Source organism: Channa argus, chromosome 9, assembly GCF_033026475.1.
Source record: "Channa argus isolate prfri chromosome 9, Channa argus male v1.0, whole genome shotgun sequence".
Lineage (NCBI taxonomy): Eukaryota > Metazoa > Chordata > Actinopteri > Anabantiformes > Channidae > Channa > Channa argus.
Genome location: NC_090205.1, coordinates 3,761,746 through 3,886,402, shown reverse-complemented (window position 1 = coordinate 3,886,402; position 124,657 = coordinate 3,761,746). Strand labels below are relative to the sequence as shown.

The following is a 124,657-nucleotide window of genomic DNA, read 5'->3' as shown; positions in this document are numbered from 1 at the left end:
GCATCAAACAGTAATTAACATTAGTGACTAAGCAAATTACTTTCATATAGATAGAATGTCTAGTGATGATGAATGAAATTAATAAAACCCACATTGTTATTTCAGAAACCACAAACTCCTACTAACTGCTGAACACTGTATTATCATATCAGCCCCACATAGCTGTGGCTACACTTGTTAGCAGAACAGATTAGCAATGGTTTAAGTTTCTTCAGGGGGAATCTCTGATAAATAAAAAAAAAAAAAAAAACCTTTCAGTGTTATCTTTTAAAAGAAATGTAGCTGAATAGGAAATATGCTGCGTGAAGTGAATGAACATCCTGTCCTAGTGATGGTACAGACACACTCTGTCTCTGAGCAAATTAAGCGGCACCTTAGTTCAGTTAAGCATAATAAAGCTCGACTCAGCTCCCAGTCTGCAGGAGATGTCAGGTCCAGCTGTTACCCGTGAAAGAAACGCTGGAAGTAGCCGAACAAAGGAAGGAACACCAACCTCCGAGCAGCTATTGAGAGAATGAACAAACAACCTCCCACCACCAAGTCTTAACTTTGTCTTTTATCAATTCATATTTACTGTGTACATGAGCGTTGAACATGAAGTGCAGATTGGTGTGATGGACGGATGTGGGGACCCAGTCATGCATCCTGTGTCCATGTGAGCGAGCAAGTGTGCAGCTCAAAATCCCAGTGTGCATTGATTAAATGGAGCCCATTGAATAATAATAACAGAATAATCGTTTGAAAAGTTTTTCAACTTCAATGGAATTGTAAAAATGTTTTGAATAAAAATTTGTTTAAATAATAATTATTACATTATTATTACATATCACAATGTCACATCTTTTCCTCATTTTCCCCTCTTGTTTTAATAGTGAAGAGATGTTTTCACTTTCAGACCTGTGGACCTCGTCACGTATTGCAGGTCACTTTCAGGAACCCACATACGGGTTCCTGAAAACCCGTATGTGGGTTTTGTTCACGCCAATGATTGGGGTGAACAAAGTCACACTAGGGACAAAGGAACATTTGTCAGCGTTTTTCAGGCTGTTAGAAATATTAACACGGGAGGGTACAGCTTAGAAGTCAAATTTCCCACGTTTCCATGTGGCAGTGAACACAGCGAGGGTAGTGTACACGGGGTCACATGTTGGCTGATGATTTATACTCAAAACACTATAAAGTTTGGTAACTTTTCTTGGCCGAGCAATTAGACCTCGGTTTTGCCGATCAGCCCGTCGTTAGCGACAAGCTTACATTTCAGCAAGATTCCCACCTGAAGGCATTTTGAAACCTGACATTTCTGCGTGTCAAAGGCATCAAGCTTTCTGATATAGCCTGACATTATTTATTCAAAGATCAAAGTGAATACATTTTAAATGAACAAGACATATGGCCCCAATTTGTCCCCATGTGTGCCAGGCAAGTCAACTGCACTAACCACTCCACCACCGTGCCCAGGTTGCACGCGTTTTTCATATTGTTCAGCCCAACATAGCTCTTCTCTTGTTTGCTGCCAGAAGATCACCATCGTATCTTCTAGTGCGCATATTTAATGTCTCCAACTCAGCAGAAGCCGCTCCAACACAGCTGCTGGGCAGACAGAGTATATGTAAATACTGTGATAAAAATGACAAATTCCTGCATGGAAAAACTTCTGTAATCACCCGCTGTGGTTGGAAGGCAGAGTAAAAGCTTTAATTGCGATGGGAGTCCTCTGAAGAGCTTCTCATCACGAGTGCAGCTGGATGAAAAGAAATCTGCTGGAAAACAACATCAAATATTTAACGAGGAATAATCCCCTCAGCGCTCACTCGCAACGACGTTGGGAACAGGAAGTGTAAACACGTTTTTAAAAATCCTCATCGTTCCCGACACTCAAATCGACTGGCCACACACTTCCACGCAAACTTCAGTTTTAACAGGTATAGTGTCATCAGTGTCATAGCAAGAAAAGCACAGTTCTGCTGCAGGAAATTTCTCTAATCTGTGTTTATCAAAAACTAAAAGGAAAAAAAAATAATTTGACCAGACGACATCAGATGTTTTCTCAATGCAGACATTTTTATCTGTCAAACACAGCTGACACTAGTAACAATACTCAGTTGCACAAGGACCATGTAGATTTCTTTCTTGTAATTATAGCAAAATTACATTTGGTCATCTTTTATCTAAAGCAGCTTTACCAGTAATGCGCGCGCACACACACACACACACACACACACACACACACACACACACACACACACATATACACACAGGAGCAAGACGGCGTTCAGTGTCTTGCCCAAGGACATGTTGAGCTGAGGTGAGTATCAAACCGTTGACTCTGCAGTTAGTGCATTGACCCTCGGGCCTCGTTTGAGATGGTTTTAGAACTCAGGCTCCTGGAGGGTTTTTACGTGATGTCGTTGGATCACATGACAGCTCAATGTCCCGACACGTGAATGCGTTCAGATTGTTGGACAAGACGCCACCTCTCAGCCCTTGATCCAGTCTTTCCTTGTGACCACCGGTCCTGCAACAAATGACCCCCCCCTGTGGCCAATGGGGAACCTCCAACTGCAAATAAGTTGTTTTCCCTCTTTCTATTATGAATTTTTCATTGCAGGGAGGTTTTGAATGTGTCAAACTTTCCCAGAGCCCAGAAAAAGTAATTTTCATCTTGATGGAGGCGTCTCCGAACAACACAAGAGCACAGATGGGGACTGCAGAAACACTAGTGCAGTCAAAATCAGGTTTATCTGTGAGATCACGCTAAGGAGTTTAGATAAACAAACTGTAAGTAACAAATCTTTTTTTATCGTAATCTGTCCATCGTCAAATAAAACAGTCATATGTTTCTCCTCCGATAAAACTGCCCTCCCTCACAATTTAACACGCTGTCATTATTTTGTCTCATTTGCTGTTTCCACCATGTTGGAAGGTCAACACACAGAAGACATCCTCTCTGTCCGGGTTCATCACTCCTGAAGCCTGCAGGCGTAAAATTACAACCTCGCAACATTATAATTAGGATTACACAGTTTCCAAAGGTCTAACCTTGTCACGGACTCAGCGCAGCGTTGTTGTTATGCATGAAGTGAGGTCGGCGTTAACTGAAGCGTCTGTGCCTTCAGAACATCCTCACAGTGCAGCACTGCAACACCTTAGAAATACCAATTATCAAGGCAGCTGCCAAGTGGTTGTGAAATTCAGAGATAAGGGCAAAAGCTTAGTGTTTTAGAAAGACTGATAATGGGCTAAAAGACTTGAAGGCAAATCCGTCTTAACATAAAACTTTAAGGGGACAAAGGCAATTAGAAAATATCAACTTCTGCTCATGATGGGTAAATGCTGCAATAATATCCATTGGAATTTGACAATTTTTGACTTGATATTTCTGTCACTGCTCTTACTGTTACGTTAGGCCTCATGCACAAACCAAGTGGTTTAACCCTTAGACCGCGATCACAACAGCGTGATCGAATTACACGACTGGTACAATGTCGTATTTCTATTTATTTTTTGGCCTTTCGGTTTATCCCGTGAGTTCAGTGTCGCCACAGCGGATCATTGTCCACATGTTGATCTGGCACAGTTTTTACGCCGGATGCTTCCTGACGCAACCATCTCCAATTTCTTCCGGGCTTGGACCAGCACTGCACAGCTGGGGACGGAAATGGGCTGTTAGGGGTTCAAGAGACACGGGGATCGAACGACTGACCCTGTTGTATAATAAAGTAAAAGGAAAAGTCTTCAAAAACAGCTTAATACTTAAATAGATTTTTTTTCTCTTCATTTGCAGGATGAGGGGTCATGATTTACATCATATTTGTGTTGTACTCAAAATGTCCTTTGGTGTATGTCCAACTCCGGTAGCCGTTACAATTGGACCACTATTTGATGCCATGGGAACAGTGGTGTCTGATATTGGCATTACAGCTACACTTTGGTGTCAGTATAGAACGTTCCAGGAGCGTCGCCATTTGACACCACGGGAACAACTTTACATAAAAACAAGAAACTGCATTAGGTTTAGGGAAAAAACCGGGCTAAATAAATTACATAAAAACTCTACGAACAGTGACAATGTCACACAAATCCTTCTTTCTCATAGTAACACTGCACCACACTGTGCTATGATCGCACAACGTCTCGGGAATGAGAACGGGCCTTGTAACATATCACTGTGAAACTTGTGTACTTGCTCATTTCTGACCAACTTTGCATTGTGACATTTGGTAACATTTTTCCGGAATAACACTTTCCCCCAAATGGCCCAGAACAAGATGCCTTTAATGGAAATATTAAGGGTTTCGATTAAGCTAAAAAATTAGATCTCATTAATGCTGCATTAACATGAAGTACATAAACAATTCGCAACAAGTGTGTGTAGTTGGTGACTCCAGCTTGGAAGAAACAATCAAATATATACAATTTACATAAACATAAGGAAATTGTTCTCTATATTTTCAAACCTTGGGGTTAATCACATGATTATTTGGTTCAAAAATAGCCTCGAGAAGATTTACTTTTGTCCCGTACTTCCTCCATCTCTGCAGTCTTACTTTTTTTGGGGGGATCTTCACTTGTTTGCAGCTCATACATACAACATTAACACAACTCTGCTGCCTTTCTCAAACATGCTGCGTCACCTTCTAATCCAATGATTAATATTCTCTCCTCACCATCTGACAGCAGACAGAAAACACCCTCTCCACTTGAAAGATCTGCAAACATTTCTCTTGCTTGACATCCACCTGGAGTCATCATCCTTCAGCAGTGGCAGCACATTAAGAGCTGCTCACAGAAAGCAGGACGAGGCTTTGCTGAGTTGTTTACCGGGAACACAATACCGTCCCCCGTCTTTGCAATTAGCCCTGACTGCAACATCGTCTTCCTCTCTTTGTCTCGTTTTCCATTAAGTAGATTTCATGTGAGGAGAATCAAGTGGTTCCATCAGTTTGATTGTCTGATAAACGAACTCTGTGTTTTTATGTCTGCACTGTTCCATCAACCGGACACAATTGAGAGGCACCTGGATGAAGCCAAAGATCACAGTTAATGTTCATTTTTCTGTCTGTAAGAGTTTTCTTATGGCTGACACTATCCATGCTTGTCTTAAAGTTTATCTTCTTATGAAACTGAAACCAGCCAATATTGACTACTTCCTGTTTAGGCAGTCTGCCATCTATGTCTGCAACGAGGTCCTTTTGCAAAATTGACCTTTTGGTTTTTTTTGTGGAACATATTACTCTCTCCTATTTAAAAGGAAGTTTTGGGCTTGAATATTTATGTATAATTTAATTTGTTTGACTGACCCATCAGCAAGTAGTTGATTGTTGATTTGGCAGTTTTTACAACAAATGCCCTTCCTGACGCAACCCTCTCCAATTTCTACCAGACTGGGGGTGGGAAAAGGGCCAATGGGGGTTCAGTGACTCTTGCCCAGAGACACTTCGACATATAGCTGGCACTGGGGATCGAACCACCAACACTCAGCTGCCTTTACCCGCTGAGTTACAATACAGATAAAAATACAGAGAAAAAGTGTTGCCCTGGGTTTTGTTCAAACTAAAACTATTTCCCTAACCTCCTCCTAAAGCCTGTGTTTTAATTGTTACAAGCCTTAAATAAGGTATGTGGTTAACAAAAGGTGAAGTGAATCAACCTGTCTGTGCTGTTTCTGAAAAAGGTGGCTACAAACAAGCAGAGGTGGTCGAAGTGCATAAAGAAAATACTTAACTTAAGTTTTTGCAATATACACTAGAAGCAGAAGTACATGTGCTAATGCATTATAAAATATCCCAACTTATTAGTTAATTGGATTTTACATTAAGAGTCTCCATCTGTAAAAAGTAAATACATCTGTAAAACAATGTGTAAAAGTACAATATTTTCCTCTGAATTGCAGTGGAGTGAATGTAGCTTAAAATTGAAATACTGCAGTAAATACTGCAGTGCTTCAAAATTGATGTACCACCTCAGGCTTTTGTAAAAAAGGTTAAGTGCGTTGAACCAAAGTATAAATAGGAAGTTTGGTGGTGATGACGTTGAAGTCATGTGACTGGTGTAGTTCTTGATTTGAAAATGCTTCATTAGTGTCTCAGTCTTTGTTTGTTTTGGCTTATCCCGTTAGCTTTGGGGGTCTCCACAGCCAATCGTGTGGTCTGCCCCTTGATTTGGCAAAGAATAATTCCGCTCCAGATGCAACCCTCACCGATTTTTACCAGGCTTGGGACCAGTGCTACGCTGTGCACTGACTTGTGTCGTCCCAACCCTACAGTTGACGGGTGGCTCACAAATAATCAGTGTTATATTTTCTAACATGCTTTTCGCTGATTGATTAAGTGAAATGAATTATGTGGATGTAATATTTAAATGCAGTATAGTGTACTGGGAACAAAGTGCTCACCACAGCATCTGCGAAAAATCCGGTTTCATTCATTGTGTGCAGCCGAGAAAGCAGTGGATTGACAGATTCCATATTTCATGTTAGTATGAAAACAATGCGTCTGTTTGCTGATTTCCTCCTGCACTGTACAAAAGAAACAAACAGATAATTTCTTGGACGGATGATGGGCTACACATTCCGAGGAGCTGATTCCCACTTTACATTTATAGAGTCTAACTCATCAAATCCACCCCAGATAGGAACAAAATTACAAATTCAATCAGCTTTGCTTATGACTCTATTTCTCTCTGCCTCATGTGGGACTTGAGTATGTTGGAGAGAGATAATAAATATTTGATGAAAGACCAGATTAATGGGAAACTCTGCTGTATTCATGGAGGATCTGAGTATAAAACAGATAAGTTAGTAGCCTCGTAATATCGTTTTTTTTTCATGAAGACGTGCTGTCGTCTATACCCTCATCAGAAATGGATTTCAGCAGGGGCCTGCAAGATAAAATCCCACTATGCTTCGGAATGAGGTACTCAAACACATTCTATATCCATCACATACCGATTACAGCCCACCTCTCCCGCAGAAGCACTTCATTCTTTACTCATAAAGCACGGTGAGCGGTGATAGGATGCCGCACATCTGGGAGCTGAGCGCCAGGCTGAGAAACACTGCGACAGAAAGTCTCGTAAGGAAAGTTGAGTTCACGCAAGTAACCAGGTCATAGTCGACTTTCTTGGGAAAGCTCTAGTCATCTCTGACCTACAAAAGGGGACTTTTGTACGCATAACCAGGTTTCTACCACTGCACAGTGGGTAACGAAAGGCTGCAGACAGCAACACACAGCTGAGTGAAAGAATGAATGAAGCAGAGATCGTTAATAGGGTGATGCCGCTGCATTTTTTAAAAGTCTGACAGAAAATGTAAGTAACACAAAGGGCCTCGTACAAGTCTAAATAAGTCACTTTCCCCCACCGATTTTTTTAATTCAGACAGTTGGAGGACAGAATCGCGAGTGCAAAAGCTGATCTGAGACTGACCCCACTGCTCAGGTCTTGAAGTGTATCTAACTTACACACGGTGTGAATTTCTGTTGACGTGCGCAACAAAATGCCCTAATTGGAAACGCGACACTCAAAGTAGCCGCAGTTTGAATTCTGAATTACAAACAAGTGCATCACTCAATTAGGTTTGAAACACAGGGTTAATATCATTAATACCAATTTAGGAGCAAACTAAACAACTAATCAACGCGAATATAGTGAGAACAATGCTTCATTCACATCTGAACAGACAGATAAATCAAGGCCACTGGTCTTTCTCATAAAAGTCTATTCCATAAAATTTTCATCAGTTGGCAGAGATTCAAGCTTCAAAACTGTAATAACCCGAGGTTAAAAACAAAAGGTTTAACAGTAGCTTTATGACTGTGCGAGATCAGATCCTGGACACAATGTTAGTATCAGGTCCAAGGCTCCAGACATCCCACCTCTCCCGGAAGTGATTTCACGTTTTAGCTACATTTCGTTCATTAAATTCGAATAATTCCCAATAATGTTTTTCCCCTGACTTTGAATATCTACGTTAAATTGAAAAGTGGGATGATGCCCTCTGCTGGGAGATCACCGCTGATTTAAGTTGATGTAAGCTAACGAGCTGTGTTAGGCAATTTATCAGACGCAGAATATCTTTATTGCCATTGAACATGTGACATGAACAACACAATTAGGCACCTTTCCAGGGTGAGACAACGGACTCTGACAGGGACTGGATAAAGATGCTAGTAAAGACTCTGCCTAACTTATCTGCATTAGCACAGGAATCTAGCGAGTTGAGGTAGCAGGCAGCAAGCCATTTAAGAAATTGTAACACTGCAGGCTGGAAATGACTACATGTTTAGTTTTAGTAGAAACAAGACATCCCCCTATTTTTTGGATAATCGGGAACATGCTGCATGTTTAAGTCTTACTTTATTTGGTTGGATCCACTAGAGGTCAAACTGAAGTCTTTGCTTGTTTGTTGTAACTTTAGTCGGTAATAATGTTTTATAAAGAGAAAATATCTGTTCCAAATGTTGTACAAATTACATGGGAAGAGAGAAACACGTCAAATGTCTGTCAACAGTCTCCAGCATTATAGCGTTTAACAGCCGCCATTACACAGTAACAACAAGAGGCTCAGTGGGTCAAAGTGTCTCTGGGCAAGACCCTGAACCCCTAACAGCCCGTTCCCCTCCCCAGCTGTGCAGTGCTGGTCCCAAACCCAGTAGAAATTGGAGAGGGTTGTGTCAGGAATTAATGTTTGTCACCCATAGATTTGACTTATTGTTATTACTTGTGGAGACGTCCCTATGTGACTTATTATTAATGTACATGGAATGTGCAGAAAGTTGTTTTTACATGATGGTACATCAAGTAGTTAATGTGTGGCATTGTGTTGTGCATCAGCTGGAGGAAACCGAGTGGCTTGGAAATGAAGAACTGTGGAATCACAGAGCTCTGCCTGTGCCTGAAAGGTTTGTCTTCATCTACAGTATCAGGCTCCCTGGATTCATTAGAAGCGTGGCGCTGTGAACATGATGCGTCTTCTTGTGTTTGTCCTTGCAGAGGGACAGTAGCTTTAAGCTGTTTTTAACTGCCAACAGTGGTTGAATTTGTTATTTGCATTCACGATTAGCCAGTCTTCAAAGTGAAACTGGTGACATTGCCTCTGCATGAGCTCATATTCAAATTTCCTTGCGTTTTTTCCAAGCTGTGTCCCCTTTTTGCTGCTGCAGTAACTTTTACACTGGGCTCAGTAAAATCCATCAACATATCTAATGCAAGTATGCTAAGACCTACAGTAAATCGAAGGATTTTAAGAGTGATCTGAGGTTCCGTGTTCGATCGGGGCCCCTGACACTCTGAATTGATTAAACTGGCTCCAGCTGCTGACACAGGCCTGTGTTTGCTGGCAAACACCGTCAGTCGGAGTTTTAATTCCAATGAGTTTGGCCGGACTTCACAGGCTGCTGCTGTCAGTCCATAGTTCAACCTCCTGAACTCAGAAAGGGAAACTCACATAGACTGATGAGCCCCAACATTAGCTCTGGTGGTCTTGATAATCTAATGGAGGTCAAGGGTCAGCACAACCCATGCACGGCAAAACGTGATACACTGGGCAGAGTACACAAAGTCAATACTCAAGGAAAAGTGCAAGTATTGGCCTAAAAAAAAAAAGTGCAGTAATTAATAAAAAACGTCACAGGTGGTAAATGAGCTGTGTTTTAACACATAATGATACATCAGCTTTTATTACTTAATAATATTTTATAAAAAAGTATGAAAACCACCAGGCGGCATTAATGATGTGGCTGATCGGGGACATTCTGCTGAATCGGCTGGACATCTGTTACACTAACCGGTCCACGTCCGACCACTAGTGGTGCAAAGACCAAAGGGAAAAGCCAAAATGTCACTGAGGGAAAAAGACGTAGAGAGGAAGAAAGAGCAGAGTTTGAAGAAGGCAACGATCAGCAGATCATAAACTTAAACCAATACAAAATAAAATCTGAAAAATGAACTTGATTTTTTTTTTTATTAGACTGGGATTATAACCAGATTATGTGACATGCAAGTTTTTAACAAATTTAACTCTGCATTTTATCTGGAACTCATAAGGATTTGTATGAACTGGCCTAATGTAAAGGGATCAAATATTCTGTCCCTGTGCTGTCTGTGGGATATTAAAAGGCTTTTCCAGCAGTATAAAGCAAACGTTTTAACGTTTTGTAAATCGTTTTTTCTTTTTTTTTTTTTCACACCACACTGGTCCTTTATTACCTCTCATCGTTAACTAAACTTATGTAAAATAAACTTAAATAAAATGATAAAAAGTAAACTGGATTAATTAAACCACTGATGATGGTGAATATAACATTTGTAAACTTATTTAGACAAAAAAAAACTACTTCACGAGACGAATAGAGTTGTGTGACTGTTTAATACAATAATACAGAAAACAGCTGTACAGTATACTGTGCGCACACACACACACTCACTCAGTCTCACACACACACACACACACACAGAGCCAAAATGCACACGATGACTATTGACTATTGTTTGTTCAGTCAGAAGTAACTAATGTGATTTTACAACAGAGCACAGAAGCAGTCTGACAAATCCTGGCGTTTTCTGATGTCTGCTTCCATCCCAGTGTTCACGCCCACAGTTCCCACACGGATGGCGAGGAGTAAAATGTTACGCTAAACTCTGGGTGTGTGCTAAAAGTACAAGATGATCCACGTTGTAGAAAACATCCTTTAAAGTGTTTACATGTAAACCGTGGCTCTTCTAAAGGCTAAAACTCTCAAATGTGATTTGGCCTCTCGATACGCCCCCTCTGTGACATCACAACAGGTGCAGAACAGGTGGGGAACAGCTGACGTCTCATTTATAACAAACTTAGATACACAGTAGCCCTGCTCTTTTCCATGAAAACAAAAGCCTGGTGTGGTTACGGTCCAGTCAGGAAACAGGAAGCACTGAATTAAATACATCTTATAGCCGCAGTGAGAGTTCGATTATTAAATGCCTTCAGATGCTCTATGATTGAATTTTTGACAGGATTGCAAAGCCCAGTGGAAAATGTCGAAACCCACGTTCTTGCTCAGCTTCTGTCATTCACTGTAATCTCTCTTGCTGCTAACACAAACTGGCTTTGTTGTCGTTATAAAGTGAAACCGTTCTGACTTTAACAAAGTTGAACAACTTTTTGCATCATTGCATCATCGAATCTCTGCTTCCTCCATACTTAGCAAACTCGCCAAGACAAGTTTCTAAATCTGCTTTTTGTAATCGGTGTTCAGCTCCCTCTGCCCTCAACGCATTAAGACCCTCTTGTTCTTTAGTGACTTTCTGGGGCTTATGGGAAATGTTGTTCGTTAAAGGCCAGTAAAAACAACTGTTTACTGGATCATTTCTCCAGACAAACAAAACCAGCCTTATTTTTCCTCATGGAAATGGACACTGGGTCAAACTGTGGCACCAATTTATTTTTTCCAGACTTCCAGCCTTAAAATTTATCCAGATGACTGTAATGCGTTGACATGCCCCAGTTACAGCTTCCAGCTCACCACACATGGAGAAAAAACTGAGTAAAGTACGATAATTCTCGCACTTTCCAAACAATAATGGACCTAATTAACATATTCTGCAAATAAAACCAGTCAACTTGCAGGCGTTGTGACCCTGAGAAAATAGGGCCATTGTGCCTTGTGTGATCAATCCAGAATTAGCCAGCATTCCTTCTCTGCCCGGCTCAGATCCTCGGGCTTGGATCGCTTAATTCTGGAGCAGAATCTGCTTCATCACTAGGATAATTATATCCGGTCTGCGTGTTAGCTAATAACTCGTCAGCCACAGTACGTCACCAGCTATCAATGGAAATATAGCAGTCACCACATCACTGAATGCACAGCATCACAGGTGAACGTGCTGAGCCATTCAATGGCTGCGTTTGGCCCAAACACACACACACACACACACACACAAATGTGGCACATTTTGCTAGCTAGTTACCAGCCACAGCTGGCATTACACACAGGCCATTTGGACACTGGCTACACAAACACTCCAGCAGAGGAATTTATGCAAATTAAAGGTCACTTTTACAAAATGTACACAAACCCTCGGGTGGTTGTACACCTGTTCGTCATGCCTGTATTTTTATTTATTTCTTTTTTGTGGATGAACTAGAGTGAGTGTGGCTCCACAGGAACATGTGTACTTGAGCCTAATGTATTTTTTAATCCGTCTGCTAATTCTTGAAGCATTTCACTCAAAACAACGCGGTGGAACATGAGCAAAGGTGAGAGGCTCACTGAAGTCATTAGGATTCATCCTGTGGGAACCATGAATAGCAGAATAGCAGGTGCAAAATATTGTACCAATCCATTACACATTTAAGATATGTCACTAAATGAGCAAAAGCAAAATCGTGTGCTGAGTTGTAAAATCAAGGGATCAGCAAAGTTATTACGCTCCATCCTCTGAGAACCAGAATGACTTTATAAAATTCATGAACTGTATATTGTTTCAATCGGAGGCAAATTGGACCGACTAACAACGCTTTCTAAAGCTAAACACCTCTTTTATTCTATTGTTCGGCAGGGGGGACAGCACGTATTGGGATGTGGCCGGAAGCACAGCACGCTTGATTATCTGAACTCAGGACAAGAGCAGGGCTGAAATCGCTTTGTATATATAGCAACGCACCCGTTCAGAAAAACCCTCCTCGTCTGCTTCTTAACACCTTCATGTCTCATTCACATTGTGCCCGCTTCAGTCATCAATGGACGTTTTTTTTTTAGCCATTGTGCACTCTCTGGTTCTCCCCTGTTGGTCGTAGCTTTTATTTAAAATGTGATATTTCCACTTACTTCACAGACAACAATCCTCTGAGTCTAATAAAAAAATTCACGAAACACTTTCACCAGTGTGACTGGACCATGAAGCTGCTAAGAAGCTGTAATCTGATGAATGTTGTGACTTTGTGGTGTTTTCATGATGAGCTGTAAACATAAGGTCTGGTGGCCCTTTGAGGGCCACTGAGGGGCCTTTGAGTCAGCTGCTGAGAGAGCCTGAGCTCTCGCCGTCACTGCACCGTGCCGCCTGTTGCCATGGTGATCTGCCACAGTCAGATACAGTGGTGAGTTCGCCCCCAGAGCGTCATCAGGCGTTTTCAGGCACTTCATCATCCTCCTGCTCCTCGCCTGAACCGGCCCCTGCAAACATAACAATGGCTGTTTAACCGTTCAACACTGCAACTAAATGTTTTTCGCATGAAGAAACACGATTCCCCTCGTGTTCCTCTGCTCTTCCAGCTATGGTTTGTGATCAGAAAACCTCGTGTGGTAAAAGAATGCGGGTTGGACCGCGTACATACGAGCCGTTTGTGCTCAGTATTGTTGGTACCCTTTCGCAAATACAGAACCCTTAATTTCCCCACAAACAACATGAAACTGGCACAAGTGATAGAAGAAAAAAACCATCACCACACAACAGAGTGAAGACTTTTCTCCATTTAAGATGCTAATTACAGGAAATTTGTAATCAATTCTAGCAAATCGTTTATTTTAAAACGGATGTGACAATGTGGGACACAACGGTGCTTAAGAGGTTAGCGCTGCCGCCTCACATCTAGAAGGTCCCCGGTTTGAATGCCCAGCTGGCTGTGGCCTTTCTGTATGGAGTTTGCATGTTCTACCTGTGCTTTCGTGGGTTTTCTCCGGTTTCCTGCCACAGTCTAAAAACATGCATGTTATGTCAATTGGTGTCTCTAAATTAACTCAGGATAATCAGGATAAGTGATTAAGTGATCAGCAAACCTACACACGTACTGAAGAATCTGAATGATTATGGAAAGCACTTGTTATTATAACTGTATAACAAGGTTTGGGACACTTCCAAAGATGTGGAAAAACTCACAAAGTAATAATTTCCATCAGGAAACGTGGGAAAGAATAAAAATTGCCAGCTACAATCTAATAGACAAAAAGGAGTGGAAAGGTTTAGTGTGTGGTCAAAGAACAAAGACTCTGAGGAAAGTAGACCAACAATTAAAGCTGAATGAGAGAGAATGTGGGACATTTTAGGGTTTTGTGTTCATGCTTTGATAAGAGACTGTGCACATACACGAACAACTGTGGGTTCACCAAGCTAATGCATCACTGCAGCTGCCAAGTGTCTGTGTGTACAATCGTGTTTGTACCGTTCCAGGTCAGGTGGTCTGCAGGCATGTGGTCAGCGTGGGCCTCATCAGGCGGGGAGTCGTCTGAGTTCTGTGGTTGGTCAGACGCGTGTCCATCGGGGACACTGTGGCGTGGTGAAGCGTGCGAGTGGATGTCTGACTTGACGTTGGACTCGCCTCCCTCTCGTTCCTCTTGTTCCTTATTAGCCAGCTCTGTGCACGGTAGACACAGGAAAGTGTCGCCATGATTGTTGAAGAATGGCATTTCTTCCTTATCTCGAAGAACATGTGATGTACATGTAAAAGTTAGAATTTACCCCTGTGTGTGTGTGTGTGTGTGTCGGTGTGTGTGTGTGTACCGTGCACAGACAGCTCTTTCCATCGGTCTTTGTTGCTGGTTATGACGCTGGATAGGTGGAGCTTCAGAGCCGGCAGATCGATGGCCGTCAGAGAAAAGTCCATCTGTCCATCGTCACTGCTACCAAGACGACCGCTACTGTGTCTCTGGACCGACTCCACGGTAACGGAGCCACTTCCTGTCAAACTGAATCAGCGCAGGGTTATGGACCAGGGTTCTGACCCACATGGTCAGAACAAATAGTTCTACACTCACATTTGATCCATGTTTGAGTTGTAATACTTAGATTTTAGATTCACTAATATTCTACACTGCACGTTTTTATTTTAGGAAAACTATGTTTATGAAGCTAAAATAGCACGTTTTCAGTTAAACTAGTGAAAATAAATTCAGTTATATGGTCATTTTCGAAGTCTAGGGAGGCTCTTGTACTTTTGGACCAACGACTTAATGTATTTGCAACAATACTATGATCCTATGAGCTCTGATCTCATTTAGGGAACAAAGCTCAACAAATGGTTAGAGGCTCCCATCTCTTGCTAACCTTACAAGTGAACATCATGCGTCCCTACATATGATTTGAGCTCTGGTGGCAGTAGCGGTAATAGTACCTGGATCTTCTGTTTCCAGTCTCTTTAGCCTTCCTGTCCTCTTCAATCAGAGGACCAATCACTTTCTCGGTGGTGTCGATCAGTACGCTAAAGGTCGGCTCCACAATGAAGTCTATGAAACCTGACGGACAAAAACCAGAAAATATGAACACATGAGAGACGAAATGTAAAAGCATAAGGGCCCTGCCATAAGTAATAATGATAAGTTCCTCTTTGGAAAATGTGGGCAGAGAATACGTTCAGTCTTTCAAATTCCCAGCAGGTGTCACTGTTGAAGCAAAGTTAATCAGCAGTTAATTTCACAGCTTCAGTTTGTAGAGCATTAGAAGCTTTGCAGTTTTTCTTATTTCTCATACATTTTCACATTTTGACAGTTTGTCGAATAAATCTAATCAAGACTTTGATATTTTTGTTGTGAACTGCATTTCATCTTTATAGTCTTGACTTTATTCGGTGCCTTGAGATGACTTTGTTGTGAATTGGTGATAACTAAATAAAGACGAATTGAATTGAATTGAATTGAATCACATTCAATTCCAATATTAATACATTGTTTTCCTAATAGAGTACTTTTGTACTTTCAGTAAATGTGGTGATCTGCAGATTACTACTGTAGAATTACTGAGTGAGGATCAGCCTAAACTGCAGGCGGCAACTGACTCAAGATCAGTAGGTGTGTGTGCTCTGTGTGTTGCAAAGGATTCACCTCCTGTAGATGGACACCACACATTTGAAACGTTTTAGAGACAAACACGTGACTTTGGCTAATTCCATCTGGTAAAAAGTTAGTTCCCAAGTCTTGGGAGAAGGCAGATGCAACGTGTTTGGTTTAGAGAAGGGTTGTGGTCTGGTTTAATTTTTTCAAACCCTACAGGGTTAAGGTAAAGGTTAGATTCAGATTAAGGCAAGAGGAAACACACATCTACAGAAAACTACATTTCATTCCAGCAGAATCTGTTCCCCAGTCTTAGGATCTAACACTAACCAAAGCATCACAAACTGTTTGAAAAAGTCCACACACTAGTGAATGGTGCTCCTCAGTTGCCTGTGGGACTTAATGGCTGTTCTTACCTATCTGGGACTGGGCGATCATCGTGGCTTTGCGGTCGCAGAGAGGAGAAAAAGGAAGGCCGAGCTGCACCTCTTTGTCTCCCTGAAAAAGACACCATCACCAAGGAAACATGAGCTGCCAGGAGAGGAGTTTAAGGTTTGGGCTTAGGCAGTCGGTCTTAACGATAAGAGAAAAGGACTGAGGGCTCCTATCAAGACAAGTGTGTGTGCACCTGTCTGAAGAACTCCTCCATCAGACTGTGAGTCCAGCGGTAGTGCAGTGGCCAGGCCTTAGCTGGATGACTGATGTCTGCAGCGTGAAGCATCAGAGACAAAACTTTCACTTTGTCTATCCTGGAGAGAGAGAGAGAGAGAGAGAGAGAGAGAGAGAGAGAGAGAGAGAGAGAGAGAGCGGGAAACAGTTTGCAATCACTCGGTGCCTTAAACAGCTGAGTGAATCAGGCTTAGTTTAAGTGAGCAGCTGTGTGTTTTCTCTTTTGTATTTTGATCCTAGTGTCCAGTTGTACAGTCCCCAGGACAGCTGCTGCAGCAGCACGAGCAGAACCAGCGTGTGGACAGACTGATGACAGCATCCTTCCCAAAATCTCATCCAAGCGTGAGCTGAGAAGCGTGACAGCTGCCCACACCTCTACTGCACACTCATGCTGGACAGACAGAAGCAAAAAAGGGGAAGCTTGGCTCTCCGGCCAGACTCAGTAGTGTTCCTGTGAAAGCCTCGACAGGGATCCGCAGCCCAATCTGGTTCGGCAGTCTGCGGGACCTTATGTTTATTTCACCAAACTCCCACTGCTGGTCTGGTTGTCAGCCTCGCGCTGTCTGCCAGAATGAATCTAATATTGCAAATGTGAGCGTCCATTGTTCCATTAAATTCAGTTGATTATTTCCAAAACACCTTGTATTCTCCCCCCTTTGCCAAGTATCATCCACACCACCACATATTGGTATGTGCATTGTGCACTAAAGCTTTTTCGCAAAAGGAATGAATCCTTTTATAATATAAACGTTTGGTAATGTAGATTAAAAAAAAAAACACTGACAAAATGTAACCAGCACCTTTATGTCGCTCTAATGTACAGTAGCGTCTAAACAGTGTCGGTGTCAGAGGTCACAGTTGCAGCACTGACCCGTGTGTTTGAGTCAGGGCGTTCCTCATGGTCTTGATCTGCTGGAAGTGACAGGACATGTCTGTGGACATCACCATCTCTATCACCAGGGACCTCAGCTCCCTGCCAATAAACACACACAATGGACATAATTACGGATCGATAACCAGGACGGAGGCCTCAGGCCGTAAAGCATCAGCTAATCAGCGTTCTGTGTGTGGACCTCCAGTCGTCCTTGTTCAAGTTGACCAGGATGTTCATGTCCTCTTCTGCCATCAGTCTGTAGGCGGCGCTGACATGATGGTTCTCCAGCACTGATCTGTCGTTGTACAGAATGGCAACCTCCGACCTGACAGACACATACAAAGAGGAAGTATTGAGAAGTACTGAGAAGAACTGGAGCAGCTGCACAATCGAGCTCCAAAATCTAGCTGCAAGTCGTACTTTGGAGGACACTACTGGTCCTTTCAACAATGTTCACATCTCTTCAGAGGCTCTTAAGCAGCCTGCTAGCTCAATGGGTAGAGCATAGAGGAGTCTGTCCCTGAATGTAAAACTCAGTGCTAGTTCTCCCCAGCGGGTGGGTTAACTGCAGAGATGGAATTTCATAATAACACCTACGTGAGAAATGCATATGTGCTCAATGATGCTTTGTCTCACACACTGTGGATTCCACATGTGCAACAGCATTTCCCCTTCAGGCTCCGACGCTTGCTCTCATTTGACTCATAGTCTTTACTTTGCGATGCAAATCACTTTTCAAGCCTTTGGGAAAACGTTCCAAAAAGAGATGTTTGTAGGTTTGCAGGGTGCTCGTTCAACAGTTTCATGTAAGTAGTAGCTGGATGAATGAATGGAGGATTTGTTTTTGGTTGTAATACCACAAGTAGCCACTGGGGGAACTTGGCAGAAGGAATGGCAGCATCATATCCTACGCTCCTACTGCATTAATGACAGAAACCTCAACAACCGCATGTTTATGTTCTTGTTATTCTGTTATGAGGACACTCACGTGCATATTTTTATTGCGACCGGTTTTTAAAAAGTCAGGTCAGTGCAGGATGTTGCAGCACTGAAGTCGTGTGCAAAGATTTGGGTTGCACGTGAAGGATCTGACCTTCCTGAACAATCAGATGACGTAACCGTCGACATTACCTGGTGTGGATGTGGAAGTTGTTGGTGGTTCCTGTGTGTTCAAAGTCGTGAATCGCTGCAGCAAAAACCATCGCAAGAATCTCCAGCTCGCTGAGCCAGTGCTGCACACGCAAACACACACACACACTGTTCTCTGAATGCATTGATATCAGTCACATTGTAACAGCAGTAGAGTAAACTCATTAGACACAATAAAGGAAACATTTATTTTGAGGATAAAAAACAATTGTCATCATTCAGTTTTAGGGTTAATTGAGTTTAAACTCAGGATAAAGTGTTTAGGTTATGTGTGTGTGTGTGTGTGTGTGTGTCACCATCAGTCCAGTGTGTAGCATCAGGAAGTGTGCAGTCTGTGTGACGTCGGCAGCGTGGATCAGGTTGTGGTAGGGGTTCTTGTGTTTGCTGTATCCATTCTCCAGAGCGTCAACAAACTGCACCAGAGCCTGCACAGGGATCTGTTGATAGAGGTACTATGAGTACTACTGTAAGACTCGGACACCTGCAGTTGTAGCATGACTGTATTCACCCACTTCTAATGCTTTCATGACTTTTGATGGTCATTAACTGTTGGTTTTGGGACCGCGGGTCAGTAGGGCGTCACTCCGCCTCCTTATCTGCTCAGCAGGTCGTGATCGTCGGCTGGACTTGTTATGCAGTCAAACCATAAATCTAACTACTCAGATTCTGAAACTTGGCAGCAGGTACTTCATAATGTTGTTTAGAAGTACTAGTTTTACAGGAGCTGGTGGAGACTTAGTTACCTTCAGACAGAGGCAGGACTAGTATCCTGCCAGTTTCCAGTCTTTGTGCTAAGCTAAGCTAATCTGCTGCTGTGTGTAGCTTCAATCCATTGTTTGTTTTTCAACCGCCAAATCCATCTAATCAACCCTTCTCAAAAAGAGATTTAGCCGCAGCAGCCTCTGAATAACTCTTCACAGATGTGCAACCGATACCCGACCCAGGACCCCTCCCCCCCCTCATGTTACGTACAAATTACACACGGGTATAATTGGGTCTAGTTTACATGAAGAGCTCTACCTCACAGGTGTTAATGATACGAAGTTGTGTGTACCCTGAACCTGGTGATGAGGTCATAGCGGGTCAGGAGGTCATAGACAAGGAACTTGAGGGCATGCTCTCCTGTGCCCTCGTGAAAGGAAAAAACATCAAAAGACCACTGATCCACATCCTGGAAACAAACAAGCAAACAAAAAAAAAAAACAGTGAGACTCATATTATTCACCTAATAACATGTGGTTGAAACAAGGAGACGTCCAGAAAAAGTTCTGTGTGCAAGTGTATCTTTGTTCTGCATGGATTTGGTGTTTTACAGTGGTGGAAAGTAACTGGTAAAATAACTCAGTGATGTAGAGTATGTGTTTATTAATTAGTCATTAAAGCTTTTTGTATGTAAGAAGGAAAAAAATGTCTCCTTTGAAAGCTTAATTGCAGTTTACAGCACAAATGTGACATAAGTTGACAGCACGTATTTTGTCCTATTAAAACTTTACGTTTCTCACCCCCAACATTGGCTTTTCTTGGCTCCTAACTAAAGGATCAGTTAGTCAAGAGAAGACTTAAAAATTGATTTATCACAGTAAATTGTCAGACATCAGGTTTTTGAAGTGGCTCTGTCCTCGAATCTGTACCTGAATTAGACGTAAGAGAATTTTACATTTCTGCAGAAACCTTATTCACGGGGCACATGTGGAACAAATCTGGACTAGATTTGCACATTTATGTAATCAAAAGCATCAAGTAATTAGGTTTGTAGTTCTGCTTCGGATCTTCTAGGGGACAGTGCAGTTTATTCTGACGTCTTCATTGAGTCTAATTGACTGTAATGTCGTATTTCAGCCAACAGGGGGCAGTGTGATAATAATAATGTTTGCTCAGACTGGGAGGAGATGAAATAACAACATAGTCCAACAAGTCCATAACATTAACGACAATAATGATTTGTGACATTTATCATAGGTATCACACAGCTTCAGGAGTTGTTCATGTTATGACTGGAACTGTTTTTTTTCTCGGAACTTGTTTCCATGTGTGTTTCACGTCACGACATGATAAGCTTAATGAGGAACGGCTGCAGAATGATTGTAATTTCATTTCGTTTTGTTTGTACAGGAAACCCTGAAGGTGAAATAATGTCTTTATGCATCATTAAAGCAAGCGTTTATCTAACGTTTCATGCCCCTTTCCTGTCCAGTCTCCCCCTGATCTTATTTAACTGTTCCCACTTCCTCTCTCCTTCAACATCTCCTTAAATCCTTTCTGATTGCACTTTTAATTTTCATCTTTTCCAACTCCGTATTTTCTTTTCTGTGTTCTTTCCTTTTCTAGCTCCTAGTTTTCCGTCCTTATTTTCAGCTCTACCACCTCTTGTTCCTGTGGTTTTCAAACCTTCTATTTTCTTACCTCTTTTTTTCTTTTTCACATCCTTTTTTTTTTCCCTCTGCACCTCATTCCTTTCATTGGGACCTGTTTTTTCCACCTCTTTCTTGGCCATCTATTTTGCTTTGCTTTGTTCCTGACACTTCCCATCTGCTTCCTCATAGTCTTTCCAAACGCTTGCTCTCCTTTGCTGTTCAGAATCTACTTCCTTTCCCCCCCCCCATCCACTCATCTTCTGCATCCTCTCGTCGTCCCTCCTGTCCTGCCAAGTTTCTGGACTAAACAAAACTCCTGGACGGTAAAAATACTTTCATCCTGATTTTAGAAAGTGTTAATTATTGACCAAGCAAAGATTTAGTACAACAATATGTCACTTCCTGCAGGTGGGACTGCAGCAATAAACAGGTGTTTACCTTCAGAGCTGTCAAAGCCGTGGGAGGATAGGTCAGACCGGCCATGTTGGATGTCCTCCTGTACATCCTGATGTCACACACAGATAAAACCATCATGCACAAATCTTACACATAGACTGTATATAAACACTCCTCACACCGACCCCCTGCAGCCGCCCTCCTCCACAGTTTGTGACTTGGATGGATTGTTTGTCACCATGGTAACTGCCTCCCAAACACACACAGACACTGCCTTGGTGCAGCAGCAGCAGATATTTTTTGATTTCATGCGTCATTAAGCTGCAGCAGATGAACTGATAGCGGTCTATCAATGGGAGTCATTTATACTCTAATGATAGTTTCCCCACATGAGCTCCATCTCCAGCTCGCTCGCACGCTAACATTGTTACACTTCATGTTCGACCTCGTAATCGCATCTGCGGTGAAGTGGGCCGGATGTTTTCTGTTTGTTTTGAACGATTGATTTTTTTTCAGACGTCGATGACAAAAATAACCCACTGAACCCTTGACTTTTTTGTCTGAGACTGTCTTACAGCTTAAGTGTAAGTGTATGCGGACACCTGTACACTCACACTCATATGTGATTACGGGCCATTTCATTCCAAAGCCATGTGCATTTATCTGCTGCTCATTCAGTGCTGAACCTGCTGCAGGGGTCAGCTTTCACTCAGTGGCAGCTCTGTGCCAGTGGGGCCTGTTACATCTACTCCAAACTGGAAAAAACATTCTTTTTACACAAAAATGTAGCGTTATGATTTCCCCCCACTGAAAGTAGGACTCTGAACCCAAACACTATAAGACTGCCCCAGATTTGAAAGAAGTACACGGGGTCCATAAACCATTGGCCACAATATTGTTATTAGGACTTTTTATTGCTAAAATTGCTTTGGCAGGAATTTACATGAGCAATGTTTACCTCTCTACGAAGATCCCAGCTTGCACTGCATGAACGATGCTCCTGAATCTCGGCTTTTCCTCGGGGCGTCGCTTGGCCATGCCCATCTTCCTGCTGAAGGTGCACGCCAGCCAGTCGCGCACTTCGCTGGGCACTGACTCCGCCTGCAAGTCGCTGAGCTCGTCATCAGTGTCCAACAGACGCCTGCAGAGCACAAAACATGTCGTCACCATTGTCATTATCAGCCCATAGTTATGGTTTAGGAAGAACTGACCCATACGTACAGTTTACTGTCTCCCTTCACGTTTCAACAATTACACCACAGTCACACAAAACCTGACTTAAACATTTACTGAAACTACACATCTAAGGGCTTTGATAGCGAAACTGTAAACAGCTTTACAGGTGTTACATACTGTGAGTTGAGACTTTTTAAGGTTACGTTTGAAATTAGAAAGTACATTTTTACTTTGTATTTGAATATATTGTATATTGTATGTTGATTTGGGACGTGTTTCTACTCCTGATGCAACCCTCCCATTTGTTTCTGGGCTCGGGACGAGCACCAGGGTCGCCCTTGGTGGATGGGCGGGGCCACACCTGGTGGGGTGGGATTTGAACCCGCTGCCTTCTGCATCCCAACCCAATGCCAGGCCCACTTGTGGGACCAGCTAGAATCCAAAGCTTTGTCCATTAAATAAGACATAAATATACTCCTTCCTTCTATTCTAAGATGTGGAAACTTTCCAAAGATTTGTTCTCTAATCCTCCATGTTTTCTTTCCTTCCATGCATTCTTCCCTCCTTCTTGTCTTACTTTAGTCTGTCCCACCTGGTCTCATCGGTGTAAACAGCGTCCAACATGGCCGCAGCGAGCTCCAGGTTCCTGCGGAGTTCCGCCAGGTCCACGACACCCCGGTCCATCTGCTCCAGGGCCCCCTTCAGCCTGACACACATTAGGAGGACAGAAATGAATCAACACACAAAGCAATGCATTTAAACTCTTTGTGTCCATTTCTTATGCTTGTGACTTATACAGTGACAACCAAACAGAAAATATTAATACTCAGGGGCCCCCTGTTGTCTTTGGTATCATCCATGCCTAAAGATGCTCGTCGTCTCCTCATTACGGGGCTCAGTACTGTTAGTGACGTGAACATTTTCTGTCAAAGTTAGAACTGTTTGGGTTGTGTCATCTCATCTGCATTTCTACTTTCGCTCTTAAGTTCTCTTGTTAGTTGAAAAAAGGGGACATCATTTATTTCCATGCACCAATCACAGTTCAGCAGCATGAAAATCAAAAAGTGATGCCAGTTGTGTGGTTGTTTGCCCATGTTGCCAGGCCATCATCAACTAGATCTGATCCACTCACACCTACACAATCCTGAGGGAATGTTCTGGTTTTAAACTCATCATTAATAATTCATAGGAATGTTTTTCGGTACTTTTCTTTTGCTTGTTCAAACATGGAAAGGACGGCAGTTGTAGAGCATTTTCTAGTGTTTAACAATTTGTGTTTACAGTGCACTGGCCATGGATTATCCCCTGGGCCCCTGGGTGCAGTGAAGTGATTAATAATATCTCTTGTTTGAAAGTTAGAGAGATCAGTGAAAACACACACAAAATGACTAAAAACAGATGAACATTCTTATTAAAATGATGCAGATAGAACAAAAAAGTATTTGAACCACAGGCAAAATTTTATTATTAATGAGACAGAATAGATTTAAAAAAAAAACAAAAAAAAAAACACAAAATAACCAAAATCGTTTGAAAAGGCAAAATGACTTCGCAAGAGAAGAAAATTTAACAAAGTCTTATAATTACAAACAAACTGAACTGAACAACAGGGAAAATGAGCAGTGACAAAACTATATAAAAAGAAAATCTACTTATTCAAAAAGACAAAAGAGAACAAAGAGCAAATACGACAAAAAGAGACAAAAGTAGGTCATAAAATGATAAAAACAAAATAACACGCAAAATTAGCAAAAGCAAAACTAATGCAGAAAAAAACATACATTAAAAAAAAAGTACAAAATGACTAAAAGACATTAATAAAAATGATCAGAAATACACATGCAGTGATTATAAAGGGTAAAAGAAAGAGTAACTAAAACACCAAAATGTGACGTGATCCCTTCATGTTTTGTCCGAGAAAATTTCAACCTGTGGACATTGAGGACCCAGCAATCAAACTACCAACAATCCAACCAGTGGACGAACCGCTCCACGTCCCGCGCCACAGCTGCCCTCATCGGTTTAAGATCCGCGGCAACATGTGTAGTGAGGCAAAGCAAAAGTAACATAAACTGGTACAGCAGTAAATTAAAAGTATACTTGATTCATGTGAGAGTACACTTTCTGAAAAGTACTGAGGTTTGTATTTATGACAGTGACAGTAAAATTCTCTTTTTATGCTTCACTCTTTACAAAAATTCAGAGGAAAATTTTACTTTTTACTCAACTACATTTATTTAAAGGCTTTAGTTACTTGTTACTTTTTGCAGATGCACATTATGGATGAAGCGGTTGTGGTTAGAATCCGCTCCACCTTTCTCTGCTGTTCCTCAACTAGATATACACATCACTCATGTTTAAAGTACATTCATTACTTTGTACGTTGGTTTAGAATAAGAAGTGGAAAATCTCCTGGATTAGTTGTTTTTTTTTCCACCACCTGCTCGTGGGGATCATGTAGCGTCACCTCACCTGTGCCCGCCCGCATCGTCGGCTGATACCTGGGCACCTGCAGCCAATCGTGGTCCAGCAGGCTGCTTGTGAGGACTGAGGAGCTGCAGAACTTAGTACTGTGTTTTGTCAGCAGTTCGATCGGAGACAGCAGCTCACTGCTGTTTTTGTTGGTCTGCAGTTTTAGTTCTGTCGACTGGGAGCCGGGTTCAGGATGGTTCTTTTGTCAGTTAGTCGGGGTTTGTGAGTCGATGTCTATTTTAGGTCCCTTTGACTCGTCGTGTTGGCCAGAACATTCCCTGGAGATTTACTCAAGCCTCTTCATCTGCAAGTAAACACTAACCGCTGAGCAGTGCCTCCCCCTTTGTCCTCTGATCCCAGCTGGGGCTGTAACGAGGTTGGAGACGGCAGCAAAAACTTTCTGTAAAAACAGCAGCCCTGTCTTCCAAAGACATTTTTTACGCTCAACTAAGCCACGAAGCCATGTTTGTTCAGGGCCCAAACTCGGCCAAACCGCTATGTTTGCACAGTTGCAGTTTTCACACTTCAGGATACAAATTAGCACCAAGATATTATTAGGTTTGATCATCTCGGGTGAAGACAAAGTTACTGCACATTATCTGCCACAATCTTTTCTGTCTTTTCCATTTTCCACCACATTTGTGAGTCAGACAAAGCTCAAGCGAAGCCCTGTCTGCAGCCTGCACGCACACCTGCTAACTGATGGGAGGAAGTTCCCATCTCTGTACTTTGCATCCGCACAGCTGCTGTCCCGCTCACACCACACAAGCAGAACATGAAAATCTGTTTCCTCCAGATGGACACATGACACATTCGCCTCCTGTCAATCAGCAGACGCCCACAGTTGGTCAGTAACAGGAGTCTCCTTATGGAAATAAACATGTTTGTCGTGTCAGTTTGAAGCCACATCTGTGATATTAATCTTCTCACCTGAAGCCCCATTCTGACTGGATTAATGTCTCTAAGGAAGGTGGGGGGGGGGTTATAACATTCATGCTGCTCAGGGATTTTAATCTTTTCCAGAGTACAATGCTAATTTCCCCCTTCTGCCCACCTCGGTAATAATTACAGCCGCAGTTACAAATGGATGTTTCTCTGTGCGTCTTAAAGGGCATTTCTGGGGTTTTTGCAGCGTGAAGAGTTGCTGCTCCTTCCAGCTCATTTATTTTTCATTCACTTCAAAAGACATCTAATTTTGTGTAAGAGCTGAGGAAGCTAGACACGGTTTCTCTGAAATGCAGAAACATGCTAATAAAACAACATGTTGGAGGTTTTGAAACGTCTTCTAAAAGCAGTGAGGGAGCTGGACACACATGCTTCAGGTACATTAAATACTGCAGATATCATGTTTGGGGGCCCACGTTTTGGATCTGTCTGTGCTAACAGACATAAAACAACCACAATGGATGCAAGACAATCAAATATAGACTCTGAGACTAAATTATCACCAAAACTAAACAAAATGAGTTGAAAATATTAATACAAAACAACCACAATGAGGTGTGTGTGTGAAGGAGAATGAGAAGCAGCTGTACAAGTGTTTCAGGAACCAATAAGGTAGAAAAGTGTTATGAGTCCAGACTATTTCTCCTCCAAACCTCAAAAAGATTCAAACTAAATTAAACAGTTAAGAGGTAAAACAGAAAATCTCCACATCTGACAGGCTGGAACTGTAAAAGAGCTGGTGTTGTCTTTCTTTCTTTTGTCTTTTTTACAGGGACAATACAACCAAACATTGTTAGAACTAAAGAAGCGATGCTAAGCCGAAGCTAATTACTGCCCCTGTTCCTGGTTTGAACAGAAAACAAACTAAATCTACATCTGTTTAGTTTTTAGATTCAAATGTGATATTGTCCTTGACAGTGTTGCACTGTGCACTTTAATTATTAAAAAAGGGTCTAAACCAAATATATATTTAGTTGATTAATAATTTTTTCCGATTTTGTCTTGATCAAACTGTAATGTGGAAGGATGAAGATAAATCTGCGATTAGATCATATGTTAGATAAACCATGTTGACTCTGATTGAATTTCTGGTTAGTTTATGAGTTATGACGTAAGCTGACTTTGCTTTTCTTGAATCCAGTAACCACTTTTTTCCGTTTGCATTTTTTAGGAATTTTTTCATTGTTTGTCCAGAGCAAATGTGCTTTTCTCCTAATATTTTTATTGGCATTTACAAGCGTGTTCCTCAGAAAGTCACAGCACCACTTAAAGGATTCGTTCGTGATGCATAGGCTGCTCCCACTTTATGTTTTACGACTCCTTTCAAACTGGGCGACTCGTTTGCTCCTGTGGATTCCAGTTTGTTGATTGTTGCCTCTGGCTGTAAAAAAAAAAAGTGCTGTAATGTTTTTTGGGGGGGGAAATTCTATACAATCATATGCGTCTCTCTAAGTCATTTTTCTTAAATACCGCGTGCTTAAACAAATCTGAGACATTTCATTCGCCAGAAGTTGTTTAGGTGTCTCCGAATCCATTTCTCCTAACAGACCAGGCTCCCCGCCTTCCAGCAGCTGTTTCAGCAGCTATTTGCATCCGATTTGCATTTTAAAGAACCTGAAACGGCTGCCGAGATGGAACTTCGTAATTTTGCTCCATCAGCCTAATCCGCCCCAAAGCGCATTTGTCTCATTTGCCACAATACAAACCCTTTAAGCCTTTTTGAGAACAATTCATTTTTTGTCGGCCAACTAGTGGTTCAGCTGTTGAATTTATCACAACATGTTTTATGAGCTCGGCATATGAGATGTACCCAAGATGTACTTCGTTACATTCCACCACCATCAAGACTGCTGCTGGGTGACATTTTGATTCTTCTCGATTCTTGGCAGCCTCTGAAGCTTCGGCTGACAATGACTGGCAGCCCGTCATGCCGTTAGTGTCGGAGTTTCTTCTGTTGTCGGTGCCTACACATTTCTCTTAGAGCTCGGAGAATATTTTGTTCATTTATGCAGGGGGCTGTCAGGGAATTAAGACGCAACTGGGACATGATTGACGGAGACAAATGTGAGAAAGTTTTGATAGACGTTCTTTCAGGAGAAGACGAGCACCCACAACTTGTGTCACGAAGCGACAGCCAAACCACACACGCACACAGTCAGACCAACAGCAAAGCCGGAGAGGACATGGATGGTCTGTGCAAAAATAGAGGCAGACACAGGGAAACACAGGTAGGAAGACAGACAGGCAGGTCCAGGTGTGTGTAGGAGGAGTGAGAGACTCTTCAGGCCTGTGCTTCAGACTGAGAGCTTCCTCTGTGTCTGATTGTGTGCGTGTGTGCGTGTGTGTGTGTGTGTGTGTGTGTGTCTTACCTCTGCGAGGCACTTTTATATTTCTGCCTGTAAACAAAAACAAAAACAGAGTCAGTGAATTGAACCAATCACACGCTGCGTTGAGACAGTCGCTCAATCATGAGCTGATTAAGTCCTGAACTCAGGACCAGATGTGTGTCAAAGCAACGTCGGGACCATTTTGGCACAGAGGCCACATTTGCAGGTCGCACTCCCACACAGAGCTCATCAAGGGTATTGAAGTGCTTCAAACCCCTTTAGCAAACAAGTGCTGCAATTTTCATCAAAATTCATACGTTGCTCTCTGAGTCATAACGCAGCCAACTCTGAAGATACAGACGTATTTTTAGGCTCAGCACAACTTACACTTTCTGATGACATTGTCTCCACTATCCAACAGAAGTTAACGTCCACAAATGTCTTTAAAGAAACGTGATAAAAGACGACTCTCCTGTCTGTCTGACAAACTTCACCGCTTTACATTTTCTTCAGTAGCAAAAAAGAATTCAGTGCCGCATTGAAAACACACGCTGCCAATCATTAATTCAATATCATTTAATAGACCTGAGAGGACAAAACGTAAATAAGTAATGTTGCTACTTTGATTATCTGATACTCACATTGTGGGGTCTGCAGTATAGGGGCCCGAAAGGAACTTTTGAAAATGCTCTTTCCCACATTTAGGACTTTCCACATTTTGATTTTTACATGTATTATGTTTTCCCCCTTGTCCTGCTCCTGTCTCCTGTAACGTGCGCACTACTCCACCCCACGTTCTTTCCTTTAAACACATTGTGCTGTCACGCTGTTTTCCCTTCCCCTCGTTGATTCCTCTGGGCGTTGAGGCTAACGTTGAGCTCTCTAGCTGCAGGATAATTAATCCCGTTTCCCCGACAAAGACCATGGAGACTGAAAGGTTGCATCACTAAAGCCTCCGGGGGGAATCTCAGGGGGCTGACAACCTCTCGTCCTCCCCAGGAAAAGCACAGAAGCCTGAGGAAAGTCCTCCTGTGCCTAATGCCATCTTTATTATGTCACCGTTATTCTGTCAACCGCTTGTTGCTCAGAGCCTTGTTGATTTGTCCCTGTCAGACCAGCCCTGTAGTAACCCCACATTCCCACCCGTCCAGTCCCCTGACCCTTTCCTCCCATCTGCTCACCTGTCCCTCACCTGTTTATATACGTAAACTCCAACCTAATAACCCACAGTCTCGTCCACATTGTCCCGTGGTATCGCCTGTGTTTTCGATTACTTCCCTGGTTTTCTTGGACCTCGTCTCTGGCTGCTTTCGGTGTTTTGCGGACAGTTTTCGACTTTCCTTATTTTGGGGCCTGTGTCTACACCTGTAACCCCGAAGTTACAATAAAAGGTAAAACAGTTTGAATGGAAATTAACTGCATCTCACTGTCCCCAGTCTCTGTTTCCTTTATCTACATCTACATGTCCCTCACTTATTTGCATCTTTATCGCTTCCCACTTGTGATGGCCACAATCTAAGTTTGTCTGGTAATGTTTTCACTTACCTTTTCCCTTAAGTTTGGTTTCTTGTCATTAAGTTTAAGTTGTATTAATTGAATTTCTCTTTTTCTTGAGTTATCATTTTGCTGGTCTGGGGGCGTTGGCCATCCAGATAAAAGATTGGATTGAGGCCTTTGTCAACTTTAAATACTTCCTACTGGACCTGGACTGTACCAAGTACCCTGTTTGACATAGGGAAGGGAAAATATGGGGAATATGTTTCCTTAGATGTTATAGGTTATTAAATTTTGTTTGGTTCATTATTTTGTTATTGCTTTTTTATATTTGAGTAATGGGATGATGTTAGTAAACTGTTTGTCTAGAGTTTGTTTATAATTTGTCCAGTTATAGTTATGTCTACCCCTTGTGTGTCATATTGGTTTGGCCAGCCAGTATATATGTTGCCCCTTGTGTGTCACTCAGGTTTGTTTTGTCTCTGTTTGGATTAGAACTTATGTTTTAATTTCAGTTTGTTAATAAATCGAAATTTCTTTGCATATGTTACATTTTGGTAAATAAAACCCATTTTCCTTTGTGACTTTACTCCTGTGTCCTGTGTCCTACCTGCTCGGTCCCTGACACCACTGAAGACGAGAGAACAAGGAAAAAGCATGAGGAGAAAAGAAATGAACAAATGTGTGGTTTTGTTTTCCGGCAAATTAAAATCTTGTTCCTGTTATTCGTCACATGAACTTTAGTGTGAAACTGCAGCTGGGTCACTAACACTGGGTCGAGTGAGGACTGAGAGGAAAGGGACTGGGGACAGACTCTAGCTGTGCTCTGTGTTTTCCTTCACATGTTCGTTCTTGCTTGTTATTTTATATCCTTCCTATAGAGAAAAGTCTGTTTTTGCACATGATATTGATTCAGTGTGATAAGTGCTGATTTAGCATTTGGCTTTTGTTGATTCACTTGTCAAAGTAACACGTTTACAACGTTTCAATAAAGACAAATATATTTTGCAAGTTCTTACTACTATCACTTTCAGGAGTTTGTTCTCCATGTGTTTGCAACTTGAGCAGACAAGAAACTAAAGTGAAGACTTAGAAACGTTATTTAAAGTTGAGTACATGAAACTTTTTATTCAGCTCTTTTATTATATCAATTTCTTTACCCAATCGTTTCACCTCGATGCTTAATGTTGAATTATCCGTTTTTTTTCTCATTTCATATTTTAGAGTCACATCTTTATGGTGACGTAATGTGCAGCTGCTTTAATCATTTTGTGGCAAACTCACCTGCAGCTGCAGGTCCTATGGTAAAAATTGACTGTGAGTAGGAACTGAATTCAACATCAACCTTTAACACAGTTACCAAAATTTGTATTATTCATTAAATATTATGAAACGGAACAATGTCATAGATATAAAGACATATATAAAGTCTTCATCTTGATTGCTTTTTTCAAATTCTAAAAATAAATAAGAGTCTCTAAACTCTAATACATGCAGTGGAGGAAACTTGTTTAGTTTATTTAAAAGTAAAATCGAATGAACTTTAGCAGTTTATCATTTCAACTTGAAAGAGCTCAAGTCAGAACAACCCCTGTTTATAAGTGGCCCAATGCAAAGATGTTAGGAACAAAAAAAGCAAATGTCGCATGGTGGAGTCCGATTTTTACATTTTTGCGTAAATATCATTAATGTTCTGGCAACTAAAGCTGGAGTTGAGTTTAACCACTTTATGAACCGACAGCTGCTTCATTCAGAATAAAATATTATTTGGTTAAACTGTATTTTGTATGTGAAAATATGTAAGATAAATGTAGTAGAGTAAAAAAAATACTAAATGTCGAATTGTATCATAGAACATTGTATTGACACTGGTGAACATAATGATCCCTTCATTATTATTATTATTTTCATTGTTACTGTTATACAAAGTGTAAAGAAAGCGGAGTGTGTTTGATGTCTGAGTCAATGTCAATGAAACACAGGAGTTAATGGGTCCACGGTCACGGCTCATTGGTCAATCAATTACATGAACTGGGCCGCGGTGAAAAAAAAACCCCTCTGGGATGTAAATATGTGCACCAGATATACGAACATCTGAACGCTCCGTTTGGTCTGAAATTAGCCAGTCACAGCTCTGGGATGTGACCCCGACATCTAATCACAGCTCTGACACGTCTCAGCTTTAAAATCTGACAACAGCAACCTGTTATTTCATGGTCGGCTGGTAATTGTACAGCGGCCTGTGTGGGTGGATCAGCGCGGAATGACAAAGGCTGGGGACGGTGCAGCGGGCGGCAGCAGGGGTTATTTTTCCTGTTTTAGTCAAAAAACAAAAGCCGGCTGCAGCAGCAGCAGCAGCAGCAGCAGCAGCAGCAGCAGCAGTGACAGGTGAGGATGGAGAGAGTTTCTGAAGAATGAGTCACCGCTCTGTCATGACTTCTCCAGGCTGATGCCTTCACTGAGGGAATTTTCTGCCCTCGCACTGATAGCGTCTCTACTTTCACCTCACACATTTTCTTCTGTGCATTATTAATATTTTGCATGGAAACTATATCTTATTCTTAGACGCCTTATTTCTTTGCGTGACTTTGTTGTGATGCTCCACCGCAGGGGGCATTTCGCGCTCTTTTAGTGAACACGCCGCCTACATCAAGCCCGAGAACCCTGAAGGAAAAGCAGAACATCCATTAAAACGAGCCAGGGTGGTAATAAACCAACTGCACAAATATCTCTATGCACTGTATAAATACGTGGAAACAACTTATATTCTGTTGGTTTGGAGACTTTAGCAGGTAAATAATTAGTGCAATTATTTGCACAAGTGTATAATAATGACAATCGTACAGAGCAGAACTAACCTCCTGTGTTTCAGTCAGTACCTGGATGCATTAGACTGTTCTCTGTGTGATCCAGAGCTAAACCCTGGCTTCTATTCTGTGTTTACCGCAGTAATTGAACAGCTTCAACTGATTTCTGTTTTATGCTTCACAAGGCAGGCGGATCTTTGCTCTCGCCAAAGCACATCCATAAAAACCCAGGTTAACTGACAGAAAAATAGAACCGAAAAACTGCGTGGCAACACCAATGAATAAATAAATAAAGAATCGGTCCTATTCTCTTTTCCCTCTTTACTCAGCAGAGAGTTTGCTGCATCAAAATGCTCTGCTGTTACCACGGAAACTCGGGAGGATGACCAACAAAACTGCACACTTATTTGCTTTTCTCCACCAACAACCCAGACCCGCAAATGTGGTGTATCAGGCCGATATGTCTATCCAGTAGATGCACAACATACAAACAATCCTGATAGACACAGGAAGCATGTTAATACCTCGAATAGCTCTACTGAACATTTCGGCGGATTTTGTAGCCACTAACAATCTGAAACGCTGCACCTGCAGCTGCTGGCACACCGTCATTCATATTCATCTGTCTGCTAACCTTTGTGTTCCCCGTGCACACTCCAGTGCCAAGCTCCCACCAGCCTCACATCTAAACAAATCTTTCTTTTAGAGGAAAAGGGGGATGAAAAAGTGGAGTTTGTGGCTTTATCTGGCCCAATGTTGTCACACACCAGTGCGCCAAAGCAGAGGCTTCGTGTCATAAATGTTAAAAATGTTAAAAGAGCTTGGAGCAATGAAAAGGAAGCTGACACCATTTGTTCAAGGTGATTTCAACTCCACCAATTCACCAGGTCAACAAAGACTGTTCTCCTCTATAGGTCATTTGTACCTGCGTTGACGATTTACAGTTGGACGACATCTAGCAGCTACACTCACAAAAAGATTTATACAAACTCTCTGAGTGAGGAGGTTGTGGTTTGTCAGCTCCTGATCAAGCAGAGTTCAAAAAAGATTCTGTTGTAATCACAAATTTAGGGAAGCATTGATTTTTACGCCGAACGTCAACTGTAAACCTCATCAAGTTTACTTTGGGTCTAAACCCAACCAAACCTTGTTTAGGATTAAAATTTGTGGGACGCCAGCCGCCATTTTGGTTCCTTTGGATGAGGCGGTGGGTGCCATTTTGGTGGCTGCAGTTTCGTCTGACAGCTTCTGCCACGTGGGTGCGTGAGAGTGTAGGGACGAGTGAGATGTGGTCGTTCTGTTTGTAGAACGAACATCATAATTCTGATACATTTTCCTTCACATGTTCATTTGCTACTGTGGTCGTGGAAACACTCTGGATGCTCAGTAGCCAGTATCGTTCCCTTGTGGACAGCTTGACTCGTGTGATGGTGAGTTCATTTACCGTGGACGGCAATGTGTCGGTGGCAATCAAACCAATTATTGCTGCTGCCAGCCGTGATATGTTTACATGTGTTGTCCTCGTCCCCAAGCTTGAAAAATCATTGCTGTCAAACATTCACCCATTCAACAACTTCATAATTTCATTCAATGAATTATGTTTCCCACCCGCTTCTCCCCCTCTCAGTCACCTGTTCCCCTGTCGCTCTGCCGTTATCGCCTTCTGTCCTCTCGCTATCCCCCTGAATCAGAGGACTGGATCTGAGAGAGCTGGTTTTGACCGGGAACAGTTCAACTCGGTCCAACTTTCCTCTGAGTTTTTGAGTCCTGCATTTTGATTCCAGGGTTTATCCGAAATGTTTCGCACCATGACGAGTCTACAGAGTTTTCTTTGCCTGTATACAAACCTTATAACTTTGCATACAAGACCAATACGTGTCCTGTGCAACACCTATGAATGTGTTGTCCATCTGTATTCCGTGAGTATTTAAATGCTTCAAGGACAAAGCAATTGCATGAACGAAATACAAAGAACAGGAAGTTTTACTGAGCTGCTTTTGGGAGTAAATGGCTTCAAAATACCAGATTGAATGAATTTGTTGACGCAACCTCGAGATGGAGACTCGATAACGTGGGAACTGGAACACAAACAGTGAGTCGGATGATGCGACTGGTAGGACCAGCTATGACGAGAGAGTTCCCACTACATTCCCTCAGAGCACAGACTTGTTTCAGGTTAGTAGATCCTCTTTCTGTGTCGAAGTCTTCTTTTTTTTATTTTTACACCTTCAGTGTTTCGCTCTCATTGAATCACTGCTGACAGATAACACGCGCACTTGCCAATGTTTATTACAGGATCTGGCAAACTGGTCCTCGACCAATTTTCTGTTACTTTTTTTTTGTTGTGATCTTTTACTCTGCTGCCAACTAGTTACTAAGACAAGATGCTGTATAGCAAGTAGGGTCTGTTAAACAGAATAAGAGTTGCCAAGGGACATAATGTGTGTACTTTATGGAAATTAATGCAACCACTGAAAACATTTTCTACCTCAACAGAGACACGTGAAGATATATTAAAAATTCATGCAGTGATGAAGGAAATACTCTCATCTCTTATTTAAGTAAAAGGATCAATACCACAAGTGTAACAATAAAAACAGTTCTTTATGCAGGAGTTTTCATTCAATTATTAGTTTTAGCTCCTGTCTCACACCAGGTCGACCTCAAAGAACCAGTTCTGACGAAGACCAACTGCTGGGGCCTTTCAGCTTCATCTGGACCAACAAGAGGAAGTGAAAGAACTGGGGCCGCAGATACACGAACTGTCTTTACAGTTTCTAACTGCTTCTAATCGAGGACACGTTTGCTAAAAAGCTAAATAAACACCATAAGCTACTATACCGGCGTTGTTACCACCGTTGCTCTGATTCTAATTCACCACAAGGACTCGGCCAATGCTCACGCTGAGTTCTGTCCTGCAGAAGTCTGCCGTTGGTCCGAGCAGCGGACTGATGTGTAACCTGTGAGGCTCATTTATGGACTAACCATGTTTGGACGTCAGACTGTCAGGAACATACAAGCAGGGTGTTGGAGTGGTTAGTGCTGCTGCCTCACAGCCAGAGAGTCCCTGGTCTGAATCCCCAGCGGGCTGCAGACTTTCCAAGTTGACCCAATGATTGTGTGGGTCTCCTCCAAAAAGTCTAAAGACTTGTTAGGTTAATGGGACTGTGAATGGTTGTCTGTGTTGTGTCTCTCCGCGTTGGCCCTGAGACACACTGAAGACCCAATGGCAGCTGTTCCTACACAACGAATCCGCAGCTGCGAATATGATATGCACTGGATGGATTATGTTTATTGCCAGCACCAAAGTCATGGGAGAATGGTTTTGGGGTGTGTGGTGGGGGTTTATCAGTTCGGTAATTAGTCGGAGCACAGTGTTTTCCCAACCTTAACAAAGTGCCGCTAGAGTCAATACAGAACCAGAAATATGATTAATAAAGCTGCAGTCACAATAACTTTATGTGAGTGACATCTGCGAGTAGTCTCATTAACAACATATCCCCGTTAGGATCCAGGTGCAAAACTTACTTAGGAGACAGTTAACATTTTAATCAGCATGTCAATCAAACGACCCCGGAGACCGAAACTGAACAGGGACAAATGCCAATTGACCACAACGACGTGTAAAGACGCAACTACACAAAGTGTTAAAACGACAATTTGCAGCAGAGCGCGGAACTAAATAAAAACCAGCTCTTCTAGCTGAGGATTTAACAAAATTGAGTCCCGGAAACAAACCTTTCTCTCGAAATGTCTCAATGAATTCCCTGCTTTAATGTAATGATGCTGTTGTTGCACGCGACATTTCTGCGCTCGTGTTTGCATTATAACCGACCTGTGCGTACTCGGTGTGTGATTCATGCTTGTGTTCCCCTCATACGCCGTGTTTTCCTGCCCTGGCTTTATTCTGTCTGTCTCACTGTCTGTCGATCTTTGCAGAGAGTTTGCTGCATCGCAACGCGCTGTCGTTACCATGGAAACTATGGAGAACAAAACGACATGCTTTTTTCCAGTTTTTTTTCTTGTACATCTGCTCAAATTGACAGATGTGATGATTGTGTTCCTGCTGCGACGTTTTATCCACTGAGCGACAATCTGACAGACAGATTCATCAAACACACGCTCTCTCTCTCTCTCTCTCTCTCACTCTGTCTTTCTCTTATGTTCAGTGATGTCGCACGCCCACTGGTTTCCAATCATTTGCTGTCATTTGTCTTCCCTCCATCCTCGCTTCTTGCCAACATCACCACGGCAACTACCACCCTGACGCCGTCCCCGTGGCTCTCAGTCTTGATTCCTGCACTCACACCGGCCGATTGATCCTCACAACACCAACACCGATCAATACTGTTATTACATCATCATCATCATCATCAACAACATTACATCATCACCAGCTGATTGTGTTTACTCACATCCCTCTTAGTCGAATCAGGACTTGGTTGTTGTGGTTCTGCTCCAGAGCGTCTGCAAAGTCCTGTGCCTCCTCAGTCTGCTGCACCTCCTGAAACTGCTGCTCCTGCTCAGTCCACTGCTCTTCAATCCGTGACATCTCCTCAGTCTGCACCTCCTCCCACTGCTGCTCCTCCTCCTCCTCCTCCTCTACAGTCTGCTCCTGTTTAGTCTGTTGCACCTCCTCCTCCCCCTCCTCCTCTTGCTGCAGCACCTCATTTTGTTGCCCCTCCTCCTGCTCCTCTTGCACCTCTTCTTCCTGCTGCACTTCCTCGTGCTCCTTCGGCACTTTTTCCTGGGATTGTTGTTGCTCCTCCTCCCGCTCAACCTGTTGCTCCATCACCTCCTGCCCCTTTTTCTCCATCTGTCCATCCTCCTCTTCCTGCTGCACCACTTCTTGCTGCTCCTCCTGTTGCTGCACCTCTTCCTCCTTCTTTCCCCTATCCTGCACCTCGTTTGACTGTTGAATCTCCTGTTGTTCCACTTCTTCCTCCTCCTGTTGTCCCTCCTGTTGCTGCACCTCCTCCTGCTGCTGCATCTCCTCTTGTTGCACCTCCTCCTCCTCCTGTTGCATGTGCTGTTGCTTCGCTTCTTTCTGCTTTACCTCCTGTTGCTGCACCTCCTCATCCTGTTGTTGCTCCTCCACCTCTGGCACCTCCTCGGGAAACTGCAACACCTCCACCTCCTCGTTCATCTCACCGTGGTGGAGGAGGAGAGGGAGGTGGGTTTTGTTAGGTGTTTGTAGAGTTGTTGTGTTCACAAAGCGGAGTTTGGTCTCTGTGAAGCGTCCGGATGGGTCTTAGACTCACAAAGTCGTGAAAACATAGACGCAGATCGTAGCCGTTAAATGAAACTTCATCCAACTTCCTGTGATATCAACTCACAGATCGGCCAATCCGAAAGGAAGATGTCTGAAGGGAAGCCAAGGGGTTAAAGGTCACAATGTATAGTCTTTGTTTTTAAAAAGTTAAGGAGCAGGGAAAGACTCACAGTGTCCGACAGCAACCCACAAGTAAACAAGGTGATCAGCTTGCTTCAGTTTAGCTCTGCACTCCAGCACTGCGTCGGCAAAATGATCAGCTGAATGTCCCAGAGCATCGCCGTAGCAACGCACGAAGGAAGTCAACCAGCAATAAAGACAGGATAGAGTGAGAGTGAGAGAGAGAGGAGAGCGATGGAGGAGGACAAAGGAGAAGCAGAGAACCTTGCAGAGCGTTTCCGTGGTAACTCAACAACGGTTGCTAAGAGTGATGGAATCCTGCAGCCGACAGAGCTCCCTCCTCCTCCATCTCCTCCTCCTCACCCCTTCCTGGATCCAAACACACATAACTTTATGCTCCGCTCAGATGCAAACAGCAAAAAGGCGTTTTTATAGCCCCCCCCCCCCCCCCCCCCCCCCCCCCCCCCCCCCCCCCCCCTCACTCCACTGCGAGAGCGACATAGGGAGAGAGAGGGATGTGTATAATAAAGAGTGAGTCCCTCAGGGTGTGTGTGTGTGTGTGTGTGTGTGTGAGTGTGCGTTTTAGACAATGATGATGTAATGTTCCTGAAAATGGGAGTCACACAACTGCTCCAGTCAAGTGTCAGAATCAGAGCATCAGAGAAAAGTCCTGCTGATGTCCCCCTAGAGGCTGCAGTGGACATTACAAACAGTCAAGTAATTGTACTAACATGATTTGCTGACATTTGCAGACATGCACAGACATGTCAAAGCCCCTGCCCCCTCCTACATGGGAGCAAGACCCCCAGGTCGAAGACATTTTGCATTTCTTTGGGGTTGAGAGGTGTTGAGGTTGAGAGATATCAAAAGCCCCTTGACTTCAAATCTAACCATTATTGCAGCCATGGACAGATTACGAGAAAATGGGCCCTTGGACACAGAGAGACAAAAGCCACGTCTACCAGACTGGAAGACTCACAAAAAACTGACTACAGATGAGGCTGTTTGTTGTTTTGTGTTGGGTTTGGACTATTTTGTGTCCACCACTGGAAACATTCAAAGTATGACAAAACTCTCCTGGTACCGTGAAGAACTAATGGCGACTGGTTCTTGTAACAAACACTTAACCAAAATGAACAAAACAGACACATTAGACCCAGAATAACTAAAAATAGATACAATATGACCACAAGCACCAAAACCTCCAAAAATAGACACAAGATTCCAATGAACAGAAACAATAAATAAATCAATAAAAATAAATTATTCAATCGCCAAAAACACACAGAAAACAACCAAGATGGTCACAAAATTACCAAATCCCTGGTCCCAAACAACTTTCTTGAAGTTTGGTCCAGACCAGTCTGTCGCACGTGTCATGAACAGACACACTAAATATTTTATTGGCATATTTCAGAACAGCAGCCTCAACATTCCCGAGGTGTCTGGGTTTTAATTGTGTGTCTGCGTCCAGTGTCGCCTCTGACCTCCTCACATTTGACTTAGAAAGATCTACCTTCATGCAGCCTGAACTGGAGGCTGGTGCATGGTGCAACATATTTTCCATTTCAGCCGTTATGCTGCTCTGACACTGAGAGATCTCACCAGTTGTTGTCCTGGAGCTGAAAAATCACTCCAACAGACGCTCGTTCAGATAAAGTGAATGTGGCTGCAGAGGAACTTTATCGGTGTGTTCTGACAGGGCTGGAAAGAGCTGTGGAAATGTCCCGAAAATGGACAGGACGGGCAAAAAGTAACATCCAAAATATGGACAGGAAATGAGCAAAAACAGACCAAACACCTCAACAAATGGAAACAAAATGCTGATAAATTTAAACAAAAGGACTAAAACCACAAAACATACACCAAAAAAAAAAATAGACAGAAAATGCTCAAAAAGAGACAAAATTACAAAAACATAAAACAAAAGTGATTTTTTTTCCCGTAGTTATAATTCTTACCAGGTCTGGAGTTTTTTTACAGAACACTCACTAGTGAGTCCACAGAACCGCCTCCCACTGCTGCACCTGTTCCTGCCCGGAGGTGGCGGCTGATTCACTGCTTTGATTGGCTGCAAGAAGTCACCTGGTGGACGGAGAGGGGAAAAAAAACGTGCTGTTTTAAAAAAGTATTTGCAAACTGACAGTGAAGGTGATTTCTGCAAAATAAAGATTAAAAGAGACATTGAGCCTTTAAATAAATGAAGCTAAATAGACTGAATGGAAACAACAGACTGAGAAAAGACGATGATGATTTCAGTGTTTATTCAGAGTTTAGAAACCATCGCTTCGTGCCGTATTTTATTAAAATTATGAGCTTCTACTTTATCATTAATTATTTGAAATGTTGTTTTTGATCAATTTCACCTTCATCGAAAAAATCAGGAATAAACTTGACACCTAACTCGTCAACAGCAACAAATTAAATACAGTTTGAAATACGTCTTTTACTTTTGCACCCAAAGTAAATAGTGGAGTATTATTTTTGTACTGACTTTGTGTATTTGTACAATAGCACAGGACAGGTGTGTTTGTTCACATTGAATTTGTCTCCATCTGCCGGCCAGTCACCGGTAAACGATTGGCTCATTTTTCCTGGCTTGGCCCAGATTTACACACTTCTGCCTGGTTTTGGAAGCACAGTCCAAAACTTTCAGGGTGATTAATCGAGTACTTGTAGTTACAAGTGAACCAGAACAAGAGGAGGAACGAGTCACAAGTCGCAATGAAAAGACAAAAGATCAACAGGTAAAAACACACCTGTTCACAAGTCATTTAGTTGTAGACAAACTCTCACAGCAACATACAGACCGTCTGATTGGTCAGCAGCTAACTGACCGTTAATTGGTTCTTCACAATTAGCACCAACGCTAAACAGACTATTAAAGATAGCGGTGTGGGCAGCTGGAGGAGTGTGTTTCAGTGATGTATTCAGGTCTTTGTTTGTCAAAAGGCTTTTGAGGCAACAAGTACGACAACACGAACTGAGCTGAGAGACATGTTTATTATCAAACCTCCATCTGACAAAAGCCATAAAACACACTGTTTGAACATTATTATCTTAAAAATCATCCCCAGGGGCATTTGGGGACATATAAAATTGCCTTCGCATTAAATTTACTCCTTATCTTCATTGATAGAATCTGTAGAATATGTTGGTTTTTTTTATTGCATCAGTGATTGTGAAATGGTTTTTTTTTTTAAGTTTCCACGTCGCACTTGAAAAGAAAAGAAAGAAACCTAAAACCTAAACTTTATATATTTTAACTTTACCTAAGCAGGACATCTACTGGAATCTGTCATTTGCATCCTGCTCAAATCTCAGCATAAACTTCACATCATCTGACATTCAATGATCTGATGCCACAAGTCACATGGACAAACGTGGCATTTGGACAGTTCAAGTGGCGTCTTAGCGTTGAGACGTCGATATACGAGAGGACAAAGAGGGGTCTGACCTGTCGCAGCCTGAGCCGGCGACACCGTCACCACTGTCTTCTTCCCGTCCAGACCCGAGCAGAAGGAGCCCATCGTCACAAAAGACCCCGGGAGAAAGAGGATGGAGGGGGGAGACTCAAGACTGACAGCTGAGTCTGTATCTTTTGCGTTTTTTACCTGATGGAGAGACGTCTTCCCTCTGCTTTCGTCCTCATGCTGCTCACTTCAGCTTCCTGTCTCCCTGACAGTGTCGCTCTCTCCCTCTCAGGTTCAGTTGTGTGCAGAGCTCTGTCACCACTGAAGCCAGAAAAGAGTCAGAGTGTGATACATTTTAAAACCGCTGCAGCAGCTGAACGTTTCCGTTAAACTGGACTTGGACTTGTTTCCTGTTCCAACAGATTTTGCTTCGCACTTTATGATAATAAAGGTAATTAAGGAAGGAGTACACGGACGTAGTAAAAGTGCAGGTGCTACCCTTAGTACTCCACTACGAGTACTCCACTACATGTAGAAGTTTGGATTCATTACTCAAGTTGAAGTACTGAGTACCTGCTCTATTCTGGGTATCAATCAACATGAGTTACTCATAAAAAGAAACAGTATTTTAAAGGCTGTTGAACTTGATGCTGTTGATACCATGTGTGGAGGTGATCTTACTCAAGCCAGCCATGAATGAACAAGTCTAATAAAGATTTCTTTCACGTGCGCAACATAAATAAAGTTTATGTTTAATACAGACTCCTTGAAAAAATCATCTCATTTCATCTCTTCACTAATTGACCCTTTAATTAGTAGTAATAAAACCTCAAATGCTGGAGGCTGCTCAGCAGAGAAATGAAACGTTTTTTTTTTTTCTAAAACCTGATCAAACTAGCTTTAGGTGTGTAGACATCAGTTCTGCTGTGGCTGATAAAGGTGGAGTTTATACAAACTGACAGACGGCATCATCTCTAATTACACATATCAGCAAAGAGACTACAGCTGTCAAACAAATAGAGCAGAGTAAACGTACTTTATTTCACTGTAGTAAAGTCAAAAAAGCATATAATGGAATTACTCAACTAATGGACAAGTACTTGAAAAATGTACTTAAGAGCAGTATTTGAGAAAATGTATATAGCTACTTGCCGTTTACAATAACAAAGTTATGATTCATCACCTAGCATTTAGCATGAAACTGCAATAAACACGAATTTGTCTCAAAATGTGACACAATTTAACGTATCATTTGCTGAATTTACTTGTCAGACACAGTAAAAGAAGCGAAGTCCGTTTCTCCTACGACTAATTTGCAGTTGTTTGCAGTGGTGGACTCAAGTTTTTGAGGGTCAGGGGGCAAAGAAATCGAAAAAGGCAGCTGATGTCGGCAGAAAACAACGTTCAGATATAAGGACACCTCCCGTTCGAAAGGCTTCGTCGGTTCCGACCGGCTGAGGCCCGTGAACTCTGTGGAGCCATTACGTTTTTAACCAGTGAAAAGACACAGCACACATTTCTGCTTCTATCTTCAAGAGGTTTTATTCAATTTTTGTGTTTACACATCACATTCTGCAGATTGTGGTGGCCCATCGCTCCCAAACAGAGAGGGAGGCTCAACTGGAGCCAGACATGAAGACATCCAGAGCACGAAGAAGACGACATCAGTAAAAACACACACAGGAAAGTAACATCTTTTGGAGTAAATGATATTGTTTTGTGTCCAAACACAGACAAATGAAACCACATCTGTGTAGGTAAGAACCACTGGAGGAAAACGAGGACAAATGCATTCAAACAGATTTGTCCTGAAAATCTTGTGTCACAACAATTTTCAAAAGTGTGTTTTACATCGACATCACATTTTCGTATGATCTTGTTTGATTATTTAAGATAAACCAGTTTTGTAAAACAGGTCAAACTGTGTAGAAAATGCCAAATATTTGTTTACTCAAGTACTTCATTTCCTGGAGTGACTTCAAGCCAAACCTTCAGTTTTTGTTCCTAAACTGTTAAAACCCGTCATTGGTGTCTGGATCCGTTCACCGCCGGCGTTTTGAAGCTCCTCAGCTGCTCCAGGAAGCCAGGATTGGGGGAGGAGGCGGGCCGGGCTGATTTGACCGACGAGAGGGCATCGTCGAAAGACTGGCCCTCACGCGACATCAGGTAGCCAACGACCACAGCCGGGGCCCGTGACACACCGGCGTTGCAGTGGACCAGGACCACACCTTTCTGAGAGAGAACCACAAAGGATTTTTAGTCACGGGGGGGGGGGGGCGACAATTCTGCAATTACACTCAGGTCCACATGTATTTGGACTGTGGCTGACAAACATTGGTTGGAAATTGTTTGGGATTTTAACACAATGTGCAGTGATGCTGTCTGAACACTAGAGGACGCTACAGACCAACAGAACAGTGGGAGCTCAACACAACAACCTGCTGAAGTTTACACCACAAGCTGGTGTAGGCTGAACCCCACAGCAGGGCCACATTCACTGAAACCAGAACCAGAGTCTGAGCTTTGGTCAAATGTCAAAGTAAAAACTCAGATTTGGAGCTGACACCTGTGCCATGTTTTGTTGGTGTCGTTTGAATGTTTTAATGCAGTCATGACCTTAGTCACATGATGCTGTTGTTGCCATGACAGCATCAATAACTGATCTTCATTAGAAGCCAGATGGCTTACTGGGTAATCTGACCCTGCATTTCAAAGTAAAAGCATCAGTTTGATTATCAGGTCTGGAATTACAACACATACACACACACACACACACACACACACACACACACACAGAAACATGTCATAATGAACACACACACACTTCCTGTAATCGTACACTGCTAATGAGTCTGTGTGTGTGTGTTTGTGTGGTGTCATGTTAAGGTGAGCCTCAGGCTTCGCTGCTAAAAGCCTGTATCACACTGAGACCTGATCTGTGCACCGTTCAATAAAACATGAACAAAACAACACATCTATTATTTAAAACGGAGGGAGAGCAGATGTAGAAATGTGTGTCAGATGTCAACTCTTCCCTCGTTTTACAAATGTTTTGTCTCTTTCTATCCGTAATTTCTTGTTTATGGGATCATTTGTTTCGATTCGAGCCAATCGTTTGGTTTCCCCTGAGCCAGAGCAGCTCTCACCTGTTTGGTTTCCAGCGGCTTGATGCAAAAACACACAAAGTCAGTGAACATCCGCATCCCAGTGTCTCATCAAAACAAAGCAATTAACAAAGCTATCCATGCTGAGACATAATTGCATAAATGCATGTGTGTCAAAAACAAGTGAGCAAACCTGTGGAGGGTGTTTTCGGTTTGTTTTATGACTTTTTGATGTGGTGTATCCTGACAGTATCCTGTGCCCCACGCTTTTGCTGTGACTGGTCCAGCAGCAGCGGCTCTCAGCCTGCTTTTAATGACGTGTCAGATCAGCTCTACTGGGTTGAGGCTGGCCCAGGACTGGTTTAGAGATCGGTTAGCCAGTTTCAGCTGTCACATACAGCATGTGAACTCGTGTTAAAAAGGCTCCTTTGTGGTGTACAGGATGTGTTATTTGCTGATTATATGGCTGTGATACAATGTGACTGAAAAGGAGAAACTATAAACCATAAAAACAGATCTTTCATCCTTCTTGTTGACAGATCTGATAGTGCTCAGGAATCAGTCACCATGAATTTCCTGTCAAATTTAGAATGTGGCTTTTAAGTAAGAGCCAGTCAGATGTTTAGAAAGTCAGTGAGGACATGCTCTTCCAGATCCTGATCCTGTTGCCGTGTTTGAAGATTTAAATAATTAATGAAGCTGCTGCTGTTGCTGTGCCACGCATGTCTAAAATTACCCACAGCCCTTCCCACTTAAATCCGACTTTGTAGATGAAACGCACTTCTGCTGCTGTGTGATGAATCTAAGTGTTCAATCAGCTACGAAGAAAAGATCAAAGTTTAGAACAGTCACAGTTACACTTGGGGATGATGTTGTTGGTAATATTTCAGTCTTAAACTGTACATGGATGCAAATATCAATTTGCAGTAGCAAACGTTTGGCAAAGGTTCTTTAAACAGACTATAGGTCATTGTTAGTTTGTTGTAATAATATCCAGGAAGATAAAGATGGTGATGCACATTGTTGCTTTATCCAATAATTTCACACTAACTCTGTAATGATGCAGGTCACTTTTTTTGTTTGTTTGTGTTTTCTTTTTGTCCTTTAGGTTTATTCTGTGAGTTCAGTGTCGCCACAGCGGATCATTGTCCACATGTTGATTTGGGACAGGTTTTACGCCGGATGCCCTTCCCGACGCAACCCTCCCCAATTTTTACCGGGCTTGGACCGGCACTGCAGTGCCGGGGAGGGGAATGGGCTGTCAGGGGATCAAGCCACTGACCCTGTTGCGCGCGGACGACTGCCTTTACCAACTGAGCTGCAGCCGCCCCTACAGCTGCTGCTCTCATTAGATTAAAACCAGCCTGTAAATTGGTTTAAATCCTATTGATGTAAGAGGGTCAGAACCAGTTTTTTATTCTTTATTAAAAACATTTAGAGGTCGAATTTAGAAGATTTGTATAATGCATACTTTGGTGGTTTGAATGTTTAATAGCCTCAGCGTGTGCAAGCAGGTTGGAACATGTGGAGAAAAGTGTCAGGTGTGTTGTGTGATAAAAGAGTATCAGCGAGAATGAAAGAAAAGATGTTCAAGACGGTGGTGAGACCAGCAATGTTGTTCGGCTTAGAGACAGTGGCACTGAAGAAAAGACAGGAGGCAGAGCTGGAGGTAGCAGAGCTTAAGATGTTGAGGATTCCTTTGGGAGTGACGAGGATGGACAGGATCAGGAATGAGGACATCAGAGGGACAGCTCATGTTAGATGTGTTGGAGATAAAGTCAGAGAGGCCAGATTGAGGTGGTTTGGACATGTTCAGAGGAGAAACTGTGAATATATCGGTAGAAGGATGCTGAGGTTGGAGCTGCCAGGCAGGAGGTCTAGAGGAAGAGCAAAGAGGAGATTTATGGATGTAGTGAGAGAGGACATGAAGTTACAGTGCATCCAGGAAGTATCCCAGCGCTTAATTTTTTCCACATTTTGTTATGTTACAGCCTTATTCCAAAATGGATTAAATTCAGTATTTTCCTCAGAATTCTACAAACAATACCCCATAATGACAACATGAAAGGAGTTTGTTTGAAATCTTTACAAATTTATTAAAAATAAAAAAACACATGTAAATAAGTATTCATGGTCTTTGCCATGACACAGCTCGGATGCATCCTGTTTCCACTGATCATCCTTGAGATGTTTCTACTAAAACTTCCACAAGAACAACCACCTCTGCAGCCCCAATCAGGCCTGTATGGTAGAGTGGCCAGACGGAAACCTCTCCTCAGTAAAAGGCACGTGTCAGCCACCTAAAAAACTCTCAGACCATGAGAAACAAAATTCTCTGGTCTGATGAAACAAAGATTGAACTCTTTTGCCTGAATGCCAAGTGTTATGTCTGGAGGAAACCAGGCACCGCTCACCACCTGGACAATACCATCCCTACAGTGAAGCATGGTGGTGGCAGCAGCATCATGCTGTGGGGATGTTTTTCAGCAGCAGGAACTGGGAGACTAGTCAGGATGGAGGGAAAGATGAATGCAGCAATGTACAGAGACGTCCTTGATGAAAACCTGTTCCAGAGCATCTGGACCTCAGACTGGGGCGACAGTTCATCTTTCAACACGACAAAGACCCTAAGCACACAGCCAAGATAACAAAGGAGGGGCTACAGGACAACTCTGAATGTCCTTGAGTGGCACAGCCTGAACCCAACTGAACATCTCTGGATAGATCTGAAAATGGCTGTGCACCGATGCTCCCCATCCAACCTGATGGAGCTTGAGAGGTGCTGCGAAGAAGAATGAGAGAAACTGCCCAAAAATAGGTGCCAAGCTTTGTAGCTTCATACTCAAAAAGACTTGAGGCTGGAATTGGAGCTAAAGGTGCTTCAACAAAGTATTAAGCAAAGGTGGTGAATACTTACAGTATGTACATGTGATTTATTTGATTTTTATATTAAAACATTTGCAAAGATTTCAAACAAGCCTCTTTCACTTTGTCATTATGGGGTATTTTCTGTAGAACATTGAGGAAAATACTGCGTGCTGTCCTTCCTCCTTAAAAGACAACATTGTGTTTCTGTGGAATTTTCATTTAGAATGATGTATTCTCAGATGAGGATTAACATTTTCCTGGTTTGGACTTGACATTTGTAGACAGGCGAAAAAAAGGCGGTTTGGAGACCAGCGGCCCGGTTGAGGCATCGGGTTGAGGAGATTATCTATTGTTGGTGTTTAAGATTAGAGACAGCCCCCCAGGAGACCCTGGGACAGCTGTATGGAGAACGCTTGTGTTATCTTGAAGTCAGGTAGGCTGAGAGTTGAGGAGATTTCTAAGTGTTGAGGTTAAGGCTAGAAACAGTCCCCAGGAGACCCTGAGACCGCTGTTTGTCGAGGTGGTTAAGGTTGGATTTCCCTGATGGGACTAGGATTTTCTGCAATTTAAGAGTTTGTGTACCTCAGGATCATTGGGTGTTAGACACTAGACACCCTCACCCAAGAAAGGTCCTGCTGGGGCTGACCAAATCCCAGGGTGTCTCATAGCCAATTAGGTAATAGTTTAGATCAAATAGGTTAGGTATTAGTCTGGGATTAGACATTCCACTATCCACTGGACAGGGTTAGATGAAGGCACACGATTCGCTGTGCCGACCCCTGAAAGGGAACAGCCGAAAGTAAAAGATGACTGTTTAATAGCCTCAATTCTTGTAAATAAGTGCTTATTTACATGTTTCTGTAAGTTTACTTGATATTACAGCAAAGTAAAAGACTGACCAACAACAGTGATTGTCTCAACGTTGCCTAAATTATCGAAATATTTCTGTATGTAAAAATTTAGCGCCCCACAGTGCACATTACAGACTCATTGTGGCCCCCTCAGGACCCCCTGGGCCACCCCAGTTAAAATAAACCTAGAACAAGAATTTTCCAAACACAATATTATAATTATTATTATTATTATTATTATTATTATTATTGGACTGACTTTATATTGAGACATTTATGAAACAACAGTAAATGACCACTGTGTTAAATAAATAATACATAAATGAATAAATAATGACCTGATCAATAATCTGTAATGAGAGTGATGTGTTACCTCATTGTGAGCCTGCTGGATGAAGTCACAGCAGTCCTGGATGTGAGGCAGCAGATCGGTGTCAGGATGATCCAGAATACTGACTGTTTTATAGATGAACAGCTCAGGAAATGCATTCTCCACCCCGAAGGCCACATTCAGGATGTGAGACACCTGATGTAGAAGAAGAAGAAGAAGACCATTTTCTCCGTTTCTTTCTTTGGATGTTTTAACCTAAATCAAGGATGGGAGCCGCAGATGCCTTCAGCTGTACGCACCATCCACTGTGCTGTACATTCTGTTGAATTGCTTATTCTTGCTTATTCTCAATGTTTGTTTGCATTGTAAGAAATAAAAGATAGATGATAGATGAAGAAATAAAATCGAATGTGTCTCAGAGGTTTCCATAGGAGGAAGCTAAGTGAGGCGCAGTCCGTCCATAGGTGTGTGCAGTAGGAAAAAACTCACCTTGTGTTTTCTCAGAGTTCCAAAGTCATGTGCTGCATCTTGAGAACCTAAACACACACACACACATACAGTGAATTAGTTAATGACTTAACTGGTAAAGTGTTGGTCTTTGAACTGAATTGGCACGAGACAGGGCGTTGAAACACAAGGCCGAGCTGAGCTGACCCTGCTGTGTGCACATCTACTGCAGGTCAGAGGGTCATTTATGTTCCAGCCGTGAACCACTGAGCCTTGATGGGTCATGTCTCCCACTGTCCTCCCCCACCTCTGGGCTCATGTTACCCTGCCCACTGAGATACTGAGGTGTTATCTGGTGGACTGCAGGTGACCTAAAGGACAGGGCACAGGGAGGAGGTTGACCCAGCCACACTTGGTCTGGCACCTCATGTGTTTTGGACATAGCATTAAAAATTGTGTCTGTTCCACTCTTATCTTTTTGGTGAAGCTTGCTTGATCCTCCCCAGTTTGTAGCAGTGGTAAAGCAAGGATGAACCATTTCTGGATAAAATCTCATCCCAACCATCTGCAGAGTTCTCAACACCACTTTATCCAAAGCTTCCTTTTACATTACTGAGGTGACGTAGTCATCCTCATGTGGCACATTAACTCACCGAGCAGCAGGTAGGGCTTGACGATGCCAACCTGCAGGTCCCAGGAAGTGTCAGGAACATATCCCAACATCTTCTCTGGAGGAGCAGGGTCTTCAACCACTGTGATCGTGGACCCTTTCCAGGTCTCAATGATGCGACGGCCACTCAGCGACGTCACACGTGTGCACTGCTTCCTCAGCCTCGTCCGAGAGAAACTCTGGATCTCCTGAGTCAGGGACTGCATGACCAGACCAGACTGGAATGGACTAGACTGAACTGGACTGGGCCTGCATAAGAAGCAAACCAAAGCAGTCACCATAAATGATTCTAAAATGGTTTTATTCAAAGTTGATTTCGTTCACAATCTCAGAGCTTGGAGCTAAATTATCCCTGCACTCATAAAACAATATTTGACTCACTGTTGTGCATCGGTTTCTGTGTGTAACCGGAGTCTTGTAACGTTCCCTTTGTACACACTTCATTCTCATTATGAAGGCATAGCTGATCACTGCTGTGGGATGTAGATCTTATCCACTTTAACATCTAATTTAAGTCCCATCCTGATGCAAAATGAATTCTACATAGCTATAAATAAGAAGTGAATTGGTTTGGATAAGTTGAACTATTAACTAAGAGGCAAAACCTGTTGTTTTTTTTCCTTTACCACCAAATTAAAGGTACGGTGAACGTTTTTCAACCAAAATGTAGTGAAGCAATTGTCTGCAAAGTTTGTCCATTCTTTAGCATCAGCATCATTATCAGATGATCTTACGAAACAGCGAAACCACTAACGACGGTTTGATGGTTTCAGTCTGAACCACTCTGTTGGGAGCTGTGTGCATCTGGCAGTTGTCTCTGTGTACATATCTGAGAGGATGATGATCATTATTTTATGATTATGTGTTAAATCTATCCTTAGAAATCCAGATGTTCCCATTTGACAAAGAATGTAAAGTGCTTTGCTCAGAAAAAGGACAAGCTAGATCCAGGTCTTCCACCCATTTCATTCCTCCCAATCAAATGAGTGCGACACTCTTTCCAACTGGCTTAACATGAAATCCCCGTATCACTTTCACATGGTCTTGGAGGCTGCTGTAAAGCTTTTGCTCAGGCCTTTCAAAGGGTTTTGTGTGACACTGACTTTTATTTCTCGTCTGGCTCCCCATCAAAGTCAGAATCCAAATCTGATCCTCTTCTGCATTATTGAGTTCCAACTGCCCCCCACCACCAACACAACAAGGCTCTGAGGTTTTTGGTTATTTCTCGCTTTAGACTTAAAACCAGAAGGCTCTGTTTCTTTGAGGCTGTGGCACTTGGAAAAAAAACATCTGAGGAAAAAATTAAACAGCTCAACACTCAACTGTTTTTTCTTTCATTTGCCTTTTATTCCAAAGAAGGTCTAAAATATTTCAACACCTACTAAAGGGATCACCGAGAGTTCTGGTTCGGACATTAGCCACCAATTTTTTTTTCACTAATATTCAATCACAGGACATCTATTAGATGGATATTGGTGGTTCAGAATCAAATTGGCTGATTTGCTCTGAAATGTGTCTCACACATCCGTAAATGAATTGAACATTTGTGATCATGCAAAGTTCATCTGCACAACTTCAGCACAGGTTCTCGAAGTATCCAACTGGATTTATTGTGCCAGTTAGCAAACGTTACCACGCTAATGTGTTAATATTGAAATATATCTATCAAATATTGTTTGAGTCGATGGGATTAGTATCTTCAACAGATCGGTTAAACAAGTTTATACAAATATTTGCAGAATCCCCATTATTATATTATATATTATATAATTATGTGTGAGAAAACAGATACTTATTAGATTTTTGCTGCCTTGTACCTTATTTCTAAGTCCCTTTGGATAAAAGCGTCTGCTAAATGACTAAATGTAAATGTAGTCAGAGGACCAATGTTTGTTAGAAGGGTAAAGTAATGTTTAATAATGCATGAATTACGGTGATTTAATGCCTGAGTTACTGTTGCTCAACATCGGATGATCAAGTCACAATGGCTTAATGTGATTACTTAATAGATCGTCAGTTAAAGAATATCAATGTACATTCTAGTCACACAAAACATGCATTAATAATTTCAAACCACGCATTCAGACGAGATCTCTGTCCGTTCTCCTCTAATTGGTGCAGCCGTTTCGACCATATCACACCTCTTTTAACTAAAACAAACAAAATCGACCATCCGGTTTTTAAGTGTGGCAGAAATGTCACTGCATGCAACAACATGTAAATATTATATATGCACCCGGTGAACAGTTTGAATGGAATGAGGTTCATATTTCAATAAGAAAACAACCAGCACTCTGCCTGACTGATCAAATGCATGTGTTAAACATTACTGGAGAACATGTACTGTACACATTTCCTATTAATGTGGTATCGTTAGAAGTTCTGTAACTTGTGTACATACAAATGGATGCATCTAAAATATGATATTAAAACAGTATGATGCATGTGATAAAAACCTTTGTGTTCAGATGTTCAGCGTTAGACTGCAGCTGATGGAGATCCAGTTCAGTATCCAAAGAAGAAACACGCGCCTCCACTTATCATCTTTTGTTTCTTTTTCAGAGACAAACACACTGGTACAGTCCAGTCTGGTCCAAGTTAGAGAGCGAGGGTTCAGAACTAATCCGGTCCTACTCACCGTAGTCCTTAGTCTGTCTGTCCTTGCTGAGTTTAACTGTGGACTGACACTCTGTTAGAGGTGAGATGACCTGCTGCTACGTCACATGAAACCTGCTGTCTGTCTTTTAACAAATGCTGCCTAACTGTGACAAGTCTACAAGTATGTAACAATGCAGACTAATGTTTAAGTATAGAAACTTTCATAATTTTAAAAATTGTATTTATATAGTATATATATTTGACAATAAACCATACTATAATAAAAACAACATAGAACACATTTTTATTGGATGTCAAAAAAATACCAAGAATGGCTGCATCTCAGTTGGTAAAGCAGTCGCTCACGGACCACAGGGTCAGTGGTTTGATCCCCCGTCCCGGCTACACGTTGAAGTGTCCTCGAACCCCAAGTTGGGGAGCCAGATGGGTCAGGTGAGCACCTTGCATGGCAGCCACTGTCATCTGTGTGTGTGTGTTTGTGTCACGGGTGAATGAGAAGCAACATTGTTAAGTGCTTTGGGTAAAAGTGGTAAATAAACGGCCATGTACAACATTTGGGAAGTGGGATGCTGTTCCCATTGAAGGCCACTAGAGGGAGTCACATCCCGTTTTTTTTTTTTTTTTTGGTTTGTTTTTTACCTGTTTTATTTCACTTCAGTTGCTGGGAAATTGGATGTGTAAGTTACTTAATTAAAAAGGGATAAATTTACTTAACATGCTTCTCAATCATCATTATAATAGTGTGTGCATTTGAGCTGCTCCCCATCTAAACCTTTCACAACCCAACAATTTCTCATTTTAGAAACACACACAAAGGGCCCAAAGAGAAGTGTGTGCATCATAAATACTACAAAATAACAACTAAGTTTAGTTTGTGTGCTTGCTCGTTCATTTGGGCTGTTGCGAGTCAGTGGCGTCAGTCATGTAGCAAGTGAACACTCAGTTCGTGAAGCTGGTGTGTGTGCTCATGCCTACGCCGACCCATCTACAGGTGACTACACCGAGCATGTGCGTGTCACAACTGGACCATGGAGCAATGGAAGAAAGTGGCTATTTGTTTTAGGTGATGTAGGATGATGGGTGTGTCTGCGTTAGTTACCTGGAGAAGGGATGGGAACAAGATGAACTACAAGAAGGCTTTGATGTAGATGTCATTTTGACATGTGCCACCTACTTTAAAACTGATGCAGATAAGTACAACCTTTTGTGACAATGGTATTTCCTATTGCCAGTGGCGTATTTTAGGACAATAATGCAACCTGCCACGCAGCAAAAACTCAGATTTGACCAACGCGACAGAGACATAGCTCGGGGCTTTGCCTCCAAATACCACAAATCTCAATCAGGTCAAATATCTGTGAGATGTGTTGTAGAGCCAGTCGGCGCGTTTCTTGTGGCTTTAATGTTGTGGCTGATTGATGTGAAAGCACAGGTCTTCAGGTCAGTCCTCACTTCTCCTATTTTATAAAACCCTTCCCTTCTTCCACTCATGTCTCACAAAACGGAAACGTGGCACTTTGCTTTCAGTGTCTTCACCCTGTTTGGTAAATGGCCGCTTACATAGCTCTATACATGCTCAATTTTTAGCCCTTTTTTAGTCTAAAACATCAGTCAAGCATTCACAGCTCCACACAGGACGAACTACATCTTATAGTTTTAATCTGACCGAAGGAGCAAATGAACTGTTTGATACATGTTTGGGGGAAAAAAACAGTACAAAGCCTTAGTTAATTTAATGAATGTCATTAATTTACTAAATGACTTGGCCTGAACAAGAAGAAAAGTGTCAGCTGGTATAAAACTCACACATTTCCAGCTGAAGTGTGGCTGGGTGCAGAGCTCTTTTAATGCCCTCGTGCTCTTTCCTCCAGCACCACCCTTGGGACAAACTTTGCCTTTTTAGTTCCACTGTAGCAAAATCAGCAAGTGTTAGATTACTTTCAGTGTGTGCGTGTGTGCGTGTGTGTCGACAGCTGCAGTTATATTTATGTTGGAAACTGTTCTGGTAGTTTCCAAGAATATTTCCACACGCAGAGAACTAAACAGTTTTCTTTCTGGCTGAAATCAGACCTTCTCATTCCACTGACGTGCACACGTTTGCAATTCTATCTTTGTAAGGACACTCACTGACATAATGCATTCCATAACCCACCTATCACACCCCTCACCCTAACCCAAATCTAACACTAACCTTGGCCCTAAAGTCAATTCCTAACGCTCAAACTGGCTTTTGAAGGAGCCAGGACTGGACATAATGTCCTCAGAGAGAGTTTGTTTTATTTTTAGGAAGAGAAGTGGAAAGGAGAGGAAACAAAACGAGGAAAGGGAAGGAGGAGACAAGCGATATAAGTAAATATGCACATAAGAGGAGGGGACATAAAGGGGAGGGGAAAGCAAATAAAATAAAGGTGAGAGGAAGTAAGGAGAAAAGGATAGGATAGAACTGGAGAGGAGGAAAACGAGTACAGGAAGCAAGAAAAGATGCAAGAGAAGGAAACAATAATATAAGTAAATCAAATGAGAGAGACAAAGGAACTAAGGAAACCAGAGATAAGATAGAGGAAAGATAAAAAGTGAGGATCTAAAGGAAACAAGTGAAGGATAAAGGACAACAAGGAAGAAAGCGGGCAGATAGAGGAGCAACAGAGGGGGGGAGAGGTTCAGGTTTTGGTTGGCGTCAGGATTAGACATTAAATGAAATGAAGTTAAGAGTTAAACAAAGACATGACGTCAACGAGAGATTTTCCTCGGGCTTTTCAGAAACAGGATGAGAAAATAGAGGCCAAAAAAATCTGAAAGAAGAAGAAACGAAGGAAGGATGGAAGATAAAATGCTGATTCAGTTCTCTGCTTGTTGATCCATGAGTCAGAAAATCCAGAGAGACTGTGTGTGTGCGTGTGTGTTGGCTGCAGCTCACGCCTAACATGGGAAGCTCCTCCAACATCTGACAACCATTACTGCTATCACACACACACACACACACACACACACACAGAGCTGCGGCATCATTTTCAGCTTTAATGGACCAATAACTGAGCTGCTGATGCAACAAACCTGCCAGGGTCAAAGGTCAACACCTGAACTGAAGCGTACCTTGGGTTTTCAGTTTAGCTGTTGGCCATCAGGAGTAAACAGCAGGGATCCTGCAGCAGGGCATGCTGGGAGTTGCTGTCTTGTTCTGCATGTCTGCAGCTAACTGGAGGTGGTGGGGGGGGGTCTGCTGTGGACAGACCTGTACTCTAGAACTGCAGGGGACATTTCTTGAATTTAGAGGATAACTTTGGCGATTTTCTAAATTATTTGCAGTGGCCCAGTTGGTAGATTGGCCGCCTGCTGACCATAGGATCAGAGATTCGCGCCCCGCTCTTCCCGACCACATGTCAAAGTGTCCCCGGGCAAGACACTGAACCACCAACAGCTCATCCCCATCCCCAGCCGTGCAGTGCCGATCCCAAGCCCGGTAGAAATTGGGGAGGGTTGCAGCGGGAAGGCCGTCCGGCGTACAGAGTGTCCCAAATCAACATGCGGACAAAATGATCCGCTGTGGCGACACTGAAGTAAAGGGACAAAAAAATGTTAGTTTTGTCCACATTCACCATACAAACACTGAATCTGCTCTACTCGTGTTTGGTTAGTTTCTAGCCAACAATTTTTCTCCAAAAACTATTAAAAACACATCAGTCATACACACACCTCTACTGGATGACATAGTTCTCTATTCCAAAACTGGCAACTTTACAAAACTAACACTGCACTTCCTTGTTTGGCAGCTGGTGAACTGCATTTAAGGTGGAATTACAGAGACTCCTGATAGTGCGAACAATATTAATGAGGGTCTTGGTTTTCGAAATAAAGAAATGTAACAACACTACTGCACTGGATGATATACGTTTTTGGACGTCCATGACAGTGGCGAATGGGCGAATCTAGGCTGCAGACTGGAAACTAACCAAACTGGGGTAGAGATGATGGTGGCACCGTGGAGGGGCGGTTACTGCCGCTGCCTCACAGGTTCCCCGGTTGGAATCCCCTTCTCGCTCGTTCCCGTGTGGGTTTTCGCGAGTTTCCACAGTCCAAAGACATGCAGGTTGGGTTAAATTGTGTGTGTGTGTGTGTGTGTGTGTGTGAGTCTCCGAGTTCGACTGGAGACCTGTTCAGGGGTGGACCCCACCTCTCTTTGACCCTGGCAGCTGGTATAGGCTCCAGCATCCAGCATAGGTCGCATCCCATGCGACCCTGAACAAGTGGTTACAGATGATGGCGTAAGTAGAGAAGGTTCAGTGTTGACTTCAGTGTCTGTACAATGAATGTGGACGATAGAATTCATTCTGATCTTTTAAGTCTCTTGGAATGACAGTAACAGGAACTAGATTTCATCATAGTCCCAAAACATCATCAAGGCTCATTTCTCCTACAGTATATTTCCTATGAAGTTAAACATACTTACATACTTTGACTGTGGTGCCACCAGATTAATGGAAATGGCTACATGACAGCCTTGATATTAACCGTTTGAGGCTCAAAAAAAACCCCAAAACATTTCTTGCAGAACTACTTGTTACTTTGTGGTCTTTTCTCTCTCTGCACTAATGCAAGATTGTCCACTGCTGTTCCTGAACCTTTATGTGATTTCATGAGCTTTTAAGGGCTTAACCGCTGTGGACTTTTCATCTAAAAGGAATCTGTCTTTTAGCATGGGGGATCAGTGGAGGAGGAGGAGGTGGTGAGGCCAGAGAGGAGGGGAGTCGTCCTTCAGAAGGAGCGACAGAGGAAGAGGAGGGGGTGAAAGCGGCTCCACCCGCTTCCTCCAGCTGCCTCCAGACCGGACAGCAGCAGCAGAAAAGCCCCAATCAGCAGCAAAATCACGTCCGTGTTTGGATTTAACTCTCCGACAGTGTGTCCCCTCCCTCAGCCGGCCGACATGCTCTCCCCGGGACTCTCCGTGTGTCTGCTGGCCGCGTCCTGCGCGCTGTGGCCGCCTGCGGTCCGGGCTGCGTCCTGTGAGCCGGTGCGGATCCCGCTGTGCCGGTCCATGCCGTGGAACATGACCAAGATGCCGAACCACCTCCACCACAGCACGCAGGACAACGCGGTGCTGGCCATCGAGCAGTTTGAAGGGCTGCTGGGTGAGTTGGCGCCGGTGTGCGCGCAGGAACCCCCTTAATTAAACCCTTAATTAAAAACTAAGCCATTAGTTAACGGACTGTGCCAACAGTGCAGTTCGTGCCCAGTTCTTCTCCGGGTTTGTGCAGGTTCACGCTAAACTTTGCACTTTTTTTCCCTCTTATTTTTTACATTACACTCCAGTTCCTCTGCACATTGTTCAGTAACGACACAAAGTGGTAAAGGAGAATAAAGCGCACGGGAACCGAAGCGTGGACGCCTGTGTTGCTGAAAAGCTCCTCGTCTTATGTCCATTATAAACTGGACTCTGAGCCATTTTCAACTTGAACACAGACAATCTGTAACTATTTTCTGGCATATTTTAGAGCAAACGGTCAATCGACTGCTGTGCAATGAAAGTAATCAATCAGTGCAGCCGAATGATTGTAGAAGAAGTGCGGAGAGTTCACCCAAATTCCATCCGTGTGGTGAGAGATGTGGCTCCTCTCAAAGACAGAAGTGGAGTGAATTTAGTTCGTGACGCCAAACCTGCAGCAGCAACGTGTGTTTTTTCTTAAAAAGGAGGGTCTTCGGCTTCTTCGTGTAACACTTGTCGCCTACTTCACCCCAAAGAAAGTGTAGCTTTAACTGTTCCTGTGCGGACGTTTCTAAGAAATGACGACAGTGATTCGGAAAGAGACGCTTGTTTGGCTTAACAGAGAGCGAGCACGCGAGTCAGCCCGTTGAGTTCTTGGCCACGAGCGTGGCTCTACGGCGCTCGTGCCACAGACTGACAGGTGGTGGCGTTAACATGCAAAGCGGCGCGATGCCGACGACTTTTGGTTGACTCCGTGTCTCATGTCTCATGTTTGACAGTGCGCGTTGATGCTTTTCTCGTCGAATTCGCTTTGTGCGGCCTTGCAGCTCACTGGTCAGTCGCTTTTGGATCGAGGCATCTGCTAAATGACTGAATGTAGATGTTCTGAACTGAGCGGTTGTTAGCTTAAAAGCTCCCTTGTCACGGTGCTGGTTCGTGCGGGAGGACTGAGGTTTCTGTATCACTGCCGAACAGGAAAACGTCTGAAACAATGTCAAACAGCGGCAAAGAAGTTTAGTTAATGTAAATTATTGACGTAGCCTGGTACCTGGGCCCAGTACGGATTAAATGGCTTCCTCTCCTCTGCCTAACAAGCAGCGGGGCCAAAAGGATCCATTTCTCACAGCTGCTGAGATTGTTTGTTCTTCTCTCCTGTTTAACATCTACTGGAGGATTCAGGCAGCTGGAGCTGGATCTGGTCTGAACCTGAAACTTGAAACTCTCTTTGTGATGATGGAAACGTTTTTTTGTTGGAAAGGTCATTGTGATTGATTTGAATTTGGAAAAAAAAAAAAAGGGGAAACGTTTGGCATCTGTACTGATGTACTTTGACTCTAACCTGGGTTAAAGATCTGCCTTGAGCCAAACGTCTCAGTTTCTCAGGTGTTTTTAAAATTAGGTGAAGGAAGAACACCAGGAATCCAGATGGAAAATTGGCTTTGAGTGGTGAAGTCGTCCAGATAAAATAAATTCCCTCTGATCTGACTGAATTGCCCAGATATTATCAACCATACTGACATCATTAACTATACCACTGACCGAGACGGTTCTCGAAATCGGTGATTAGGTTTAATACCAAGAAGTGAGAGCCTGGTATTTTTTAGGGAAATCCTTTCCCAGAAAAATAGCCTCTTCTGGATTTGTAGCGTTTGTTCGCTGAATAAATATGATACGGACACAGTTTGGATCCTCATAACATCAACACAGCACTGAGTTATCTGAATTTGGTGGTGAATAAAAACACAAAATGTATGACTGCAATCTGCAAACAACTCTGGCTGTTTTTTTAAAGAGGCCATTTTATGCCTAATTTGTATTTTTCTTTATCTTGTTTGTATTTTATTTTTCTCAATAGTTTCCAAAATCGGATAATTTCTCTAACAATGGGCTCCCGTCTCTTTAAGCCCCACCCCACCTCACGCCCGCCTGTTCTGATTGGCCAGCTTGTGGAAGCCTGCCGGTGGGCCGAGCAGAGCCCTGAGCTTTGCAAGTAATATGAGAGTAAAGGGCTGCAGTTGTGGGTGTGAGGACCCAAAATGGAAGTTGGTTGTTTGTGGACATTTGTATGTCCGACTGTAGAGTCGAAGGAGACACAAGATTTAGTGTTTGTGTGATTTACTTTTGTGCAGCTCATTTGTTGTTGAAATAAATCTTACAAATATGTCTTCAAAAGACATAAATGCACAGCTAGAATCTGTGATCATTTTAATATTAAAATTAATTGAGACCTGTGGGAAAAACATTGACGAGGAGCTGTGAAGCTCTTTGAACCGGCGGCAGTAAACGTGCTCATTCATAAATAAGGCTGTTTAGCCTCATAACAAAACTCAACTGCACCATCTTGTGCTGGAACCTTTTATCGATGTGTTCTGTATGAACATTTAATAAAAACAAAAAATCGAGTTTTAGTTGCATAATATCTAGGAGTCAGTCTGGCACCAGGAAGCAGTAATTTCACATTTTCAGGAAAACCTTCAACCTTGAGCAGAGCTAACAGTGATATCACTGTGTCAACAACATACCTTCACACTTCTTCATAGCATACGCTCCTCTACATTTTGTGATGTTAATTTAAATTTTCTGGTGTGACGTGTGTTTTCATGACTTTTCTCACAATGTTATATTTTTAAATTGAAAGTTCTGGTTGTACACACAGAGTGTGATGGTACAGCAATTTGTGTTGATCTGGATTTTCTTTTCCTTTTAGGACCTGAATAAGCTGATGTTGTGTTACGATGCACAATGTTATCAGAACTGATATTTTCACAAAAGTTAGAGGATCGGGGCAGGAAAGTGCATTTCAATAAACCGTCCATGACATTGCACTTCTTGGTTCGTTTGGTTGTGAAACCGTGAAATTCGACTGAAAACTTTAATATGGGAACAATTTTGAGACTAATGGTGCAATGATTATTTAACAAGCCAAAAAGCATTTGGCAGGTCTCTGGTGCTAAATGACTTGGTAAATTTGCACAAATACAAAGACACAAGTAGTAAAAGGGATTGTGCTACTTATAAAAGGAAGCAAAATGTAAAGAGCACAACAGGAAAAAAGTTTAGAAATATATGTTGTTTAAAGGTGAATTCACTAAATAACATTGGTCTTTCTTCTGTTCTGTTGAGCTGTTGGGTTTTACCACATGTTCATTATCACGGAGTCTGTCCAGCTGCACTGCTGCCAAACCTTCATTTCACGGTTTTTACTTCTGCCCAGAAGCTAATAAAACAAATTTAGATTGATCATTAGATTCAAACAGGCCTGAACATTAAAAGTTCAGCCAAATTATAAAAAAACAACATATTTGGCCCCACTCTTTTTGCTGGTAAAGACATATGCAGATACTTTTGGTTGGAATTGTCCTTAAAAAAAAAAAGTGGCTTGAGTTTATATTGATTCGATGAAAAATGATTTCAAATTTAGCGTGAAGTCCAGTTTAGTTGTCCTCTTGGTGTCAGTGGGAGTCAGGCTGGAACAACCTGCTGTTCACCTCTGTTCGGTTTCTTCTCTCTGTCGTTTTTCCGCTGATACCAAATATCACGACCACTGTGTGTTTTTGATAAGTTTGTCTAAAGCCGCTGCTCTGCAAACCTGCACGTTCTGCACATACACTATCTCAGTCTTGACATTTCTCGGTGTACAAAATAAAAATTCATAGTTTTATTCAAACTGTGAACTTCAAGCTCATCGAACATGTTTATTTACTACACTGGTAATACTTTTTAAACAGGGTACGTTTGTGGTCTGAAAATACTATATACTATACAGGCTGAATGTGAAGTTATGCCAGGTTAATTGTTAGGGGACCAGGCGCCATCTTGTGAGGTATGGACCCAACCTGCCATGGTTACTGAGTTACCTGCATACTTTCACTTTTTTTTTTTTTTAAGTTGTTATTTACTTAAAAACATTTGATGGAGATTGAGCAAAGGTAAAGTGGCGCTCTTCAACTGACATACTATGGCAACAGCTCTGACTGTGGCAACGTCTTTGCAGCTGTCTGTGCAGCAATGCACCATGTAGACTTCATGTTCTCAATACTCGGGGTGATTGTTAGTACTTAACAGTTTTTCTAAAATCAGTCGGATTCAAACCCACTTCCCATAAAACCTGCCCAAGAGTTTGGAGCTGAGCAAAACCGCTTTCAAACTTTCTTTATTCACTCGTTCTGGCTTTTCTTGAGCACAACATAGATCTGTACTGAGCCGATCACATAGGCCGGTTTTGGGTCAGATTCAAGCATATTTTAAAGCATTTATATTCAATTTTAAACACTTAAACAACATTAAAGGGAATAAAAGTAGAAGGTCAGACTCTGTCGGGAGACGCCCAGTGTTATATTATATTAAGTTTAAGTTTGCTTCCCCCTAAATGCAATTTCAATGTAAAGGGAGGCAAATTTAACAGTGATTTATAATAGTACACATTCAGCTGGTAAAATCTTTTATCATCAGAAGTTACAAATATGCTCAAAGACTGTATAAAAACATTCTAGTAAAATAATGAAAATTATATTGATTTGCATCCCCCTTGATTAAATTAACACAAATTTACACTGAATTAAATATTGCGTTGATGATACTGACTGTGTACTAATTTATAATTTGCAATTGAGATTTGCAAATCTCTTCAACCAATATTTAATTCACAATAGAATATAAACAAGATGAGATGTTGAAACTGAGACGTTTTACCATTTCAAAAATATTAGCTCATTCTAATTTGATGGCAACAACACTTCTCAAAAAAGTTGGAACAGGGGCAAAAAAAAAAAAAAGCTGAAAATGTAATTGCTGCAAATCAGAAAACAAACAGAGGAGCATTTGACAACTAACTAGGTTAATTGGTAACAGGTCATTAACATGACTGGGTACAAAAAGAGAATTTCAGAAAGGCAGAGCCAATCAAATGTAAAGATGGAGAGAGGTTCACCAATCTGTGAAAAACTGTGTCTAAAAATTGTTGAACGATTTCAGAAAAATGTTCCTCAATGTAAAATTGCAAAGACTTTGAAGATTCCACCATCTACAGTGTATAATATGATCAAAAGATTCAGAGAGTCGAGAGGAATCTCTGTGCACAAGGGACGAGGCTGGATGCACGTAATCTTCTGGCCCTCAGGCAGCACTGCTTTAAAAACTGGCCTGATTCTCTACTGGACATCACTCTGTGGGCTCAGAAACACTTCCAGAAACCACAGAACACAGATCACTGTACAATCCACAAATGGTTAAAGCTGTATCATGCAAAGAAGAAGCCAGATGTGAACACAATCCAGAAACTACACCGTGTTCTCTGCGCCAAATCTAATTTCAAATGGTCTGAGGAAAAATGGAAAATTGTTCTGTGGTCACATGAATCAAAATTTCAAATTTTTTTTGGAAACCATGGACATTGTGTCCCGTGGACTAAAGTAGAGAGGGACCATCCAGCTTGTTATCAGCACACAGTTTGAAAGCCTGCATCTCTGATGGTGTGGAGGTGCATTAGTGCCTATGGTGTGAGCAGCTTAGACATCTGGAGAGACACCGTCAATGCTGAAAAGGACATAGAGGTTTTAGAGCAACATATGCTGCCATCCAGACAAAGTCTCTTTCAGGGAAGACCCTGCATATTTCAGCAAGACGATGCTAAACCACATGCCGCATCCATCACAACAGCATAACACGAAAAATCCAGCAACAAAGGCCCAGAAGTGTTGAGCAGCTGGAATCCTGCATCACAAAAGAAGAGAACAACATTCTTTTCCTAAAACTCCAGCAACTGGTCTCCTCACTCCCCAGACATTTACAGTGTTGCTGCCATCAAAGTCAAAATGAGCTAATATTTTCCATGAAAGAGTAAAATGTCTGTAAAATGTTGTTTACGTTCTATTGTGAATAAAATATGGGTTGATGAATTTTGCAAATTGTATTTTTTTTTTATTTATCATTCCAACTTTTTTGCAATTTGGACTGTAGAAGCAAAACCGTTCGGTACTGGTATCGGTAAGTACTCAAATATGAGTACTTGTATTTGCACTCAGTCTAGAAAAACATGATATAAGGGGTAAAAAAAATCTTTCTTTTACAGTTTTGGCTATTGCAAAATAAAGGGATGCAAACCTTTTGCAGGCAAGTCCAAATGAACAGTTTTCCAGTGGGTAGTCATATATCTTCTGTAGTGTTTGGACTTGAACATACATTTGTGGCAAAGACCTTTATAAATTAATGCTCTGTTACACATTTTTAAAGGCGTGTGGACAACTTTTACTAACTTACAAAATTTTTCATGACGCATATTCTCATCTGTCTTTAATAAATATGTTTAGATACTGACTCCACTTAGAGCCCAGCTGAGGTTGGACGGGTGGAGAGAGGGAGAGTGGAAAGCCAAAAAGTCCTAACCAAAAAAATGTCCTAATTAAAGACTTGCATGCTAAAAACCCGGAAAACCTTCAGGTCACAAGTTCAAAATATTTCTGTAACTTCATGGTGAAGCTGTGCAGCCAAACCTTAGTCCCATTCAATAACAAAATCCCGATCCATCCTCTAACCACTCGTTCTGGTCTCATTTGGCACACAATGGTACTCTGACTTCAAATAAAGTAAGAGGAAATATTACCGTAATGGACATTGATTGGAAATAATGGGACGGTGCCCGAAGAAGCTTCTCCCACTTCACCACCAATGGTTTGAACGTCAGACAGCTGCTGACAAATGTCCTGAATTAAATTTAAGAATGAAATCTATGCATAATACTGCAGCCACTAAAAATTTACTTCAAAAAGTACTTTAAAACGGCTTCAGGGGATTCACCTCACACTGTAGCACAGAAATTCCCACTACGTCATCCCAAACATGTGTCCAGTGGTAAAGCGAGTTACTTGAACTGGTAACACACCTGGACACACGTCTGTTTCCTTTCTGTTCAGGTACCGCTTGCAGTCCGGACTTGCTTTTCTTCCTGTGTGCCATGTATGCTCCCATCTGCACCATTGACTTCCAGCACGAGCCCATCAAGCCCTGTAAGGCGGTGTGTGAGCGGGCAAAGCAGGGCTGTGAGCCGGTGATGAAGCGTTACAACCACAGCTGGCCCGACAGCCTGGCCTGCAGCGAGCTGCCGCTGTATGACCGAGGGGTCTGCATCTCACCCGAGGCCATCGTCCCGGTTGAGGGATCAGGTATCGCTGTTTTTATCATTTACGGTTCCTTTTTAAAAAGTGTTGCAATGGCAAGTTAAATTAACTTAGGTTTGTTGTACACTGGGCAACAAGTGGGTTTTCCCTTTAATTCCATAGTGTAGAAATGGTCTGAAACAAAGATTTCTGGACTGACGACTCAAAGACGAACTTCTACCAAAGGGATAGAAAAGCCAAAGCATAGAGGAAGAAAGGCTCTGCTCATGATTCAAACCATACAAGCTCTCGGAGATTAGTTTCTACCATTAGAAAGCCACTGATACGCAAATAAAGTCTGAGTGTAACGTGAAGGCTCCCTGTGACCAAGGATATTTCAGACTTTCCATCAGAAGACATTGACCATCAGGGAGCCGTTTTTCCCTGCTTTGCTAAACCCTATCAGTGTCTTCTGAAATGTTTCTGCTCTCAGCAGTTTGTTTTTGCTCCCTCTCCAACAGATACCGTGAGTCATTTCCCCTCCGGCTTCGCTCCCACTGACTTTCTCAAAGAAGCCCTTGATGCAAGCAGCCCACTCATTTTACACTCAATAAAACCCTCACTGTCCTCGGCTTCTTTAAAGAGACCCTGGACTAGCAAGACCTGAAAAAAAAAGCACTCGTCTCAATCCCCCTGCCCTTCATACGGATACGCCCACGTATCAAAGAGCTGCCCTGGCTCGGCTGAGCTCTGCAGGGTTTAGGATTTTCCCTCGGTGTGATTTGTTGATTTGCCAAAGTTCAGCCAGGGTGGAAATCATTCCAGGGATTTTCAGTCAGTCTGAAATCTTCAGAAGTTTGTCTCCATTTGTCACTCAGTTGGTGGTGATTTCAAAGACACGGTGCAATGAGAACAGGTGATGAGTAAACAACCTACATCATGATTATATCACGGACTTTGCATTGATGTTTTCTCCTCGACTTAGATTTGTAAGTCGCTTTGGATAAAAGCATCTGCTAATTGACTAAATGTAATTGGAGTTAGCTGAGCTCGGGCTCAAATCGGGTTACAAATGTCTCCTTGCTGCATTGGTGGGTGCAGGTACCAAAAGAGAAACTTATTGCGTGGCAACTGCTAGTAAAAAAAAAAAAAAAAAAATCACATTTCATTTGGAATGCAACTGTGCTTTAAGCAGTTGGGTCTCGTCCGTGCAAAACGCACTAGAAAATGTAGCAGAGCCTTCCAAAGATTACAAAGCGTAATCCAGCTGGGGATTCAGTCGCCGTACGCATTCTGTGATGCTGCTAATAAAATAAAGGGCCGTTTTTCTGAACAATTTTTAATTTTTTTTTTAAACGTGAGGTGTCTCTCTGTGTCTCTGTAGATCCATACTACCCGGACCCCGCCAGGTGTAACCCAGGTGAGCATGACCTCTCCTGTGGAGTTTCCACAAATGATAGCGAAGCATCTGGGCTGCTAACATACTTGCACGTGTGCATCTAAAACCAGTTTAACCAGTTCAGTTACAGATTTTATTCTGGTTTTAATCATCTGACAGAGTCCAGTCCAGACTTCCCAATGGACTCCAGCAACCTCCACTGTAAGGGAACAAACGCAGGTAAACGGTCCACCTGTCTCTGTTGCTGCCTTAATGCCACCAGTTTTCTGAAATAAATTCCAACTGGGAGGCTCTGATGTCTTTACTTTGTGCTTCTGCAGGTCGCTGTAAATGTCAGACAGTCAGAATGGGTCAGAAGACCTACCTGAAGAACAACTACAATTACGGTGAGTCGTGTAGGACCAGTGTGAAAAGTGAGATGATGGGTCATATGTTCAATATGTGAGTTTATGTGTGTGTTGGGCTTACTGCTTATTCCATTAACAATCCACAGTCAGAAGTATTTCAATGCAAACACAAAGCCCAGATAGAGTAAAGCCGTACTTTCGGTACTGAGAAGAAAGAGTGAAGTCGTTCTCTGAACTCGGTCAATTCTTTCTCTATGATGGGTTTTTTCCTTTCATTTTGCTGAGGCTGTTAGTTTTTTTTATTTTTTTGATTACAGCACAAAGGCATGACTTGGCAAATCCAGCAGAGATTTTCAAGGGGATTCCTGAAGCTCCCTAATGCCTTTGGCCACAAAATCCACTTGGGGGAGATTTCATTTTTTATTTATTTTTTCCTTCAGCCATAATTTAAAGCACAAGCGCTTTCAAAATATTCAGATATAATTAAATTAGGAGGCTAGTGAAGATGGAGGGATGCCATTGATGTCAGAGGGAGATCAATAGCAATCACGCTTTTATTTTATTTTTCTTCATGTAGCCCTCAAAGTCTCATGCTGCAGTATTCTCATTTTCACATTTGTCCTTCTTACTTGACTGAAGTCCTGCCCACCTGTAGGTTCGGCGTTTCTGGGTCACTTATGAAACCACAGAGGGCTTTAGCTGTGGCGCTTGTGACACGAACCAAACCAGAAACTTTGGGTGATGACAAATCGAGGGCGTGTAAACACTCGACTGCTGCATCCAGCCTATGCTTGTTTTCACGGGCGGCACCACATGTCTTTGCATTAAGTTTGTTAATAGAGGTTCAACATAGTTATTGCTCTCAGTGAAAGCTGCTAGAAATGCGTGTAAAAGATATGTATGTAAGATCAACTCCTGTCTGCTGATGACTTTGTTCCTCAGTGATCCGAGCGAGGGTGAGGGAGGTGAGGAACCGTGGTCTGGAGCCCACAGCGGTGGTGGAGGTGAAGGAAGTGCTGAAGTCTTCCCTGGTGTACATACCCAGGGAGACTCAAACTCTGTACTACTCGTCCTCCTGCCTGTGTCCTCCGCTGACCCCTGGGGAAGAGTACCTCATTATGGGCTATGAAAATGATGAAACGTCCAGGTATGAGCATCGGGGGTTGAAGCAGATTAGATTTCGATTGTAATCGGATGATGACGTAATTGTAGATGGAGGCAGGACAGCTCCATGCATGAACCTGGCTCTGTGTTTGTGCTTGCAGGTTGCTCCTGATTGACCACTCCATTGCTCAGAAGTGGAAGGACAAAATGCGCAGTAAGGTCAAGGTGAGATTTACGTCCAAATGCACGCAAACATAAAACCCACCGCGGCGGTCTTCAGGCCACCTTCTGCTGTTAACGGACGTGCAACGTTACAGCTGCACCAACTAATCAAAAAAGACAGTTCCTATTAAAACAATATCTAAAGATGCCAAATCTTTAAAAGCTGTTCAAGATTTGTGTCTTTTGAGGAATAGTTATGACCATGAACATGTTGTACTTGTTTGCACTGTGAATTCATGTCCATTCCGATCTCGTCACCGCTATGACTCAAACGTCCACCTAAACTCATGGGTGAACAGATTAGAAAATGAGGAAGGGTTGTTCTGGAAAGCGCTGAACCCGATTTACAGTAATCCCACAACAATGCTGCGTTATTGGTGTTTTTCATAACACCTCACTTCCTGTTTGTCTGTGTTTCTGTTCAGAAATGGGATCGGATACTGCGGCGGAAAGGTGAAGCAGCTCTGCAACAGAGTCGCCACTGAGATCTGACTGTTTGTGGGCGTGTCTGTGTGTCGGAAGGTGTGTGTGTGTGGGTGTGTGTGTGTGTGTGTTTGACTGCATGACTATGTCGGTGTGTGTTTGTAGATATTGCACTATCACAAGCTGTTGTAGCTGAATGTAGTTCATCTTTTCATTTGTCAGACTAATTGAAGTCTGATTTTTGTCATTTGTTTTCTTTGCACAAACATTATTTAGTGTGCGTTTAGTTTGTGTGATTGTGAGTTTGTCCATGTGTGTGTGTGTGCCTGAAGCACTCAATGAAGGGAACTGAGGGGGTGTAAGCTGTAGTACTAAACCAAAGGACAGCCATACAGTATGTACATGACCCTTTTTGGAACAGTGGTCACCACGTTGACTCCATGGTTCGTCACCATGGTCACAACCTTTAATAATCCTGGAGGTTAACATAGCAGTGGGATGGAGGACATTTCATTCATATGAAAGCCATTTGGACTTGGACATTTGAAGGGTGATAGATCTGTAGCCCTTAACTGAGCTTGAGTAAACTCTGCTAAAAGGAAGGAAAATGCTGATCAACGCAACGGCAACAACGAGAGCAACGGCAGCAGCAGAGTTTACCTACTTCTTCAGTGGATGGATGACTGGATGGTCCTACACAGAGTGGGTGTCTGGTAAAGAATAACTTCAGTCATTTTCTAAATAATCGTATTTCTAAAATCCCCACAGAGACACTACGGCCATAAGTGAATTGTCTTTACTTGTGTGTCAGTCTTCAATGTGGTTTTTCCACAAGGCTTCACTAGGTAACATGTTATTTTTAATCCCACATACTTGTTCGAGACTTTCTGAACAAATTTTCCCCGAAATGCTCTGAATCATCATATCTTTGTGCAAAATCTCTAGTTTGTTTAAGGTGATTTGGAGTTTTTTTATATTTCGTATCTCGAAAAAAAGTATTTTGGTCTCGATGTGTTTTTGGACGAAAATGTCTCGACAAGATAAACTGGAGTAAAGACACACATCAACAATGGAGCCTCGTGTCTGGTTGATGTTTTTAATTGAACATCAGGTCCAGAGCACAGACGAACAAACTGAACCAAGGTGCAGACTGACGGACTAAACGTGAGCAGAGGCAATTCATTGTTGATTTCAGGGTCTCGGTGGGGATTGCTGATTAATTACAAAATGAAAGAAGTTGTCCTCAAGCATCATACAGCCACAAAAAGTACAAAATAACTAGGACGATCCACAACATTTCTACAAAGATACACAGTTGCAAACCTATCACAATAAAGTGTCGCATCAGATGTAATCTGTGGTTGCTTTTATGTAGGGGGCCGGGGACTTGGACATGTCTGTCCCCAAGGTCCCATTTCTAGCGTCTTTTCTGGTCTAAATGTCTCACGAGAAGCGAATGAGTGCAGCGTCTCACTACCTTCTTAATAATTTGAATCAAAAGCAAATATCAAACAAGTATTCGGGGTCGTTAATTAAACTGATCAGGAGCCAAAACGAGATTTTGTAAATAACTAAATTCAAAAACTATTTTTGCTATTTTTTTTTTTGATAATTTATAACTCCAAATTAATGTTCGCAAAATTAGTTGTTAATTGACAAAGTGAGTTTTAAGCATGAGGTAGTGTGGCACATGCAATTCCCTCTGTGTGTATATATGTAGCGTTTAAACACATTTACATTTTGAACTAATATAACCAGTAACCAATTGTTGTTTTTATTTTTATTTTTTAATCTTTTATATTTCTGGCCATGTTTTTGTGTAACCATGTGACATGCAGTGTTACATGTTGTCATGATCTGAGCTGACTTAAGGCATGTGATGTATTTCCTGTTGGATGCTGTGTGTGTGTGTGTGTGTGTGTGCGTGTGTGTGTGTGTGTACGGTACAGTCCCATTATAATTACTCAAACTCACATTTACTTCTATTGAAACTGGCCTGACAGACAAATCCAAGCACCTCTTACCTGCTTTGATGACTCTTAATGGCAGATCTATTAGTTGACCGCCAGATTTATTCAGATTTAACCAGATTATTAACCTGGACATGTCTCCTAGTGTTGGTTACTAGACAAATATGACTCTACATTAACACTTATAAAATGTTTCTGTATTTTTATGTAAGGACATACTGGAAGCAGGAAAACCCTGACACCTTGTGTTTGTACCTTCTTGTCAGGATTTGGGAGCAGCTAAACACTGTTTCTCCAACAGTCCATACTGTGGACAGTATATATGAAATTGACTCAGGCTATATTATCCTAACAGCTGAAGGTGCCCAAATATGATTTTATGACCCCCAAGTGGCTCAGATCTGATTTGGGAAAAAAAAAAAAATCCAATTTGGGTTGTCGACACCTTGGTGGGGGGGGGAGTAGGATTTGGACCCCTTGAGCATGTAACAGGATCATAGCCTTCGATCTGATTTACATGCGCTTGGAGAAGCTTTTGCTCAATCCAAACTGGAAGCACCATTTTGTGACCCAGCATTTTCTGAGAAAGCACTGCTATTTGACTGTGGCACCACTGTTAATTTAAGAACGTGTTCTCAAATCAAATCTGCATGAGAATGTTCGTTACGGAGCTGGAAACTGACATGAATGTGAAACATCCACATAAAAATGCTGGTTTACACTGAGATGCGTAATGTTGACATACCCTTGGACTTTCTGTCAAACCAAAGTCTCACAGCCCAAGACAAATTGGCCTGACACCTAATACAAGATCTAGTCACTGTGAAGTTATCCAGGTGATTAATGTAAAGACTTTCAGAGATGCGTTTGTGACTGTTGCAGCCTTAAATACTTGATCACGCCTGAACATCTTTTCTAAAATCTGTGATGCATGTTGCAGTGTTTTTGTTGTTTTGGTCGTGGGTCAGTCCCAGCTGGTCTTACAAAGGAGAACTGTCGACCACATAATAAATACACAACAGTTCTTTCTTTTTCACTGTGGATGATTTGACTTGTCTTTGTAGGGACAAAAAAACATTAACAATGTCTGTGTCCCATTAAGTGGTGACACTGAGACAGCAGCACAAAACCAGCTCCTTCAAATTGAAGCAGCTAAATGGAATTCAGCCATCATTCATTGTAATTATTTACACTTGTGTTTTACCTACGCTGCCATGAAAAGAAGCCCTCATGCCAAGACCCTCCTGCTGTCTAACCGGTACTCTCATTATGTCACAGTATGTCTGTCTGTGTACACACACTAACACTTAATATCTGTAGACTGTACTAACGCTGATTCTTCAAAGCAGCTTCGACCATTAAACATGATTTTAGACATGTTCAAAGATGAAGTCTGTGGGTGTTTTTCTCTGGAAGGTCAAAGGTCAACAGTCAAGTCAATCGTGAAACCCAACTTTCCCAACTCTCCCATTCTTGTGAATGAGATTTTTTTTTATATATATTTGTCTACTTCGAGTCAAGGATGAACTAATTAGAGTTTGGTGGTCACTGAACTCACCTCTGACCGTTTCTGTGATTGCGATATCACCGAAATGCCTTAATGTTCGAGCAATTGATTAACTGATTAATTATATTTTGGTGTAAAGCTCTAAGTCACTGACATCATGTCCATCTCAATCTTCTCAATGCTATAACTCAGATCCGCTTAGGGGGAATTTTCTTATGTTTGACACAAACGTCCACCTGGACTCATAGATGAACTGATTAGAAAATGTGCCTCGACTTACGAAATCTACACTACAACAAATTTTAATCAATATTCTCAGTTAACCCTGTTTATATATCTGATAAATTACACTGAAACATTTATCAGAGCATGTAACAAGGAGACTTGATACTTAGTTTTACATTATTTAGTTATTTAACAGATGCTTTTGTGTGAGGTACAAGTCAAGGAGGGAAAAAAAGTAGCAAAGTGCTCTAAGAATAAGTGTTTCCATTTAATGAAGATAGGACTTTTTTTAAGATTCAAGTTCAGAAGAGTTTTAAATGGGAGTGAGGCTGCGGAGCATGCAAGCATGCGGGGTTGGAAGTTCGTTCTAACATTGTGGACATTGTGGTATCTTTAGTGTGGCGATGGGACCACCAGATGCTGTTCGTTGGCAGAGTTCAGTGGGCAGGAGGGGCAGTGGAACTGAATGAGGGAGTTCAGGTAGGCAGGTGCCGTTGGGTTTCCAAGACCTGAAGACGTAGTGTGACGCGTGTCCATTTCGGCTGATTAAAAATGAGCCGTGCTGCTGCGTCTGGGATCATCTGGAGGGGTTTGATTGTGCTGGTAGCCCTGTCAGCAGGGCATTGCAGTAATCAGGGGAACATGTGACCAGCGCCTTCACATTTGTGCGATTATGATGCTCAGAAAATGTATTTTCCATTTTAAAGTTGCTCCTTTGCTGATGGTTGTGCAAAGGAAACCCCCCTTTTTTTCGGCCCGTGAGCAGCATGTGATGAGTGGTGCAGTAGGAGCTGCATAATTATTTTAAATAATGTTGATCTCTGAAATATTTTGAGACGCCCTGTATATTCTCAACAAACGTACCCACAAAACTGTTGACTTTATGCTGTGGTTAGTGGGACAGACACAAGTGGAAATTAAAGCAGACAGAATGCACCTGACCTGCTACAGGAAACATCAGTCAATACTTTTGCAGACATATGTTTCTATATGGATTTTAATTAATTAACTTTGACATCAGGCATTATTTAGTTTAAATTGATTGGAATTGATTGATTGGAACCCTCTATTTTTTTTGTTAATTATATGTATTATATTTTCTGTCGTGACGGCACCTAATCATCTTAGGACTCAATAAATTCTTAATGACAATGAATCTAAGTCCTCATGCCTGCTCACCCCTTTAGGTCAGACCGGTCGCTTTTAACACCACACTGACCTAAAAGTGTGAAAAAACCTCTTTAAAGTGCTGATATGTGATCAGTTTACAGATGGAAAAAACTGAAGGAGCATTTGAACCTTCTGACCTTCAGTGTTTCTCAGTGATGGGAGTAAACTGTGTTTAACAAAACAAAGCATCAGCACGAAACACAGCCTGTGATGTGTGTGTGTGTGTGTGTGTGTGTGTGTGTGTGTGTGTGTGTGTGTGTGTGTGTGTGTGTGTGTGTGTGTGTGTGTGTGTGTGTGTGTGTGTGTGTGTGTGTGTGTGTGTGTGTGTGTGTGTGTGTGTGTGTAGGCGTGCTTCCAGTAGTTCCTGGCTGCTAATTTGCAGCACTGTTTTCTCAGCTGCAGTTTCCATGAGAGAGCAGAGAAAATGTTTTCACGGATTTACTGCTATTACACCTCCTTATCCTCCTCCGCTCTCTTCCTCGGCTCCGTGTTGACTTCAGCTGACTCTCCGACTGAAAACACACCTGGTGTTGGTATAAGGTGTAGTCTGTTTCTTCAGGCTGAGTGGCTCTATTCATGTTCCTGAGTGCTGATGCAGCAAATGGTCGCACACGGAGAATAGTTTCATGCTGACTGACCTGCTGAGAGCAGTTAAAGCTGCTATAAGGGATTTTCCAACACTAGGGGGCAGCACTGTTCTGGTCCAGTATTCACCCAGTTTGTACCAGTTTCCTGTTTGAAACATGCTTCGGTCCAGTATTCGCTGGCGTCTTTTCCTTAATTTAGTTAAAAATTCTCTTTATCCATGGTTTGTTCTTACTGAACTTGTTGTTTGAGTTCTCTGTGGTGTTTTTAATCTTGGTTTGGCAAAATACTTGGTTTAGCAGTTTGTTTTAGCCCGGTTCAGTCCAATATTCACATGTTTTAGCCTTCTTTTAGTCTGGAGTTCCTTGTTGTTTTAGCTGAGGTTAGGCCCACTGTTCACTTGGCTTTTAGACGTTTTTGGTCCAAAGTTTTAGCGCTAGTTTGGTCTAAACCTAATCGTAACGCTAACCTTTTTTTAGCCTCATTTCAGACAATTAGAATGTAGAGTTTCGCAATCGATTTAGGTCCAATATATTTACTGGTGTTCTAGTAACTTTTTGGTCAAATATTTAAAGGTATTTTAGCCCTGATAATGTTAATATTGCTGAAATAGGGTTTGGTCCAGGTTTTGTCAGTCTTTCCTATGTCTGATGCTCTTTGCTGTTTTAGTCCTGATTCGGTCCAGTGTCTTCCAGTGATTTATTCCTGGATTGCTCCAGTTTTCACTGGGATTTTAACAATGGTATGGACTGATTTTTGTAAGGATTGGACCAGTCTTCTCATTAGGTTTAACTCCGCCCAAAGTTGCTGGTGTCTTGGTTGACTATATTTTATTTGGTTTTGTCCCTGGTTCAGGTGCATTTTCCGGTATTTGAACTCAGCTCAGGTCAAATGTTTCATTATTTACAGTAAAGTAAAGTCTGGTGGAATGTTCTCGTCTTTTTGCCCCCATTTGGTCTATTAGCCCCTGGTTTTGTAATTTGAAGTTTGGTCCAGTTTTTTTCTGGTCTGGTCCACTTGTCTGTTTGGCCCAGGGTTACGGTTGGTTTGGACAAGTCTTCCGTGTAGGTTTAGTCCGATATTCACTGTTTTTTTCACGATTATCATGTGTTTTGGACCTGTTAAAATATCGTTTGCTTCTGTTTTGTTCTCTGTTTTAGTATTCTAGCTTTAGTTAACTCCAATATCCCAATATATGTTTTGCTTTGTCCAGTAAAATAGTATTTTTATAACATCTTTCACATAAGTTCATGGAATTCAAGTGCTTCACTGGGCTACATGTGATTGGGTGTCAAATATTTGAAAATTCGAGTTAGTTTTCCATATTTCACTTTTATCCAGAGGAGTTCTTACACTTAAAGGGGAAAACACAACTAATGTCTGCTTCTCTCTTACCATAGCGATGGTAAAGAGTTACAGCTACATCTGCTAATACGGTGTCACAGATGCACACAGCCAAAACTGCAACCGTCGAACACAGAAAGTGATTTCAATCAGACGTCATCCAAACACACAGAGCACAACCAGGTTGGTTCCCACAAAGCCTCAGCCAGATTTGTCCAACTCGCTGCTCCGTTTCACATCATAAAACAATAGAAGGCGCACACAGTAAGTGGTTCCAGTGGTTTATGGAGCAATGCTGCGTCAATGCTGACCTCCAACTGTCCACAAAACAAAGAGAGGGTATACAGCAAAAAAGCCCAGGCCTAATCATACTGAGAGGTGGAAAGTACCCAAGGTCATTTAGTTAATTACAGTCCTAGAGAACATTTTTAAATAGTGGTCCTTAACCCAGGGATTTCCACCGAGAAGACTTTCCACTTTGTATTTGGGCGATTACTGGATCTTTTAAGACAGAGCCATAAGGACTGGAGTTCAAAGGGTTCAGCAGAATATGGAGTATTTAAGGGATTCCCCCCCAACTGAACAATGCGTTACCACTGGCACCGTCAGTCAGCTGGTCGGTCCACCACCCTGACTGAGACTCATTTATTTGAAAACTTTCCCCACCCAGCATGCAGCACAAAGGGTCCTCAGAGGTCAATGCAATTCATTTATTTAATGTCCAGCAAGAGATCAAATGAGAAAATTATGATAAAATTTATATTTTTTTATAGACATTAAATATACAATTTTGTGCGCGTTGGTGTTATTCACTGTTAAAACTGTGCAGATTGTGTGATCGTCACATCTTTGCAGGTTGAGCTGACAACTATATGAAATTCATATAATAGCATCTGAAAGTCCTTCAGCTCTTTTGTAGCTATATTTAGGTCTTTTACTCTTAACTATACCTAAACCCTGCAACCATTTCAGAAATATGTCAATGCCATGAAATTTTACAAAGATATTTGTGGTCCCCAGAGGAGAAGACCCTACAGACTTTAGGGATCCATTGCCTTGTCCTGCACCATTAGTATGGAGGTCAAATTACAATAGAGGTATCATATTTAAACATTGCTTTGGCCCTTTGCAACTTTTTTCTTTGTTGGCAAACAGAAGATGTCTGAATTTGTTGCTTATATTAACATTATGTGGCCTTCATGGGTTTTTATAATGTTATTAGACAGTATGACTAACAGTTTAAGGAAAGTGATCAGTAGAATAATCGATGTTAATAACTGTCAGTTGCAGCTCCTAAACTTTCTTTATTACAACGATTATCATGGAATAATCAATAAAACCATCTTCCTTTCCTTCTAAAAGATACTGTTACCGTGCCTCCAGTCGCAGAGGTTCCCATCATGCATCACAGACGAGCTCACTGGATTCAAAGATGTCCTGAGGTTTAAAACTTGTATGAAACCCAGTCCAAACTCCTGTCCTCTGCAGAACTGGTCGTTGAAGAACAGGCAACACTGACACCTGCTGGTCCAACTGGGAATGGTTTAGAAAGTTAACATGTATATACACACGTTTGAAGACAAAAACTCAGTTACCAGTTTATTTGGTGAATCTAATTAAAACTAGTGCATAAAAGTAATAAATCCATGTAGTAATAAATCCTCCTTTTAGTTTTCAGGTTTAGAGAAATGTTTCAACACACTGCACAGTAAGAAAATAGATGAGAACAAAACATGCAAATGAAGGAAATCCTCAGCAATTTGGCAACTTTTCCTTTATTCCCTGTTTGAAACAGGAAAAGAAGGCCGTCTGTTGAACTGAATAACATTTGTGTGATTACAGTTTTCTGTCACCATTGGAGTGTACTGAACTTACCCAGACTGTCTTCAAAGTAACAGGTCTGAATTAGTACCGTTCTGCTGCATGGGTCCATAAATGATTGAACTGTACAGACAGTGGCACCAGCCAGGACAAGCAGGTCAAATGTCAATATAAGTTGCCTATAATGTTTCTATCGGTACTTACATTCCACAGGACGTGTGATGAAATCGTACTACAAGTGAAGACTGATGCAACTGTTGAAGTAAAGTTTTATTTTGGAACAGACCAACAGTAATCCAGTAATAATAAAACACTGTCAACATCTGGTTGTGTGTGTGTGTGTGTGTGTGTGTGTGTGTGTGTGTGTGTGTGTGTGTGTGTGTAAACATTCAGTGTCCCACAGTTTTACTTCATAGAGTAAATACAAACGATGGAGACAAAGTATAATCACATAAAAACAAGGCAGAAGTGTTCAGAACATTCACCACAGCAGGTAAAGTAACAGTCAGTGTCTCTGTGTTACAGCTGTTCTCTTATAAAAAAGGAGTGTTAACCGGCTGCTCATCGGACCAGTCAAATCCACTTCTGTCCCTCTCTGACTAATCAGATCACTAGTCTTTAGTAGGGCACAACCCTGAGGTCGTCAGAGCTCGTCCTGCGGAGGAAGAGACAGATGTCAGACACTTTGTTCCATCAGACAGCTTGTGTCTTAATTTAAACAGATTACTTACCTTTGGTGTGTTGTGTAACTGTGGCAACAGCTGTTGTAGTCGCTGTCTGATGGTGTCGGCGATCATGTTAGCGTCCCGGGTGTTGATGTGTTCGCCCCCGTGTTCATACTGTCAACACACGGCAACAGTTTCACGTCATTCAACTTTGGTCGTTTAACCAATCTTTAATTTTGAGAACAAACCCAAAACATTCAGTGAACTAAAAGTTCACCTTTGATATTAGTTATGTGGAGAACATTCGTGTAAGTAGTTTAGTTTCCATTTTACGTTGACATAAAATTCAGTCATCCAGGTTAGAATGTTTCACTAGACTAGTTCGAAACGTGTTACTTCTATTTCACTACATCTAAAAGCTCTAGTTACACTTTATAGATGCAGATTCTTAAAAAATATATATATGACCAAACGTAAAAAACTAATAACTAATAATTTATTGTTCTGGATAAAGCAGCTGTAAGTTTACACAGCTCTGATAAAGATTCAAAAAAGGATCAGTAAAAGGTAACAAAAAAACACAGACATTTATTTCGAACATACAAAAATACTACGAGGTGAACAAGTATTGTCTAAAAGTTTGTTGTGGCATAAAAACATGTTTAAGATGTGTTGTTGGTTTGTGTGTCTTACCCTCCTTTTCCCTTGGTACGGATAAAATCGCACAGTTGGATAAGCGGTGATGCCAGCTGATTGACAAATCTGATAATGAGCCTGACAGTCCACCTTCCCTGCTCGAACCTCCCCTTTAAGAATCTGACAAATCACACAGAGAACATCCTTAAAAGACATTCAAACACAGAAGTTCTTACATTTATGGATCATGATGAGTTTGTAGCTGACGGGGCCTGGTGGCTCAGTGCTAGAGCATTGGGTTGGGATGCAGAAGGCCGCAGGCTGGAATCCCACCACACCAGGTGCGGCCCCGCCCAGCTACCCGCCCAGCGACCTTGGTGCCGGTCCTGAGCCTGGATAAAATCGGAGGGTTGCGGCAGGAAGGGCGTCCGGCGTAAAAACTCATGACAAATCAACGTGCGACCCCTGAAGGGACAAGCCGAGAGCCGTTGATCTATAGAGTTGGTAGATGTTGGAGTCTGGGGTCTGGTTTCTCCGTTATGTCTCGTGGCCGAGACTGGCAGGAACCACAGACAACAACAATGACAACAACAAAATTTCTTACCCGAGCCAGGACCTCAAACTCTGGAGCAAAGTGTTGACAGGGTCCACACCAGGGCGCATAAAAATCCAGAACCCAGTGATCCTGACCTGACAGTACCCGAGACCTGAAGGACTCTGGAGTCAGGTCCACAGACACTCTGGGTAAAGAACTGTAATCACAAGACATCAACAAAATACATTATAAACCACAATTATTATGGCACATTTTGTAATAATCGTTACTGTGTAAATAAATAAAAGACCCCAGGATGGACCCTGAAGGAAGGCGGAGGCAGGAAAATAGAGGGAGAAAGAAAGTATAAAATATATATTTGTATCTCACCTCAGGGCCCATGTCCTCAGTGAATGAGCATCTCTGTGCCAACCATTATAACTCCTGCAGAAGAAACACCTCATTACCGTTTAAGTTTATTGCAAACTTGCTTATTTACAAAGTAAGCAGATGTTAGGCAAAATGATTCATCCTTGGTAAGTGGTGCTTGACTCCACCTGATGAAATTAAGTCCAGTATTCCCGCTCTTTGTAACTCTGTCTTTGGGGTCTTTCAACTCCTGAGGGGAAATATCTGTCTCTTTAGCTGCTTAATGCTCTTCAGGATTTGTCCAGCCAGTCCCCAGCTGTGTGCTGCTGAGCTGGTACAGGACAGTGGGTTTTTTTAACCCCTTTTTTTCTGCCTGCTTTGATCACGATTGACGAAATTCACAGCAATGCCGTTACCCACATATGAGCTCTTATGTAGGAGTTGTCCTTTCAAACATGCAGCACCCAACACGAGACTCTTCATGTCGGACGCTTTCTCACCTACTTAAATTCTCAAGTTTGTTTTAGCCAATGTGAGGTGTAAGGTGTGTAGAGTGAGTAGGAGGTAGTACATGACAAAAAAAAATACACTGCAAAATGGCAGCGTTTTTTCAGACCACATTTATTTTGTGCCATCCTTATAAAGGCTGTCAACACGCCCACTTACTCGCTCTGTCAGACATTACACAGACTTTACACTGCAGCTGCTCCAGGTAAGATAAGTTCAGGGTTGCAGTGTATGGGTGAAAACAGCTTATGTAAGCAGTAAAAGTGAAACGAAACAATGATATTGTGTTTGCCAAAAGCAAAAAAAAAGAGTGCAGAAAAATAACAGCTTAAATTCTTCTCTAAATTCATTACTACAAGTGATCACATAAAAAAAAACAAAAAAAACATGCAAACATATTGGCTAGCGCAGCATTCCTGCAAAATTCTGGGACCATGAGCGAATCCAGTCGTTTATGTACATTTGGACAGGATGCATTTCTTAGCGAAGTAAGATTAATTTTGTCTGCTTTCCCTACAAATTTTCTGTGAACTCACTACATCTCCTGTAACTTGGCTCTACCTTAAAGTCAATCCAGAGGAAATGGAATAGGTCTAAAATATGAAGCACGGATACATGCTAACACCTGAAGATGGCGCCAACCAGAAGTTGGCCTGTAGCTTTGGCCTCCAGCAGACTGAATGCAGTGTTTCCCCAACTTATCAGACAGTAAAAAATAAATTTAAAAACAATCTACATAAGCTGTTTACTTTACATTAGGAATGAGTAAGTGTGATACGTACGTGTAGCGATCTGGCTGCCGGCTGTTGCCGGAATACATTCGGATTTCAGGGTACGCCCTCACACTCTGAGTCTGACAGAAAGACTGATACCGCTGACAGTCTACTGAACCAACCAGGATCTGGCCCGACAGCAGCTGGACACAAACAGACAAGTTACACTTAAACAATACTCAATAGCAGCAATATTAACTAAATAAACCTTCTGTGTGTCACCTGTCAGAGGGTAAACACTGCCGAGCTCTGATGCACTAATCACTGAACCTCCCACATAGACAACATAGTGCTGTTTAAACTTTGTGAATCTAAATGTTAAATTAGAAAGGTCAACGTTAGGATTTTTCAGAAACCCGATTCAGGGCACGTGATAGCCCATCGATTACAGCAGCTCTGCCACGAATTCAAAAAGTTATAATTTCTCAATTTTTAGGTTTAAACTATCAGAAAGTTGGTAATTCTACTATGTGTTTATTGCTATTTTGGCCACCATATTTAAAATGAATGAGGGGGCAAAAACCTTACACCTCTTTTATAATTCATAAGTACAACTCCACTACCCACATAGTATAATTATCACTACGTTTATCACTTTCTGACACTTTTAACCCACAAACTGACAAATTCTAACCCTGTAAAAGTAGAGTTCATTCACTCATAAATTGCACTGATTGGTGTATGTGTATCTCTTTCACAGTTCTTCCATTGTTTAGTTTTGGGTTTCTGTCAGAACATTAGTGTGTAAATCATACCCTGGCCATACGTCTCCACTCAGGCATCAAAGCCTGACAGGGACCACACCAAGGGGCATAGAAATCTACTGCCCAGATCTCTCCTTCAGCTCGACCTGCAACCAACAGACGAGAGGGGAGATACCAGTTACACCATCTACTGAGTTTGGCAAAAGCTGCACAAAAGAAGAAGGTTTTAATTTTGAATATCATTTCCTTCCTTCCTCTGGACTGGATGGATGATTGAGCACAGAGAAAGCAAAGTGGTTTGAAAGACTATAGTAACACTTTCAGAAGTGTTCTAACTTCTGCTTTGGCTACGGCCATAACCATAGTGTCAGAACAATATTTTAGGTTCCCCCACAAAATATGTTTTGTATTAAGTGAATTTAGATATTCTTCTCAGAACAGTCAGAACTAGTGCCAGGGGTGGAGGAAGTACTCTTTCTCATTCTTTTCCTTTTTAACTACTACATATATATATTTATTTGAGTCTAATGGTTGCAGACCAAGAAACTGCGTCCCTCTAAATTGGCACCAGATAAATCGAGAGGGTTCTGAGATGAATAATAGGACAGACAGTCATTTAATATTTTATTCTGCTGTGAACTTTTGCACAATTATAATTGTTTAAACGAAACAGTCTGAGAAGGTTAGACAGGAAGTCCCTTAGACATCTGGGACAGTGGTCCCACACTGGACACTTTTTAACACATGTAGAAATGGTACCTTAAAATCTATTTAGGGACAGTACTTAAGTAAATGTACTCCATTCCACCACTGACATGCCAAGACTAGTTTTACCTTTGACCCGTTCCTTAAAGCTGGAAGGATCCAGGACCACCACAGATGGACTGACCAGATCCTGCAGAGACAGAAAGAAGCTCTTCTAGTCAAAACATTGCAAAATAAAAGGCGATGCAACAACGATAAAACTCACTTTTGGAGAAGGTGGCAGCAGTGTGTAGATATTATACATTTTTTCAACCTGTAATTTGGCATGTTTTTGGATTCACACTAGCAGTTGGCAGTTTACTTATTGATTATGATCAAATTGATTATGACTGAACCCAGTGTGGGTTTTGGAGTACTAGTGTGTAATTTGTATGGAGTAATACCTGTATGAACTCCAGGATACCATCAGCTGAATGTTGTCCTTCATATTCATGAACAGAGGAGCCATTAAAGATCACTGTGGTGGGATACGCCTGAATATTATACTGAGACAGAAGGAAAGACAAAATAAAGACAACTGTTTTTGTGCCAATGTCAGCTCATAATTAATGGTACAGTCCATATATGTATGTTTTTACCATGGAGCAGAGGTTGTGGTGAATGGTACAGTCCAGCGTGCCAAACTTCATCCGTCCTGCCAATTGGATGGAAGCTTTTCTCAGTTCAGGCAGTAACGCTCTGCATGGAGGACACCACTGCACACAGAAACCAAACATCTGGGAATCTATTATCTCACCAGGTGATAACGAGAACTTTTAATGCATGGCCTAAGAGCAGAAGCAAAAAATTCACATTAATCCGTGTCTTTCTCCTGTACCTCATAAAGCTGAAGCTTGCAGGCATGCTTAACATTAAACACATAAAAATTTACATGTGCAGCTCCAACTGGACCGTTTACTCCTGTTGCCACTAAGACGGTGTGTAATGAAGTGTGTGTTTTATTCCTGCCTTCTAGTGTCTCTCACTGTTTGTACTGTAGGTGTAGCACCATCACCAGCCCTGAAGGTAAACATGGAGTCAGACAGGCTGGGTCAGTAGAATGAGAAATATAAAACAATATAAAGTTCAGCAGCGAGCATCAGCGCTGACGTGGCTTATGCACCTATTTACTTATGATAAGGATGATGTGCTATATCAGAATTCATGCTTTCCCCTTGTGGTTCCCTGCTGAGAAGAGGCCACAGTTCCAAAACTGTTCTGACCTCAGTGACATAGCTAAACATCAAAAGACTGTTAAATTTACAACCTGAGCAGGTGAAACAAATCAGTCTTCTGATAAAAAGTAGATAAATACAAACCGGAGCAAAGAAGTCGACCAGCCACGGCTCCTTTCTGTTTGAAGGGAAGTTGTCGGGCCCAAGTGTCGTCACATGAGCACGAACACTGTCCCTTGCAAAGCCTACTATGTTGTACAACACGTCTTTACCTACACACACACACACACACACACACACACACACACACACACACACACACACACACACACACACACACACACACACACACACACACACACACACACACACACACACACACACACACACACACACAAGTTAGACAAACAGAGTGTAGAGACTCAAACAATATGAATGAAAAGAACATTTTTATGATCATTTTGTTGTTTAAGTTGATTTTTTTTTGCCAAATGTTAACCTGCTTTGGTCGATTAAAGACGTCGGAAAAAGTCACGTTACAATTTGAGAACTGATGTTTAACAAAACTACTTAACTGTCATCAGTTAAAAATCATTGTTAGTTGTAGCTTGTAAATGGGCCTCAATAGCATTTAATTGAGTCTAAATCCAGTTACAAATCTATTTACTGAGTCTCATTGTTTTGGACTTATGGTATATTTTATAAGTGTGTTTAATGAGGAATGAAGACATCTGCTAGTTGTGTGCAGTTTTTAGTTCACACGGCACAATGACAAAACTTATGTAATCTCTTTTAGTTAACATGGCTTTTTTTTTGAAAACTGACACAATTTTCTGTCACAGTTTGTCACAGACTGTCAAGAGGCTCTGTCTCTCTGAAATGCTCCTGTTTTATACAGTTTGTCACTGACCTGTTCCCAATTAGTCTTCAAAGTTCATTCATTTTATTATAATTTGCAGCAAATATTTTTCAAATTCAAAATGAGCTAATATTTTCCATGAAATGGTAAAATTTCTCAAGTTCCAACATCTGATGTATTATTTATGTTCTACTGTGAATAAATTATGATTTGATGAGATTTGCAAATCATTGCATTCAGTACTGTACAATCTAATGCAATCCAATAAACAGCTCTGCCATGTATTCTACCTTTACAGTGTTATAATATCCCTTTAATTTTTTTATGTCGGAGCTGTCAGAAAAGTGATAATTCTATTCTGTTTATTTTTGAGGTCGAAGTGATTAGTGGAGTCACACTTGAGTGCATTATAAGAAGAGTTGGTTCTAAAGTTGATGGTTTCAACTTAAAAACTGAGAAATTATAACCATGTAAAAATAAAAAATCCATGGTAGAGCTGCTATATTAGATTGCATTTGATTGTACAGGTGTACCTAATAAAGTGGCCATTGAGCGCATATGAAGAAATGCAGCCCTTCCCACTCATTCCAACCGTGCAGTGCCTTTAACACAGCAGGATAAGAATACACAAGGATACACATATTTACAGCAGGAGGATTGTGGCATTCAGTGAACTGAGCACAAAGTAAATAACATGGTGGCAGTTGTGCAGATTACGGGCATCAAAATAAAACACAAAGAGATAATAAAATAGCAAAGTTTAGTTCAGCTGTAGTACTGACCGTGGTGGATCTCAAAGTCATGGACTCCCAGTCCTTTGAAGACCGCTACACATGGTTTGTGGATGTAGAGAGACTGACACAACTCTGATTCTGCTGTACAGTCCACTCTGCCAACCTGGAGACAAACAGACAGATAATCAGACATAGAGGTAGTCAGAGAGTGACATGTAGCAAGGACAGACGGACAGTTACCTGTATGTGGTCATTCCTGAGGAAAGCTTGTAGCTTCTTATACTCATTGGAGGCAGCATTTTTATCCCCAAATGTAAAACTGACCAACCAGCGATGACGGGCCAACTTCCTCTGGAAACACAACGTTACGCATCATCAAATTTTATTCTATTTTAAGATGTTTTGTAGTGCTGATTTGTAAAGAAATGTTGTAGAGTATATTTTATTATTGGTTGCGTTATTATCTGGTTGTGTAGCGTGTGTGTGTGTGTGTGTGTGTGTGTACCTGAAAGCCGTCACTGGTTAGCAGTTCCAGATCAGGCAGATGGTTGATGACCTGACTGTAAATCTCTTTACTGTCGAGAGTATTCAGCCACTGGAAGCAGCACACTGAGTCAGTACTGCAGTAATACACACCTACAGCATTACAGTGACAGACAGGGATGGAGTTCTGTCTCTTACCAGAACACTGCCCTGTTTATCCAAAGCACTTCCAGGCGGGAACAAAGCAGTGGCTCCACTTGTCACCTGAATAACCACAAAAGGATAAGACGGTAATACAATTCTACTCCTGCAACCAATAATGTAACACAACTAGTAAGACTACTGGTGCTGTAAAAGCTAATATTACTGCAGTTTCCCCCCCCAAATTGTTTTTTAAAAAATATTTCAGGGGTGGTGTTCAGAAAAGTTATATCTCTCTCCGATACTTTGCAGATGATACTCTGAAGTATCTTCCATTTTAACCGGCTGCGACTGATCACAGGAGTCTATTCAGTAACAATAAACCAATGACCACAAACTAAGGAGGGAGCTGTATCTATTCAGAGCAACGTGACAGCATTTTACAGTAGTAACATTTGAAGTATTTTGTGTTGTTTTACCTGGAAACTTTCACATAGCTGTTCGTCTGTGGAGCAGTCCATCCACCCCACTTTAACCAGACCGTCCTGCAAACAAAACAGATATAACACAAGTCGGTGAGCTGATAGCGTATGCTGAGCTCAGAAATTCCGCCAATACATTTTATTTAGTCTAAATTAACGTAACTATTTCAAATAATGCTATACTGTAAAAACATGACTGCCTAAAATAAATGTTTTCTAACAGAGGGCCATAAGTCAGTAAAGGTGGTCTGAAATCCCTGTGGCAATATTATTACTGTGTTCTCACCAGCATCCCTGCCAGCTTCTGTCTTGTTCTTGGCTCCAGGCAATCTGAGACGGAGACAGACAGACTCATTAGCTGGACATGCTCAACTAAACAAGACCAGTTTACTCTGTGGTAGAAAAGCATCTGGCTCTACTCATGATGATGATCTCCTTTCGGCTTATCCCGTGAGTTCGGGGTCGCCACAGCGGATCATTGTCCGCATGTTGATTTGGCACAGTTTTTACGCCAGATGCCCTTCCTGACGCAACCCTCCCCAATTTCTACCGGGCTTGGATCGGCACTGCATCGCTGGGGAGGGGGAATGAGCTGTTAGGGGTTCAGGGTCTTGCCCAGGGACACTTCGACATATAGCCAGGGCCGGGGATCGAACCACTCACCCTGTGGTCCGTAAGCAACTGCCTTTACCAACTGAGCTATAGCCGCCCCCATCTGGCTCTACTCATGAACACGTGCAAAATTAGGCCAAGACGGACACAGATACTGATCATCTCAAACACAGAGATCACACTGTCAGTCAGACATGTGAGAACACATCTAAAAAAGAAAAAAGCCATGTTTAGTGCATTACCTCCAGTATCAGAGCAGAAGGTGATCAGCCAGCCGAGCCCTGACGAGAACGCAGTCTCTATCTCAGCGAATACATTACCTGCAAAAAAGAACAAAAGCAAAACAAACAAAAAAATAAACACAACCACATCCACAGGTGAGAACAAACGCTAGTGTAATAATGAGAATTAATCAATTTTCATCCATCGGGATTTGCTGAGCAAATCCGCACAGATTCACTCAGAGGTGCAATTCCAAGTGGTTTACCTTGCCATAGGTGGGTGACAGTTGTTGAGATGAACTGCATGGAGAAGCGGACCAGGTTGTCTTTGGCCCGCTCCCCATTAAACTTTTCAGGTTTCTAAAGAAATATAAAGAATCAATGATGATTAAACAAGATTGCTCTGATGCAAGGAATTCCAGTTAGTAGGATTTATGAGATTGATTCAGATAGGAGGACATGTGAAGTTTGACGGAGAAGCATTAATTATTTATTATTATTTAATCTTTGCATAGACTAGAGGTCATAAAAAAAAACACCAACCTGTCCTGCTCTGTATACATACAGACTGGGGTAACTGTTGATGCCTTTCCTCCTGCAGAGATGGTTGTTGTCTCCACAGTTCACCGCTCCAATCCTTATCACTCCATCCATCTCCTTGGCAAACTCCCGCCACTGAGAGACACAGAGAGACAGACAGAAGTAGTCTTATTTATATGCAGTAATTACTGTCTGAGTAATAATCAACTGTTGCTCATTTTTACATCATATAGTACAAATATAAAACAGGGATCAAGAAGGAGTAATTCAAAAATAATATATGAGGGCTTTAAATAAAACAGGCTACAGTGAAAGCAAATAGCTGTGTTCCAGTGTTGTGTGTTCAGCCTTTTGATTGTTTAATATGCATGTGAATGGGGTTTATGATGTCCATCGGTGTTATATTACCGTCGGAGCAAGCTGGTGACAGTGTGAGCATCGTGGGAAATAGAAGTTGATGAACCAGATTTCTCCAGAGTTCACTGCAGCTTCTGTAACACACACACACACACACACTTACTTTAAAAAAACATGAACCCAACCAAATGGGTTTGTTATGATGCAAGAATTAATCCTTTAGGACCATGTGATAGCAGACAAAAAAACAAACTCCTACATACACTGCTTTAGTAAAGTATAACTAAACAGCAATAGTGATTAGGTTATTCACAATTTTAGCCTTTTAAGACATTTTGCACTGCACACACAAATTGAAATCGATTACTCCAGAACTAGCAAATTAAATTCCAAGTTAGTCTAGGATTGTAAAAATATGCGCTCTTACCAAAATCTCCACTATCCAATGTGATAATCTCCAAATCATCATCATAGATGCCTGGATAGAAGGACAGGTTTAACAATCAGAATCTTTTAGGCTGGTTTGTTAACAGCACACGTTTCAACTGAAAGGTTTTAATTTCCAATCATGGTTTAAATACAATCTAAACATACATGCTTCTATCAATAACACCACCTCTACATTATTTGTATTGTGCACGCTTACTGGGGAGACTTACCAAAGTCATAGCGGTAGTAGCTCCAGCTCTCGTAGCGTCCTCCCTGGTTCTCATCCAGTCCCTTTTCTCCATATTTATCATATTTCTTCCTGAGGTCTTCATCCTTCAAAACCTCATAGGCCCGATTCACCTGCAGAAACTTCTCATGGGCTGAGTTGTCGCCCTAAAACACAAATATTTGAATCAAGACATAGGCTTTAGCAAACACTCGCCAAAACTTTTTTAAAATACTTCCAGGTTTAATTGGTGTGTCAGGGTTTATATGTAGGTGTATCATGGCGTATCCAGCATTGTTGCTTTGCCATTTCAGAGAACATCTCACAGGGTTTTTGTCGGGGTGCATGGTGAGCGCCAGCTGCTTGAAGGCCCGTCGTATCTCCCTCGTTGTGGCCTCCCGGCTGACCCCCAGCAGATCGTAGTAATCTCTGCTCTCTGCCCGAACCGCCACCATCAGGGTGACGAGTAGCGTCAGCGTCGCTATAAACCGAACATGGCAAGGCCCCATCACCAGACCACAGAAACTGAAACACAGGCGCACACACATGCATCATTTCATCCTCGATGTGCATATGAATATGTCAACACCGCCTGGTTTAGAAAAGTAGATTAGACCACAAATCTGTCCAATCATGCAGCCAATAACACAGTTAGTCGTGTGGTCCTAATACCAGAATACAGGCAAACACTGCTTTTAAAATGAGATTATCACAGTAATTAAAGGAAACTTTGATACGCTGCAGTTCAGTGCCTCATTTATCAGAGCAGCCTGAGAAAGAGCTTGTACTGAGTTTGGGAGGATTCATCTTATAGATGACAATAAACCATCATCTAAACTTTACAGGAACCTAAGCAGAAGTGTTGTATCATTTCACAATTCCACAAGTGCTCTGACTGAGCATTAGTCGCAAAAAGTGGCTCACTGACAAAGTGGCAACTGTCCCTCTGCACAGTCCGCAACTATTCCCAACGGTCTGTACAGTGGGTGAAATAAACGTCTATTCCAGAACATTCTGGATGTAAAAGCGTGTAAATTAAGAATATGCTGATGATAACCAGCAAATACATCACCGTGAATAACACCTTTATAACAATAATTCAAACTACAGACGTCGCCGATGTTTTCGTGCATTGTGCACATGGAATTTTTGATTTGGAATTTTTTTTTCCTTCTGTCTTTTCTCCAGTGGGAAAGTTAAACCGGGCTAACGTTTGGCTAAACTTCTAAGCTAGCGGTTTGTCGCAACTCGCCATTTAAAGGGCACAAACGGGAGGTTGGCGTCCGCGAAACTTTAAAGTCTCCACCGCGGCTAAAGCCAACATCTGGATGCCGTTTTCGGACGAATCACTCACATGAAAGTCGAAGCGTCCCCGTCTTCACAGCCGTGCAAACTTCTCCAACAATCTTGACGCTGAAGATCCGCATCTGCGTCCGGCAGGGGCCCCGAGAACCGGTGTCAAGTTTATACAACGTCACAGAATTCCCATTTCCTCTGATCCAGGATTTCACAATAAAAGCTTTGAAGAGGCCGCAAGGCTCCTCTACATGAGAACTTACACCGCGTCCATGAATAAGGTTACAATTCCTGCATTCAGAGTTTACAGTAATACAAGTTTTTTGATTATATTTAACATAAATAGATTTTTATTGTACCCCAAAACAGTAGTTGAGCACAGTCCTTAAGTCCTTTAGTAAAGGTACTTGGTTACTTTTCTCTACTGCAGAATAAAAAACATTGAGCCCATCATGTAAAATGGCCATTTTTATTGCAACTAATGAATATTATCATTATGGCCAATAGTCTGAACCTCAAACATCTACGTTTCTATCAATTAACCTATTGAAGAAGAGGACACATTTTTGAGAAAACATCATATTTTATGACCTTGCCTTGTGCTTTACATGCACAATGGTTATTCGCGCCTTAGTTCTGCAGGTCAGTGCTTTTATTTTGGCTACAGAATATCTCAGAACCGTTTCATTGTAGTAACTCGGGGAAATTCGTAAACCTGCTGTCGCATTTTGATGACGTAATTCGTAACTGTTTACTGCGATCACGTTTACATTTACATTTAGCGGACGCTTTTATCCAAAGCGACTTACAAGTGAGGTACGAGGCAAGCAAAAATCTAAGTCAAGGAGAAAACAGCAAAGCAAAGTCCTATCAGAAAAGTTAGATCACATTTAGATCAGGGGGACACTCAAATAAATGTAAAATGCATCTTTTTGCTGCCATTTCCTTGAGACTGCTGTTGATTTATTTTGGCACTGTTCATTCACGAACATATTTCGTTTGTACTTATATTAACACCCACATTTTGGAAAAACTGGGGGTGCGTAGAAACTGCAAACTGCCCACCTAAGTATATCTCTAATTCGCAAATTTTACTGGCTACGTTTCATATACATAAATGCAAATTCAGTACAAAAAAAAAACTCTGATCTTAGTTCTCTCTAGGGAGCTCCAACAGTACATAAGGTCACAAAAACTACATTTCATATGAAACTAAAAATGTATATGAAAAAAGGTACATCATCTATCCCCCCCAAAACAGGATTTTGCTGTTGTTATAATGCTGTTGTATTATTTGTATATCAATTCCAAATTAGAATTTCTGTATGAACTTTAATGATAATAAACAACATATTCTTTCAAATGCATATTTTACTTGGTTATAATTAATAATTATTGCAATATAAAAACTGTCTCGGGGACTAAGGTATGCAAAAGCAAAGGGAGAAATAAATTGCAAGCAAAAGAAAGACTAGGTTGGGTTAAGTTACCCCCGTTTTTCTATTAAACTTTATATTATTTGTTCTACTGAACCTTGATACAATAAACAGTGGTTGGACATATGACAAAATTAAATTAAACACATAAAATGAAAATAAAATACAAGTAGACAATATAAAATTAGATCAAAAACAAAGCTTTAAAAGCGTTTCCATGTACTAGTGCAGACCTGATTAAACATACAGAAAACAGCAGCTATTTTCATTACAGATAAGTATAATTTTACTTTTTATGTTTCACAACTCCTTTAAAGATATTGATAAAGACATAACATAATTTTAACGTTAAAATATATTTCTACATGTCCAAAATGTAAATAAGGCAGTTCAAACGTAACCTAGTAAATGTTTTTTAATTTTGACCAGAAGTAACCTCCCGTGAACGCATCTTACCGTGACGGTTTTTATATTCGCCGGAAGTACGTCAGTTAGCCGCACTGCCCTTTTCCATTCGTTTTCACAGCTTCCCAGAGGTCTAGAAACAAGCAATACTTGACTCATAATTACGTATTAAAGACCCAGTTTTTAATTAGTTGGACTGTGGTGTTAGCGCTAGGTTCCTGTCAAGTAGGGTTTTTTTTTAGTTCAAGTAAGTTATAGTGACAAACCAGTTAGCTTTGCTAGCTGCGTTAGCTAGGAGGTTATCCCGTTGCCTGGCGTCATTTCCTACTTTTGAAAATCGCGGCCAGAAACGGAGATGGAGCTGCAAGGTAATCTGAATTCTATAAAACTATTATGTTGCTGTGTTGTTCTGCTGTTATGTATTTAATCACCGTTCTCCCACCTCTGACAATGTGTCAGCTCAACGTTAGCTGCTAGCTAGTGAACAGTGATACATGTTTCTTGTTCTCACTATAGGTACAACAGATTACGTCAAATCTCCTGTATCTGACAGTGTACTATAAAAAACATTATTTCCTTTAATTTCTTCTATTATTGAAGGTGAATAAACTGCAGTCCAGCAGCCAATTACTGGTGTTTCCAGTTATCTGAGCTGAGCTTGTCTTGACCCAGTTTAAACTGGTCTTATTTCCTCTGTCTTCCAGTGGGATCTGAACCAATGAACCTGGGCTCCCCTATGTCTCCAAAGCCAACTTCTGGAGCTCAGTTTCTGCCCGGCTTCCTCATGGGCGACCTACCAGCTCCGGCAAGTCCCCAGCCACGTGCATTCAGCCTGGCCACGTCCATCACGGAGAGCACAGGTGTGCAAAGAGGTGAGCTGGAAAACGCTTGTCTAGTTTGTTTAAACACTGCTGTTGAGTGTGTAGATCAATCAGTATGTCCTGTCCTGCCTTTAAGGTGGAGGAGCAGGTGGCTCTGCCCCTCAGCCATTTGTGCCCACCCCCAAAGATAAAAGTGGAGCCCCACCTGTCCGCAGTATCCATGACGACCTGGTTACTTTGGGGACTCCTCTTAGTGCACACAGGCAGGTTAGTACGTAGTCGCTGACTGAGTGTGTTTACATGCTCTTTCTGCGATAGCTGATTTATCATGTCATGTAAAACAGGAACCCAGTTACTTAGATAGGGTGTGGAGACAGTAGTGGAGAAATTACTCAGAGTAAAACAATAATAATCACTGTTTATTTTTCAAGTAGACTTCCCAGAAAAATTAGAATACGGTGGCCAGTAACAGTGTCCACACACCGTAGATATGGTGGACAAAAAAGGGAAAAGCAGCAAAGCAATATATTTGAGAAGCTTGAGTTGTGATATATTCTTTATTTTCCTCTAAAAATCCCTATTTATCTATTTTCTTTTGTAAATTAATTTCTTTTGTCATAGCTATAATTTCAGCTTTATTTGATATTAAGTTTGCTAAATATCAATAGATTTTAGAAGTTTTTCATATGATTTATATTCAAAAACCTTTTTATTTGTAAAGTAACCCAACCTGTCAGATAAACGTTATGGACGAAAAGCTACAGTATCTCTCTCTCAGTTTGGGTGTAGCAGAAGTATCGAGCATCTGGTCTGAGCCCTTCTCACACTTCTTGCCATCTCTTTACTTGAAACTATGTTGAATATGTGCCAAACAATAATTAAAGGAATTGGAGCTACTACAATAAAATTTGAAAAGTTTAACAAATAATTCTGGTAGAGCATTGGGTTGGGATGCAGAAGGCTGCTGGCTTGAATCCCACCCCACCATGCGTGGCCTCGCCACAGCCCCAAGGGTCCCCTTGGTGCCGGTCCCGAGCCCGGATAAAATGGGAGGACTGTGGCAGGAAGGGCATCCAGCATAAAAACTCATCCCAAATCAATGCGAGTAACACGTTCCGCTGTGGGATCAGCCCAAATCTGTTGATCTTATAAGTATTTCTGTCTCTTTTCAGTCTTTTCCAGTTATGCAGTCGCCACTGTCTGGACGTCAGGCTTCAACCCCAGGAACGGGTACAAATTGATACTACTTGTACTGTTCTTCTACTGCTCACAGCACTGATTTTTGTACTGAGTCTATTACAGCACTTGTATGTCCACTGTTGTATATGTTTGCTGGGGTCTGGCTTTCCCTCTCTGCCCCTTCAAGTCTTTTGTATTGCAGGAATGTAATGATATATATAACTTGTATACCACAAGGGGTCAGCTTACTTTGTTTTCCTGCTGTATATTACAAACTAAATAACTGATAACATTTTGACTTAACTCATTTTAACAGCATAGCTTTTGTCATTAACCAGGATTTAGGTTAGAGCTTTAGGTGTTTTTCCGTAGTAAATTAAAAACACCCAAAGTGTCTGTGATCAGCTAACAGTTGGTCCTCCATGTCTCTGTCTCCAGGTGTGCAGCAGGTGTGCCTGTCTCCAGCTCAGGTGGATCCCTTCTACAGTCAAGGAGAGTCTCTGTCATCAGACGATCAGCTGGATCAGACCTGGGTCACTGTGTTTGGGTATCTATGCTCCTAAATATCTCCTGCTAAAATTGCTGTACTGCTACATACAGTGTTTGACCATGTTTGTGTGCGTTAGTTTTCCTCCAGCTTCAGCCTCCTACATCCTGATGCAGTTCGCTCAGTACGGAAACATCCTCAAGCACAAGGTTAGAGACACGCAGTCATGATGTAAAAATTTAAGGGCATTTTTGATTTAAAGATTAAGATTAACATTTTATTTTATAGTTGTTGTTTTTTTAAATATCATTTCTATTTTCAAATATTCCCATAAATACACTAAAACCAGAACTCATGACCTGAGTAAAGGCATAAAGGACTAATAAGCCTTTCAACTCCCCATGGCCAAGATCTCCCGTGAAATTACGGGGGAGGCAACTTCCTAATGGTGGAAACAGATATTACATCAGAAAACAGCAGGGGTTCTCAACCCTTTTCGATGTCCCCTTTACTGCTTGATGTCCAACAACCCCTGACCCACCAACTGCTGACCACCTGGGGCTTGGAGTTTTTAGTTAGCAGAGGGTTGTTTCCCGTCTGCCATTATTAAGACCATCTCAAGTCCCTTATTTCTGTTTGGAAGAGTGATAAGGCTGCCTGTCACACCCCTTTCTTGAAGATCTCTTGACACTGCAGCTGATGGGTCTGATAAGACCGACTGTGAAAAACCCTAAGAGTCTGTTGCTGCACTTTAATTACACCTTACCCAGAAGAGATTTGAGCTCCCTCAGAAGCAATAAGATCTCACGTTTCTGAGGTCTCCTAAACTGTCGAATAACCGTCAACATTTCTAAAGTTGGAGAATTAGTGGATTTGTAGTCACTTCTTAAATAGTATCTGGTGTCTCACCAATTCCACCTCCTCCATGCAATACAAAAATAAGTTCTGAATTTTATAATCAGGCCTAAATTTAGCATTTACTTTTTACTGTGACCTCTGTTAGTGATAACAAACAGATTTAGTTTAGATATCAATCTCTTAAACTGAGAATAAATCATAAATGAGGTAACGTATCATGTTATGACAGATGGCGTCTCCTGGTAACTGGATGCACCTTCAGTATCAGTCCAGGCTGCAGGCCAGGAAGGCTCTGTCTAAGGATGGGAAAGTGTTTGGCGATGCCATCATGGTTGGAGTGAAACCCTGTATAGACAAGGTTAGTACCTGTTGTTTGCCACTGTACTTGTGTCTCTTTCTGATTGGTTCTTCATATCAGGTGAGGCTGAGCTGAGTTTTGGTCCTGAACTGAGCAACATTGATGTTCTTTCTCTCCGTCAGAGTGTGATGGACAGCAATGAAGTCGTCTCTCCTGCCCCCTCTTCTTCCTTCTCCTCTTGCGCACTTCCCTCTACGCCTCGCTCTGCCATCAGACCACTCAGCGCCGCCTACAAAAACTCTGGCAGCGACTACCAGGTGACCTCTCGCCTCTGAAAATCAATTGCTGTAGTTTGGACTTGCTGCAGGTTGACTTTAGAAATAATGTGCGTGTCTGTCTTTAGGTGGTAACAGACAGGCAGACACCCAGGAAGGATGACAGCTTTGTTTCCAAGGCGATGGAGTACATGTTTGGTTGGTGACATGACACAAGGCATCACGGGATACTGGTGGCCATGGATGAGAGTAGAGAATCAATGGACAGATGGATGAACGGATTCACTACACGGAGTGAATGTGGATGAAATATTGAAGGGTTGTGTGTGTGTGTGTGGGGGGACACTTTTGTCTTTTATCATCTGTATTTTTTAATGTCTCAATAAAGTTTTTTTCTGCTTTATATCAAGTTAAGACCTTTTAATTTAGAGTTGATGATTTCTCAGCAGCCACTCACTGACACAGGTGAACAAGTGCAACGACACCATCGTGTTCCAAAGGTTTGTAGACTCACACGTTTCAAGTCGTGTATGATTGTGACACTTGTGACCCCAGAGTTTTGATATAATGAATGAATTCAGCCCCTCTGTGTACAGCAGGTGACCATATGCTTTCAGTAGTCATTAAAAAATAATCCCATCCAAAAAAAAAAACAAAAAACTGACTTTCGTAAATTATCTGTAATGTCAATGCAGAACTGGGGTTTTAGAATTTTTTTCTAAATACCCAGGGGGTATTTAGGGGAGAGGGGGGAGCAGACAGAAGAGGTTTAATCATGAGAAAAAAGAAGTTGGGGAGGACAGATAGGGACTGTACAGAATATACATTTTTTAAGCACTTACAGCGTAAAATTATTATTTTTTGAGAACGGGAAACCATAAACTAGTACATTCAAATAAATTAAAACAACTACAAAAAAAATTATATTGCTTTGATTAAGTTTAAGAGACAACTGAGCTACTCAGGTTCATCAATGCTGATTAACTTGTCACGCTCAAAAATATGCTGGTAAAAACTTCTCAGCCCTACGACTGAAATGCCACATCTGGGGACACATGGAGCCTGACTGTGAATATGTCTTTGTTTTTACTAAAGCCCAACACACATCTAAGGTGAGCAACTCTCCATCTGATGAAGTAAAATACGCAGATAATGCTTCTTCTTTTTTCATATATTTAAATTATTTTATGTGCCCGCAGGAAAAAAAAACACCTAAAAGTCTTCAGAAAAACGTGTTAATTTAGTGAAAAACAGTCTGTACTCTGCTCTAAATGTGAAACATTATGTCATCCAGCAGATGGGGCCACATCCTCCCTCATGAGGCCCATTATAGAAACTCAATAGTTTGCAAATACTTTTTTCTATTGGAATATTGGTTCCAAAACACAAACATTTCGTAATAATAATACAATTCATTAAACATATATTATCTTTTAGTACTGTTGATAATGAACATGGCAGTAACTGGTCCCTCACACCTACTCGATCAGTTTCACATCAAGTTCAGCGACTATGTTGTTGTTGCTGTAGGACAGGTGTGACTCTGCATTTCCTTCATCTGTACAGAAGGACACTGCGTCATGGGATGAGTAATGGTACTGGCACATAGCACAGACAGGTGACGCACCTGCCTAACCTATACTCAGATACTCAGATCTCCTAAGAAAAAGTAGAAATACCAATGTGTACAAATACAGTTTCAAGTCTTCAGTTTTAGGTTTTGTATAAAGTATACAATATACTTCACAGATAAGTACCAAAAGATATGTTGCTAGTTATATATAAAAAGTAAGGACATTTACTACCATACTTAAGTTTGAGTTTTATTAACCAGGTGTCAGTACAGTGTTTAAAATCAGCTTCATCTATACCTGCTGCAAAATTACTGATACTCAATTAAAAAAATGAGTACTTTTACTTTTGGTGGGGTATATTTTGATGCTAACTGTTGTAAAATCTGCACCTGAGTTAATGTGGGATTTCCAAGGCCTTGGCTTCACTTATCGCCAGCCATTACTAGCAGCCAGTTTCATCTGGTGTAAGTTATCCCGGCAGCATATGGTCAATACAGGCCTCAGTGCTGGTACAACACTGAGCATGGGACAAGTAAAGCCTCCAGGCTGAACCATATTATATAGTAAAAACGTATTTATTATTAAAACATGTTCATAATTACTGTGAATGCTGTATTATCTTTTATACTTTTAATAAATGTATTTAATATAATTTAATATCTTTTCAACTTTTTATACTTTTAAAAACTCTTTTATACCTATAATTTATACCTATACTTTTTATACTTTTAAAAATATTCAGCTTATCCATTTTTTTTCAGCAATTCACATTTGAATGAATGAAGAAACTCTTCAGATTTGTCCTATTTCAGCTTTATTTAGTTGGGCCTACTTCATCCTAGAAACGCCATTTCAGCAAATCACAAAACTTTCACCGATCAGCTTAGTATTCAGCTTTTTAATATCTCTTTTGGTTTTTGAGGTGAATTTTCCACTTCTCCACTAGTGTGTATTGCACACACACAAACACACACACAAAAAACGGAAAGACACTTTCAAAATAAAAGCCCTTTGATACTTTTGTAGCATTTACATGGTAAAATGAGTTTGTGGTTTTTAGTCTACCTGCAGTAATAGGTCCAGATCCACAATAGTTAGAAGCTATTTAATTTTCTCCACATTGAGATGTAAATGGTTCTGCAGACCTTGACCTTCTGACATTTCAACTTTACCATGATGTTTTGAAATGGTCACAGTAGTTTATAAATGATACTTTTCTTCAGGGGTTTGACTTAATCTTTGCACTCATCTTCGGCATACTTTCAGCTAGAAACACTGTTCAAACGCTGAGCTTATGAAGGACATTATTCTTTTCTTTTATACTTTCTAAGGTTTTTATACTTTTATACATTGACGGCGTAATCGATTACATCATCGATGATGCCTTATAATTTCCTTTGAAGTTTATGCCTTTGACGTTTTTAAGGCTAACTGGCAAGTTTGCCTACCCAGTATATAAAGAATACATTTTTCTTTTAGCTATTTCAGCTCAGTTTTTTTTTTTATTAGCTTCGCTTGGAAAATCCTTTCAGCGCCGAATCATTCCCAGTGCAAATGTGTTTTTCTTCCCCTTATCGGTTACTCAGAAAATTCTGACCTTAACGATCGGTTTCGTGTTTCCACTGAAAGAACTGAAACATCGCGATGTTTGCCGGGGTTTGAGGACACGGAGGCAGATATCTCGCGCTACCTGAGCAGTACGGCTCTCATTCCACCACGATCGAGCCTGCCGGGAGGGGGTTTTTGTTGGACAGCTTCGCAGTAACTATTTCATTTGGAAACTTGAACGGAATTTGTATTTATAGCAAACATCGTCATTTTATTTATTTAAAGTAAATTGTCTTGTTAACTTTATAAGCAGTCATTACTTTACGGTATTTGTATAGAAACGGGAAAAGAACTTAGCGGGGTAACGTACAGCTCAGCCGCTCGCGCTAACAAAGAAAAGCCTTTCTCTTCACAATAATCCCCCACTACTCTCTTTAGTTATGAGTCATGTGGTCGTCGAAAATCCCCACGGTCTAGATCAGCAGGTAAGTGACTTGGAACCACTTTGTATTTCTGATACGTGTCTGTTAATTTTACGTTCTTCACGTGTATATTTGACGGAGAAAGGCAAGAGTTTGGTGAGCTAGCCAAGCCACTAGCTTCTAGCTAAGCTAACGCTGCGGCTGGTAAAATGGAGGTGATGTCGCCGTGTCGAAGATGGTGATGGCGGAGCTTGTTGCTGCGTTTTGGCAGGAAAATCGAACGAACCAGCTTTCTTATCAACTTTTTTACTTTTAGAATTCTAGCAATCTTTTAGATCGGCTTAAATATAATATGTAAACTACCTCCTATGATATTTTTTTGACGGATTTGCGAGATACACTGTCGTTTGCGGCCCGGCCGGCATTCTAAGTTGGCCCGGCTAATGTTGGGCCTTCTCGACCTGAAACGTGGCGCAGGAAGAAATGTTGGCACCGATTTTCTAAAGTGACTTAAAATGCTTCTGGAATGTAATGTCATCACCTTAATCAGACAGTACAAATGTGATCGTCTTATCAATTGCACTTGCCAATACATATTAGATCACTTTTTTAACATAGATTTACTGCATTTTATAGTTGGATAGCCACCGACTACATGGTTGTGCTTTGTATGTCATGTCGGCTCTTCCGTAAATCGGACTCCCCTCAAACTCAAAATTATACCAGGAGTTTTGCAAGGCACAACATTTATTTATTTTTCGACTAAATCGGCAAAATGTGGAACGAAGTCGTGAATGGCACATTTGAAACCATTTCACAATAGGTAAAAGTTTAGTCTTACTAAATCTACTACGTTTATGTATTAAGGGGAAATGTTTCCACAGCCAAATCTGCTAGAAACGGCTCCGTTTATTTCAAACGTCCATAGCCTGTGTTGGCACTGGGTGAAAATGCTCAAACGCAGTCAGATTTTTTTCTTCAGTGTGTAGTAGCTCCAGTGGTCCCTTTTAGTTCAGGGTCTTTGTAGCAATTGAAATGGGTTTTTGCTCAGCCCAATTACTAATTTTTAGGCCATTAGGAGCCCTCGTTCTAATAGGCTCCTAATGAAAGCAAGGGGGAGATAAAAATCTTATTTATTTATTTGGTGCCAAAAAATTTTGCCAGTGTATTGGCGATCTGAAGCTTTCACTGGTAGCAGCAGTTTGTAATGAAAGTATCCAGTGTAGATCTTCCAACGTTACAGTGTGTTAAATTCCTTTCTCCTGGGCAAACATTTGTCTGGAAAATCTGGGGAGGAAAACAAACCTTTGGGGGACATATTTTTGGATTTCTTCTTTTAACTATAAGATATAAATGGGTATGGGTGCTCCTTGTTTCCTACCAAGGTGTTTTGAGTCAAAATGTTATATACGTCAATATCTATGGTTTCTTGGCCGATTTATTTGGCAGCCTGGTGAATATTTTAAAATATCTTATTTTGTGCATGCATATGGTTTACAGCTTAAATTCCAATTATGACTTGCTTCACAATTTCACTGATCTCTATTATGGTCTACCATAATTACTTATCAAACAAAACACTATTTAAATACTCACTCCTCTTTTGTAGCTTGCTGCCCTAGACTTGAACTCTGCTGACGGACAAGGTGGAGGAACTGGCAGTAAGTAATATTGCTTATATAGCCAAGATACCTTAATTTTAAAACGGATACTTTTTGCAGTTATCTTTAAGTTAGTAATGCTAACTATATAAAACAAATGTTTTTAACTTCTTTTTTTTCCCTCCCTCTCCGCACAGGGCGTTACATTCCACCTCACTTAAGGAATAAAGATGCTCCAAAAAACGGTGAGTTTAATCTAACAATTATGCACTGAGCCCCCGTCAAACCATAAACACAGTTTTGACTTGATAACTCTATTATAGCATGCTAAGGGAGGCACAGTGGAGGAGAAATTTGGCACATTTCCCCAGTCAATACCAATAAGGTGGTTCTGCAGCGTTTGCTGTACATCACACCATGAGACTGTTGAGGAATTAAATTTTTAGTATCGCACAAAGAAATACGTCAAATAGGTTTTACGCGTCTGTGCACAAAAGCTTATCGTTGGCATGGGAAAAACTTACAGCAAGTATAACTCTAGAATGGTTGTTGGCTCACATAAAATCCCCAGGCTGCTCACAAGTGAGAAGAAGGGCAAATTTTAAAACTGCATGATTTAGTCCAATATTGTTTGGTAACTTTTTTCTTTTGTAGGCAATTATTTAAGATAATGCTTTGGCTGGTGCAATGTCTCACGTGAACAAAGGAGTGCTAGCTGCTGACTGCTCTGATTAAGAGAAATGTGGGTGGGCAGGTGGTTTATCAGTATTGACATTGACTCTTAAAAATGTAACCAGGATGAGGTTATTGTGAGGTGTCTGTATTTATTTTTTCTTACTTTCTTCTGTACTTGTGTAATGACTTAAAGGCTAAATATCAAGACAGATTTGCCTTTCATACACATAACTTGAAGCAGCTTGAAATCATGGTGCTGTGTCAATGCACACTTGACATTTTCTCGTTTTACTGTTTTCTTATTCCACAGCAGGAAATGCTTATTCCGCTGGTAGACAGTGTGGTTATTCAGTGGCACCAGTAAATCTCTGTAAGTCCCTTCTATCTGCTTTCGCTGAGGGCAACCTGCATTTCCAGATGCATGAAATAGCCATTTTACACACAGCAAAGCCAGTGTGAAGGGAGAGAGTCTTGGTAGAGCATCTACCTTTCACAGTATAAGTTATTGATTGGCTCATTAATTGATTGTACTTCTCTCTGCTGGGATGCTTGCAGTCCAAACAAGATGGATAATATAGGTAAAAGGGCAATTTGATGTAACCATAAGCTTGTTGGTTTTTCTATACTGCAGTGAGTTGTAGTTTGCTTTTGAAGCATATAATAATTTTTTTTTTTGCTGTATATTCAAGCCCATATTTCACCTGCAATGTCATCCCCACCCCCCTCCCAGTTTCTTCTAAGCCGTGCCCACAACCATGGCAAGCAGAGTGTCCGCAAAGACACAGAAATGACTATACCTCAGGATGGGATGACTGTAAAATTGGTAATTATTAGTGTAAAGTCAAGCCCAACACTCATACTGCATGAGCCCATACTTATGGGTAAGTCTTTTTATAGCTTGCTTCCCTACCTTTGCTCAGGTTACCCAAGACTGGCCCCTCAAGAGCTTGCCTTTTACCATGCCTACAGTGGGGGTTGGAGAAACAGATGTGGTATACCTGCATGCCATCTTCTTGTTGGCCAGAGTTTCATTGTCTATAGCTGAACCCTGGGGCATAATGATTGTGCCCTTGCTTTGTCATGGTCACGTGAGAGAAACGGCAGAAATCTGGGCCTAACAGTGTTTGTCAAAGCTTGCCAATGCTTTTGATGCATGATGATGCCTTTTAAGACTGCACTGCACCACCAGTGTGGCTGCTTTACTAATAAATGAGACATTATTTGCTGTTTTCTCTATTGGCTCTAAGACCATTATACACCTTGTTTTGTCAAACAGTTGTATACCATTTATCCTCCCTTGGCGTCTGTCATCAAATTAAAGTTTAGGTTTTATTTTGCGGAAAACCTGAGCCTTGCATTGTTGTACTGACATCAAAGGTTGCAGTTCTTGAGTTGCTTATTGGCCTTGGAGCTTTTTGTATTTGCCCACTTTTATATTGTTGGAAATTACAAAGTGGGATTACTGAATACTGTGCTGAGAACCTGAGGGCATGGAGGCTTTTGTTCCAACAGCAGACTGCCCCAGGGTGTTGTATATGGTATTAGGTGACTATAATTTTCTCTGGTGCACTAAAGTTGAACATAAACCTGCTTTTCTCTTTGAACAGTCATGTGTGACTGACATGATTGTATACTTCTACCTAAAAAGGATGGTTGTTTCTGTAGGTTTTTCAAAGTGATTATTAGGCGTTTTCTTGGGCCTTTTATTGCCATTTGCCACTGAATTACTATTGGAACAAGAAACCTGTTAGGTATGTTTAGCTGCCTTCAAAGCCTGGTAGATAATGTATCAGTGTGTTCTTTTAGGCCAATAAATTGTCTAAAATATGTAGAATATGCAAGGGGGTCCAATTTTTATTTTTCCAAGAAATGTTCTCATCAAAAACCACTTGCCAATTTCCCAACTGTTTTATCGAGTAGTTACTGTACTGCAGCTCATATTCGTTAGATATGATTAGTTGCTGGTGAGTGACTTTTTTTTTTTTTTTTTTTGAAGTGTTAGCTTTACAGTAAATGTGTGTATTTTTTGGTTCTTGGTATGTGTGGCATTTGCTTGGTTAATTATGGTGTTCAGTCTGATGTGAACTGATGTAGTGTTAAGTTATTGCATGGAGTGCTTTTACCATATTTGCAAGGCACATGCATTGTTTCAGACTGATGCTAGTCTAGTGTGACTTGGAAATTGTAGATTTTATTTACTAAGATCACTATTGGAGACAAAACCAGTCCTTAGTTTCCAAGCTATGGACCAGTGTAGAGTGCACAAGGCCCTCTGTGTGTGAAGCCTTCAATAGTTTTCCCTTACATTAAGGGGCATGATGATGAAAGAACTTGCCAGCACATGTATGTCAAGATTCCCACCATAGATCTAAATAAGAAATTTTGGCTGAACAAATGCTCCGTAGCATGACTAACCTGTGTGGCCAGTCTGCTGCTTGATGCTGTTAGGGCATAGCCTCACCTACTTGGCAAGCCTCACCATTGCAGCACTAACTGTCCATTGTCCCCCTCCACACCAGCATCAACATCAGCCTGCACTGATAACAGTGGGGCCACGGATGGAAACGATGACACAGCCAGTGTCCAAAGCTGGGCAGATCGTTGTGGTAAATGTCCCAAATGGGCAGAGCATGGGCTCCATAGGTTTTTACAGACAGAAGACACCCTACTGAACAATGCCTGGTTCTTGATTATTTTTAACAGGCAGTGATAGAATTCAAATGTTTCTTTTCTTTTTTTTTTTTGGTACAACTTTTTGTACATTAAGTTGATGGGGGACTCACATTGCGGCACTTAGCACTTCTTAGACAATTGCTTGTGTCATTCCACGTCACTCGGACTAAAAGCAGATCAGCACCTAGACTTGTGGCTAGTAAGGACTGAGTACAGACAAATGAGTAGTCTGTTTGCTTTCTGAAAATGTGCAGTATTATCTTTCGACTCTCAAACCTCTTACTGTTTTCTTCACCATTCTCTCCTCATGAAGACTCACCTGGATGGGACAATTCACGCACCAATGGATTTGTGAATGGTTACCACGACAACCGCTCAAACGGGGGCTTTGGAGGGCGTGGAGCTCCTCGCAACGACAGAGGTGGGCGTGGCGCCTACCGTGGTAACAGGGGTGGAGGCTCCTTTAATCAGCCATTGCAAAGTACAGGTGGGGAAAACCTGTTGTAAACGGTGTTAAACGATAACCCCAGTTGTAGCCTTTAACTCTAGTGTCCCCCACCCTTGTCTTTATTTAAATATATTTAGCTTTAATTTGGCACCGCATGCACATAGTCTTTAATAAATATTTAAATACCTGATGGAGTTGTGTTTCAAGGTGGACATTGTTCTGCTTCTGGTAAGAAGGTAGCATCCTGATGTCCAATACATTGCAAAAGTTATCTCTACCAAAGTTATCATTAACAAGTCTTTGTTCAATGCAGCATTTGGAAATTATGAGAACAAAGATGGAAACTGGGGGGGGCCACCTAGAGACGCTGCCTACAACAGCTTTGGTGGGCGCACTGATAGATCCAAAACGGCCTTCTTCAATGACAGAGGCACAGGCTCAAGGGGAAGGTTGGTAAAATTTCTGGACAGTGTCTTAATCGGTCATTGTAATCTTGAACAGACTGTTTGCATTAAGTTTTGTGCAACAAAAGAGCATTTCCTTGCTTTATTTTTTTACTTAAAATAGCTAGCCTCAGTCGTTTGTTATGGGTGTTGATTATAATTTATTACTAACTAGTTGGATACAGTTTGGTAATGTTTATACATTTGTGTAGTCAAGTTTCTTCTGCTCCTAGAATAAAAAATGCTATTTAAATTGATTCATCTAGTAAGTAAACATTGGCCTTTCTACAAATGTTAAATCACTGAATTTGAATTTCATAAACTTAAAAAGGAAAGGCAATTGTAGAGCAAATATAATGTGTAATTTAACCTTTTCATAAAACTGTCATCCAATTCATAAATAACTGGAATTAACCCTATTGACATTGTTCAATCATTCTTCAGCCAGTATAACTAGAAATGCATTCATTGCATTGGGGAGGTTTAGAGCGAGAAATACTGTTGAGGCTTCAGCCTCTTGACCTTCTGTGTACTTGTGTGCAGATACGAGCGTGGGGGCTTTTCTAGTGGAGGAAGCAGCCGTTGGGTGGAAGAGTCAAGAGAGGACGACTGGTCCAAGCCTACACCTCCCAACGAGCGCTTGGAACGGTAAGAAAACCTTGGTGCTCACAAATAATAGTTGGCAGCCATCTTAAATCTTGGATGTGACTTCAACTTTGCAAAACCTTTTATTTATTTTATTTTTTTTCAGTGAGCTTTTCGCTGCAAGCAACACTGGAATAAATTTTGAGAAATATGATGATATTCCTGTAGAGGCCACTGGAACCAGCTGCCCACCCCACATTGAAATTGTAAGTCTATTCTGTAAAGTTTTTATATTTTAATAGTGTAATTGAAACTTCATTATTGGTTTATTAAAAATGATGGTGTGCGATAATTCTGTAGTTCCATGATGTGGACATGGGGGAGATTATCATGGGGAACATCGCCTTGAGTCGCTACGATCGCCCCACCCCAGTCCAAAAGCATGCTATCCCCATCATCAAGTCCAAGAGAGACCTGATGGCCTGTGCCCAAACTGGTGAGTAGTTTTTAAAATAACAGCTTTTTTTTCCTACTCAGTTGTTCTTACTTTAAATAAAATGAATTATTAAAATTATGTGTTTAGGTTTATTCATTATGTATTACTAACTGCTAGTCTAATGGAGCAGTGTTATCCCAATTGTGTTCCAGGCTCTGGTAAGACTGCAGCCTTCTTACTGCCAGTGCTGAGTCAAATCTTTACTGATGGGCCAGGAGATGCTCTGCAGGCTGCTAAAAACAGTGGACAGGTACTGGTCAGAGTCCACAAGATGTGATCATACCATCTCTTTCTGTTTGTCTTATTCTATTAAACCTTTTGTTTCATCCTCAGGAGAATGGAAGGTATAGCCGTCGTAAGCAGTACCCTCTCTCCCTTGTTCTTGCTCCGACCAGAGAACTGGCCTTGCAGATTTACGATGAGGCGAGGAAGGTGAGCTCACAGCATACAGCTGCCTGTATCTGAGACTATAATGTACATGATAAATAAACTTGAAAGAATATGCAAGCTTTGTTACTTTACTTTTGTTTGTACATTCTAGTTTGCCTATCGCTCACGTGTGCGTCCCTGCGTGGTATACGGTGGGGCCGACATTGGCCAGCAGATCAGAGACCTGGAAAGAGGATGTCACCTGCTGGTGGCCACACCTGGCCGTCTGGTTGATATGATGGAGAGAGGAAAGATCGGCCTGGACTACTGCAAGTCAGTATAGTGCAGCGATTTCACTGTGTACTAGAAAGGGTATTCGGTCAAGAAAAGCTAGCTTGTTTTTTGCTCCATGAGTGCTTCACACAAAAATAAGAATGAAAATGGAGCATAATGACGTATACTAAAATAAGAAATTCAATCTTTACACTAAACCATTGCATGCACATAACATCGGATACTAAAAAGTTGAATACTGTGTATTCTAGTAAGGTAAAGTGCAACTCTTACGAGAAACCATTAAGTATTTCATATCTGTCCCAGTTATGTTGGTGCTAAAAGTTAGTCACATTCAGGCTCGTTTTTAATGTGTATTTTGTGACTTTGTTGGGCAGAACTTGAAAATGTAATTAAATCTGCAGCTACTTGGTCCTTGATGAGGCTGATCGCATGTTGGACATGGGTTTTGAGCCACAGATCAGACGTATTGTCGAGCAAGACACAATGCCCCCAAAAGGCATTCGCCAGACCATGATGTTTAGTGCCACCTTCCCCAAAGAGATCCAGGTACAGATGGCCAGTCAACAAGTGTACCCTGTCTTGCCTAATGTGATTACAAACATGCTTAGTTAATGTCTTGATTTCTTGGTCTGCATAGATCCTGGCTCGTGACTTCCTGGAGGACTACATTTTTCTGGCAGTTGGACGTGTTGGTTCCACCTCCGAAAACATCACCCAGAAGGTTGTCTGGGTAGAGGAGAATGACAAGAGGTCCTTCCTCCTTGATCTGCTCAATGCCACAGGTGAAAAATGCATACAGAGAAATTAGTTTCTTTATTTGGTTAATTTCTTCCATAAAGGTGACATTAGGCTGTAACATCATCCTGTGTTTGTGTGTCTGCTCCATATCAAGCCAAAATTGTCTTTGCCACATCTGTGCTAACAAGTGTTCATTATACCAGAGTTTGAGTGAAAAACTATAGACAAAAGTTATATGCCAGGGTGAGCAGGCAATATGAAATAACATGACTTGTTTGAGGGGGTTAGCTTCTCATGATGATTTAAGTTGTGTACTGAGCAGCCTTACGTTTACTGGCTGGTTTGGTTTTATCTTAGTTATTCCCAGTGAGGTTCAGGAAAATGTGACAGAGGCACCAGAGAAACCAGGTAAGTGTGAATAAACCATAACTTCATGAACTACAAGCCAGAAACATCACATCCCACAGCTCATCCTGTCCCTCCTCCCAGCTGACATGCTGTCTTTTAATTTTTTTATTTATTTTTTTCTCTCTCCATTACAAATAAGTATGTAGAGGACCAGCGATGCACAGTGTAGAGCAGTGAAATTGCAGAATTAGTCAATGAAGTTCTGTTTGTGTAGTTCAGTTTCAATAGGTCAGATATCCTAACAATTGTTTGGGGGCGGGCAATAAGCAGTTCCTTCATTAAGTATGTGACTTTTTTTTTGTTCAGATCATTAAAGAATGCACAACTCTTGGGTTTTGTAACTTGGCTCTTACATTGTTTTGCATGGACAACACTACTGCCTTTTATTTTAAAGTCCTCTAATAGTGGAGAGGACAGAGCTTTGCTGGATGTAGTTATTTCCTGGCTTGTACCAGAGTGCATCGACAATACAGTTAGGACCCGACAATGGTTTTTGGAATGGCCTTTCCTACCCCATCACCCCTTAGTCATCTTTTACACCAAGCTTTTATTCTGATAGCCATTAATGCCACATATGTGACCCTGCTAATCCAAACTATAATTTGGGATTCTTCTACTTTTAGTACTGTGTGCAGGAAAAAACAAAGCCACTTGTCAATTAATGGTTGTCAGTAAATGTAAAGCTTTTTAAGAATCCCCGTGTCATTTATAAGTTCATCTTTTTTGGTTTTTTTTTTTTTTTTTTTTCCCCTTTTTATTTCATGATCTTGTGGCCTTTTATTGAATATGGCTGAAGTCTCCAATTTTTTTTAGCTCTAATATACATCCATAGTTTTTTTTTTTTTCTTTTAAATAATATTCCTTCTGTCTGGCTCTTTTATGCACTTCTCGCTTTGTTGCATCCTGTTTATTTCTGGCTGCACAGGTAAAGAGTCGTTAACTCTGGTGTTTGTGGAAACAAAGAAGGGAGCAGATGCTTTGGAAGATTTTCTTTATCGTGAGGGTTATGCATGCACCAGCATTCATGGAGATCGCTCCCAGAGAGACAGAGAGGAAGCTCTTAATCAGTTCCGCTCAGGACGCTGCCCCATCTTGGTGGCTACAGCTGTAAGTAATTGTGTACATTTCTTTTTGTTTAAGAAAACTTACAGATGTCCACCAAATTGTTTGGTACAAGGCATGTTCATGATTCATCCAAGTTTAGTTTACCTTTTTAATGAGGGGTCTATCATCAGCTCAAGAATTTTAGCTGACAGGTTAGCAGGCACAAAACAGGACTCGTTTTGAAACCTTTCATCCTTGCTTTAGGGTCACGTGTTTAGTCCAAAGTGACCTAAAGTAACATTTATTTTTTTCATCATTTTATAATAATCAAATTTTTCCAGGTACATTTCCATTTTGTTAGGTCTTAAATTTAAACTGATACACTTTTCATACCTGTAGACACCCTGGTAACTGTTTACCTACTCACCTTTTAAAATACTAAGATAAAACTCTTAAGTCAATCTTAATATTTTCACATACTCGGTTTCAGTTTTTCTTTATTCTACATTTCTAGGTGGCTGCTAGAGGTTTGGACATCTCCAATGTGAAGCACGTCATTAACTTTGATTTGCCCAGTGACATTGAGGAGTACGTTCACCGTATTGGCCGTACGGGACGTGTGGGCAACCTAGGTAACACATATGTTCTGTGTATTGTTTATATTAATATTTCAGCAACTTGCTACAGCAAAGTCATAATTTGGTTTGTTTTATGCAGGTCTGGCCACGTCGTTCTTTAACGACAAAAACAGCAACATAACCAAAGATTTGCTGGACATTCTAGTGGAGGCCAAGCAGGAGGTTCCCTCCTGGCTTGAAAGCCTGGCCTATGAGCACCAGCACAAGAGCAGCACCCGTGGACGCTCTAAGAGGTATTATTGCTAGGGCTGCAAACCGGTTATTAATGACGCTAGGTGTCAGTTTGTTCTCGTACATTATTTTTGTTAAAGCTTGTGGTCGCGGAACTAGCTGTAGTGTAGCACCTACCTTGTTTTGATCAATTTAGGTTGTTTAGAGCTTGGACACCTTGCCATCTGGGGTTTATCGAATCTTTACTAAACTTCGAACATAATTGAAAACAAATGTTTTGTCCAGGTTCTCTGGTGGTTTTGGAGCTAGAGACTACCGTCAGACATCTGGATCTGGAAGCTTCAGTAACAACCGTGGGCGCAGCACTGGAGGTCATGGAGGAAACCGTGGCTTTGGTGGAGGTAAGAAGACTCTTTCCACCCTCTTAGACGTGGTTTGCTGTCGTTAATCTAAACAGTGATGCGGAACAAGTTCTACGTATTCATAGTTGAATAGTCAAAATGCAAGCTCAATTAAATGCAAAAATGACCTGCATGTTTCCTGCATGCATAAAGGTATTATTTGACTTAATTCCTCAAATGCGACACACAATAAATTATTATTCTGTGCTGGGCTTATAACTATGTCAAAGTCTTCATATCTTGTTGCTGTTGCCTATTGGGCCAAATGAAATTCAGTTGTTTAATATGTTGCTGCTCATCTTTGATTTGACCTGACCTTTTCTTCTACAGGAGGATTTGGCAGCAACTTCTACAGCAATGACGGGTATGGAGGAAACTACAACCACTCTGGTAGTGTGGATTGGTGGGGCAACTAGTCACCATAGGAATAGGTTGCCATGCCAACCCAATGGAAACCACATGTTAACTTAAGCCAGACAATAACAACCCTCCCTGTGTAGCTTCACTGACACACAGTACATTACAAACCCTGGTTCTCTGTCATTCGCTTTTTTCAAAAAGGAAGTGCAGCACGACGCTAAGGAAAATCACCAGCACGTGCAATGCACCAGAGGCCGCAGAGATTCGCACACCTCAGTGAGCATGGCTGCTGACAAGCATTGTCCGATAGCAACCTCGGACTTTCATTATTGAAAGTATTTTTTTATTTTTATTTTTTTTTTGTGCAGGGTGGGGGGGCAGTTAAAATACCTGAGGATCATTTGTATGTTAATGTACTGTGCCTTTTGAATTTAAACAGGAAATCTATGTTTTCATTTCACCAGATAAACATGGCCAAGAGCTCCAAATTTGTTTTTACTATTTTGTTTGGTGAAATATATTAGAAAGATGAAATAAGCTTGGACTTAATCAAACCTTGGCAAACACTGGGCTATTGTGGCTCCCAGAGCCATGATTCCATTTGAACTTCAAATTTATCGCAGGAACATCATGTAGCCTTTTCTATAGTCAAAACAGCTAATGGAGCCGTTACTATGTCTAACACAAACTGGGCCACTCTGTGAAGCAACTATATTTTTATCTTGAGTAGGGCTGGGCGATGTGTGCAGAACACTTTTTTTTTTTAAAGTTCTAAACGAATCACCGTTTTAATAAATTTCTGTGACTCGACTCGAGACAAAACATGAACATGTCACTACCCTGCTTCATAGCTTTGTGACAAATCTCTTAGAAATAACGTTCATTAAAACTTTTGTTCCCCAGTAACTAGGGCCAAATGTGCAATCTTAAAGAAACTACTAGAAAAGCTGTTCTCTTTTTACATATTGTAAAGAGTAACACTTGGAGCAGCTGTGCAACAATAATAAATCACAGGTAATCTACATTCTGTGCTGTCCTTGAATGCAGCAAATCAGCCACGAGCGAGCGTTAGGAGTTTCTGTCTCACATTTCCATATCACTGACTCAAACAAGACTAGCTTTCTTTGGTTTTAATTCTTTGTCTGGCACCTGCTGCAGCCACTATTACTCCACTGTCTAGCAAAGCCCACCACGCAGATGTCTCCAAGGAAACTGTCATAGCTGACATTACTGCCATAGCGCTAGAAAACCGCTGTTATTAAGTGACAGCAGAGAAGGTAACCAACAAATTTGAATTTATTTGCTGTATCGCCCAGCCTTAATCCTTAGGGACAAAGTTACAATTGTTAGTTTATTTTTTGGTTTTTGCTCACTCTATCCTGGACAGGCTCCTTTTTTATGGTTATGGTAGTCTTTAAAAATAGCCATTCCTATCGTAATCTTAAACACAGAAGTCATTAAGCTCAGTGCCAAACGTCGCTGAGGTTGAAACCAGAATAATCCATGCTGGCACTTGTTGCTCCATATTTTTAAAATTGACTTGACAGTGTTACGGCAGCTAGTACGTTACCAAGCACTAGCTACATTAGGTGGGCGGTGTATTTTTTTCTTTTTTTTTAAAGGCATTCGTGCAGGTGTGCAGAACTTTTTTTTTTTTTTTTTTTTTTTTTTCTTAGTTTTGAACTGTTTCTCTACAAATATATATCGAAACAAAATGCCTGCCATCTTGAAGTGAAGTTTAAAATGGCTGCATAAAGGACCACAGCATTGAAAAATGCAGAGCGTGTGGTGTTAGTGTTTATCGAGTTAACCGGCAACCATGGGGGCCAGATGGTATTCTACGCTTGCTAGTGTTTTGTTTTTTGGTCAAGGAGGAACGATATGTGAACTGAGTCGCAGGCTTAACTTAATTACAAACGTTTTCTCTTTTCAAGCTGCGTTGGAGGCATGGTTCATCTTAAAGAGACAGGCATTTGAGTGATCACTGAGGTTTATCAATTTAACAGCAACGAACAGCGGCGCTAGAGCAGCACTCCTACCACTGGGGTTTAGGGGAACGGGCGTAGGCAGGGGGCACAGTTTTCAGTGCACCGCCATCATCTGTGGCTTTGGTTTCCATTGCTGAGCAGCATAACTGGAGGTGATGAAAAGGGGGGAGTCACTTCCTTTATAGAACATTGACTTGCTGTCAGGTCCTCTAAGACTTCATCTGCACAGAGATGAATAAAAACCTGTGGCTTCATGGAGCCAGAGCAGGCTTTCTCCTCAAAGAGGAGCAGCCATTGAGAGGAGGAGAGAGGGGGCATTTGGCCTCAGAGCTCCCAGTTTTCTCATCGGGTGTGTTGTGCCTTGAAATGTTTTTTATTTTTAAGAAATTGAACTATAAGCGGATGCACTGACAGTGTTGAGAACTTGAGATTGAATGGTGCTACTTGATTTAGGTGTGTAGGCCCTTGTATGTCGTGCCCATCGAGTTTTACAAAAGTTGTTTTATTGCACATCTAGAGTTTTATATAGATGTCTTATGTGTCCTTAAGCTTCCAAATATTGTGAGTGTGTGAGAGGAGTGTGAAAAAACGCAGCTTGTTTACAAAGGGGAAGGGTTCTCAACGTCTAAACCAGGATTTATTTGGGACCAGGGGATTTAGCAGTCAGGGGAATTTAGCCATTTGCACAGATTTCTAGATTCTACTTTTGCTGCTAGTTTTGTGTAATTTATTAAGCATTTTTGACAAATATTTATTTTTGTAAGCCTCAAAGTGATTCTTTGAAAGTTTCAGACACTTGACCAAAAGACAGTACAAAAAACACTGGCACTTGAATGTTGAATGTCACCTGTATGCGTGAAATTTATATATTTCAGGGTAGTGTGAGCTTTTTAATGTTTAAGATGCATTGGACTCAGTCAATAATATCCACAGCTGTTTCGGGGCCTCCTCAGGGCCAATAATCTCTACTAGATTATGCTAATTGGTCAGCAAAATTTGAAATGGAATTGAACAAACATGCCAAGGTTTGGAATAAAGCTGTCAGAGCAAATCAATTTCCTAAGCATATCAGTGCTGAAGTGTTCAGATTCTCCAATTGTGTGCATTGTTGATTGTTTAATCTAATTTGACCTGAATTATTTTTCTCCAGTGAATGTCTGGCACATGGCAATCTTAAAAGAAACAAACATGTGGTTTATTCTCATTGTTGTATTTGCATATATATATATATTGCCTCTGGAGTTCTCACTGAATGTGGAGCAGGTCTGAATCTTTTGACTTCTGCAGCAGTCTTGTGGGATCAAAAAGCAGATTCTGAATCCAAGACTTGTTCCATGTTCTCTTAAGAGAACCTTAGAGCTCTTTAGATGTAGACTTTGCTTTCTGTATTAGCTTAGAGGCTCCTGCACTGCATGGGGGAAAACACTCAGCTGTGCAATTGTATGATTTTACCAAAATAAAATGTTTGAATGCAAAAGTATCTGAAAAATCAAGCATGTTTCATGAAGACTTGTTTACTGTAGTTGTGCAGCACCGACCTGTAGCAAGTGGCCTGTTTCCTCGTTTGGGTGCAGGGTGGACGGGCTGCTCAATTCAATTTGATAAGAGATTGGACAGGCTTTCTTTTGAAGAAATATAAAGGTTTCATTTGTAAGTTCACCTTGTGTCAATTGTGTTATTTACTCCAATGTGTGTTTGGCTTAGTTGCTCTTGAATGAATGTGCTGCAACAGCCCAAGATTTCAGCCCATCTGTCAATTTCATTTTTGTTAAACATAATGGACCTTAAAGCCTGCAGTGAGTGGTTTCATGGAACAAACACTAATTAAACTTAAACCATCACAGGACGGGGCCAAAAGCATTTAGCCAACCTGGTGTCTGTACAGAATAAACACTTAATGGTAACTTCAGTCAGTCAGAACCTGGTTTTGGCTTATAGATTTTCATCACAATGTGCATTTGTCTTTTTATTCCTGTGATGTTGTGCTGCTTGTCTCCCACATATCACTTTGGGATGTGAAAGTGAAACAAGTGCCTGATGAAAGATTGTACTTGCTATGAAAAAATCCTGTTTATACTGCAAATGAAGAGGTTAAGGGTCAGGTTTAAAACTGGTATACTTTTTTTTTTTTTCTCCTTTCATGGAGGATTGAAGCCTTGTATCAAAGAACAGTTTTATCCTTATACAGAGGGCTGTGGATTTTGTCCCCATTAACATCAGAAAGGCAAGTATTAACAGGAGGAATGATTTCACGAAGTACCACCTTTTTCAGTATCGAAAATTTGAAACGTGATCACGACGACTAAATCACATTGGGCACATTTGTATGGAGAAAGCATAAAAAGAGAAGCCTCACCACTGTCCTTAAAGTTAGCTTTGAACATCTTGTGGAAACCCTATGTGTGAGACGGTTACAGCAGCAGATTAATGATGCCTATGGCCTGTCGGTGAAATATGTCACAGGCAGCCAGACCAGGTGACCTGAAAACCAGATGACCCAAATCCAGACGGTTGTCACCGAAATACCGTCGTCTCGTCTCTTCCCATGGTAACCAGATGTGCAGAGAACAGGGTAAGCCTGTGTGCTGAACTTTTAAGTGACACTAATACTCATTGAGGATAAAATTATGGCCTTTCTGGGGTGGTAAGCGATATTATTTTTAATTATTTTTTTTTAATGTCTACAAATGGCCCCCTTTTTTTGCTTTCTATGGGAGCTTTGCACACAGTGAAGATCATTGGTTACATTTCTTTCATCCTGCATTAAAATAGGTTTACCTGAGGTTCAGGAGGGTTTTACATGCTAGTCATGGTAGGTCACATGGTCTCTAATGTGCTGAGTAGGTTTCATAACTGCTGAGACAGTGACACCCATTAAAACCCTGTTGTATAATTTCTGTGTCATTTTGGGGAAAAAAAGGTTTTAAGGGCATTCAAGTCTGGTTAAACCCAAGGAAGGATTACTAAAAATGAGAACGCCCAAGGACCAGAACCTCTATTAAAATGCTCTGCAAAGTCAGTCAGGCAATAACAAGAAGAATCAATTTCTGCGAAGAGACTAAAAAGGGGGAAAAAAAACTAAAAGACTAAACTCAAAGGACTTGTAATGTCTAAAATGAGAAACAATGACCACAAACTAGATGCAAAAAAGCAACCACGACGACTAAACAACTTCCAACATAGACATGTTCACAAAGGATTCAAAAAGGAGAGGGAGAAGCAAAATGACTAGACAGCCCTGAAAGCCATAATGTAGTTCATGTAGAATCTAGTAATGGGGCTGACGTAAAAACGATTTTTCCAAAAAAATAAAAGTCAACAATTATTCTGCATGGCAGCATATGTTGCTTCAAAACCTGTTTACATGTCACACGTAAATGAATTTCAGATTTTAATTCATCAGGCCACAGGACAGAGAAGGCAGCAGTGTTACTAGATCTTGTTTATATATGGTTGTTTCTTTGCGTGTTTCCATTTGCATTTGTGGATGCAGAGACAAATTGTGTTCACTGAGAGTTGTTTACAGACATGTTCCTGAGTCCGTGCAGTGATTCCCACTTCAGGATCATGTCTGTAATGCAGGGTTATCTGGGGGCCTGAAGGTCACAACCATTCAATGTGGGTTTTTCATGTCATTATCTATATTCTGTGTTGTAATATAAAGTATAGATGCTGAATCTCCTGAATCCTTTGCAATTCTGTGCCTAATTGTGCAGATATTTAAAACCCATCAGTCAATTTAAACATTTGATATGTCTTTGTGCTGTTAATAATCAAAAATAGGTTTGCTACTTATTGCATTCTGCTTGTTTACGTTTTACACAGCATCCCAACTTTTTTGCACAGCACAATATTCCTATTTAACCAAAAGAGAAGTCCATTGGACATGGACAACCAAAGTTTCAGCAACTTATTTCACAGGTTTCATTGATCACCTTTCTCATCAGATCACTCCATTTTAACATCTGCATTTCTGATAAGTTTGATGTCCGTCTTGATGCTGTTTGTCCTTAAAGGGTCTAATCTGGGTTCCTAAGTTACCGATCTGCCTCTGTGGCCTGAGCCGAGAGCTTCACTTTACTTCTGTAATCCTGCCAGCCGCCCATCAGCCCATCCAGGGGATTTGAGTGCCATTAAGAGATGGCTTTTTTGGTGTGTGTATGTGTGTCAGGAGGATGAAGCGGAAAAACCACAACCGCAAAGAAGAACTGTCAGTCAGAAGCGCCCTGTAAGCTGGCTCAGTTGTGCTGCTGAAGGTGCACCGTGCCGACTGAAATGGGACACACAGGATGGACACGTGCCAGAATCTTTCAAATGTTTCTTAACACGAACGGAGGCAACTCTCTGGAAAGATCTACAGGTATGTCACTTATATTTTAGCTTGTTGAGTTTAACTTCCTTGCATTGGTGGTGGTTTGGTGCTCTGTTTGCCCAGGTATTGAACGTGGAAGGATTAATATGCCTATCAGACCTGAGAGGTTAGGGGCCTCTTGGACACTGTATATAGTGAATGTCAATATTTCTCGACAGCCAAAAGGCCACAAAGATACAGAATGAACTTGAAACAACTGCAGATTTGCAAAATAACCACTGCCATAAAAACAAGGACTGGCCACTCAAACAAACATTACTATAAATAGGCTCAAAACCAGCAGTCTCTCACTTAGTATAAATCAGAATTGGCCAAAAATAGATGTAAAATGACCGCACAGAGACCCGACCAGCCACGGAGATGGACAGAGACCAAAAAAAAACTACATACAGATGAAAACCTACAACAGACACAAAATAGGATGCAAAACAAATACAGGTGTGTAATTTTTTTTTTCATCAACATCAGTAAATGCTTCATCTGCAAAACAAAAATGGTCAAGGAGTTTATTAAACTAAAAAGTTTGCATCCCCCTGTATGAAATGTTCTCTAAGACTTTGTATTTGTCTTTTATAACCTCCTTTAACCTGTTTAGGCACCGTCTGACCGGCATTTCTATCCCTTCAGGTGTAATAGTCCACCTGGTTGCTTCAGCCTTCTTCAAATCCATCCACGGGTTTTAGTTAACTCTGGAAACTGGTTAATTTTTAAAGCCATCGCTTGACTTTTCCTGTGCTATAGATCTTTTTCTTGTTGACGGATCCAGTCCCTCTTCATTTTTAGCTTTTTGATTGATGAGACGAGGCTTTGATTTAAAATCTTCTGATATTGAGCTGCCACCGTGTTTGACTGGAAAGGTGTTCCCCTCCGCATAGTTTTATTCTCCATTGTTGAGCATCTGTGTTACTTCTGATGAGGAAGGAACATTTGCAGTAGCTAAATGTGCATTTAAATATTACGTGGATGAGAAAGAAAAAGTCAAACTTTTGTTTTTGGTCATTTCAACGTAGGTGGATGTTAAGTTTTTCTCCTAGCTGTAGAGGAAAAAGTCCAAAAACCTGCAAAACAAGATGCCAAATGACTGCGGAGATTATGAGTCATTATACCTCTAAGAATTAAACTCTGCCTGCTTCCCCATTTTACCAGTTAAAGCTGAAAGTTTTATATAATTTTTATAATTACATAATTTATGATAATACATGCTGCTGTTCTTTCTTTTTTTTGTGCCATTTCAGGTGTCTGTTAATCCTGGCATGTCCCAGATGAGAGACTACAGTAATGACTGTCATCACGTTCACTCGTTAGTGTCAACCTCTTCACTCTCTGTGCTTTTTCTTCACAAACTGACTTTGGTTTCATCCCAAAATTATTATTTCACAGCTAAAGATTTGTTATCCATAAACCAACCAGAAATTTGGGTTGTCCTCCAAACGGAGGGCCATTCAAATTGGTGAATATTCAAAAACGTTTCTTTGCAGATTACTTGCAAAGAGACTTCAAACCTGATTATCAAACCATCAATCTAACAGTGAAAGAAAAAAAAAATCAAATAATGTTGCATTAGAATATTTACAGAGGGCTATAAAAAGATTAGCAAATAATGCTTTGGGGGATCAGAAATGAAATTGCAAAGCCGAGCAAATATAACCCAAATGTTCTGAAGGAATGAACAAGTTGCATTACACTTTTAAAGCAAATTGCATATAGGAGTCCAACAAACTCCCACACAGAGTGAAGTGCAATAAAACAATTTTACAGAGTGAAAATGCACATATGTAATAAACAAACTGATTAATCATTTTAGTCATTTTTCATTGAAAATGCAAACATTCACTGCTCAAATGAACAGAATTTCTGCTTCGTTTATGCTGAACTGAATAGAATAGACTTTGAACTATTTTATAGACATTTTCTGGAAAAGTCAAATAACCCAAAAAATATTTAAAGGATCAGTGAATATAATTGTTAGTTTCTGAAAAGGTTCCTGTAGATGATAAGTAAATGTAGTAAAAATGTGAAGTAACAGAAGAGTTGTGTTCACGTGTGATATCACGCTATCACTTTGATATCCGTGCCCTCCCTCTGTCCACCCCCCAGTCTCTGTGCTGTGCCTGCTGCCTCAAGCGGTGCTGGCCCGCTGGGCTTGTGTACGGGCCTGTCCGGAGTTCTGCTCCTGCACTCAGGAGAAGAGCTGCAGCGTTCTGTGTGACCGGGCCGGACTGGCTGAGCTGCCCAAAGAGTTTCCCTGTGAAGCCTCCGCCATCAACCTGGACAAGAACAGAATCAAATTCCTGTCTGAAAGGGCCTTCGGTACCCTGCCCTCACTGAAGTCTCTGTCTCTGGACCATAACAACATCACCTTCATCACCCCCGGAGCCTTCAAGGTCTGAAGTTTGAGTTCTTATGTTAGACTGAGACAGAAATCCATTCATTATCTGAACCACTTTTCCTGTTGAGGCTCACAGACGGGCTGGAGCCTGTCCAAACTGTCGTTGGGCATCAAACTTGTACTCTGATACTGTCCTCGAATAAATGTTAATATTTCACACCTTACTGAACCTCTGTCCCGCAGGGCCTCTCCAACTTGTTGGAGCTGAAAATGGCAGACAATGAGTACATCAGCTACCTTCACACTCGGACATTCACAGGAATGAAGAAGCTCATTCGTCTGGACCTGTCGAGCTGTAACCTGTTCAGCATCCCCGACCGTATCTTCATCGAGCAAATGGCGCTGAAGGAACTGCTCTGCTTCCAGAACAACTTCAGGAGGATCCCCGGAGCCATCAGAGGCATGGAGAACCTGACTCACATCTACCTGGAGAGGAACAGGATTGAGGCGGTGGCCTACAACTCCCTGCTGGGCCTGGGGAGCCTCAGGTTGGTCACAGACTGGAAGGAGCTTCAGTGTTATAAACCAGCATATTATTAACCAAGCTCCACTGCCGCAGTTTAGTCCATATATATTTGGGAAGTAACAATATTTTTAAATGATTTGACTTCGCACACCACCACATTAAATTTAAAATATACACATGTAAACTGTCAGCTTTTTTTCCCCTACATTTTACGGCCGTTTTAATTTGTAGAGTTCCAGGTTTACAGGCTTAAAAGTCTAATCATTTAAATTGTCAATTTTAATACTTGGTTGCAAATCCTTTTGTAGATGAATTTGAAAACCAAGGGACATTGCAAGATGCCGGGTGCCTTCTATCTAGAGTTTTACTATTTTAGCTTAAAAATCATTTAGTGTCACAATTGCAGATTATTTTCTGTCAGTCAACTAATTCTTTTAGCTTTGGTTTGGAGAGTCCCCCGTTTTATCTGCTCATTTCGGGTTGACTTGCTTTAAGAAGCTCTTAATGTGAAAAGCACTCCTTCGTTAACATCCTCTATGTCTTCGTCTTATCTCAGGTACCTGAACCTGCAGGAGAACCGCATCAACGTGATCCACGACCAGGCTTTCCAGGACCTCGTGCGGCTGGAGAATTTCTACCTTAATGACAACCTGCTGTGTGCTCTGCCCCGGCTCGCCTTCAAGGGCCTCATCCGCCTCAAGATGCTCAACCTCGGGGGGAACCAGTTAATCAACATCTCCAAGACCTGGTTTAGTGACCTAGTGGAGCTGGAGGTCCTGTATTTGGACAGGAACCAGCTGCTGTACATCGAGGAAGGCACTTTTGAGAACCTGACCAGCCTCATCACACTCCACCTGAACAGCAACAACCTCACCACCCTTCCGTTGCCTGTTTTCCAGCCCATCTACCTCCTGGGACGCCTCTACCTCTTCAAAAACCCCTGGGTGTGTGACTGCTCGCTCGAGTGGCTGAAGGAGTGGATGGAGAACTACAAGCTGGTGCGGGACATTCCCTGTACCTCGCCATCCTCCGTGGCAGGGCTGGATCTGAGCGAGGTGGCGTTTGCCAAGGTAAACGGCACATGTGTGGACCCCGAAGAGCTGAACCTGACCACTGCCTCCTCACAGATCGCCTCCACCACAGAGAACCGCTTCAACAGCCTCATCTCCAAGCTGCTCCAGCAGGAGCTGAGGGAGGAGATGGGGAACGGGACTGAGAGTCGCCGCAACAGGACTTTACTGGAGCCTGAGGAGAGTCAGCTTTCTGCTGCTGTCAGTGCGCAACAGGCTCAGGAAAGCCAATCAGTTCTGTGTGTCACTGTAGTGTGGCTCATCGTCTTGATTGGCCAGTCAGATATTACTTCTTGTCTCTATTGCACATGAGAACTACGGCGAGTTCCTTTTGAGACAGAAAAGTGGTTTTTCAAACTGCCAACAGGATAAAACATGGTGGATTTAGCCAAGCAAGCACCAGGGAGTAGTCCTCCTGGCACCGATGTGAGCCTGCGCTGCCGAACGCAGGATTCAGAGGAAGTTTGGGAATCTTTGCACCGTCACAAGGAAGATTATGTGCGGCCGTTTATATTTATGGATAAGTACTCGCATAAAAGAAATCGCAGCTCCATGCAGGATATACATCTTTCCAAGCTGCTTAGAAGCAGCTCTGCCAAAGCTGTACCATTTCAAACTGGGGATTAGTTTTCAACATGATGGAAAAATGTACATGTGAACTTCCAGCTTTTGTTACATAATACTTAATTTAAAAATTTATTATGTAATAATCATAGCATTTCACCGTCTGTTCAGTATTTATGTATTCTCATCCACATGTATGTGTAAAGTTAAGGGAGATAAAAGCTCCTGTGGTTATCTCCTAAACAGATGTTCTCTCTGCTCGTTTCCATTCATTCAGCTCTAAATGTAGGTTCTGCAGCTTTTCCATTAATCTTCTTACCGCACGTTCCTCGGTGTCATTGCTGCTTGTGTAGGCTACAGCATGGAGGATGGACTGGTTCTCGCTACGTGGGGGGGTGGGGGGTATGCACTGGGTGTCATAGCCACGTGTCAGGCTGTAGATTGTAGGTGTGGCAAAAGAAAGATTACGTTGAAATTGACCGTTAGTGAGTTGCAGGATGGATGTGCTCTGTGTGGCTGCTCTTTCCACACCAGCCTTCTCTGTGTGAGTAGTTTGGCGCGAAGAGGCTGCTGAACATTTGACTGACTGGCGCGGTGGCTCGTTCTTGCTTCGGTCAACCAGGTTCAGCGATGAGCTTCAGTTCATTGTGGAGGCCGCATCCCATCTCTCTCATTTAATGTTGTACTCATGGAGCTGATTTTAGCCTCTGCACCACTGCAGGAATGTAACATACTGTGTGTTCACAATCTCTCTGTTATACTGGTTTGACGCTCACAGTTATTTAGGAAAAAAACAGTTGTGCTTCATATTCCATGTCCTGTCAATAAGAAATATACAATGGTTTTCTGGGAATATTCTGGACTCACATAAGGGTTGGTTAGTTATGGTAAGGTGAGATGATATTAAGTCCGATTGGTTGTATTAGGTTTGATTGGGTTAAAGTAAGAAGTAAAGTAGATTTTCTTGATCCGCAAGAGAAAATTTTATAGGAAATTTATACTTACAGGAAACATGGTGACAAAGTTTCTTAAGTCTGTGAAACCTGACAACCAGTGATGAAACGCAAAATATTTTTTGAGTATTTTCTTTCAGTGCTACTTCTACTTCATATTTTAGAAAAAGGCTGCACATTTATCTTTAAATACTTAATATATATTATTCTGCAGACATCTTAAATAAAAATGAAAGCTAAAAAAAAGAAAAAAATGAACAGCATGGCTAAACATTTAGACAGGCACTTTTTCCACATTAAGTATATTTCATAGTTATACATGTTCACTTGCAATAGAATATTTCTACTGTATGATATTAATACTTTGACTTAAATAAAAAACCTGAAAGCAATCAGTGTAAATCTGTGTCGTACATACAACGTAAATTATCAATCCAAAGTTCATTTTATTGGAAACTTAATTCTTATTTTTTTTGTTCATTGGCCTGCCCTCATGTATTTGACATGTTTTATTTATCTTTCATTTATTTCTGGCCACCTCTGCACTGACTAGATCCTTCCAGCAATTACTTGAAAGGAATTAACTGATGGATTGAAACTGATGGTTGTTTTTTTTTTTTTTTTTTTTTTTTTCACATATTCCAAGCATTAATTTCAGCTAATAAATTAGAAACAATCAGACCTTATATAAAGTTTCACTTTCACAAATAACTCGTTTCTGTTGCCATATAACAGCCGCGGTTTCACTTTAATGTGAAATGGGTAATAATTCATATTTTTCTTTTGGGAAGGTGAATAAAACATGGAAATCAGGCGAAAGGCGTAATAACTGCTGAACCAGGTGAAGGATCTAACGGTTTTAAAAAACGGAATTGTGGTAACACCGTTTTTGCGTTATCTGCTTATGAATGAATGGTTTTTAACGTTAATTCAACTACCCAGAAAACTAAATGGGGGGACAATTAATTTCTTTATTAAAACTTGTTCCCTCTTTCAGAGGCTCTGATTGGTTGCCTCCCGTCCAAGGTGAGCCCAGGCCAGGTAAAGCCCGGCGAAGCTGCAGCCCTTGATTTAATAACGGCTTTGGACATTTGGACTTGGTGACTGTTCGTCAGTGTGAAACAACCGTTTTCGTAAAAACAGCTAAGTTAGCAGCTAAATCCGTGAAAACAAACACGTTAGCATGTTTTCGGCTAAAATGCTGTTAGCGAAATGCGCGAGCTGAGCTGGCTTGAAGGTTAAAGGTGGGGACAACACACCTGCCCATGGGAACTGGATATTAATTTACCGCTTTTCCTCCACGACGAAAGATTTCGGCTTCAAAAAAGTAAGTCAATTTTTTTTCTGTCCTTTTTTTTTTTTTTTAAATTGCTGTTGATTTTTCATAAAGCTAATGTTAGCTTAATGTCTGTGGTGCTTTACAACTAGCTAAACTAGGTACGTACTGTTTAGGTTTGCTGTTGTTGGTGTTCTGGAGGTTTTATTGCTTAAGATGCACAGTTTGCCCCGACATTAAAGTTGTTAGAGCCTCGGGGATATGAAAGTTCCTCCCAGGCAGAGTTTTTTTTCTCTCCCCCCCATTTATTAGCATTTATAAGGTTCTTTATAGAGCTAACGTTAGCTGTTGGTTTCTCTTAATCCACCGGTGATGTTTGCAAAACCTGTACGTTCGTTTTAAAACACTAAATATTATAACAACATTTTCAGATTGACAGGAGACGTTTGTAATCGTGTGGGCGGGAAAAAAAAACCGTCTTCTGTTTAAGACAAATTGCTTTTTATTTCGTCCATCAAGTTGTTTCTTGTTCTGTTAGCTAGTTGACGGTCCGCCATCTTTGTTTAGATTGAGAAGCAGCGTTTGAACTTGGAAAATGGCTCGAGTCGTTTTACTGCTCAGTGGACTGAATAGTTGATCACCCAGACATTTAGAAGACTATTTGGTGATTCTACAAATTGCTTCAGAACAAGTGCACATCATTTTAATCCATCAAATAAACTTTAGGACTGTTTAGCAGATGTTCTGATGTTAATGTTAGCAGTCTGTCCTGAATGATGAGACATTTTTGAGGAGGGAAAAGTAGCATTTACACCCAGTACGATGACGCTTTGTGGGACCAGGGTTTGTAGAGTGTAAAGTGAAAAACCTCATTTTCATCATTTAATGCATCGATCAGTTTTGAATCCAAATCACAACTAAAGACAAATACAATGTGCATTAAAATGTCTACATTAACCAGGCGCGTTTTGCAGATGTGACGCGTGCATTCTTGCCATTTAAAAACCCATGTTTGACAAAAAGCAAGAGACAGCTGTCGCTGCTCGCCACTGTCTCTTTGATGCGGATGCTAATGCTGATTACACGCCAGCGAAACGCAGTGTTCTAATCACTCACTTGGGTTGATTGAAATCACAAAATGCAGCAGGGGTCAGCTCAGTGCACGTTCACCTGAAATGTACAAGCCCCTCGGCGCACAGCTATATTTGAATATATTTGAAAGTCCACTTTAATTTCTCATGATTTACATTCTGCAGACTGGGTTGTTTCACATGTAAAATGTTTGGTAATTGTGAAAACAGTTTAAGGAAAAATACTTTTTATCTATCATAGCCTCACTGATATAAATGAGGTGGACAAAATAACCAAAATACTTGTCAGCATAGTAAAGCTATAATAGTTACAGATCCAGAAAGAGCGTAGAGGTAAATCAGGCCCTCTCCAAAACACTGATGAACTCCATCCATTTCCTGATGGAGGATTTACTGCAGGACTGTTGGTTTGAATGGTGTAGCTTTGTCTGAGAACCTAATGTGTTGGTTTAATTTAATTTGTTTTAATTTTGGAGGGATTTGTATGTAATTCATACATTTGCTAATGACTGAGGCCTTGGTGTGAGTTTGTGTGTGTGTGTGTGTGTGTGTGTGTGTGTGTGTGTAAAGCTTCCGACGTTTTCTGCTGCAGAATGTGAGGTTATTGTTGTACTTTCCTGTTTTGCACTTTTGAGCTGCAAAAGTAACATTCATTTCAAGCTTAATGCAGTTTTATTACAAAGTGGAAAATGTTTGCAGTGTCATTTTCAACTGCAAATGTAGCGAACGCTTGAGAATTTTGAATGACAGATTAGTAGTTTGAGCACCTTTTTATGATCGTTAGCATACAGGAGCCATTGTACCTAAGATCACTGTACAAGGCTCCTGTTTTGCTGTGATT

At 41.4% G+C, this 124,657-nt stretch overlaps 7 protein-coding genes across 21 annotated transcripts; 4 read left to right on the top strand and 3 right to left on the bottom strand.

Annotated features, from left to right (window-relative positions):
- Positions 1 to 10,347: 10,347 nt before the first annotated feature.
- Positions 10,348 to 38,170, bottom strand: pde1a (phosphodiesterase 1A, calmodulin-dependent). 2 transcript variants are annotated; one of them, XM_067516658.1, is made up of 17 exons: positions 37,846 to 38,170; positions 36,819 to 37,766; positions 28,145 to 28,171; positions 22,936 to 23,064; positions 22,141 to 22,323; positions 21,225 to 21,291; positions 19,487 to 19,603; positions 18,729 to 18,869; positions 18,415 to 18,515; positions 17,483 to 17,608; positions 17,281 to 17,382; positions 16,369 to 16,489; positions 16,157 to 16,238; positions 15,086 to 15,206; positions 14,476 to 14,660; positions 14,138 to 14,329; positions 10,348 to 13,151 (listed from the first exon to the last, which is right to left on the bottom strand). In XM_067516658.1, the coding sequence occupies exons 2-17, from the start codon at positions 37,547 to 37,549 to the stop codon at positions 13,099 to 13,101; spliced, it is 2,478 nt and encodes an 825-aa protein (XP_067372759.1). In that variant the 5' UTR covers positions 37,550 to 37,766; positions 37,846 to 38,170; the 3' UTR covers positions 10,348 to 13,098. The 2 variants fall into 2 exon arrangements, with proteins under 2 accessions (XP_067372759.1, XP_067372760.1); XM_067516659.1 differs by having other exon boundaries at positions 22,951 to 23,064; positions 36,819 to 38,169.
- Positions 38,171 to 42,772: 4,602 nt separating this feature from the next.
- On the bottom strand, positions 42,773 to 52,163 carry dusp19a (dual specificity phosphatase 19a). Its single transcript, XM_067515610.1, has 5 exons — positions 51,936 to 52,163; positions 49,463 to 49,728; positions 48,852 to 48,898; positions 48,405 to 48,557; positions 42,773 to 43,440 (listed from the first exon to the last, which is right to left on the bottom strand). The coding sequence occupies exons 2-5, from the start codon at positions 49,683 to 49,685 to the stop codon at positions 43,231 to 43,233; spliced, it is 633 nt and encodes a 210-aa protein (XP_067371711.1). The 5' UTR covers positions 49,686 to 49,728; positions 51,936 to 52,163; the 3' UTR covers positions 42,773 to 43,230.
- A 4,704-nt stretch (positions 52,164 to 56,867) lies between these two features.
- frzb (frizzled related protein) lies at positions 56,868 to 71,242 on the top strand. Its single transcript, XM_067515609.1, has 8 exons — positions 56,868 to 57,224; positions 64,210 to 64,458; positions 65,777 to 65,812; positions 65,951 to 66,010; positions 66,112 to 66,177; positions 67,081 to 67,285; positions 67,404 to 67,467; positions 67,890 to 71,242. Exons 1-8 carry the CDS (start codon positions 57,020 to 57,022, stop codon positions 67,947 to 67,949), a joined length of 945 nt encoding a protein of 314 aa, XP_067371710.1. The 5' UTR covers positions 56,868 to 57,019; the 3' UTR covers positions 67,950 to 71,242.
- Positions 71,243 to 76,766: 5,524 nt separating this feature from the next.
- Positions 76,767 to 89,188, bottom strand: dnajc10 (DnaJ (Hsp40) homolog, subfamily C, member 10). Its single transcript, XM_067515608.1, has 25 exons — positions 89,056 to 89,188; positions 88,028 to 88,226; positions 87,706 to 87,868; positions 87,474 to 87,524; positions 87,098 to 87,180; positions 86,693 to 86,824; positions 86,416 to 86,509; positions 86,171 to 86,248; positions 85,603 to 85,646; positions 85,314 to 85,379; positions 84,892 to 84,957; positions 84,716 to 84,805; positions 84,451 to 84,561; positions 84,259 to 84,373; positions 82,762 to 82,889; positions 82,042 to 82,158; positions 81,847 to 81,948; positions 81,533 to 81,593; positions 80,750 to 80,844; positions 80,004 to 80,137; positions 78,736 to 78,789; positions 78,415 to 78,562; positions 77,868 to 77,990; positions 77,241 to 77,348; positions 76,767 to 77,164 (listed from the first exon to the last, which is right to left on the bottom strand). The coding sequence occupies exons 2-25, from the start codon at positions 88,208 to 88,210 to the stop codon at positions 77,153 to 77,155; spliced, it is 2,358 nt and encodes a 785-aa protein (XP_067371709.1). The 5' UTR covers positions 88,211 to 88,226; positions 89,056 to 89,188; the 3' UTR covers positions 76,767 to 77,152.
- Positions 89,189 to 90,915: 1,727 nt separating this feature from the next.
- On the top strand, positions 90,916 to 95,159 carry nup35 (nucleoporin 35). Its single transcript, XM_067517217.1, has 9 exons — positions 90,916 to 91,206; positions 91,543 to 91,710; positions 91,796 to 91,926; positions 92,832 to 92,889; positions 93,277 to 93,385; positions 93,465 to 93,534; positions 94,413 to 94,541; positions 94,664 to 94,798; positions 94,885 to 95,159. Exons 1-9 carry the CDS (start codon positions 91,194 to 91,196, stop codon positions 94,960 to 94,962), a joined length of 891 nt encoding a protein of 296 aa, XP_067373318.1. The 5' UTR covers positions 90,916 to 91,193; the 3' UTR covers positions 94,963 to 95,159.
- Positions 95,160 to 98,027: 2,868 nt separating this feature from the next.
- On the top strand, positions 98,028 to 113,294 carry ddx3xa (DEAD-box helicase 3 X-linked a). 14 transcript variants are annotated; one of them, XM_067515341.1, is made up of 23 exons: positions 98,028 to 98,363; positions 99,910 to 99,961; positions 100,099 to 100,146; positions 100,887 to 100,946; positions 101,307 to 101,399; positions 101,497 to 101,568; positions 103,096 to 103,182; positions 103,563 to 103,670; positions 104,011 to 104,146; positions 104,684 to 104,788; positions 104,892 to 104,991; positions 105,086 to 105,221; positions 105,374 to 105,471; positions 105,555 to 105,653; positions 105,763 to 105,923; positions 106,289 to 106,433; positions 106,525 to 106,669; positions 106,983 to 107,033; positions 107,959 to 108,140; positions 108,592 to 108,709; positions 108,795 to 108,948; positions 109,172 to 109,287; positions 109,618 to 113,294. In XM_067515341.1, exons 1-23 carry the CDS (start codon positions 98,319 to 98,321, stop codon positions 109,701 to 109,703), a joined length of 2,397 nt encoding a protein of 798 aa, XP_067371442.1. In that variant the 5' UTR covers positions 98,028 to 98,318; the 3' UTR covers positions 109,704 to 113,294. The 14 variants fall into 14 exon arrangements, with proteins under 14 accessions (XP_067371442.1, XP_067371440.1, XP_067371443.1 ...); XM_067515339.1 differs by having other exon boundaries at positions 103,563 to 103,736; XM_067515342.1 differs by lacking the exon at positions 103,096 to 103,182 and having other exon boundaries at positions 103,563 to 103,736.
- Positions 113,295 to 118,073: 4,779 nt separating this feature from the next.
- nyx (nyctalopin) lies at positions 118,074 to 121,833 on the top strand (the record flags this gene model as incomplete). Its single annotated transcript, XM_067515952.1, has 3 exons — positions 118,074 to 118,391; positions 118,580 to 118,884; positions 119,419 to 121,833. Coding segments are annotated over 3 exons (1,449 nt in total), but the record flags the coding sequence as incomplete, so codon positions are not given.
- Positions 121,834 to 124,657: the final 2,824 nt, after the last annotated feature.

Excerpts from the sequence above, each read along its gene's own strand:
- frzb (XM_067515609.1), top strand. The coding sequence starts at position 57,020 with ATGCTCTCCCCGGGACTCTCCGTGTGTCTGCTGGCCGCGTCCTGCGCG. Across the intron at positions 65,813-65,950 it reads CCCCGCCAGGTGTAACCCAG|AGTCCAGTCCAGACTTCCCA; the intron begins GTGAGCATGACC and ends ATCATCTGACAG. Across the intron at positions 66,178-67,080 it reads GAAGAACAACTACAATTACG|TGATCCGAGCGAGGGTGAGG; the intron begins GTGAGTCGTGTA and ends TTTGTTCCTCAG.
- pde1a (XM_067516658.1), bottom strand. The coding sequence starts at position 37,549 with ATGAACGAGGAGGTGGAGGTGTTGCAGTTTCCCGAGGAGGTGCCAGAG. Across the intron at positions 28,172-36,818 it reads CTGATTCGACTAAGAGGGAT|GCAGAAATATAAAAGTGCCT; the intron begins GTGAGTAAACAC and ends TTTTGTTTACAG. Across the intron at positions 23,065-28,144 it reads TATAAAAGTGCCTCGCAGAG|GCTGAAGGGGGCCCTGGAGC; the intron begins GTAAGACACACA and ends AATGTGTGTCAG.
- dusp19a (XM_067515610.1), bottom strand. The coding sequence starts at position 49,685 with ATGCAGTCCCTGACTCAGGAGATCCAGAGTTTCTCTCGGACGAGGCTG. Across the intron at positions 48,899-49,462 it reads CAAGCCCTACCTGCTGCTCG|GTTCTCAAGATGCAGCACAT; the intron begins GTGAGTTAATGT and ends GTGTGTGTTTAG. Across the intron at positions 48,558-48,851 it reads GAACTCTGAGAAAACACAAG|GTGTCTCACATCCTGAATGT; the intron begins GTGAGTTTTTTC and ends CTTCTACATCAG.
- ddx3xa (XM_067515339.1), top strand. The coding sequence starts at position 98,319 with ATGAGTCATGTGGTCGTCGAAAATCCCCACGGTCTAGATCAGCAG. Across the intron at positions 103,737-104,010 it reads TCAGCCATTGCAAAGTACAG|CATTTGGAAATTATGAGAAC; the intron begins GTGGGGAAAACC and ends TGTTCAATGCAG. Across the intron at positions 105,472-105,554 it reads CTGCTAAAAACAGTGGACAG|GAGAATGGAAGGTATAGCCG; the intron begins GTACTGGTCAGA and ends TTTCATCCTCAG.
- dnajc10 (XM_067515608.1), bottom strand. The coding sequence starts at position 88,210 with ATGGGGCCTTGCCATGTTCGGTTTATAGCGACGCTGACGCTACTCGTC. Across the intron at positions 87,525-87,705 it reads CTACTACCGCTATGACTTTG|GCATCTATGATGATGATTTG; the intron begins GTAAGTCTCCCC and ends CCTTCTATCCAG. Across the intron at positions 86,825-87,097 it reads GTCACCAGCTTGCTCCGACG|TGGCGGGAGTTTGCCAAGGA; the intron begins GTAATATAACAC and ends TGTGTCTCTCAG.
- nup35 (XM_067517217.1), top strand. Across the intron at positions 93,386-93,464 it reads ACCTGGGTCACTGTGTTTGG|TTTTCCTCCAGCTTCAGCCT; the intron begins GTATCTATGCTC and ends TGTGTGCGTTAG. Across the intron at positions 93,535-94,412 it reads GAAACATCCTCAAGCACAAG|ATGGCGTCTCCTGGTAACTG; the intron begins GTTAGAGACACG and ends ATGTTATGACAG.